At 37.6% G+C, this 103535-nt stretch overlaps 1 protein-coding gene, 1 non-coding gene and 2 pseudogenes across 2 annotated transcripts; 2 read left to right on the top strand and 2 right to left on the bottom strand.

Moving 5' to 3' along the window:
• The first annotated feature begins 22995 nt into the window (after positions 1-22995).
• On the top strand, positions 22996-83791 carry Bend2 (BEN domain containing 2). Its single transcript, XM_071606673.1, is given in 17 exon segments — positions 22996-23238; positions 23413-23551; positions 27160-27345; positions 41769-41920; positions 45786-45860; positions 46529-46633; positions 47282-47696; positions 51169-51276; positions 52586-52765; positions 54834-54983; positions 56758-56880; positions 58190-58297; positions 68008-68062; positions 68064-68164; positions 71683-71808; positions 77947-78150; positions 83586-83791. Coding segments are annotated over 17 exon segments (2676 nt in total).
• Positions 27701-28372, bottom strand: LOC114086158 (mitochondrial import inner membrane translocase subunit Tim9-like; annotated as a pseudogene).
• On the bottom strand, positions 32435-33171 carry LOC114086159 (dnaJ homolog subfamily A member 1 pseudogene; annotated as a pseudogene).
• Trnaa-agc (transfer RNA alanine (anticodon AGC)) lies at positions 74068-74139 on the top strand. The gene has a single exon. It is a non-coding gene; the product is annotated as a tRNA-Ala (tRNA).
• Positions 83792-103535: the final 19744 nt, after the last annotated feature.

Genomic DNA, 103535 nt, shown 5'->3' with positions numbered 1-103535 from the left:
ATAGGTATACATAAGTAAATGTTTTCTTTTTGAATTTAATATGGCACTTTGCACTGCCACAGAGTGATTATGAATTATGTATATAGTTAGATGTTTTTATTCCTTAAAAAATATGTGCATCATTTTCTATCACCAGTACCTCCTAGCTTACTCTTCAGGTGATAAGAAACAATCCATAGATTGGTTTCCATACAGGGAAGTTTTCAGTCCTATGCAATGTTTCTAATTAATTTGATTAGTTCTGAGCCATTCTGCTACATTTTGAAAGATACATTAGTACTGACTTATTGTTTTGGACTTTATTTTATCAGTTAGAACTTTCAAAGGGAAATGGTGCTATATGTTTGTTGTTATTTTTGCATAATTTTGGTATAATGTTTATAAGCTATGAGAATCAGTTATAGAAGTATTTCCTATAAATGCCAATAAAATATTCACCAGGGCAAGAATGTACATTTTCTTTTTAGAAAACCAAATCTACTTCAGATAAGAATGCACTTATTTAAAGGATTGTTTCATCTGTTACTCCTTATAAGACTAGATTCTTCCTTAAACTTGATCTTCTTTCAGATTGTTTGTATGAAGATTCTGTGCTCATTTGAACAGTCCTCAGGTGTTTGCATAAATACTATGTTTTACGGTTTTCGTATTTAAAATAAAGTTAAATAACTACAGTGATTACTGTCAAAGCCTCAAATTTTATTTTACTTAACGCATTGCATTCCATTAATATGTGAACTTGTTAGACTTGAAAAAGAGCCCCTACAATTATTAATAGTGTTATTGGGAGGAAAACCACTGATTTTTTTTAAGGTTTGGAAGGATTGCACTTACACTTGGCTCAGTAAAGAAGGGAGGTTTAAATTTCTGGGGATTTTTCTACAACTCAAGAGGTAGCGCGCTCGCCTGGCATGCGCAGGGCACTGGGTTCAATCCTCAGCACCACATAAAAAATAAAGATGTTGTGTCCACCGAAAACTAAAAAAATAAATATTAAAAAATTCTCTCTCTCTCTCTCTCTCAAAAAAAAAAACAAAGTCCCAAAGGCCATTCCAGGCAACAAGAGAGGCTATATTGTAAACAGGACATGGAGACAAAAGGACACCCTCCTTGGAATACATAGCAGTTTTCTTTGCTCTACATTCCTGTTATTTCAGAATTTCTGTATGTTAATAGTAAACAATTTAGACACCTATAGATTTCTTAATATTAGTAGTTAAGGTATTTAGCATTGAGAAACACCTGATGTAGTTATAGAAGAAAACACTACTTCATACCCATAAGGGTGGCTAGTTTTTTATAAAAGGGAAAATAGTGTTAGTGAGGATATGGAGAAACTAGAAACCTTGCGTATTGCTGTTGGGACTGTAAAATGGTGCAGCTTCTGTGGAGAACAGTACAAATTATTATATGCTATACCTATTCCACTTTGGGTATATATTCCCAGAAGAATTAAAAGAGAATCTCATACTTGGACATCAGTGTTCAGTACATCATAACTCATATAAGTCAAAAGGTATAATGTCTGTCAGCAGATAAAAACTATTGTACATACATACAATGGAATATTTAGTCTTTAAAAGGGATGCAATTCTTTTTTTTCAGTTTTTTTTTCACTTTTATATTGGTTCTTTTTTTTTACATTAGGATTCATTTATAAAAATATGGAATAGAATTTGCTCTAATTTAGTTCCCAGTACTTCCCTCTCTCTGTCCTCCCTACCCGTTCCCTTCCCTCTAGTGATCTTTCTGCTATGATTTTTTAAATTAGGGTCCTTGGTATACATAATTGTGAGATTCACTGTGGTATGTTCATATGTGTACATAAGAAAGTTAGGTCAGATTCATTCCATTGTTCTTCCCTTATCAAGTTCCTCCTTCCTCCCCTTCAATCCTCTTCCTCTATTCCACTGATCCTCTTTTGATGGAATCTCCCCCCCCCCCATTTTCTCCCCCGCCCCCTTAGTTTGGACTAGCTTCTATATATCAGGGAAAACATTGGACCTTTGACTTTTTGGGTCTGGTTTATTTTTCTTAGCTATCCATTTACCAGAAAACGCCATAATTTCATTTTTTATGGCTGAGTAATACTCCATTGTGTATATATACCACATATTCTTTATTCATTCATGTGTTGAAGGGGAACATAGCTCAGTTATTGTGAATTGTGTTGCTATAAACATTGAAGTGGCTGCATCCCCGGTAGCATAGGATTTTACATCTTTTGATTATAAACCAAGAAGTGGTATATGTCCACGCTGGGTCTTATGGTGCTTCCATTCCTAGTTTTTTGAGGAATCTTCATACTGCTTTTCAGAGTCATTGCACTCATTTGTAGTCCCATCAACAGTGTATGAGTGTACACTTTCCCCCCATATTAAAATCAGTGAAATTAAATAAGCCAGACACAAGGATAAATAGTGTATGAATCTACTTACATGAGATACTTAGCCTAATTCATAGAGACAGGAAATAGAGGTTACCAGGAATTTGTATTGAGGATGAAACAGTTTAGTATGGATTGATAAAAAGTTCTGGCTATGGATAGTTATAATGCTTGCACAATATTGTGAATATACTTAATAGTAACTTTAAAAATAGTAAATTTCATATATATTTTACAACAGTAAGTACAAAAGGTAACAGGTTGAATAGATGTAAAATGTCATGCTATAAAGTGTAAATACATTTTTTAAACTTTATTATATTTATGTATTTTATGTGGTGTTGAGGATCAAACCCAGGGCCTTGCACGTGCAAGGCGAGTGATCTACCGCTGAGCCATAACCCCAACCCAAAATACATTCTTTTGTCAGCAAATATTTTCACAAATCATGTGAAAACATCAAAAAGAATTGGAGAAACGAACTGAGTATAGTGATTATAGTATAGGTGCACACCTATAATCTCAGCGACTTGGGAGATTATGGCAGGCCAACTTAAATAACTTAGTGAGACGCTGTTAGAAAATAAAAAGGGCTGGGAATGTGCAGGGCCCTGGGTTCCATCCCCAGTACTGGAAGGAAAAAAAAAGAATTGGAGAAAAAAAATACTAGAACAAATTACTATGTGGCAAGTCTGCTGTCCTGTTGAAAAAAATGCAAACATTTCAAAAACATGGTGGAATCTGAGGGTGCTTTCGGTCAGAAGGGGAAAACCATCTCTTCCCTACTACCTATCCACACACTACCCTCAAAAACTGCCTCTTCACTTCTCACATCTGGTAAATTCTAAATACAGGCATGGTTGTTGCAAACTTATCACCACTCTGATTATTTCAGTCTATTTGCTTTTTAATGAGGATTTCCTCATTATTTTCCTCCATATAATCTTACACATACCTGAAAACACCCTCCTAATTCATATTTGCTAACATACCCTGTTCCTCGTGTCCACATGTCTCTCCCAGGTGAGTGCACTAAAGTCAACATCACCATAAATGATGTTGCTACCAGGTAAGTACATATCATAAAACCCTGGCCTTCACTTTGGCACTTCACCCACTTTTATTATAAGAGTATGGCCTTGGCCTTAGTTGTCCTAATCTGTCCATTATACATTTTTAGCAGTTAACATCACTGTTACTTGATAAGCAGTTTGGGAATTGGAAATCCTGAGCATATCCAGTCACCATTCTAACTTTTCCTCTTGTTAAATTTCTGTAAATAAATCTGCCAGGTAAGGATATTTTTGGAGGAAGCATGATGTATTAGGATACTCTAAACTGCTGTTAATGATAGACCCAAAGTGCAGTGTGTCTTAGGTATACTAACAGTCCTAAACAGATGTCCCTTTTCCCTATGAGGACCCAGGCTAACTTCATTTTGTGCCCAAGAACCTAGGTCCATTCCAGGTGGCATGGCACTTACCACTTGTGTTCTCATTCCATTGGCTGGAATTCAGTTGCATAGCCACTGTTCATTTTAACAGTGGCAGGGAAACGTACCTAAAAAGATGAGGTAATAATGGGTCTTTGGTAAATAGCTAGCAGTCTTGACTATGCATCATGATCCAATAGCAAAATAGAACCCACAAATTCCTCCTTTAAGCCTGTCATTTTCCCTGTTTCTCCACCCCCATTGCCCTCACATACCACGTTCCCCTTATTCTCCTTCCCTCCTTCATTTTCTCCATGTCACCTAATCTTGTAGTTGGTTATATTACTGTTCCCAATCATTGACTGTTCCCTACAAAGGATATTGCATCCCATCCTGAACCCTGCTTTGGCTAGTGAAACTAAAGAACACATCTGAGCAGAAGCTTTTATAGTGGCAATGAACTGGATAAGTCTGGAGCCAGAAGGCATATGGTGCTGAGTCATTCATTCTGACACCCTCAAATTACATGAGCAAGAAGTAGATGTAGTTGTAAGTCACTAAGATTTGGGGGATTATTATTACATCTTAGAGATATGTTGAAATCTAAGTGATATGCTTCCTGACATAATCTGTCTTTGTACATTGTATATATTTCCCAACTAGAACACTTAATAAAGACAGTTTCATTAACTTGAGTCTGCTGTCCCCAGTGTCCAAATTGGCTCCTAACACATAGGATAGCTCTATTATTTGTTGAAGAAGCTATAATTCTGAAAATCAGATTAAGGTTGATTTTTTTCTTTCTTTTTTTTTTGGTACTGGGGATTGAACTCGGGCACTCGACCACTGAGCCACATCCTCAGCCCTATTTTTTATTTTATTTAGAGACAAGGTCTCACTGAATTGTTTAGTGCCTCACCATTGCTGAGGCTGGCTTTGAATTTGTGATCCTCCTGTCTCAGCCTTCTGAGCCACTGGGATTACAGGTTTGCACCACCACACCCAGCTAGGTGATGTTTTAGTACCAAATACATAGGCTGAGTCACAAATATGAAACCTAATAACAAATTGCTATTTGGTCATTAGACTATCTTCTGGTTGGTTTTTCTACTTGTTTCACATATATATTGCCATGCACTGAAACTAGAGGAGTAAGGAGTTAGTTATTGGAGAAGAGTGTGACTGAAGAGAATTAAAACCAAAATTTCCAATCATCTGGCTTAATATGACATCTTGGTAGCCATAGAATCTCTCTTTCCTTCTCACTAAATACTTGTAAGAAAATGAAAATAATGAAAACACATGATAGCCTCAAAATCTAAGGTGGACTGGCAAGCTTTTGCTAGTCTGGGACATACTTGCTACTCCAAGGTTATTGATGCTGGATTGAAAAACTCCATCAATTCTAAGATGTCCCTCTCTCCCTTCACAAATGAACACATCTGATTTTTGGATGTGTTTTATAATCTGCAGCATCTTCCATTTGTACAGTTATTATAGTGACTTGGCTGTGCTTCTTCATCTTATGCTTTTTCCTTCAGGCTATGTTAATTTCAAAGTATCCAGCCAACCCTAGCCAAGTAGGCAGAGGAGACTGATGCCATTCTTGGTGGTGGAGCATGGGGTGATGCATCTACCCATCAGAGGCAACACACTGTATGTAAAAGCTGAAGAAAAAAGAGCCCTGGCAGGAGAAAAGGCTACACTTCCTATTTGAAAAACAAAACAAAACAAACAAACAAAACAACTCATTGTCAGGCACGTTGGCACACACCTGTAATCCCAGCAACTCATGAGGCTGAGGCAGGAGGATAGCAAGTTCAAGGCCAGCCTCAGCAAATTACCAAGGCCCTAAGCAACTTGGTGAGACCCTATCTCTAAATAAAATATAAATAGGACTGGGGATGTAGCTCAATGGTAAAGCATCCCTGGGTTCAATCTCCAGAACAAAAACAAACAAAAACTCATTGTCAAAGAGGTGGGATAGAAATGCCCCTGTAAAGAGTGGATTAAAAAATGTAGCATATATACACAATGGAATTTTACTCAGCAATAAAAGAGAATAAAATCGTGGCATTTGCAGGTAAATGGATGGTGTTGGAGAAGATAATGCTAAGTGAAGTTAGCCAATCCCCCCCAAAAAATGCCGAATGTTTTCTCTGATATAAGGAGGCTGACTCATAGTGGGGTAGGGATGGGGAGCATGGGAGGAATAGATGAATTCTAGATAGGGCAGAGGGGTGGGAGGGAAAGGGAGGGGGCAGGGGATTAGCAAGGATGGTGGGATGTGATAGACATCATTATTCAAAGTACATGTATGATATGTCAAAATACATTCTGCTGTCATGTATGACTAAAAAAAATAAAAATAAATCATATGGTTAAAAAAAAAAGAATAGTGAATAATCCTTACTTAAAACCATGCTCTTGCTATGGCCAGTAATAAAATTTTAACTAGCTAAAAAAAAGTACATGTATGAAGACACAAATTGGTGTCAACATACTTTATATACAACCAGAGATATGAAAAATTGTGCTATAAATGTGTAATAAGAATTGTAATGCATTCCGCTGTCATTTTTTTAAACCATTTAAAAAAAAAAAAAAGAAATGCACCCGTAAAGGTAGTAAATAATGACAGTCAACTTGGTATATAAGAGACAAGTTAGGAAAGATCCCTGACCTCAGGAAGCTTATAGTCTGCCTGGAAAGAAACAGCAAAAAGCATAGGAAAAAAGGCATAACGTGTCAAAAGACCAGCTTAATTTAATGATACTACGTATAAAGAGATTAAACAGATAGGGAGAAAGGACGGATGCACATGTCAGGAGGATAGAAAGGCTATAATGACTTTTTGTTGTTCCCTTTTTATCTCATTCTGTCTCGGTTTTGTTTGGCGTCATCTTGTTGGGTTGTATTATAGTAGAAATACGGGATCAGAAATTAGTAAAAAACAAACTGAAAGAGTGTTAAGTAAATTGTTAGAGGAAAGAGGCATCTCAGTAAAATCAAGAACAGTCAGGGCATACGTTGATACAATACAAAAATGTAGCCCATGGCTTTTTAAGGAGGAGTTGTTAAATATATCACAATGGAACCATCATGGTGAAGATTTAAAAAGAATAGAAAAGAAAAGCCCAGGGACTCTGCCAGTTGGCACATTGCCATTGTGGACGTTCGTATCTTGTTTGCTTAGTCCAAAGCCTTCAGTTCAGACAATGGTAGAGGAAGGAGAAGACATAATGATTCAAGTAAAAGAGAAGGTCTCTCAAGTTAGTCAGACAGAGGAAAAGATTCAAGTAAAAAAGAAGGTCTCTCAAGTTAGTCAGACAGAGGAAAAGATTCAAGTAAAAGAGAAGGCCTCTCAAGTTAGTCAGACAGAGAAAGAAAGTGTAAAACAGAAAAAGCCATCAGGGGGAAAGTTACAACAGGAGATTGCTACTAACACCTTTCTATCACCAGAGGGTGTAAGTGTCCAACCAACAGCACCACCTCTACAGGAGACTGCTACTAACACCTTTCTATCACCAGAGGACGTAAGTGTCCAACTAACAAGGCCACCTCCATATGCTGGGAGGTCCCCAACCCCCGCAGTTGATAGTTGGGATCCTGAGACAAGATCTCAAATATTAACATGCCCTGTATTTGAGGCAGGAGGGCAGCGATTTTACCAAGTTTTAAATTTCAAAACAGTGAAGCAGCTAAAAGAGGCTGTAACAACCTATGGTCCTCAAGCACCCTTCACTGTAAGCTTGGTCGAATCCATTAACAACTTGAACATGACGCCAGCAGATTGGGCTAATATGTGTAAAGCTGTGCTAAATGGAGGACAATACCTGTTATGGAAGGTTGCCAATGAGGAATTTTGCAAGGAGACGGCTAGGCGAAATGCAGCAGCTGGTTATCCTCAGAGAAATCTAGATATGTTGTTAGGAAAGGGACCTTATGAGGATCAGCAGCAACAAATTGCATATGATCCTGGCGTATACGCACAAATTGCTGCAGATGCAATTAAGGCATGGAAGACTTTACAAGGACATGGAGGTTTACAAGGTCAATTATCTAAGGTAATACAAGGAGCTAATGAACCTTATGCTGAATTTGTAGATAGGCTTATTCAAACAGCTACCAGAGTTTTTGGGAATACAGAACAAGCAATGCCATTACTAAAACACCTGGCTTATGAGCAAGCGAATCGTTGGTGCAGAGATATCATTAGACCATGGAAACATGAAGATTTAAACACATATATTAAATTATGTAGAGACATTAATGAACAAGAGCAAGTCGTGGCAGCTGCAGTAAAACAGGCTTTAGATGCCAGAGACATTAATGAACAAGGGCAAATTGTGGCAGCTGCAGTAAAACAGGCTTTAGATGCCAGGCCAAGAACATGCTACAATTGTGAACAAACAGGACATTTTAAAAGGAATTGCCCCATTGGAGGAGGGTTTAACAAAACTAGGTATCCAAGGAGTAGAATACCAGGTATTTGCCCACGATGCCGTAGAGGGAGACATTGGGCTAATGAATGCCATTCTCAAACCACCATAGAGGGTACTCCATTATCAAAAAATGAACAAGGACCAGGTGTTTATCCACGATATCGTGGAGAAAGGCATCAGGCTCCATTGCCAAAAAATGGACAAGGGGGCCCAATGCTCCGGGGCCCAAAACCACAAATATACGGAGCACTGGAGGAACCCAGCAACCCCATCAGGGTAGTGCCCAGGACACATTGTCCATCAGATCCCTCATCAGACAAACCAGAGGGAGCGCAGGGTTGGACATCTGCGCCTCCGCCAGAGCAGTACTAACTCCAGAGATGGGAGTTCAAATCATTCCCACAGGGGTGAAAGGACCTCTTCCCAAAGGAACAGTAGGCTTATTATTGGGACGCAGCTCTTCTACTCTAAAAGGACTTATGATAAGTCCTGGGGTAATTGATCCCGATTATGAAGGTGAAATAAAAATTATAGCCAGTTCTCCAAAGGGTATATCAGTAATTTCACCAGGAGATAGAATAGCACAGTTACTAATAATACCCAGCCTACATGATAAATTTTCCAGTCGTACTGTAGAAAGAGGTTCCAAGGGATTAGGTTCCACAGGTGTAGATTGGGCTATGCTTTCTTTAAATTTAGATTCTCGCCCCATGCTAAAACTAAATATTCAAGGACATGAATTTAATGGGCTACTGGATACAGGTGCAGACCTTAGCATCATCTCTCGTCAAGAATGGCCAAAACATTGGCCATTACAACAAGCCACTCAAACGCTTCGAGGCCTAGGAGTGGCGACTAATCCCCATAGAAGTGCAATGGTATTAGATTGGAAGGATCCTGAAGGATGTGAAGGAACTATACAGCCATATGTATTGGATCATCTTCCCGTAAATTTATGGGGACGAGATGTCCTAGATCAATTAGGTTTGACATTAACAAATAACATCAACCAAAATGCACCCACTATTATGACTAGACAAGGTTTTAGGAAAGGAAAAAGATTAGAAAAACAAGAACAAGGTATAGCAGCACCAATACAAATAGATCAAGGAACAGACAGACATGGGTTGGATTTTCAGAAAGGGCCACTGAGACAATAAAAATTACTTGGAAATCAGAAAGACCAGTATGGGTTCCTCAGTGGCCCCTGACTAAAGAAAAGATACAAGCAGCCCATGACCTGGTCAAACAACAATTAGCGGAAGGACATATACAACCTTCTGTATCTCCCCATAATACTCCCATTTTTGTCATCAAAAAGAAATCTGGTAAATGGAGATTATTGCAAGATTTAAGAGCCATTAATAATGAGATGGTTATTATGGGACCTGCTCAATCGGGGATTCCTCAGTTGTCTGCTTTGCCAAAAACCTGGTATGTTTTAGTTATAGATATTAAAGATTGTTTTTTTTCAATTCCAATTCATCCTGAGGATAGTCCACGTTTTGCATTTACTATCCCTGCACTGAATCATGAAGGTCCTGATCAGAGATATGAATGGAAAGTACTCCCTCAAGGGATGGCTAACAGCCCAACTATGTGTCAAATTTATGTTAACAAAGCAATCCAGCCACTTAGAAATCAAAATTCTGAACTACAAATATTTCACTATATGGATGATGTATTATTAGCACACAAAGATAAAAACACATTGCTAGAATGTTATGCCACACTTACAAACTTATTAAAAAATTATAATCTAGAGATAGCAATAGATAAAGTACAATTAAATTTTCCAATTAATTATTTAGGAGTTCTATTATCCTCAACCATGGTCCGTCCACCAAAAATTCAAATACGAGTAGATCAACTCAAATCACTTAATGACTTTCAAAAGTTATTAGGAGACATAAATTGGATAAGGCCTTATTTAGGTATACCAACAGGAGAGTTGGGACCTTTATTTGATATCCTAAAAGGTCCATCAGATCCAAATTCACCCCGAATGTTAACGCCTGAAGCAAGAAAGGCATTAAAAATCATTGAAACATATATGGAAAATATGCATTTGGATAGAATTGATATAAGTTTGCCTTTATTATTTATTGTACTACCAACAAAAAATATTCCTACAGGAGTATTTTGGCAAGAAGGTCCATTATTATGGATACATTTATCTTATTCTCCTAACACTATTCTTACTAGGTATCCTGAGGCTGTAGGACAATTAATACTCAAAGGAATAAAAGCAGCAAAGGGAGTGTTTGGAATTTCTCCCAATAAAATTATTACTCCATATACTATGAATCAAATTGATGAGTTAGCTAATGAGTTAAATACTTGGGCAATAATCATGTGCAAATCTAATGTTTCATTTGATAACCACTTACCATCTAATCCTTTATTGTCTTTTTGGTCATTGCATCCTGTAATTTTTCCAAAAATGACAAGAAAAACACCTATCATGAATGCTCCAAATATATTCACTGATGGGTCAAATAATGGTACAGCAGCAGTAGTTACCCCTGATCAAACTTTTACATTTTTAGTACCCAAACAATCAGCTCAAAAGGTAGAGCTTAATGCAGTTTTACAAGCTTTTGTGATGTTTAAAGATTCTGTATTTAATTTATTTTCTGATAGTCAGTATGTAGTTAATGCTATAGTATCTCTTGAAGATGCTGGTAGGATTTCCCCTTCTTCTACTGTTTTCTCTTTGCTTTCCACTATACAAAGTCTAATCTGGGACAGAAAAGATCCATTCTTTATAGGACATATCAGGGCACATACAGGATTGCCTGGAGCCCTTAGTTTGGGCAATGATTTAGCAGATAAAACTACACATGACATACATATTTTCTCTACACTAGAAGAAGCTATAAATTTTCATAAAAAGTTCCATGTCAATGCTAATACTTTACAAAAGCGTTTTAAAATAACTAAGGAACAAGCTAGACAAATAATAAAACAATGTCAAAATTGTGTGACCTTTTTACCACAAGTTAATCTTGGAGTCAATCCTAGAGGATTGATACCTAACCATATTTGGCAGATGGACGTCACACACTTGCCAGAATTTGGAAAATTAAAATATTTGCATGTTACAGTTGATACTTCTTCTGGATTTTTGATGGGCTCCCTTCATGCCGGAGAAAAAACTAAAGATGTTATAGCTCATTGCTTACAAAATTTTGCCACTGTGGGTGTTCCAAAAGAGTTAAAAACAGATAATGCCCCTGGTTATACTTCTACCTCTTTTAAACAATTTTGCTCAACATTTGGCATTACTCATATAACAGGAATCCCATACAATCCACAGGGACAAGGCATAGTTGAAAGAGCTCATCAAACTATTAAAATGTACTTATTAAAGCAAAAAGAAGGAATTGGGAAGGGGTATATATTCCCCAAAGATAAACTTAAAATAACCCTTTTTACTCTAAACTTTTTAAATTTGGATTCATCAGGACTTAGTGCTGCGGAAAGGCATATGTGTCCAAAAAATGTACATAAGCCCAAGGTACTTTGGAAGGATATTCTAACAGGACAATGGAAAGGTCCTGACCCAGTAATTGTCTGGAGTCGGGGGTCTGTTTGTGTGTTTCCACAGGGAGAACAGCAGCCGATTTGGATTCCAGAGAGATTAACCAAGGTCCTGACCCAGTGATTGTCTGGAGTCGGGGGTCTGTTTATGTGTTTCCACAGGGAGAACAGCAGCCGATTTGGATTCCAGAAAGATTAACTAAAGCGATTTCTACAGACCAAAAAGAAGATGATTTGGCTCAAATCCATAACAACTGATATCCAAAACTCCAGTTTGGCTATTCTTACATCTGCAACAGAACCAGGATGCTTTTTTCAATATCTATTTTATTATTGCCCTTTGCCATATCATGAAGTTCTATTTTGTTTTTTGAGCTCATACAGACCTAGGTTAATGTTTTGCTGATCAGTTCTATTTTTTGACTATAGAGTTTTTAAACATTGCAATGGAGATTTCACCTGTAAAAAGTTATAAGGCCTTTACTATAATGTTATGTGTTGTATGTATTATGTTATGTGTGCACACTTGTGTTTTGTGTTATATGTTTGAATGTCCATATATCATATATGATGAGCGCTCATGATAAAATGGATCCAAATATTTTTTTTTCACGTGATTTATATGGTTTAATTTATATTGGGTAAACAACTGTTGAGGATTGTTTTAATATGTAAACAAAAAAGAAGGTTAACAGATCTGTTTGTTTACTTTCACCTTTCCTTTTCATTATATTTAATAATTCTCTTAAAGACAATGTAAATTGTTAAGAAAATTGTTTTCTTTTAGTGCCTTCTGTAATGTTACATAATTTTTTCTTTAGCCATTATTGCCAGAATTCCTATCTTCATCCCAGTGCTGGTGAAGTCAAAGATAAAACCAATCTACACCTTCTACAATAGCCATCACTGAACTGCTTGCAGAACTTGCCTGGACACATTGTGAGCTCACCTGTATGCATTTTGAACTATCTGTTGGTGCAGCGACTTGTGGTAGTGTTGGGGTATTTTTGCTGATGATGTCACCGGTGGTCAAAGGAGCCCTCAATTGGCTTAATGTCATGGCATTTTGCATCCTCCTCTACTAGTGATGGTCTAAAATTTGGGGGCCAACAGAGGTGAGGCAAAGAACCTCACCCCCCCACTGGTGCAAAGGCCTATCCACAAGTATAGCTGTATGCTGGACCGGTAGTCAGTGACGGGTATGATCCAATTGCAGTGGTACCAACCTAAGACAGGAGGCTGACGCCTAGAGGTCAGTTCATCCGATGACGGGTAAGGACCATATGTTGAATTGGACTGCCTAACAGGCACGGTCCCTAAGCCACATGCTTGTTGTTTAAACAGAGAGGGGGAGATGTTGAGAGCCACAGCCGAAGGGGCCCCAGCAAACTTCCAGCTGCCAGCAATCCAGCTGCCGGCTGATGATTGGCTCACAGCGGCCCCAGCAACATCTAGCTGATTGGCTCCTCGGCCCCAGCAACATCTAGCTGATTGGCTCCTCTGCGGTGATGCTCATTGGACTGTTTCCCTGCCCTTTCAGACCACGGAGCTGCTCATTGGGGGACTTTTTGGCTCTGCCCACGTGACCCAGCCAATCGGCCTCAAGAGCAGGAGGATTGTGGGAGGTGGAGAGAAGCTTGTGGGGGGAGAGACAGGCTTGTGGAAAGCCGGTGGTGGCAGTTGAGGCTCTGAGGGGTTTTTCCTGAGAGGCTGTTTGTTTGGCGTGTTTGGTTCTAAAAATAAAGTTAGTTTCTTTTGACAAGTGGCTCCTGATTGTGCCCAGCCAGACTGCGGCAGCTGGGGCTGCAGCTCAATGGTTAAAGTGCTTGCCTCATATGTGTGAGGCACTGGGTTCAATCCTCAGCACCACATAAAAATAAAGATATTGTGTGCCCATCTATAACTAAAACAATAAAAATTTTTTAAAAGAGATTAAACAGAAGTCCCCCATCCATGTTTTTGATTTCTGCAGTTTTAGTTACCTGCCTGCAGCTGCAGTCCAAAAATATTAAATTGAATGTCCCAGAAATATGGCAATGTATAAATTTTTAATTTTTTTGTAGTCGTAGATGGACAGCATGCCTTTATTTTGTTTATTTTTTTAATGCGGTGCTAAGGATCAAACCCAGTACTTCACACATGCTAGGCAAGCGTTCTGCCACTGAGCTACAGCCCCAGCTATAGTTTTAAATTGTGTAACTTTGCAAGTGAAATCTCATGTCATCCTGCTCCATCCTGCATGGGATGTGAATCAACCATTTATCCAGTGTATATATAGTCCCTTAGAAGTCATCTCAGTTATCAGATCTACTGTCATTGTATACTAGTACTTGTGTTCAAATAACCCTTATTTTACTTAATAGCCCCAAAGTGCAAGAATCACAAGACTGGCAATTTTATTATAGTATATTATTATAATTCCTCTCTTTTATTATTATTGTTGGTAATCTCCTACTGTGCCTTATTTACAAATTAAACTGTACCATAGATATTTGTGTATAGGAAAAACATAGCAGATTTGGTAGTATCTGCAGTTTTAGTTATCCACTGGGAGTCTTGGAATGTATCCCCTTGAGAACAAGATTCAAGGGTTGATTAAAAAAAATTATATGCTTTTACCTACTTTGTAGACACAGCTTCTTTCCAGAACTTTCTTCTTGAATTCTAGGCCTTTCTTCTTGAATTCCAAGCCCACAGGCATCTCATACATGTTGTATGTATTTTCCCAACTTCTTTTTGCCAGTTCCCCTCTCTCCAGTTCCTGCTTTGTAAATTAACAACACCCTCACTTATCATACATCTAGTCTTCTGTAAACAGTGACTGCCAATGTCATCTCCTCCCCAGCCACTGCCCCACAGCCCTGAGGTCACCAGGTGTCAGTCATCCCACCTCTCATGGGTCCCTCTGATCTTAGGTCTTCCTAGTCTGTTCTTCCTGGAGCTTACAGCCAGATACACACTTCGGCAATGCTAAGTTCCCACCCTATGAGCACTTTGAAGGCTGATACCTTTGTTTTCATATTTCCAGGATTTAGCATATTATCCCCTCATAGTAGACACTTAGATAGCTGTTGGTTGAATAAATAAAAAAGCACAAAAGTAAAATTTCTTTTTAAAACATGGCCATTTCCAATACATATCCCAGTTTAAAATAAAATAATTCTCATTGATATTTGCACTTCATTAATCTGGTGTGGCTCCCCTTACTATCATGGAGCATGTCAGGTATTTGAACAATAATGAAAGACAGGTGATCTGGAGGACCCTTACTGTGGCAGAGGCAGATAGTCCTGGAAGTTTGGGCCTTGAGATAGAAGAGATGAAAGAACTCAAATCTCTAACTGAATATCTTGAAATGTTTGATAGATGGATCAGTTTTGTTTTATTTGTGTGTGTGTGTGTGTGTGTGTGTGTGTGTTTAGGATTTGAAGATCTAACTATAGGGCTGGGGTTGTGATTCCGCAGTAGAGCACTTGCCTAGTACATGTGAGGCCCTGGGTTTGATCCTCAGCACCACATAAAAATAAATAAATAAAATAAAGATATTGTGTCCATATACAACTAAAAACTATTTAGAAAAAAAGATCTAACTATAATCTATAAAATTTTAAGTTTTAAGAAAGCTCTCCTATGTTCTATAGACCGTTTATATATTATGTCTCCAAACTCTTGGATGTTTCCTTTTTCTTTGAGCCAAGCTAATATTCTTGGCAATTTAGGAACAACCTTTTTTATGCTGTGTAAGTGGAATATAAAAAATTAAAAAATAGAAGGTAAAAGTTGTGCTGTGTTGGTATCTACTAGAAACTTCTGTTTCCGTTAGCAAATATTGACTTTATCGAATATCCCCTTCTCTTTTAAAAGCTTTATTGTAGTACATTTAAAGCACATACAAAAATAATATTGTAAAAGGAAACCCCTACCCATTACACAGCTCATTATGAACTCATGACTATTCTTGTTTCATCTATACATCCATATCCATTCTTAATTCTCTATTCTCCATTTCCATGTGATTTTGAAGCAAATCTGACACACCATTTAATCTATATGTGTCACTGTGTGTGTTCCAAGGATAAAGAAAATTATTTTAAAAATTGTACTTTAAAAATTAGTTATTCAGTTGGTCATGGTGGCCCACACCTATAATTCCAGTAACTTGGGAGGCTGAGACAGGAGGATCACAATTTTGAGGCCAGCCTCAGCAACTGAGCAAGGCCCCACTCAGTGAGATCCTGTCTCAAAGATGGGGGGATGTAGTGCAATGCAGTGGTTAAGCACTCCTGGGTTCAATACCCATACCAAAAAAAATATTCCTTCACTAATTTCTAACACCATTCTCTAATAAAAGGAACCGGGAATTCTTGGTGAAATATTTGGTTCTAAAATTGGGAAGGGGAATATGCAAGAGGAGCCTGGAGTATCTTTTAGTATCAGAAGTATGTGCTCAAAAACAAACAAACAAACAAACAAACAAAAAACCCTAAAATACAAAAACAAACAAACAAAAACCCACAACAGTGATCTGGGTACAGTGGCACGTATCTGTGATCCCAGCTACTCAGAAGGCTGAGGAAGCCAGCCAGGACAGCTCATTGAGACCATGTCTCAAAGTAAAAAATAAAAAGGGCTGGCAAAGAAACTCAGTGATAGAGCATCCCTGGATTCATTCCCCAGTACCAAAAAACAAACAAATCAACATACTAAGATCATCGAAAACAATCGAGGCCTGAAATATCACCATCACAGTGTAGAGGAACCCAAGGAGACATAATAACTAAATGTAATGTGGTCTCCTGGATGGGATACTGGGACAGAAAAAAGAATTAAGGTAAAAACTAAAGAAATCTGAATGGACTCTTTAGTTAATAGTTGGTTCAAGGGGCTGGAGTTGTGGCTCAGTGGTAGAGTAATTGCCTAGCATGCATGAGGCACTGGGTTCAATCCCTAGTGCCCCTTAAAAAATCTAAATAAACAAAATAAAGATATTGTGTTCATCTGCAACTAAAAATATTTTTTTAAAAATAAATAATTGGTTCATAGTTATGGCAAGTGTACCATACTAATCTAAGCTGTTAACAGTGGGAAAAATGGATATGAGGTAAATGGGTACTCTCTCCACTATCTTGGCAATTTTCCTGTCAGTATAAAACTCTTTAATTTTTTTTTTTTTTTGTACCAGGGATTGAACTCATGGGCACTTAACCACTGAGCCACATCCCCAGACCTATTTTGTATTTTATTAGAGACAGGGTCTCACTGAGTTCCTTATTGCCTCGCCTTTGCTGAGGCTGACTTTGAACTCGCAATTTTCCTGTCTCAGTCTCCCGGGGCACCAGGATTACAGGTGTGTGCCACTATACCCAGGAGTCTAAAACTCTTTGAAAATAAAAGTTTATGTAAAAGTTAACAATACTCTAGGGGAGGGCAGAGTGTCCTGAGGCCCACTCTCTTGGTTGAAAGAAATAGGGGGTCATAAGGATGAATAGAGGCTCCCTGGCAGGACACAGCAAAGGTCAGACACCCAGGTGGGGTTTTCTTCACCTCCAGAAACAAGGCAACAGGAGCAGGTCTTGGAGTTGGCACCTGGCAGCAATCAGCATGGCCTGCCAGTGCGTGAGGAGGTGGCGGCTGAGGTTACCCCTCACCACCAGGCCTCCTCCAGCTGCTGCCCCCTGAACTCCACCCCACCTCAGGGTCAGTCCTAGACTCAGCCTGGGAGGCAGACTGCAGTTCTCAAATTGTACTCCTGAGGTAAACTTTTTGCAGGTAAAATAAAAATGGGGAGGTGTTAGCCTGTCACTCTGTCCTGCTCTCAGATTCTCTCTCATTCTCAGCACCCCTCGTAGCCTCATCTCTCCCTCACTATTTCTGTCTGTGTCTGTCTGTCTGTCTGTCTCTCTCTCTCTCTCTCACACACACATGCTCATACTTGCCTGCTTAATGAACAGGTGGGATCCAGTTTCACAATCACTAGAATGTAGCCTCATGGCATGCTACAGTTCTTCTGGGGCTTTTCTGTCTTTACAAAGAAAACAATTTTGTCATCTGTGCTCACTTCTTGCCCACCACCACCATCCCCTTCCATCCCACACTGAGAGGACTTCTTAAGGCCCTTGGGTCCTCATTTGGACACAGAAGAGGCTGCAAAGCAGCAAGAACACAGAGGCTCAGCCCGAGTGTGGTTTTCATACTTGTCCCTGCCACTTCAAGCGGCGTTCAGGGCTGCATGCCTCAGGTGGCATTCCTTTGTGCATTGCACAATCGATCCTCAGGTTGCAGTATTTTTAACAGAGCAGGTTAGAAATGATTGAAGTACAGAGCACGCCATCAGGGTGAACATGGTTCTGTGAAAAGCTCTATCACACCAGGTGACCAGGTGCAGTGGCCTATGTGCTGTGTGCCTGTAAATCCCAGTAGCTTGGAAAGTTGAGGCAGGAGGAACACAAGTTCAAAGCCAGTCTCAGAAACTTAGCGAAACTCTATCTTAAAATTTAAATTTTTTTAAAAAGGGCTGGGGATATGGCTCAGTGGTTAAGCATCCCTGGGTTTATTCAATCCCCAGTAACAAAAAAAAAAAAAAGAAAGAAAAGTGGTATCACTTGTATGCCTTGTGAGCACAGTGGGTTGAGATTCTGTAAGTTAAATGTCACTTTGTTCCCTCTTCTTGATGGCACAAGGGACACCTCTTGCTGATGATCTAAACCTGCCCAACTGGTGAGCTGGTGTGCAGATTGGATGTCATGATCCCAGGACACATACCATGTGGACCAGAGAGCAGTGTGTCCTGGCCTGGCTGCCTGTGACAGTGAGTTCCCTGGTGCTTTTCAACCTCAGCATCTCTCTGGCCAGGTATGGGAGAGTCTGTGGGCCATGGCCTGGGCATCGGGAGTCTCAAGAGTTCCCCTGGTGATCCTGGGTACAGCCAGGGTGCAGAAGCAAGCATCTGGCAGAGTGACAAATGCCAGCTGTGACAGGTGTCCCCTCGCCCACCTCCCCACTCCAAGGCAGTGGTGCCAGACTGGGTCTGTGCTGCAGTGGTCTCCTTTCTTCCTCAGGCTCTCTTGGGGGTCGTGTGCCCCTTCTTTCCCTCTGCTGATTCCAAGATCCCCAACAAACTTTCCCGACTCAGTAGCCCTTGACCCCAGAAACATTGGGGCCATCTCTGCAGCTCTGCAAACTGCAGTGCATGCTGTCCCCTGGCCCTTGTTTCATCCAGGAAGAGGATGCCACTGAGTCACAGGCCAGGGTGCCTCCCTCCCAGGCTTTGTGGCACCATGGTTTCTCATGAATGAAGGGTGAGCGGGCTTCTTTCCAAAAGCTTGGACCCTCTGGGATTTTCAATCTGGACCCTTCCCCTGGTTGTCCTAAAATACAGTCCTTCAGGGGACCAAGATCACTGGCCAGGTGGTTGCATCAGGATCACTAGGTGGGGGAAGTTTCCTGTGGTTGCTGAGTTGGGGGAGGGATGAAGCAGGTTACCTCCCCGCAGCATATACATTTTTCTTTTTCTTTTTTTGGTACTGGGGATTGAACCCAGGGGCACTTAGCCACTGAGCCCTATCCCCAGCCCTTTTTATTTTTTATTTTGAGACAGGGTCTCACTAAGTTGCTTAGGGCCTCACCAAGTTGCTGAGGCTGGCTTTGAACTTACAATCCTACTGCTTCAGCCTCCTGAGCTGCTGGATTACAGGCATGCGCCACCATGCCCAGCAGCATATACATTTTTATTGCTTCTTTCTCCTGCTGTCATCCATATCTAGTTATATTTCATTTTTACTGGCTATCCTATTTAAAATTTCTTTGTAGAAATAAATTCACAGGGGCTGGAGTTATAGCTCAATGGCAGAGCACTTGCCTTGCACGAGTGACGCCCTGGGTTCGATTCTCAGCACCACATAAAAATAAACAAATAAAAATAAAGTTAAAAAAAAGAAAGAAATTCACATTATCTTCACCATATATAATTTTTGTATGCTTTTATGCCAGACACCTGGGAGTGCTAAATCCTTTGGTGAAATGAGGCTAACCTCTAGCCCATGCAGTTAGTTAACTGTTGGTAAATTCTGGATCACTTTTACTCTGAAGGTATCTCTTTGTGGTCCCAGTCTGAGGCAAGGTGTGGTTACCAGCTTCCCTCCATTTGTGTGTCTCAGATTCTGATGTTTGTCCTTCAATCTCACAAAACCACTAAAAGTGCAGCCTAGCCTCTTTCTGCCTTTTTTTTTTTCAGTGATAGGGATCTTACCCAGGGTTTATGCATGCCAGGAAGTGTTCTACCACTGAACCATATCCCCAGCCCTCTTTGGGTCTTTTCATGATCAATAAATGCCCAAGAGCAGGGGCTGGGATTATGGTTCATTGGCAGAGCCTAACACATGTGAGGCACTAGGTTTGACCCTCAGCATCCCATAAACATAAAGTAAAGGTATAATTAAAACAAATAAAAAAATTAAAAAAGGTATTGTGTCCACCTACAACTAAAATATACATAGTGTGTGTGTGTGTGTGTGTGTATATATATATATATATATATATATATATATATATATATATAAATCCCCAAGGGCAAAAGCAATTCTTTCAGCTTTTCATACCTCTCTAGATTTCTGATCTTTCCCAGATCATAGTACAATCATTGCTCATTGTTTTGTCAACTTAATGTTGTTCATTAATGTTAAAATATTAAAAATATGTCATCTAGCTTTTGTAGTTGCCTTCCAGGGGAATGGCTGCATTACATTACCCAGTACACCATTACAGACAGTGTAACTTCAGGTTGCCATGACTGCCCTTACTGTTGACAAAATACTTGATGTATTCATTGCCCAAGTGGTCCAGTTTGCACGTGAGAATAAATGGTCAGCATTACCTGCATCTCCTTCTACTTCTCCCACAGCTGGCACATCTCTCTCACTTGTTGGTCACTATTATTCTGCCATACTGGGCAGATCGGAAAATTTAAAGCTAGCTGTATGAATGATAGTAAGGAAATCCTTTCTTTTTTCCATTCTATCTTCCTCCATGGAGAAAAGGCATCAAGTCAATAAATGGAGAGAATTGGCCAGTTATGAAATGGATAGGGATTGTTGAACATGTGTTGAATTTTCAGTTACATTCCCTGAACAAACTGTGTGTACCTGCTGCGTTCTAGGTGCCTAGGAAATCCAAAAGGGCAAGTGGATCAGTCCAGCTGAGGCAATAGGGTCACTTGATCCAAGGCTATGTTCCCACAGCCTAGAGATTTTTATTGCTTCTTTTTGTCCTCCATATCTAGTTATATTTCACTTTATGCTGCCTCAGAGATCCGGGACCAGCCTGAGAAAAATAGTGAGATTCTGTCTTAAATACATTTCTTTCTTTTCTTTTTCTTTTTGGTATCAGATGATTGAACCCAGGGGTGCTTAACCACTGAACCCACATACCCATTCCTTTTAATTTATTTTATTTTATTTTGAGACTGCCTGGCTGAGTTGAGTTGCTGAGCCTGGTTTTGAACTTGCAATCCTCCTGCCTCAGATTCCAAAGTTGCTGGGGTTCTAGGCATGTTCCTCTCTCTCCCCTCCAGAAATATATATCAATGTCTATCTATCTGCCACAAGCCTTGTGGCTTTGAGCAAGTTAAATTCTCATAGCTTCAGTTTTCTCATCTTTAAAATGGGATGCTAATACTGACTTCTTATGGTGTTGAGCACCAGCTAAGGTTAGACATGTTAAGTGGCTTGTGGTGAGCACTAAGTAAATCCTAGCAGTTATTAATAAAAGAAGCAAACAGTGAACATGACTGTTTGGAGAATCACAAATAGAGCCACATAGCTGACATGGAGGATTCAATGGATATACAATAATAATTAAAGGCAGATTTCTTTATTTTTTATTGGTCCATTGTAATTGTACTTAATGGTGGGATTCATTGTTACATATTTTTATATGCATACGATCTCAAATTATAATTTGGTCAATATCGTTCATATGGGGCAGATTTTAATAGTTGCATTGGTTTGGGATTTTTATTTTTTCCTAAGCGTCTTTGGAAGTGAGTAGGCACCCGAAAAAAATTGGAGAGTCTTTTATTTCTCTCACATTGTACACTTTTAAACTGATGTGCTATGTGGAGAGCATTTTGGGAAGGGCGGAACTGCACAATTGGCTACCGGCCCCTCCCCTATATATGCGTATGTATATATTACGTTATACTATATTAATATATGCATATATCACATGTACATATTATGTAATATATACATATGTCATGTGTATTATATATATAAAATAACAGTTTTATTCCAAATAGTACACCTTTTAAAAAAATAGGTAGAAAGTGGGGGAGGTAAGGCGCCAAACTTGGAGTTGATCCTGCCCCCCACAGCGTTGCGCAAGCACGCTGGGCACTACTGCGCAGCCGCGGAAACCACTTTCAGGTAGGGAATTTGGCGCCCCTTCCGTTCGGCGCCTCAGTTTATCGCGGACGCCTCGTGGACACAGTCGCGATAGGGCAGCTGTGCAGACGCTGAGCCTCAGGCTCTTGGAGCCAGAGAGAGCCACCTCACAATGTCCGAGGAACAGGGTAAGAGACCTTCTCTTAACTGTCCCGCTAGCCTCTGCCTCTGACAGGGTTTGGGCCGCGCCCACTTAGACGGCCGCATGGACGACGGCCGGATTGGTTTTTCATCTGCTGGGTGTGTCCAGTGGCGGCCTCTGGGCGCTGGCCGCTGGCTTCTGGCTGCCTATTGGCCAACCAGTGGGGGGGATCTCCAGTTGATTAACCCGCGCGTGGGAACCTGGGCACTACCGACCGGTAAGGGCAGTACCGACCCGTAAGACCCAGGTCCAGTGGCTCTTTGGTTTGAGGTGGCTCTGGGCCTTAGGGAATCCCTAGTAGCTAGAGGAGATCCTAGGATTTGCTGCAGCAATGGAACATGAAGAGTCCCCGGGAGCTCCAGGTAATGCGAGGGCTCGTGGCGTCCTGGGCGTTCGTGGTGTCTTGGGGACTCCTGGCGTCCCCAGGGCTCCAATGGATCCTATTCTGGAGCTCGCCGCGTCCTGGGAGCTCATAGCGTCCCTGCGGCTCGTAGCATCTCCTAGGTTCCAGGGGGGTCTTAGAAATCTCAGTGGTTCGAGGTGAACCTAGGGTTTGCCGCGTCTCCAGGGCTCGTGGCTCTCTAGGACTTGGGGTGATCCTAGGTTTAATGGCGTCCCTGGGGCTCGAGGGGATCCCAGGGCTCGCGGCGTCTCTGGGACTGGACGCATACCCTGGGCTCTATCCTAGGGCTTGTGGCATTTCTGGGGTACAAGGTGATCCTGGGCTTCGTGGTGGCTTCCCTGGATTCGGGGCGATCCAGGGGTTCATGGCGTCCCCGGGACTCGAGGGGATCTCAGGGCTTGCGGTGTCCCTGGGGCATCTCCAGGGCTCAAAAAGATGGGAGCTCAAGGTGATCCGAACTCTTTCTTTCCAGAGCTTCCATAAAACAATTTCGGGAATCTAGAAACTGGACCACCCAGAGGGGCTTCCCTGCCATGCCTTCCCAGGACAGGCGGGCGGAGGGGGGGGGGGGACTCTACAGCCAGGGCAGGTCGCACCCTACCCCCCGTCGTTTTTCGTGCAGTTGCGGAGCACAGCCGTGTTAAAGTGGGAAAACAATTTGACTTGGCGACTGGGTCACTTGGCAAGAGAGAATTTTCTTTGCGGGAAGAGCGAGTCTGCACTTTTGCTGTCTCGAATTTCAGCAGAGCCGCGGGGCGTTGGTTTGTGTGGTTCCCTCCGTTTCTCCCGCGGCAGAGCTTTTGAGATTTGACTATTTATTAAGTATTTGGTGCTTTCTGGAACGAGTTGAACATTTTTCATTGTCTTCCTTGGCGGAAACGGGTTGGGGATAAGGAAGGACCCGTACTCTCAGACTTTTAGACTTTTTGCTTTAAAGAGTTGGCAAACCAAGCATGGTTACGCACACCTGTAATCCCAGCGATTTTGGAAGCTGAGGCAGGAAGATCGCCATTTGGAAGCCAGCCTCAGCAATTTAGCGAGGTCCTAAGCGATTTAGCAAGACCCTGTCTCAAAAAATAAAAAGGACTGGGGATGTAGCTTAGTGGTAGAGAGCCCCTGAGTTCAATCCCCAGTTCCCCTCCCCCAAATTTACAAACTGGCGTGTTGATTCAGATAACATCTTTCTCTATTGCTATGTAGATTTTCAGGCTTTGGTGATAACCAGCGCAGCCTTTTTGATTTTCAGGCTTTGATGGTAATCGCCTTTGGTTAAAAGACAGCGCAGCCTTATTTTTTTATTGTAAATACAAGAATGAGGGAGACCATTTGTGTACAGTGAGTTGAAATGCATTCTATCCTGTATAACTAATTAGAACAAAAAGGGTAATTAAAAATGCGGAAGAAAATAAAGATGTAGCGTGTTGTGGAGACGTCTCAACGTATTGAGCCTATTCTTTGCTTCAGGGAGGCAGATGCTAGAGTCAGGAAAAATTGCAAAATGTGGAGATCCCTGTAAAGCGCGTGGGGTTTCGGTGCGCTAGTGTCCCAGGCCACCTGCTGTGTGGTCGTTGGATAGAAAAGGATCTAATTTAGGCTGTTGGGGATTGCTTCCCTCCCTCCTTTGCGGGTTCTCTGCAGTTCTGATTGCTCTAGAGTTTTGTAACACGAGGTGGTAAAAACCATTTAATGTTTACAATAGCAACTTTTCCGCTGGCTAGGTGCAGTTTGGAGCGTGACTTGTCTGGCCCGCAGCAAGTGCTGGGCAATGGTATATAATTTGGCTGCCTTATCCCCACGTGGCGGATTTTGTAGTCTTCAAAGTTTGATAGGGAGAGTCTTACCAGAAAATTTAGCAAGTGATTGGTTGGTGTATTCACACGAGGTGTATGTATGTTTGTTTGCTTGCTTTTTTAAATTGGAGCAGTCTGGCTGTTGTAATCAGCTCCCTATTTCCCTAAGAGGTCCTGGGGCTAAATGCCTTTTCCACTCCTAGTTGTGCACTATGCCTTAAGGGATAAACTGATGGCAAGTGAATAGCTTGCACTTTGGGAACACGTTCTTAAAAAGAAAAAAAAAACTTCTAAATGTTATATGTCTTTTAAAATTTCATTATGAAGTCTGTGTATATACCTAAATGATTAAATGGAGTTTTACACATTTACTGAAAAACCTTAGTGAAGTTGTCAATAGCTTTACTAGTTCAAGTGTGAAAATTTGTTAATATACAAACATTTGTCTTAATAAAATTTCAATAACATTTTTTATTTTCTTCTGATGGTAAAACCTGAAGTTTACTGTAGATTTTGACAGGGAAGTCTAATGAAGATAATTATTTTGCTACTTAGAAATAGTCACCCAAATAATCTTTGATATGTTTTCTGTGGCTTTCAAAGTGAGTAGTATGATGCATTTTTCTGTTTTGAATCCTTTCCCCTTCCTTAACATTATTTTACAAGCATATCTAATATTTTACAAGCATGTTTTTAAAAAAAACATGCTTCTCATTAATTATATACTATAATTTATTTGATTTTTACTTAATCCTTTTGTTTAGATTATTTGATAGTTTCTAATTTTTTTCCAAGAAGAATATTAGCATTTGGAGTGACTTTTTAAACCCAGCTACACATTTTTTTAAAAATACTTTTTAGTTGTTGATGGGCCTTTATTTTATTTATTTGTATGTGGTGCTGAGAATCGAACCCAGTGCCTCACGCATGCTAGGCAAGCATGTTACCACTGAGCCACAACTCCAGTCCCCCAGCTACACATTTTATAGGTGAGAAAACAGAGGCAAAAAAGTTGATGTATCTGTCCCAAAAGTCATACTTTTGTATAACTTCAAAATCTGATCTGGAACCTTCATAATTCCTAATTTAGTACCATTTGTACACCACCATATGCACCTCTAACTGATGACTTTATTCATCTCTTTTGATCTGTTTGAAATATAGGAATCCAAGTTATGATGAAACCAAAAAACATGATCTCTGAGTAAATAGTTTACACTTAAATATTCTTTTTTGGCCAACTCTAAGAAATAAGAAAGGCCATTTAGATATTAGACACTCTGCATAATGTGTTGTTTTTCATATCCACTAAAATGGTGTACTAAGTTGATATTTTTCCATTTAATTCCTTTGTGGCTACTTATTTCACATTTTGTGAGATTCAGCTTGAATTTAATTTACTTCATAACATTTTTGTACTTTATTTCTACATTTCTTTAAAAAATTTTTTAGACACAAAATTTTTTTTAGACACAAAAATTTTTTTGGACACAATACCTTTATTTTACTTATTTTTATGTGGTGCTGAGGATCAAATCCAGCACCTCACATGTGGGAGGCAAATGCTTTGCCACTGAGCTACAACCCCAGCCCTATTTTTACATTTTAATCATCACAAGTATTATTATTATTTTAATAACTTTATTTTATTTATTTACTTTTTTTATGTGGTGCTGAGGATCAAACCCAGTTCCTCATACATGGTAGACAAGCCCTCTACCAGTGAATCATAATCCCAGCCCCACAAGTATTATTTTTTAGAGAACAAAATTTGAAATTCATGGTCAGCATAAGTGTGGCCATGTAACATCAGTTTCATCATTTAAGAGTTAAAAGCAAATCATTGAAGGAACGAATTGTAGCATGGAACAAATGGTGACATTCCCTCCCTCCCATCAGGATTGAACCCGGGGGTGGTTAACCACTGAGCTGTATCTCCAGCCCTTTTTATTTTTTATTTTGAGACAGGGTCTCCCTAACTTGCCCAGGCTGGCCTCAAATTTGTGATCCTCCTGCCTTAGTCTCCTGAGTAGCTGGGATTATGGATGTGTGCCACTGGGCCAGCATATTTCTAAAATTAGAAGAAATTTATTGCTCCAGTGTAGAAATGTATTGCTCACTGGGCACGGTGGCACATGCCTGTAATCCCAGCAGCTCGCCTGTAATCTCATCAGCTCGGGAGGCTGAGGCAGGAGTATCACAAGTTCAAAGCCAGTCTCAACAATTTAGGGAGGCCCTAAACAACTTAGTGAGACCCTGTCTCTAAATAAAATATTAAAAAAGGGCTGGGGATGTGGCTCAGTGGTTAAGCACCCCTGGGTATAATCCCTGGTACCCCCCTCAAAAATGTATTGCTCTACAAAATTGGAAGTACTAGAAACAATCCTCTAAATGTGTATACATACATACATACATACATATATGCTCAAAACTTCATACTAAATGGTTTGCTAGCTAACTTTTAATGGATACAGATATAAAAAGACTTCATACAATTTTCCAGCTAAAATAAGTTTTTAAACACCCATAGCTTATTTAATGCGATATCTAATTTAAACTTTCTCTTTGTTTATTCTTAGATTATATTATTATTACTATTGAAGATGAGAATGAGAACAATGTTGATGATGATGATGATGTAGTGGTAATAGAGGATTCTGAAACAGAGATTGCTCCAGACACATCCACTGATGACACATCATCCATACAACCAAGTTTTCAAAGCCATGATGATAACTATCAGCAGCCATCCCAAATGGCATATGGTAATTGTTTTAGTGATATTTCAACTTATTTTAGTAATTTTTTTCTATCATACATGATTAGACATATATTTTGCTTTAAAATTAACAATCACAGTGGAGGAAACAATGGTTTATTTTTCTAATCAAATGACCAAGCTGCTGAATCTTAAGGCCTCAACAAATGTATCTTATTATTGTCTCTGAACAATAAGATCTTCTATTGTTTTGTCATTAGTTTCCATTGCCAAAGAGTCATAACAGATGGTTTAACATGGTGCCTACTGCTTTTGGAGGATTCCATCAGATGAATCCTCCTTTCCAGTGCAATAGCTGTTGGCAATCTTTCATTGAAAGTCCATCCAGCAGGATTTCTCTATCATGGTTGACGGAGGAGTCCTGCTTTGGCTGCCAGGGCATCATTCTGCTGAATATGATATTCCTGAAATCTCATGGATATTCTTTGTGTCATTTTAAAATATTTCTTTTTTTAAAAAAATATTTTTAGTTGTGAATGGACACAGTACCTTTATTTTATTTATTTTTATGTGGTGCTGAGGATCTAACCCAGTGTCTTACACGTGCTAGGCAAGCACTCTTCCACTGAGCTACAGCCTCAGCCTCTCATTTTAAAATATTTCTGTAAGCAATGTTCTGAATAGGTGGTCTCTTCAGGTTTTACTTCTGTTCTTGTGAAGTCTTTTACACAGTCCAAAAAGAATGTTTCTTAAGTTTATCGCAGATTTCAAGGAATTCCCTAAACTGTTTTATCTGATCAGATTCTGGTATTTGTGCAGCCATATTCTTTTGGTATGCTTATTAGTCACCTTTTCTTTTTTTTTTAATATTTATTTTTAAGTTTTAGGTGGACACAATGTCTTTACATTTATGTGGTGCTGAGGATCAAACCCAGTGCTTTGTGCAAGCTAGGCGAGTGCTCTACCACTGAGCCATAATTCCAGCCCCATTAGTCACCTTTTCTGATGCATGAGTTTCCTTTCTGTTCTAGAAAAGTGGTTGTCCAGACTTTGCTTGAACCTCTGTCTCCAGTGAGGCTTGATTTCTTACTTAATCACAGGCTCTCACATCCGACACTGGTATGAGGCTGGGGAACTGCAATGCAGGTTGAGGCTGGGGGCTGAGCATCGGGGGTCAGGGCACCTTGGCCTCTGGGTGAAATTTTGCTGTCTGGTCTCCATTTCTAGTAAGTCAGTTAAATATTTCTATAACCTTTACGTTACTTAGTTAGGACAAGGAGGCCAAACTTCCTGGAAATATCACAGTGTTTACTCGTGCTTGCATTTTCTCTTTATTTTAACTTTTCCATGTCTTCCTTTGTCCTTTTTACTCTATTAAGGGATAGTCTCAGAAAAAATGGGGAGACGATATTCTTTGTCTCTGAAAAATTATTTATAGTTGGCAACCATGATTATAACTGGTGGCAAAACAAAAGTAAAAAGCTGAAATTACAGGAAAAATAGTTTGGGTCAAGAATCCAATGGAGTAGATGTCATGATTGTCTAGGTAGAAAATGTCAAGGAATTGACATAGATCTCCTGGAACTAATATGTGATTATTATTGTCATGAAATAAGGTTGATATACAAAAGCCAATCACTTTACTATGTACCAGCAATAAGCAATTGGAATTTGAAATTAAAAACACAATACTCTTTACATTAGCATCCAAAAGAGTCCAGAAAAAGTGGAGTCCTGTAGCTACTTGCTGTGGCTACTTGTTCTTCCAGTTGTTGCTCCCCTACCTCCCTACCACAGTAATGAAGAAAATGTGAAACTATTTGCATTTTAAATTATCCAGAAAACCAAGCAACTTCTTACAATATTTCTTCAACGGCTAGGTGACGATTTTTTCTTTGCCCTTTACCTAGAGAACTAGGTTCTGCTCTTTAAAATGTTGCTCAGGTTGGAGGTTGGCACACTTTTTTTTTTTTTGTAAAGGGCCAGACAGTGAATACTTTAGGCTTTGCAGGCTATAAGGTCAAGACCTTAAACATTTAATCCTGCTTTTTCAATGAATGAAAGCAGCTGATATGTAAACATGTGTGGCTCTATTTCAGTAAAATGTTTGAATTTCTTAGAAAATTTTCTTGGGCTGGGGATGTGGTTCAAGCGGTAATGCGCTCGCCTGGCATGCACAGGGTGCTGGGTTCGATCTTCAGCACCACATAAAATAAAAAATAAAGATGTTGTGTCCACCAAAAACTGAAAAATAAATATTAAAAAAATTCTCTCTCTCTTCTCTCTCTCTCTATCTCTTTAAAAAAATTTTTTTCTTATATATTTGACCTGAAATTTTTTTTTCTTTCAGTTACTTAAAAATGTAAAACAACAACATTTTTAGCTTATGGCCTATAAAAGCAGGCAGCAAGGTGCATTTGGTCCCCAGGCTATGGTTTGTTGATCCCTGTTCTAACTGATCCCAGAAAGTCTTTTAATTCCATTTATCAGTTCTGGTTTGAAAACTATGTGGGGAAACTGGGTGTGGTGGTGCATGCCTGTAATCTCAGCGGCTCAGGAGGCTGAGGCAGGAGGATCACGAGTTCAAAGCAAGCCTCAGCAAAAGCGAGGTGCTAAGCAACTCATCGAGACCCTGTTTTTAGTAAATACAAAAAAGGGCTGGGGATGTGGCTCCATGGGCGTGTGCCCCTGAGTTTAATCCCTGGTACCTCCGGCCAAAACAAAACAAAATGCAACTATGTGGGATCAGCTGGATATTTCCTAACTGTGTAATAGGATATCAGCTAACTCAGTAGCTCTCCTTAGTGGGAAAGAACTAAAAACTAAAGGAAAAACTAAAGGAAAAAAATTTTCAAATGTGGCTACCTTTTGACCCATTGTTTATACCTCTGGGAATATATCCCATCGAACTACTTGCAGAAGTGCAAGACTGAAGTAGTATTTTCTGCAAAAGCAAAACTTTAAATGTTACTTGAATATCTATGCATTAGGGACTGGTTAAATAAATCATGGCTTATCTACATAAGAGAAAACTAAGGAGTTGTTAAAATGACTGTAGTATATTTAAAAGTATTGATTTGGGAAGACCAATACATGTTTAACAAAAAGGAGGTTTCAGAGAAGTATTTATGGTCTAACCTCTTTAATCTGCCTGGCACAAAACTCTGAATAGGTAATTTCAGGGCTGGGGCCGTGGCTCAGTGGTAGAGAACTTGTTTAGCATGTGTGAGGCACTGGGTTTGATTCTCAGCACCGAATATAAATAAATAAAATAAAGTCCATTGACAACTAAAAAAAAATTTAAAAAGACCACTTAGGGGCTGGGGATGTGGCTCAAGTGGTAGCGCGCTCGCCTGGCATGCATGTGGCCCGGGTTCAATCCTCAGCACCACATACAAACAAAGATGTTGTATCCACCGAAAACTAAAAAACAAATATTAAAAAAAAAAGACCACTTAAAAATAGGTAATTTCACAAAAAGTAGCTAAGTAGTCTTTTATATTTTATGTGTGTGTGTATATATATATAAATATTAAACATTTTAACCCTTTGTAAGTGGATAATTCAGTGTCATAAAATACATTCACAAGGGGCTGGGGTTGTGGTTTTGAGGAAGACCGCTTGCCTAGCATGCGTGAGGCCCTGGGTTTGATCCTCAGCACCACATAAAAATAAAATAAAGGTATTGTGTCTACCTACAACTAAAAAAATAAATGTTTTAAAAAAACCTTTCCATCATTTTCAACATAAAATCTGTATCTATTGGACAGGGATATGCCTCAGTGGTAGAGCGTTTGCCTAGCATATGTGAGGCACTGGGTTCAATCCTCAGCACCACATAAAATAAAGGTATTGTGCCCATTTATAACTAAAAAAATAAAATATAAAAAAATCTGTAACTCCTCTTTCCTCAGCCCCTGGTAGCCTCTAATCTACCTTCTACCTCTATGAATTTGCCTAATTCCAGGTACCTCATATAAGCAGATTCATACAATATTTGTCCTTATGTGTGTAGATTATTTTACTTAGCATGTTTTCAAATCTATTCATGTTGTAGCATGTAGCATGTACCAGAATTTCATTCCTTTTGTTTTGTACTGGAGATTGAGTCCAGGGGCACTTTACCACTGGGTTATACCTCCTGCCTTTTTATCTTTTATTTTGAGACAGGGTCTCATTAAGTTGCTGAGGCTAACCTCCAATTTGAAATCCTCCTGCCTCACACTCCTAAGTTGTTAGGATTACAGGTGTGTGTCACCATTCCTGGCAATTTTTAAGACTGAATAATATTTCCATTGTATGTATATACCACATTTGTTGATTAGTTCACCTGTTGGTGAAAATTTTGGGTCATTTCCACCTTTTGGCTATTGTTAATATGCTGCTCTGGACATTGGTATACAAATATCTGTGCATTTTCCTTCCTTCACTTCTTTTGAGCATGTACCTAGAAGTGAAATTACAGGATTGTATGATCATTCTGTTTATTTAATTTTTTTTTTAAATTTTAGATGGATACCATAACTTTATTTTATTTGTTTATTTTTATGTGGTGCTGAGGATTGAACCTAGTATCTCACATGTGCCAGGCAAGCACTCTACCACTGAGCTACAACCCCAGTCCCCTGTTTAATATTTTTAACAATATATATTTTTAAATATTTATTTTTTAGTTGTAGTTGGACACAATGCCTTTATTTTACTTATTTTTATGTGGTGCTGGGGATTGAACCCAGAGCCTCGTGCATGCCAGGCAAGTGCTCCACAGCTGAGCCACAACTCAAGCCCGCCCTTGTTTAATTTTTAACTTTTTTTTTTTAAAGGAGCACTAGGCAAGTGCTATACCACTGGGATGCATCCCCAACACTCTGGCCTAACAGATGCTAGGGGAACTTTTTTAAAAGTAGTTTTTACAGGTATTAAAAAACTTCTTACACACTGAAGTCATCATACATACTGGGCAAAGTCAGAGCTTTTATATTTGCATTTATTCTTCATTTAACTTTTGAAACACCATTATAATTGAATATTAAAGCAAAACCAATAGCAAGTAGTGAGCATATTATGATTATAGTCCTTCACTCATTCACTACTGCATATAAAATGCCTGCAGTGAGTGTTATTCACTGGCCCCACTAAGAGGTTTAACACTGAACACCACCTCTGGGATGATGTTCATCATCCTCATATGCTTCTCCATTATAATGGCACCGTCTTTCTTGATTTGGATCAAAGTCCACCAGTTCTACCTGATCCATTTCATCAGTCTCTTCTACTTCCTTCCTCTCAGGTAGGAGTTTTTCCAGCAAAGAGAGTTTGTCAGGAGACAGAAAGCCATTTTCAGGAAAGTTTACCTTAAACTCGATGATTAGGCGGCCCTTTTCATATTGTCTATGATAAATTGGCATACCTTCATTTAGCACACACTTTATATCTCCATGCTTGACAATCTGACCTGGATGAGAGGTGATGACTATGGTTCGATTATCAAGAGTAGATATTGGCTCCTGGAAGCCACATAATGCTTCCACCAGCTGTATGTCCATACACATGAAAATGTCTTCTTCTCTTTGTTGAGTAAAAACAGCATGGTCCTTCTGATCTAACCCAATGATAATATCTCCTGGTTCCAGTCCTGGCTCTTGGTCTCCTTCACCATGGAATATTATCTTCTGTCCATCTTTTCATGCCTTTTTCAACATGAACTTCCAGAATCTTCTTCTCTCGAACTATCTTCCTTCCATTGCAGCTTTTACATCTATCTTTAGGACTGATCTATTCCCCCATGGCACTCCATGCACACAGACTGAATTTGCTGAACCTTTCTAGGTCCTATCTGATGAATTCTTATTTGCATTCCAGTACCTCGGCAGTTGGGTTAGGGTTTCATTTTTTTCATTTCTCTTCCCCTTTCCCTTCTCTTGTTCTCCTATATCTACTCCACTGATCTTTCCTGTATCTTTATGATAGCTGATCCCTTCCCCACTTCCTTCTTTCTTCTGTTTAAACTTTTTTAAAAAATATTTATTTTTTTTTTAGTTGTAGTTGGACACAATATCTTTATTTTATTTATGTGGTGCTGAGGATCGAACCCAGGGCCTTGCACATGCTAGGTGAGCGCTCTACCACTGAGCCACAACCCAGCCCCTCTTCTGTTTAAACTTTAAAGGAACTTCCATTCTGTTTTCTTTAGCACCTGCAGCATTTTACGTTCCCACCAACAATTCATAATTTTTCTGTATGCTCATCAACATTGGTTATTTTTCATTTTTTTCATGATAGCCATCCTAGTAGATGTAAAGTGGTTTCTTATTGAGATTTTGATTTGCATTTTCCTAATGAGTAAGATATTAACATCTTTTCATGTGCTTTTTGGATGGTTTTGTATCTTCTTTGGAGAGGTATCTATTTCTGAAGTTCTTTGCCTATTTTTGAATTGGGTTGTTTGTTTTTTGTTGTTGAATTTTAGGCCTTTATATGTTAGATGTTAATCTTTTTCAAAAAAATTTTTTAGTTGCCAATGGACCTTTATTTTATTTATTTATATAGTGCTGAGAATTGAACCCAGTGCCTCTCACATGCTAGGCAAGTACTTTACCACTGAGCTCCCCACCCCAGCCTCATCCTCAGCTCTTTTTATTTTTAATTTTGAGACAGGGTCTTGCTAAGTTACTCAGGGTCTCGCTAAATTACTGAGGCTGACGTCTGAACTTGTGATTCTCTGGCCTCAGCCTTCCGAGTCACTGGGATTACAGTCATCCCTCGCCATACCTGGCTTCTTTTTGCATTCTTTAAAAAAAAAAAAAAAAATATATATATATATATATATATATATATATATATTTTAGTTATCGATGGACCTTTATTTTATTTACTTATATGTGGTGCTGAGAATCGAACCCAGTGCCTCACACATGCTAGGCAAGCAAGCACTCTACCACTAAGCTATAACCCCAGCCCTGCATTCTTTTCTTTTTCTTTCTTTCTTTCTTTCTTTTTTTTTTTTTTTTTTGTGGTGCTGGGGATTGAACCCATGGCCTTGTGCCAGCTCTGCATTCTTGATAGTATTCTTTGATGCACAAGCATTCTTAATGTTGCTGATATGATAGCACACACCTGTAATCCCAGCTATGTCTATGGCTAAGGCAGGAGGATCACAAGTTTGAGGGATAATCTAGGCAACTAAATGAGATCCTGTCTCAAAATCAAACAAACAAAGAAAAAGGCTGGGGAATGTAGCTCAGTGGTAGTGTCCCTAGGTTCATCCCTAGTTCTGGAAAAAAAAAGTTCTTAATGTTGATAAGTTCAATTTTGCTGTTTTTACTTTTGTTGCTTGTGTTTTTAGTGTCCTATCCATGATATTGTTGCCAAATCCAATTCATGAAGATTTTTATCTATATTTTCTTTTAAGAATTCTACAGTTTTAGCTCTTATGTTTAGGTCTTTGATCCATTTTGAATTAATTTTTGTATATTATCTAAGATAATGGTCTAACTTTTGTCTTTCACATGTGTATATCTAGTTTTCCTGGCACCATTTGTTGAAAAGATTGTTCTTTCACAATTAAATAGCCTGGCACCCTTGTTGAAAATCAATTAAAGGTTTATTTCAAGTCTCTCTATTCTATTCCACTGGTTTATATGTGTGCTTTTATGTCAGTACCACACTGTTCTGATTATTGTAGCTTTGTAGTAAGTAGTTAAGTCAAGAAATATGAGTCTTCCGACTTTATTCTTTTTTTTTTTTCCAAGATTTTTTTTTGGCTGTTCAGGCCTCCTGGCAATGCCATATAAATTTGAGGATTGACTTTTCCATCTTGCATTGACTTTGGATTATTTTGAGTTTTTGGTTTAAATCTTAGGTTGTATTTCCATTTACTTAGGTCTTTCATTTCCTTTAGCAATGTTTTGTAGTTTTCAGAGTATAATTGTTTTCCCTCCTTGGTTAGGTTTCTTTTTTTCTTTTTTAATATATATATTTTAGTCATTGATAGACCTTTTTATTTTGTTTATTTATGTGTGGTGCTGAGAATTGAACCTAGTGCCTCATGCATGCCAGGCAAGTGTACTACCGCTGAGCCCTAGCCCCAGCCCCAGCCCAGTTAGGTTTATTTCTAAGGATTTAATTTTTTTTAGATGCTATTATAAATGGAATTGCTTTTTTTGGTTTGTAGAAGCACAACTGATTTTTGTGTGTTGATCCTGTACCCTTAAACTTTGCTGAATTTTTATATTAGCTCTAGTAGCCTTCTTTTGGATTCTTTGGGAGTTGCTGTACACAGGATGATGTAACCTCTGAATAGAATAGTTCTACTTTTTCCTTTCCAAGTTGGATAGCTTTTAACTTCTTTTTATTGCCTTAATAGCTCTGGCAAGAACTTTCAGCACAGTGTTGGATAGTGGTAATGATAGCAGGCATCCTTGTTTTGTTCCTAATCTTAGGGGGAAAACTTTCAGTCTTATCATTGAGTATGATGTTGCTTATGTGTTTTCCATAGCTACTCTTTATTTGGTTATGGAATTTTCCTTTTATTTCTAGTTTTCTGAAAATTTTTGTCTTGAAATGGTATTAGATTTTGTCAAATGGTTTACTGTATCAATTGAGATAATGATGGAGTTTCTCCCCCCATTCTATTAACATAATGTATTACATTGATTTCTGTGGGAGACCAACCTTGACTGAGTTAACTCCCCTGCTGGGCCATGTGGCGTCAGGCACCCATGCTGCTAGACTGCTCCGCTCTTCTAGGGTTGGAATGACTGTCTTCGTGCCTGAGCGTGTCTTGCTACAGCCCCATGGGTGGAGCTGTGCTCACCTGTTCCTTTGTAATATAACCTCTTACCCTGTTTAGGATAGAATGTTCCATGGAAGTGCCTTGTGTGTGTCCCCTTCTCTTACTTGCCCTTGGGTGTGGCTTACCTAGATGTCAGTCAACCTGCTGACAGTGGACATCATGAAGATAGACTCAGCCCCCTGAAACCTGACCTCTTGCCTCATTTGAATAGCTTCTCCTCAATAAAAGGGGTCAGTGCGTGCTCTCGCTCTCTCTCTTCCTGCAGACCCTTAAGGTCAGAGGAGCCGTCACAGCGATCCCAAAGAAAAAGGTATTTGTGTCTCTTGGGTGGTTATTTTGCACAGCCCAGCCAGCCCAGTTTACCTGGAGTGACACCTGAGCCTTTTAGTTATGAACAGAAACCCGGCAGATTTCTTCTGTTGAAGCTACCTTTGCATGATCAGGATATTGTGGCCATTAAACATATATCACTGGACAGTCAGTGCCTCTAATACTGGTGATGTTAGAGGTGATGTTTTTGGTAAAAAGATGGGGTTTATGTTTGCCAAGTTGCTTTTGCTTTTTAAACTCTTTCCCTGATGCATACCTGTGTTGGGTTAATAGTATGTTTAATAATGATTTGATTGTTTGGGTTGCAGTATTAAATTTTTGACTATCAGTGAATCATTCAGTCTGATATAAACTTATACAGGGAGAAATAATTCTTGTTACTTATATTAACTACTGCTTTTATAGTCTTACAGTGATGAAATAGGAAGTTAAAGTAAGGTTATTGAAATTAAGTTTATTTGATATATTATGGTTGAATGCTTTTTTAATTGATGACTACTTTTAGGCCAATTGTGAATTTTAAATTTGTTGTTCAAGGTTATTTCCTTTTTCTAACGATCTGTCCTCTTTAGATTAACATTTAAATTTATATTAGGATTCTGGATTCTTCTTTTTTTCAGTATTGAGGTGCTGAAGCACTGAGCCACATCCCTGGCCCTTCTTTTTTAATATTTCATTTAGAGACAAGCTCTTGAAAAGTTTCTTAGGGTCTTGTTAAGTTGCTGAGGCTGGGTTTGAACTCGATCCTTCTGCCTCAGCCTCCTAAACTGCTGGGATTAACAGGTCTGTGCCACCACACCCGGCAGGATTCTGTATACTTTAGGTAAATTTAAAGTTGACTTAAAATTCTGGTCTGAACAATCAGCTGTTACCGGGCCTGATTGGCTTTTCGTCTCTATGCATAAATTTTTTCACTATTTTGCTACATAGATGGATTAGCTCTTTTAGCTGTTTGTGAGTAACTTGTCTGGTTTCAGGGTTCTTAGCTTAAATACTTTTTGTGAACTTTATTCTGGTAGCTCTGGTCTGTTGAGATTTTCTGTTTCTTCTTTAAAAAAATTTTTTTTTTAGTTGTAAATGGACACAATACCTTTATTTTATTTATTTTTATGCTGTACTGAGGATCACCCAGTGCCTCACGCATGCTAGGCATGTGCTCTACCACTGAGCTACAATACCACCCCTTCTGTTTCTTCTTTTTTTAAATATATATATTTTTAGTTATAGATGGGCACAGTACCTATTTTTTTTATTTATTTTTATGTGGTGCCAGGGATCAAATCCAGTGCCTCACGCATACTAGGCAAGTGTTCTACCTCTGAGCCACAACCCCAGCCCCTTCTGTTTCTTCTTGAGTCAATTTATCTATTTTTTTTTGTGTGTGTGTGTGGTGCTGGGGATTCAACTCATGGCCTCTTACACACTAGGCAAACACTCTGCCCCTGGGCTGCATACCCAGCAGTTTATTTAGTTAATTAAAAAATTATATTTTTTGATGTAGATGGACACAGTACTTTTATTTTATTTATTTTTTATATGGTGCTGAGGATCGAACCCAGTGCCTCATATGTGCTAAGCAAGCACTCTACCACTGAGCTATAACACTATCCCCTTAATTTTTAAATTATTGGAACAAATAGCTTTCTTATACCATATTCAAGCAGTTAGAAAATATTTAGGAAAAAATATACTCCACTGATAATAATTACAAGAAATATCTAAAGGAATTAACCAAAAATAGCAGAACTTGTAGGAAAGAAATGTGAATACCAAGAGTCATAAAATGAGGCTCAAGTGGAAAGATGCAAATTATTATTGGATGTGAAAAAACATTTTGATACAACTTAAGAAAACTTAGAAAAAACCTGGGACAGATGTTGATTTACCATATCAAATAATAAAATATTTTAAAGGTACAATTATTAAAATATTGTGATACTAGCTCTGAAATAGGGAGCCAGATTTAATTCAATGGAAGGTTCATAATCAGAATAAAAAATTTTTAGCTAATGTACTATAATACACTAACATGGAAAAGATGGAGGATAAATCATGCTGTGACAGATGCTATGCTATGGGGGGGGGGCGGCCTCTTAGAGTTTATTTCACATCACATAGTTAAATAATTTTGAGATGGATTAAAGGGTTGAATACTAATAAGGAGAAATATGGAAAAACTAGAAAACAGTTGAATATTTGTCTAATCCTAGTGAAAGATTAAATATAAGAGCAGTTAAAGAAATCACTACAAATATTAATGAATGTGATGAAATAAAAACAAAGAAGCTGGGCTGGGGTTGTGGCTCAGTGGTAGAGTGCTTGCCTAGCATGTGTGAGGCACTGGGTTCAATCCTCAGCACCACATATAAGCAAATAAATAAATAAAGGTTCATTAATAACTAAAACAAACAAACAAACAAAAATCACAAAAAAACCAAAGAAGCCCTTTCTTAAAAAAAATTGGACTCCAAAATCATACCACCACCTGAGAAAAGTGTTTGCTGCAATTATACATTTTCAAGGATTATTATCCTAAAGGTAATAATCTCAATGCCTCATACATATTAGATGGGAAACACTGAAGCCCCAATTAGGCAATGAGAGGAAGATATGAAAAATAACAATTCATGAAACAAGAAATATTAATGGATAGAAAACACCTGAAAAATATTCAGTTGAATTCATAATGAGAGATATGCAAATTAAAATGGTATACAAACTTAAACCTTCATTTATCAAATTAGCAATTTAAAAATTTAATTCACTTTAGTGAAAATGGAGACAAACCATTACATTTTCAGGCTTCTTGGAATGCAAATAGGTGTAATCTTTTTTGGACATTTTGGCAGCACCTATCAGAAACCCTCCGAATGCTTCTAACCTTTGACCCAGTGATTTTCCTAGATTTAGATTATAAGGAACTATTCAGAAATGTGCAGAAATATTTCCATTTGAATTGTATACATCATTACATCAAAATAGTTAAAATTAGAAGCCATGTAAATGTCACTTAATAGAAAACAGATAACATAACCTAGGGGCATATGTAAAAATACTATGAAGGTGTTTAAAAATACTTTAAAAATTATAAGTGACATGCAGAATTGCTCAGAACATATGTATGTTATGATTTAAATTTTATAAGAAAAAAAGAAGGAAATACATCTAAGGTTTACAATATTTATTGGTGACAGATTACTTCCCTATTTAGATTCTGAATGTTTTATAAGGAGCTGAATTTTTCGGTTAAACTTTTTATAGATGTTGATTACATACACAATATGCATGCACCATAAACATACAGCTTAGATAATTTTCAAATGATAAAGCATCCACACCAAGAAATGTGAGTTCCCCAAAATCTACTTCCATCACTTTACAGTCACTGACCCTCTTGCAAGGTAACCATGATTTTGACTTCTCCAGCCATAGAATACTTTTGCCTGTTTTTTGCGTTATATGAATTGAATCATACACTATATTTTCTTTTTTGTTGTCTTCTTCTTCTTCTTTTTTTTTTTAGTACTGAGAATTGAACCCAGGGTGCCAGTGCTTTTTATTTTTTTTATTTGACACCGGGTCTTGCTAAATTGCTGAGGCTGGCCTCGAACTCTCAGCTTACCAAGTCACTGGAATTACAGGCATGCACCAACATGCCTGGCTTGTGTCTGTCTTTTACTTAAGTTTTTTATGGTTGTGAGGTTCATCCAGGGACGCTTAACCACTGAGCCACATCTCCAGCCCTAAAAAAGCCCTAAAAAATATTTCTAAAAAATATTTTTTTAGTTGTAGATAGACACAATATCTGATTTTGCTTATTTATTTTTTATGTGGTGCTAAGAATTGAACCCAGTGCCTTACACATGCGTAAGCGCTCTACCATTGAGCTACAGCCCCAGCCCCAGCTTGTATTACTATTATAGTCAGAAGAAAATAGACAGTTTAAAAAATAAAATTTGGTGGAAGTACCTTGGAATTTTCATACAACAAACATTAGGTTGCATTCATTTGACCTGAGATTAACTCTCCCATCTCCTTTATCTCCTGTTGGTTTCTCTCCTTTGGGTCTTTGGTCATTAGTGTCTCCACGGTAAAATGAAGGGGAAACACAAAAGCAATGAAACCTGAATCACTTAAGTTGTCTCTCACTCCTGCTCTGGATGGATAAAGTGAATTACCTTTTTTTTTGTACCAGGGATTGAACCCAGGGGTGCTTAACCACTGAGCCATATCCCCAGCCCTTTTTTGTATTTTATTTAGAGACAGGGTCTCATTGAGTTGCTTAGGGCCTTGCTCAGTTACTGAGACTGGCTTTGAACTTGTGGTCTTTCTGCCTCAGCCTGTGGAGCCACTGGGATTACAGGTGTGCGCCATTCTGCCTGGAGTGAATTGGCTTTTTTTTGGTTGTTGTTGTTTTTAGATATACATGTCAGTAGAGTGCGTTTTGACATATTATACACACAAGGAATGTAGCTTATTTTAATTAGGATCCCATTCTTGTAGATGTATGTGATATTGATTAATGTTCCCCTCCCAGTATCTGTAATGTAAGGTGTTCAAATAGAATTTCTAGTACAAGATCAATATTGTTGTGGTCAGTGTCTTGTTCTGGCTTCATGGTTAAATAACTCAGACCCATAAATGAACCTCAGAATTCTAAACTTTTTGGCTTGTATTTGACATCCATTTATGTAGGTTTAATGTACAGTCTAATAAGGCAATTATAATTTTAGAGGTGAAGTTTTCTTTAGAGCTGCTCTGAACAGGTTTGCACGTGCAGGTGAGGAGGCAGTGTCTGTAGGGGTCTCTCTCCTCCACACGGTGGCAGTGGTGGGACCCAATCCAGAGCTGACTCCTCGTGCTCCTTTTAGAGGCATGCTGCCTCCCCAGGTCAAGAGCCCTTTTGATGGGCTGGGGATATAGCTCAGTGGGTAGAGTGCTTGCCTTGCAGGCACAAGGCCCTGCGGGTTTGATCTCTAGCAACACACACACACACACACACACACACACACACACAGCCATTTTGAGCTCCTTTACAAAAGCAGTTAGCAATGGTGTTCTGTTGTTCACTTGTTCCCAGCACTCACTCTGGGGATTTCTAAATTGTTAAGCATTCACTTCACATTTGGGAATTGCATTGGATTTTGATTTACATTCCTGGGCATGGACAATGTAGCCCTTCAGTTTTAAAATACTTACTCTGAATTGCTCATGGAAGAATTCTTGTTTTGTCACCCTCTAAAATCCAATCAGAACTCTAGTTTGAGGTGGTTTTCTCAGAGCATATCAACATTAAAGTTGTGTAGGCTGAGTGTGAAGTAACCTTTTTATGCATTGCTTTTCAGGTATTGAAGGTGCTGTAGTCCCAGGTGAACAAGCATTTTCATTAATGAATCGTCCAGCAAATTTAAAAAGATACAGTTCTAACTCAGTGGGGCTGGATTTTATGCCATTGCAGAAAAGAGGACAATCATCTACTCCAAGAGAGAATAATATGGTTTGTACACTAAAGTGAAAATCTTTGTTTTTCTCATTTTGCTGTATTTCTTTTTAAGTTTTATCCAATGAAACGCACAGGTCTTAAATGTATAGTTCAATAAGTTCTATAAATGTTTGTACCATGTCTCTCTATCAAGATAATGAACATTTCCATCAGCCCAGAAAGTTCCCTCATACACCTTCCTAGGAAGTCTCTATCTTCTCTAACCTTAGTGGAAGTACCATTTTGGTGGTTTTCCCATCCTACCTTAATTTTGCTTGGTCTACAACTTCATATAAACATAATTGTACAAATGGAGCATGCTGCACAGATAGAATTATATATTTTGTGTTTCAGTTTCTTTTCCTTAGAATGATATTTTGGAGATTTATTTTATAATATCAATATTTCATTCATATTTATTGCTCATTGGTATTTTATTGTATGGATGTCCATAATTTGTGTATCTATTTTCCTTCTGATGGATATTTGGGTTGTTTCCAGTTTTTTGGCTGTTATGAGTAAAGTGGCTATGAACATGCTTATGGAAATCTCTTTGTGAACATATGTTTATGTTTAATTAGAATAAACACTCAGGAGTAGAAATTCTGGGTCATGGAGTAGAAGATAGTTTAACTTTTTAAGAAAGTGCCAAACAGTTTTCTAGAGTAGTTATATTTTTCACATTTTCATTATATTCTACTATTTGATCTCTGGAGTCAAATAAAATAGGTCATTAAACTATATAATTGGGATTAAAAGAAAATGCACTTACTTACATAAGGATATGGGTATTAATGTCATATAAGTGGTAAGGAAATTCTCAACTTTGATCAACCCCAATATTTTAATCTTTGGGGATAATGTTAATTGTCTACCAAGTGTCATGGTTTTGGATACAATCATCTGAAAGCACATTTGAGAGCATGAAGCACTATACAAGGGTATGAAGGTAGTATTGTATTTATAATTATTGGTCTGTATTATAATGTCATATAATTTTGGCTGTCTGATAAGTGTGCAATTCAGGGATAATTCAGGTCATTTAAAAAAATTTCTTTTTGTTGTAGATGGATAAAAATGCCTTTATTTTATTTATTTTCATGTGGTGCTGAGGATCGAACTCAGAGCCTCACACATGCTAGGCAAGTGCTCTACCACTGAGCCACAACCACAGCTCTTCTTAGGTCATTTTTATTCATGTTTTTTGGAACAAATACGTTGATGACTATTCAGTATGTTTGCATTTAAATTATCCGGATAGTCCATATTTCATCCTTAGGATAAAGAGTTATTATAATTAAATGTAGGGCTGTGGTTGTAACTCAGAGGTAGAGCGCTTGCCTAGCATGCGTGGGGCACTGGGTTTGATCCTAAGCACCATATAAAAATAAACTGAAGATGTTATTCCCACCTATAACTAAAAAATAAATGTTTTTTAAAAATAATAATTAAATGTAATGGTTACTTGCCATTTATTTACTTATTTATACCCTGTTTTATTCCAAAAAAGGACTTAAAGTGATTTAGAGATTAATTTATCAAGAAAAACAAGTGCTCAAGTGTTTCCTATCTTGTCCACGGAGTGTCACTGTTGGATTATTTGAAAATCAAAAGCCATGAAACATTTAGTTCTTTGTTCATGGTTGGAAGTACTTGCTTTGAAAGCAGTAATGGTGATAGATTACTAGAGGACTAGCCTTTGTGCCCTGCAGTATAGAAGGGAGTAAACTTGATGAAAATGAACACAGTTCTACAAGTACATCTTTTTGTGTAGTCATAATGTATACAATGGGTGGAAGTCCTTTGATATCACGAATAGGGCTTTGGTGCTTCATGAAAATGAAAGAGAAGTCCTGAGCGTTTTGTTCAGTTTATTCTTTTATCTTTGCTCTTGGTTTATTAATAAGGCTTCCTTAGACAAGAACATGAGTACAGTACCTGACTCTGAACAAGGTGGAAGTGTCATTAATGAGTCTATAGACTTTTAAAACTTGTGTAGTGTTGCTAATTGCAAAATACATTCACACTTAACAAGAAAATGATTCAGATTTTTTTCAGTCTTCATATAACTGTGTACTTACTCTGAACAGATGCTTAAGGGAATATTCTCCTGAATTTGTATGCTTCTTTTCATTTACAATGATTTCTTACTATTTGTTTCCCTCTTTCCTTATCTAAAAGGAAATTCATAGCATTTTCTTTCAAGTGCTGGGGATAGAACCCGGAGCCTGCCACATGCTAGGCAAGTGTTCTGCCATTGAGCTACATCCCCAGCCCAATTGACACCAATTTCAAACCCTATTTCTTTGGCTTTCCTAATTTTGAAATAATTTTTAGAAGAGTTATAAAAATATTACAGAGTTTTCATGTATACTCTTCACATGGCTTCCCTTAATTTTAATTTACCTGTACAACATAAAATTATGGTAATTGTACAGTAATCAAAACTAGGGAGTTGACATTGGCACAGTCAATGTTTGTGTTTGAATTTGCCATTCTCCTCATATCTCTTGAATTTAGTAGTGAAATTAGCTTCTCCCAGTCTGTCACAGTTCCTTATTCTTTCCCTGTCTTTCAGAACCTTGACACTTTTTTTAAAAATGTTTTTTTAGTTGTAGATGGACACAGTATCTTTATTTATTTATTTTTATGTAGTGCTGAGGATCGAACCCAGTACCCCACATATGCAAGGCTATTTAAATTTTTTTAAAATTGTTGATGGACCTTTATTTTATTCATTTATTTGTATGCAGTGCTGAGAATCAAACCCAGTGCCTCACACATGTGAGACAGGTGCTCTACCACTGAGCCACAACCCCAGCCCACCATTATTTATTTTTGATTAAAATTTCCAGCTTTGGCCATTGGAAGAGCTTTCCATTTGGCTCCTACTCCCATCCTTTTTTAGGGGGTGGTACTGGGGACTGAACTCAGGTGTGCTAAACCACTGAGCCACATCCCCAGCCCTTTTTATTTTTGAGTCAGGGTCTTGCTAAGTTGCTTAGGGCTAAGTAGCTGAGGCTGGCCTCAAATTTTCAATCCTCCTACTTCAGCCTCCCAAGTCATTGGGATTATGGGCATGTGCCACACATCTGACTCCCCATCCCCCCTTTACTTGAGTACTTTCTTATTTTCTGAAATCATAAGATGTTCTAGGCTCATCTGAACTTTCTCTGTCCTAGCCCTGAAATTTACTTTTTTTTGAAGGAATCCTGGTTTATTTCACTGGAGAATAGTATTTAGAAACCAAGATCTGGATAGTATGTGTGTTCATTGCTGCTCTTATACCATTGTGAGCACAGAGGTTGGAAATAAACCTGTATATCCTGATCCATGCATACATATAAATCTACATTTCTGTATCTATACATATTAAAAACTGTTTATACTGATATTCAGTAGCTTTTTTAAAACCTTGGTTCTTATGTAATAAATTCTTTCGTTTAGTCTTTATTATTTATTTATTTGCTACCAGGGATTGAACTCAGGGGCACTCAACCACAGAGCCACACCCCCAGCCCTATTTTGTATTTTATTTAGAGACAGGGTCTCACTGAGTTGCTTAGTGCTTTGCATTTGCTGAGGCTGGCTTTGAACTCGTGATCCTCCTGCCTCAGCCTCCTGAGTTTCTGGGATTACAGAGTATGTGCTCCTTAATCCCTTATTAATCAGTGTTTTCTTTTTCATTTTCATAACAATGTGGATTTTGGTCTTACTTTATTTCTGCTTTATATTATTAGACTTCCAAAATCCTTTTGAACATAGGTAAAAAGTAAAAGTAATTAAAATTGGTAACTATTTAAAGTGTTATTGTTTTCTGGGGCTTAATTTGGCTCCTAGTGATGTTAAGCGTTGACAATTTGTTTTGCAATATTCATAGGGGAGCAATGAATCTGGAGCTTTCTATGACGGAAATCCTCGACATCAACTTAGGGAACTTCAGCATTACTGTGAGGTATTAAGATTTCTCTTAAATGTAATTGTCTGAAATACTGAGATAAAATTTTCTTTTTTATGTTTATTTGAATGAATTACTGAGGAAATGTTTCTGGCCTTTTATTTAAGTATGGTTTTGCCTGAAATTTCTGTGTATTTGTGTCATTACATACTGATGGGTACATAGGGAACATGTACTCAGTGGTTTTATAAGATTAATTGTTTACTGCATGATTTTAAAGTACTGTGAAGCCAAAAGTCACATCTGTTATATTTGGCTCTTTATGGAATGCTTGCTGCTTTTAGTTCTTAAGTCCTTGTGTGGATGGTGACTTTTTGGCCTTTTAGTAGATTTGAACACTTCTTTCCTTAAAATAGCACTTTCCTCGATGTGAAATGGCCACATCCATGGTTTAGAGGGGCTGTGACACATTTACCTACAGCACTGGAGCTGCTTCTTCCAGTGTCTGCATGGGTTATAGTGGTATAGTGGCAGTGGAGGCTCCTTGTTTCAGCCAGGTGGTCTCCGTGTCACCCACAATCAGGCCTCAAGTTAGGAAACACAATGTTTTTGATGACTAGACGACTTTAGCTGTACCTAGCAGTTAAATTTGGCTTAATGGCATTTTCACACATTTGACTTTCCTTTTGAAATAGGAATTACTAATTTTTTTTAAATTTTAATAGGGTTTGCAAGAACTTATTGAAAACACAAATAGGCAGGTTAACCAGCTTTGTGGAATCATTTCAAAAATGCAGCAGTCTTGGGAGAAATCACCAATGCAAAAGTGTGTAAGTATTTTAAGAACATTTTACAACTTTGGCAAACCTCTGTCAGCCAGAAGTGGTAAGGAGTAGTAATTGTGAGATTAGCAAGGCTTATCTATACTTCAGCAGCACATGGGGGACGAAAACTCTGTTGAAAGAAAGCTGAAGTTTAGGTTTGACACTGAGTGTCAAACTCAGTGACACTGAGTATTTTTACATTAATAATCATCATGTATTGGTCTGGGGCTGGGGCTCAGTGGAAGAGCGCCTTCCTAGCACGTGTGAGGCACTGAGTTTGATTCTCAGCACTACATATAAACAAAATAAAGGTCCATCAACAACTAAAAGATAAACAAAGAAAAAAGAAAAAATAATCATCATGTATAAAATGTAATTCAAATGTAGTGTTAAGGGGAATAAAATCCATATATTGTAAATCTGGCATATGCCCTTAACAGTAGAAAATGATGTGACAAAGGAATATAGGCGTGAATGTTTCTACCAACTTTTTAATTCTCATTTTTACTCACAGTTGTTTATACTGCGTTGGTATCATTTTAGACGTCACGTGGATTCACACAAGGAAGTTTTGATTGTGTGTCTTGTGGAGAAATTAAAGCCTATGTACTGAAGAAAAGATCTTAAACTCATTCTCTATTCTTCCATGGACAGGGAAACTGCAGCACATCCGTGCCAATGGAAAACTGGGAGAACTGTGCCCAGGAGGAACCTGTAGGAGCATCTAATCAGCCTGAAGCATGCCTTGAACTACAGCAGCCTGATCACCAGGAGACTTCATCCCTTCCCAGGATTGTCTCCACACATTCATTGCAGCCATGTCTCATGCCAGAGAGCCCACTTCCTGGTCTCACTATAGTATCCTGCATTTTCAGTGGAGGTGTGGAAAGTACCAACAATGTCATCCCACCTGCCCAGCCTGACATAGCAGCACCTATAGCAGTTCTGCCACCAGGAGAAACCAGCGTGGCCAGTAGCCATGTTGAGATGGATTACCTGGCCGATGTGGGGAATGAGGGCATGAATCCAGATGCTACCTTGCCGTGTGTCTGCATCCCTCCCAATTTTGGTGAGTTTACAATGACATATGGTATAAATGGCATTCTTTAACTTAGATTTTAAAAATCCGGCATATAAACTAGTGTTATTTTCTCAATCAAAAGTTTTATATTGAGATCACTGTAGATCTATGAGGAGTTTTAAGAAGTAATGCAGAGGGATACTCTTTACCCAGATTCCCTCAATGGTAACATCTTGTGAAACTGTAGTTGTATTAATTTGTGTGTCTGTGAATTTAGTTCTGTGCAATTTTATCACTTGAGAAGGCTCAAAATTCAGAACATTGTATCATCACAAGGTTCATTTCTATCACACAAGGTTGTATTGCACTTTTTTTCCTTTTATTGATTTTATTTTTTTAATAAATACACGACAGCAGTGGAATGCATTACAATTCTTATTACACATAGAGAGCCAATTTTTCGTATCTCTGTATATAAATAAAGTATGTTCATGCTAATTTATGTCTTTATACATGTATTTTGGTTTTTTGCATTACAATTCTTTTATTTATTTGTTTATTTATTTTTAAACACATATATCACGATTTTTCATATCTCTGTACACAAAATATGTTGACACCTAATTCAAGTCTCCATACATGCATGGTTTTGCACTTTTTTTTTAAATATTTTTTTTTGTTGTCCATGGACCTTTATTTATTTATTTTTATGAGGTGCTGAGGATCAAACCCAGGACCTCTCACATGCTAAGCAAGCACTCTACCACTGAGCCACAACCCCAGCCCCTGTATTACAACTTTTATAAGCAAACTCATTCCTCTCTACCTGTCTTTCCCTTCTGCTTTCACGTATTTCTAACCCATGGCAGCCACTGATCTGTCCTCCATGTCAACATCATTCACTGGAGATTCAACCAGATTGTGTGTATCAGTATTTCCTTCCTTTTTATTGCTGAATACTCTACCCCATGGTATAGGTGTACCATGGTTTAACCATTTATTCATTGAAGGGAATTTAGTTATTGTTTTTTCCTAGTTTTCGACTACTAGAATTAAGACTGCTAGGAACATTTATGTACAGATTTTTGTATAAATTTAAGTTTTTGTTTCTCTGACACAAATTCTCAGGAGAGTAATTGAGGGCCACATGTTAAGTGTATGTTTAGTTTTTCTTTCTTTCTCTCTCTTTTTTTGGTGTGTACATGTGGTACTGGGGATTGAACCCAGGGCCTCATACATGTTAGGCAAGCTCTCTACTACTGAGCTATACCCACAGCCCCTTGTTTATTAGTTTTTATAAAAATAGCTTTATTGAGACATAATTGATTTCTGTGTTTACTCATGCTGCTATAAGAAAATGCCATTGTCCACATTATTTTCTCATAGTTCTGTAGGCTGGGAATTTCAAGATCAAACCTTGCCTCTGTAAATTCAGTTGTCTGGTGAGTGCTCCTTCCTCCAGAGGGGAGGAACACTGTGTCCTCACGTGTTGGAAGGCAGAAAGGCAAACTCAGAGACCACTGCATGAAACCTTTTCTGTAAGGACCTCAACACTCTTTATGAGGGAGAAGCCCTCATAGCCTAATCACTTCTTTTTTTTTGGTACCAGAGATTGAATCCAGGGGCACTTAATCACTGAGCTACATCCCAAGCCTTTCTTATTTATTTATTTATTTATTTATTCATTCATTCATTTTTATCTTGGATACCAGTGATTGAACTCAGGGGCACTGAGCCACAGCACCACTGTGTGTGATACAGGAGCTGGGATTGTGGCTCAGTGGTATAGCGCTTGCGTAGCATGTGTGAGGACCTGGGTTTGATCCTCAGCGCCACTGAGCCACATCCCCAGCCCTTTTTTTTTGTATTTTATTTAGAGACAGGATCTCACTGAGTTGCTTAGTGCCTTGATTTTGCTGAGTCTGGCTTTGAACTTGTGATCCTCCTGCCTCAGCCTGCTGAGCCACTGGTATTACAAGTGTGTGCCACCATGCCTGGCCTTTTTAATTTATTTATTTATTTTTATTTTATTTTATGTTTTATTTTTTTAAAAAATTCTTTCTTTCTTTATTATTTTTAGTCATACATGACAGTAGAATGAATTTTGACATATAATACATACATAGAATGGACATACATCAATCATATTGTCAATTCTATTCTGCCCTTCCTATCCTCCTTACTCCTCCCTTCCTCTCCCATCCTTTCTCTCTATCCAATCTAATGTGACACACTATTTTTTCTTTTTCTCATTACAACATCATATATGTATTCTGTATAATAATGAGGTTCTCCTTCCATCTTCTGTGCAACTCCCCTTCTCCCTCTTTTTCCCTCCCTTTTTTATTTTTTGAGACAAAGTCTTGCTAAGTTGCTTGGGGCCTCGCTAAATTGTTGAGGCTAGCTTTGAACTTGTGATCCTCCTAAACTGCTGGGATTACAGGCATGCGCCACCACGCCTGGCCCTCATCACCTCTTAAGGGCCTCTTCTCTTAATTCTGTCGTATCAGCAATGCTGAATTTTGGAGGGGACACATTCAAATCATAACATTGATATGCAAAAACCTGCACATACTTATCCTGGATGGTGGTGAGGCAGGAGGGTCACAAGTTCTGGGCCAGCCTGGGCAACTTGGTGTCTCAAAATAAGAAATAAAAAGGGCTGCTGATGGATATAGCTCAATCCTAGGTACCAAAAATAAATAAATACCTGTAGTACTTAAGGTGCACAATTTGATGACTTTGGCCATATGCATGTTTAGCTTTATGAGAAACTGCCTGACTTTTCCAGCATGGCTAGACCACTTCGTATTCTTATCAGCTATATAGGAGTGATACGGTTTCTCTGCATTCAGATTTTCTGCTTTATTTTTTCTCTCTTCTTTCCCAATGTGCAAAGATTCTTTCTTTCATCATATTTTAAAGTTGATTTTTAAAAATTGGTGCATTATAGTTATACATAAAGGTGGAATTCATTGTGATATGTTTATACATGCATGTGACATAATTTGGTTAATATCATTCTGCTGTTCCTCCCGTGTTCCATTGCTCCTCCCTTACCCTCATTCCTGTTCTAAGACTTCACTGTTCTCTTTTTTTAATTTTCATTATCATATCCTTTTTTTTTACTGAGGATTGCTTTACCACTGAGCTTCATCCCCTGTCCTTTTTATTTATTTATTTATCTACCTATCTATTTATTTATTTATTTTGAGGCAGGGTCTCAGTAAATTACTTAGGGCCTTGCTACGTTCCTGAGGATGGTGTCGAACTTGCAATCCTCCTGCCTCAGCCTCCTGAGTTGCTGAGATTACAGGCATGCACCACCACACATGTCATCATATCCTTGTTTGATTGAAGATTTTCTTTAGCCTTTCTTTAGGGATAAGTCTGTGAGGGATAAGTAATTTTAGTTTTCCTGTATATGAGAATGTCTTTGTTTCCCCATATGTTATTCAAAGATAGTTTGGCTACTGTATAAATTCATAGTTGAGGGTTCTTGAAAATGTTCTTCTTGTAGATATGCCAGGAATAGAAGAAGCCAGCCTGGAAAACAACCCTGAGACAGTGAATTGCCCCGCTGTAATGGGAAATGACAATGACCAACATTCTTCCTCTCCATCGAACAGTGAGTTTCAGATGATATATATTATAAATAGCTTTGTTGAATTTGGATCCATCAGCATCCTTAATGCAAATCAGTTATAATTCACTTTTTAAATTAAACTTTTTATTTTGAAATAATTTTAGATTAACGTGTATTTATACGAAATAATACAACATGATCCCCTGTACACTATACACTTTTTTCCAACCATAACCTCTTGCAAAATTATAGTCAAATGACACAACCAGGATATTGACATTGATACAATACACAGATGTGATTGAGCTGTCCCCAGTTTTTGTTTGTTTTGTTTTTTTGGTATTGGGAATTGAATCTTGGAGAACTTTACTGCTGATCTACATCCCCAGTCCTTTTTATTTTTTGTTTTGAAACAGGGTCTGTGCTAAGTTGCTGAGGCTGCCCTTGAACTTGTGATCTTCCTGCCTCAGCCTCTTGAGTCACTGGGATTATCAAGCATGACTCACAGTTCCTGGCTGCCCAGTTTTACTTTTGGTACTTTATATGTGTTCATATCTATTTTTGTGCAGATTTATTACATGAGTAGGTTTGATTGCCAACATCACACTCGAGATACAGGACAATCCTATCACTGCCAGCTGCCTCATCTTGCTTTTATACTACACTCACCTCTCTCAGCTCACCCTTTCCTTCCTAAGGGCCTGTTTTCTAATGCCTGGCAAACACCAGTCTATAATTTTACCATATTAAGAGTATTATATAAAGGTAATCTTATGGTATGCAGGTTTTTCCCCCCTGAAGACTCATACAGGTTGTTGTGTATATCAATAGATAGTTCCTCTCTTGTTATTGCTGAATAGTTTTCTGTGGTTTGGTTATGCAATAGTTGTTTGTAATCATTTACCCATTGAAGGATATAAGTTCCCCCCCCCCCCCGGTTTTTGGCATTAAGAATAAACCTCTATGAACATTTCATGTACTGGCTTTTGTGTAAATATAAATTCTCTTTTCTCTGTTATGAATGCCAAGAGTACAATTGCTGGGTCTTATGGTAATAGCATGTTTAGTTTTACAAGAAACTGCCAGTTTTTCATAGAGGCTGTGCCATTTTACATTCCCAGTAGCAAGTATGGGTGATTCAGTTTCTCTACATCTGTCTGTCTGATCTTTCCATTGTTCTTTCTTCCTGATGCTCCAGATTTCCTTCTTTCATCATATCCTTTCTGTTCCAAGATCTTCCTTTAGCCTTTTGTATGGGTAAGTATGCTAGGGACAAATGCTTTGAGTTTTCCTTTGTTTGAGAATGTTTTTAGTTTACTTTTTTCCAGAAGGATGGTTTCACCTCATATAGAGTTTACAGTTGGGCATCCTTTTTTTTCAGCCATTGAAAAAGTTGTACTGATAGAAATGCCGGGAAAAGCAGAAGCTAACCTGGATGGCAATTGTCAGACAATATATTACCCAGCTTTTTTGGGAAATATCACTGACTCAGAATCTGCTTCTTCATCTACCCCCATCTCCTCCAATCTTGGTGAGTTTAAAGTGACACTTTGTACAAATAGTACTTTTTTAAAAAAATTTTTTAGTTGTTGATTGGCCTTTATTTATTTACTTCCATGTGGTGCTGAGAATCGAACCCAGTGCCTCACATATGCTAGGCAAGCGCTCTGCCACTGAACCACAACCCCAGCCCACAAATAGTACTTTTTAATCTAGATTCACAGACACGTTTATGTGTGTGTGAGGTACTGGGGACTAAATACGGGGGTACTCTACCATTAGGCTCTATCCCCAACCCTTTTCATCTTCTGTTTTGAGATGGGGTAACAGGATCTTGCTATGTTGCTGAGATTGGCCTTGAACTTAAAATTCTCCTGCTTTAGCCTCTGGAGTCATTGAGATTACAGGCATGTGCCACTGCATTCAGTGACATTCTTTTTTTTTTTTTTTTTTTTTTTGCTTTTTTAAAAGATGATGCCTGCAATCCTGATATCTTTTTAAATATTTTTAAAATTTTTTTTAGCTTTCAGTGGACCTTTATTTTATCTATTTATATGTGGTGCTAGGAATCGAACCCAGTGCCTCACGCATGCTAGGCAGGCACTCTACCACTGAGCCACAACCCCAGCCCTCAGCAACATTCTTAATATTAATTCTTAGTGATAGCTTTTTAAAAATTAAGCATTTCATTTTTAGCTGTTTCAGAATCACAATCAAATATAAGAAATAATACAGAGAGCTCTTGTGTCTCCTCTCCCCCTCCCCTGATAGTAGTATTTTATAAAAATACAGTAAAATATCACAATTTTGATTTTGTGATTGGTATAAGTCACAGATTTATTGCAATGTCCCCAGTTTTATTTGTGTCTATTTGTGTGTGCACATGTATATTTAGCACTATGTTATCTTATCCCATGAGTAAGTTTGTGTGTCCACCACCACAGGTAAGGGAGAGATGATATCCATCAGCACAAGGCATTCTCCAATTGCCTGACGATAACCATACCCAACTCCTCAGGTTGCCTTTCCCTACCTGCCCCAACTACCAATGATCTCTTCTCCATCTATATAATTTTTGTCTCTTCAAATGGTTTTATAGGTGAAATCCTATTTGGGATTGGCTTTGTTTTTCACTTAGCTAAATTTCCTGGACTTATCTAGGTTGTTGTGTATATTCAGTTTATTCTTTTTATTGCTGAACATTATTCCATAGTTAGAATACGCTATATTTTGTTTTATCACTCACCTGTTGAAGGACATTTGGATTTTTTCCTAGTTTTTGGCTATTAGAAATAAATGTTCTATGAATATTCATGTGTATATTTTTATATAAATATAAGTTTTAATTTCTTAATTGTTTTTTCTGTTGATGAGTAGCTTTTCATGGTATAGATATGAACAATTTTTTTTTTCTCTGCAGTGCTGGGGGTTGAACCCAGGGTCTCACTCATGACAGGTAAATGCTCTGCGGCTGAGCTACATCCCTAGCCCTTTTTATTTTGAGATAGAATCTTGCTAAATTGTCAAGGCTGGCCTCCAAATTTAGATCCTCCTGCCTCAGCCTCCTGAGTAGCTAGGATTATAGTTATGTACCATCATGCTTGACTGGGAACACTTAAAAAAAAACTATTCATTCATTGAAGAACATTTGGGTTTCTCTTTCTAGTTTTTGGATATTACAGGTAAAGCTGTTATAATCACTCATGTAGTGATTTTTGTGTAAATATAAATTTTCTTTTCTCTGCCACGAATGCCAAGAATATAATTGCCTGGTCTTATGATAATAGCATGTTTGGTTTTATAAGAAACTGCCAGTTTTTCAGAGAGGCTGTGCCATTTTACATTCCCAATAGCAGTGTATGGATGATCTTTCTGATCATTCCATTGTTCTTCCTTCCTGATGCTGCAATATTCCTTTTTATGTAATGTCTTTTCTGTTTGTAGACCTTCCTTTAACTGTTTTTTGGGGCTATTTCTTCTAGGGATGCATTCTTTTAATTTTTACTTTTTATGAGGATGTTTTTATCCTCCCTCATTTTTTTCCTGAAGAATAATTTCACTCAGAATAGAATTCATGATTGAGAATTCTTATCTTTCAGTAATTGAAAAGGTTATACTGATAGAAATGCCAGTTAATATAGAAGCCAGCCTGGAAAACAACCCTCAGGCAAGGAATAACTCAGTTTCACTGGAAAATGATGAAGGCCAAGATCATGCCTCTTCATCTCTTGTCATCAGTCCCAGTTGTGGTGAGTTTGAAATGATACATGGTCTATAGCACTGTTTCATCTAGATCCATTAACATCCTTAATACAAAGCTAGAAGTAGCTTTTTTTAAAAAAATTAAACTTTTAATTTTGTAGTATTTTTTTTAATATTTAGTTTTTAGTTTTTGGCGGACACAACATCTTTATTTTGTATGTGGTGCTAAGGATTGAACCCAGTACCTCACACATTAGCTAGGCAAGTGCTTTGCCACTGGGCTACAACCACAGCCCCTCCTCTTCATCCTTAAGGATTAAAGTTTCTTTTCTTTCAATTTTTAAAAATATTCTATTTATAGCAATGTTGGCAAAAGCACAAACCATCCTGGAAAGGAACCCTGAGACAAATTAACTTCCTTTATTAGAAGGTGACATTAGCCAAAATCTTTCCTCATCATCTCACTTCATCCCTTATTGTTCTGGTGAATTTGAAATGGTACTTATTATTTGTAGCACTATTTATTATAGAGTCATTAACATCCTTAGTGCAAGATAGTGGTAGCTTTTTCTAATTAAACTTTTTTTTCAAGAAAAATTTATCTGCATATACAGTTGTAATAAATAATGCAGCAAGATCTCATGTTTTCATTCCCCAGTTTTCCCCAATGGTAACATCTTGCAAAACCATAGAAAGTTTTTGCAACAAGGATATTGACATGACACCATCCCCAGATATTATTGAGATGTCCAAGATTAACTTATATTTTATTTGTGTGAATGTTCATGTGTGTGTTTTGGTAACTTTTATCATGTGGGTAGGCTTATGGATCTTTGAGCACAGGCAAACTACATTACCATTCCTCATATTGTTTCTTTTTTTTTTTTTTAGCCACATTCCTGGCCCTTTTTATTTTTTATTTTGAGATAGCATCTTGCTAAGTTGCTGAGGCTGACTTTGAACTCAACAATCCTCCTGCCTCAGCCTCCCAAGCCACTGGTGTTACAGGTGTGCACCACCGCACCTGGCTCTCATATTGTTCTTTTATAACCAAACTTCGTTCTCTCCAGTCACCATTCCCTGTCCTCCTATTGTCTCTAAGTTATGGTTACCCTAAATCTGTTCTCTAAGTCTGTAATTTGTCACTTCAGTATTATATAAATGGAATTGGGAACCTTTTGGGGTTGACTTTTTTCCCTCTATAATTCCCTGAGGGCTCATGCACATGTGTTTATCAATCGTTCCTTCCTTTTTGTTGCTGAGGTTTTTGGTGTATCCATGGTCTAGATGCTCTATGGTTAGTTTATCTATTCACCCATTGAAAACCTATGGGTTTCTTATTTTTGGCTACTAAGGTGTAAAGCTGTTTCGAACATTCTTTTAAAGTTTTAGTTTTGCCTTTTCATTTCACTTACTCACACAAGTTTTCATTTTTCTGTGATGAATGCCCAAGAGTATAATTGCTGGCTCCTCTGGTAATTACATTTTCAGTTCTATGTGAAACTATTTCCCAGTGTGGCTGTACTGGGTTCTATTCCCCACCAGCCATGTATGAGAGATCCAGTTTCTCTGTAGCCATATTGCTGCTCTTCTGCTGTTCTTCCTTCCTTCCTGATGCCATTTCTTCTACCATATTCTTTCTGATCAAAGTTGTTCCTTTAATTATTTGAAGTGTTAGTCAACCTAACAGATGATTTTGTTTTTTTCTTTTGTCTGTGACCATCTTTTGTTTCACTTAATTCCTGAAAAATCGTTTTGCAGGATATAGAATATGTGGTCAGGAGTGTTTTCTTAACCATTTGCAAAATATTTCCTTTACAGAAATATCAAACCAAGAAGAAACTGGCCTGGAAAAGGACCCTCAGGTGATGAACAACCCATCTTTCTTGGAAAATGGTAGTGACCAAGCTACTTCTTCATCTTTTTGTCTTCCTGCCAGTATTGGTGAGTTTGAACTGATACATAACCCTGTGTAGACCATTTAAAGAATTTTTTTAGTTGTAGATGGACACAATATCTTTATTTTATTTATTTATTTTTATGTGGTGCTGAGGATTGAATCCAGTGCCTCACACCTGCCAGGCAGGCGCTCTACTACTGAGCCATAACCCTAGCCCCACGTGTAGACTATTTAATCTAGATTCATTAACTCCCTTTGTATGAGATAGTGGTAGCTTTTCCTAATTACAAATTAATGAGAAACTAAAAAATTTTTTGAGAAAATTTTAGCTGTACAGTGTTTCCTTAGTGAGATTATCTTACAAAGCTATAGTACAATATCAAAGCAAGGATATTGATGTCAATACTATTATAAGTTTTTTGAGATGTCCTCAATTTTACTTGCGTTTGTATGTGCATAGATATTAAGCTTTATATAGTTTCATTGTATGTGTAGGTTTTCAAATCCTCCATCACATATAAAATATAAAGCATCAGGATCCTGCCTATTGTCACCTTTCTCCTTTAAACCTCCTACTTCTATTTTGCCCTGTCTCTACCATTGGCTGATCTGCACTCCTTCTTTATAATTTTGTAGTTAACAAGGATTTATGTAAATCAACTCATATAGTCTATAATCTTTTGAGATTGGCTTTTTAAAAACTCACATAATTCCCTAGAGATTCATTCAAGTTGCTGCCTGTATCCATAGTTCTTTTTTTCCTGCTGTGTACTATTCCATGGTATGAATCTACCATAATTCATTTCTGTTTTTACACATTGAAGGATATCCTGCTTGTTTCTAATTTTTGGGTATTAGAGGTATATGAACACTCAAGTACAGGTTTTTGTGTGAACATATATTTTCATTTCTTTGAGATACTGTCTAAAAGATACTGCCCAAAAGTGTAATTGCTGGGTCACAGGGTAATTGTATGTTTAGTTTTACAAAATACTGCCAAGATATTTCCCAGAGTGGCTGCACTACTTTCCATTCCCTCCACCAGTGTAGGAGTGATGCAGTTTCTCCACATGTACATTTCTGCTCTTTCTGTTGTTCTTTCTTCCTTCCTTATGCTGCATACAAGATACCTTCTTTCATCATATCCTTTCAGATTGAAGATCTTCCTTTAGCTCTTCTTTAAGGGTGAGTCATCCAGTGCCAACTTTTTTAAAAAGTTTTTTTTTTGACAATGCCTTAATTTCTTCTTCATTTCTGAAGGGTAGTTTTACTTGATTTAAAAGCCCTGGGTGAGATTTCTTGTTTTTTCAACACTTGAAAACGTTTTATATATTGAAATGTTGTTCAAAACAGAATCTGGCCCAGAAATAGGACCTGAAACAATGAATCGCCCAACTCTAATGGAAAATGGCAGCAACCAAGATAATAATTCAGCATCTCCCTTCATGAATCCTGGTTTTGGTGAGTTTAAAATGCTACATATTATAAGTAGGACTCTTATCTTTTCCTAGTGATAAGTTTTCATTTTGAGATATTTCAGAAACACATATCAGCATAAAAATTAATATAAGGAGATCTTGTATACTTTTATCCATTTATAATTATTAATATTTTGCAAAACTATAATAAAATATCACTAGAATTTTGGCTTTGATACAGTTGATTAATGTTACTGACATTGATCTTTTCAGATGTTCTCAGTTTTCCCTGTGTTTGTGTGCGTGCGTGCATGTGCATGAGAAACTGTGTGTGTGTGTGTGTGTGTGTGTGAGCAAGACATCATATTTAGTGGCCTGCAGTTTTATGAAGTGTAGGTTCAGGTGTTCACCACTATAATTGTGATACAGAACATCTTGTTGCTTTTTAATAACAACATTCACCTCCTTTATGTCATTCCCTTCCTGGCCTCATCCTTAGTTCACCCAGCTACTAGTGTGTTCTCCATTTTTTATAATTTTGTCATTGTCAAGAATGTTAAATAAATGGACTCATATAGAATTTAACATTTGGGATTGCCTTTTTCCACAGAGAATAATTCTTTGGAGATTCATCCAAGTTTTTACATGAGTGGAAGTTTATTTTTGCATTGTAGTAGTTCCTTTTTTTTTTGCTGAGTCTGTTCCATGGTATGAATATCCCACAGTTCACAATATCTGTTCACTCATTGAAGGACATCTGGATTGTTTCCTGTTTTTGGCTACTATGAGTAATAGTGGTATGAGCAATAGTGTACAGGTTTTTATGTGAACATACATTTTTCATTTCTCTGTGATAAATGCCTAAGAGTGCCATTGCTTGCTGGGTGTTGTGGTAATTACATATTTAATTTTTAAGAAATGTATCAAACTATTTCCAGAGTGAGTAAATCATTTTATATTCCCATCAGTAATGTATGAATGATTCACTTTTTCTGCATCCTTACAAGCATTTGGTATTTCAATATTTTTTATTTTAGCCATTCTGAAATGTATATGGTAATATGCCATTGTGGATTTAATTGCTTTTAGATAATGATGTGCATCTTTTAGTATGCTAGTTTTCCATCCGTATATCCTATTCTCTGAATTATCTGTTCCTATCTTACAGTAGTGTTTTGTTTTTTTTTACAGTTGAGTCTCAAGAGTTAGTTATATATTGTTGTTACTAGTCTTTTGTTGGATATGCAGTTTGCAAATGTTTTTTTTTTGGGGGGGGGGGTGCCACGGATTGAAACCAAGGGTGCTAAAGCACTGAGCCACAACCCTAGCCCTTTTTATTTTTTTAAATTTTGAAACAGGGTCTTGCTAAATTTCTGAGGCTGGCTTTGAACTAGTGATCCTCCAGCCTCAGCCTCCCAAACTACTGCGATTACAGACTGAACCATTGTGCCTGGCAAATGTTTTTTTTTTTTTTAATTGGTACATTATAAGTATGAATGGGATTTATTGTGATATATTTGAACATGCATTTAACATAATTTGATTAATTTAATTCCTAGTACCTTCACTTTCCCTCCCCTCCATTTTCCTGATCCCCTTCCCCCACTCTACTGGTCTCCCTTCCATTGCTTTAAATTAGTGCATTATAATTATATATGAAAGTAGGATTTATTGTGATATTTGTATATATACATGGTGTAATTTGGATAGTTTAATATTCCCTGATACATTTTCATTGCCTTCCCTTCACCTTACTCCACCCAAGGGTTCTGCTCAACCTTTCTTTCCTCTACTTTACTTATCTCCCTTCTATTTTTGTGAGATCCCTTTTTTATTCCTTTTTTTCTCTTGAGCTTCTGCATATAAGAGAAAACATTGAATCCTTAATTTTCTGAGTCTGGCTTATTTCACTTAGCTTGATGTTCTCCAGTTCCATCCATTTACTAGCAAGTGCCATAATTTCATTCTTCTTTATGGCTGAGTAAAACTCCATTGTGTGTGTATGTGTGTGTGTGTGTGTGTGTGTGTGTATTACATTTTCTTTATCTGTTCATCTGTTGGCAGACACCTAGGCTGGTTTCCTAACATGCCTACTGTGAATTGCACTGCTATAAAAATTGAAGTGGCTGATTGCTGATCGCTATAGTATTCTAATTTTAGTTCTTTTGGATAAATACCAAGGAGTGGAATGGCTGGGGTGTCGAGAGCCATCCATGGACTATGTGTGGATCAAATTGGCATTTTCCTATTGAGTAGGAAAATATGGTATTTGGGAACTTCCCATGGCAATTCTGCTAGTAAGAACACCCAGATGGGTGTGAGTTCTATTCATCTCTGCCAGGTCCCACATAGCACTGGAGATGGGGTGACCCACTGTAGCCACATAGCTTCTCAGAGAAGGTGTAGCCTGTCAAGATGCCAATCAACCTGTTCACTGCAAGACATCATGAAGCAAGACTCCACCCCTGAAACCTTATTCCTGTCATTGATGTACCCACTTAAATAAAACGACCCGGAGCTATTTTCTAGTTGTTCAGCTTCAACTGTGTATGCTGGACCTATTAGGTGTTACATGCTTTTTAAAGGTATAATTCTGCTTTGTCTTTTATTTCTTCACTAACTATTTCAGATTTTATTTTCTCAGGTGGCTTATTCCCTCCTATGCAGGAAAAATGACCCTGGCGGGGCACTGGCCGCCTCATTCTCTTAATCATTTCCTTTGTTCTGCAGAAGCATTTTTGTTTGATGGCATCCCACTTATTGATTCTTGGTTTTATTTCTTGAGCTTTAGGGGTCTTATAGAGGAAGGTGGTGCATGCACCTATATAATAGAGTGTGGCTCCCGTGTTTTCTTCTAGCAGTTGCAAGGGGTCTGGTCTAATTCCTAAGTCTTTAATTCATTTTAATTGGATTTTTGTGCTAGGTGAGAAATAGGGCTTTAGTTTCGTTCTTCTACATATGGATATCCAGTTTTCTCTGCATCATTTGTTAAAAAGGCTGTCTTTTCTCCAAAAAATATATTTTTGGCACCTTTGTCAAAAATCAGATGGCTGTAAGTATGTGGGTTTGTCTCTGTGCCTTCTATTCCACTGGTCTTTGTGTCTATTTTGATGCCAATACTGTGCTGTTTTTGCTACCATAGCTCTATAGTATAATTTGAGATTGGCCATCAAATGTTATTGGTATTCAGATGGGGATTGCATTGAATCTGTGTATTGTTTTTGGTGGTGTGGCCATTTTGACAATACTAATTCTGCCTATCCAAAAATATGGGAAGTCTTTCCATCTTCTAAAGTCTTTCAATTTCTTTCTTCACGGTTTTATAGTGTGCATTGTAGAGATCTTTCACCTTATTTGTTCAATTAATTCTCAGGAAATTTTTTTTTAGAATATTGGGAAAGGGATAGTTTTCCTGATTTCTTCAACATCAGAATTCCTGTTGGAATATAGAGAAGCTATTGATTTATAAGTGTTGATATTGTATATTGCTACTTTGCTAAATTCATTTATCAGTTCTTGGAGTCTTCTGGGGGAACTTTTTGGATCTTCTAAATACAGGATTATGTCATCAATAAACAGTGATTGTTTGATTTCTTCTTTTCCTATTTGTATCCTTTAAATTTCCTTATTTTGCCTGATTTCTCTGGCTAGAGTTTCGAGAATTATATTGAATAGAAGTGGTAAAAGTGGACATTCTTGTCTTGTTTCTGATTTTAGAGGAAAAGCTTTCAGTTTTTCTCCATTCAGTCTGATTTTGCTTTGGGTTTGTCTGTGTGCCCTTTATAATATGTGGCCTTTATAATCTATCCCTAATTTCTCCAACATTTTTAAAAAATATTTTTTAGATGTAGATGGACACAATACCTTTATTTTGTTTGTTTACTAATGTTGTTCTAGGGATCGAACCCAGTGTCTCACGCATGCTAGGCAAGTACTCTGCCACTGAGCCATCACCCTAGCCCCTCTACAATATTTTTAACATGATTGATTGCTGTACTTTATCAAAGGCCTTTTCTGCATCTGTTGAGATGATCATATGGTTCTTCTTAATTCTATTTACATGGTAAATTAGATTTATTAATTTGCGTAAGTTGAATCAACCTAGCATCCCTGGGATGAGGCTGACTTGGTCATGGTGTATTATCTTCTTAGTACGTTTTTTAAAAAATATTTTTAGATGTAGGGCTGGGGTTGTAGCTCAGCGGTAGAGCACTTGCCTAGCATGTGAAATACCCTGGGTTTGATCCTCAGCACCACATAAAAATAAATAAATAAAATAAAGGTGCTGTGTCCAACCACAATTAAAAAATAAATATTAAAAAATATTTTTAGGGGGGCTGGGGTTGTGGCGCAGTGGCAGAGCGCTCACCTAGCATGTACAAGGTGCTGTGTTCAATCCTCAGCACCACATAAAAATAAAATGAAGATATTGTGTCCACCTATAATTTAAAAATAAATATTAAAAATATTTTTAGTTGTAGATGGTCACAGTACCTTTATTTTATTTATTTATATGTGGTGCTGAGCATTGGACCTAATGACTCACACATGCTAGGCAAGCACTCTACCATTGACCCACAATTCTAACCCCCTTAATAAGTTTTAAAATGTGATTCATTAATATTTTATTAAACATGTTTGCACCTATGTTTATCAGGGATATTGGTTTGTAGTTTTCTTTCCTCGGTGTGTCTTTGTGTGGTTTTGATATTGGTGTTATACTGGCTTCATAGAATGTGTTTGTGAATGTTTCCTCCTTTTCAATTTCCTGGAATAAATTGAGAAAGACTGGTATTAGTTCTTATGTAAAGGTCTGGTAGAACTCAGCTATGAATCCACCTGACTTGGGCTTGTCTTTTTTGGAAGGCTTTTAGTTGATCTTTCAATTTCATTACTTGACTATTGGTCTGTTTATGTTTTCTGTATCATCCAGGTTCAATTTGGGCAGGTCATATGTGTCTAGAAAGTTGCCAGTGTCTTCTAGATTTTCCTGTTTATTGGAGCATAAATCTTCAAAATAGTTTCTCATGATTCTCTGGATTTTAGAAGTATCTGTGGTGATATGTTCTTTTTCATCTCTAATTTTATTAATTTGGATCTTTTCTTTCTTTTGGTTAGTTTTACCAGGGGTTTATTAATCTTATTTATCTTTTCAAAGAACCACCTCTTTGTTGCATTGATCCTTTGTATTGTTTTATTTTACTCTTATTTCATTATTTTTGGCTTTGATATTTATTATTTCCTATCTTTTACTGATTTTAGAGTCAGTTTACTCTTTTTCTAAGCCCTTGAATTAGAACATCAGCTTATTTATTTGGGATCTACCTTTTTTTAAAAAAATATTTTGTTGTTGTTGATGGACCTTTATTTATTTTTATGAAGTGCTGAGAATCGAACCCAGTGCCCCACACATGCTAGACAAGTGCTCTACCTCTGAGCTATGGCCCCAGTCCGGAATCTGCCTTTTTTAGTGTAGTCACTTGTCATGGTTTAAATGTGGTGTTCCACAAAAGCTCAAATGTGAGACAATGCAGGAGGGTTCAGAGGAGAAATGACTGGGTGTGAGAGTCTTAACCCAACCAGTGAATTAATCCCCTGATAGGCATGAACTGAATGGTAATTGAAGTGTAGGGTGTAGCTGGAGGAGGTGGGAATTGGAGCTTGGCTTTGGGGTGTATATTTTGTATCTGGAGAGTGGAGACTCTCTGCTTCAGGATGACCATGTGGGCTGCTTCCCTCTACCATGCTCTTCAGCCATGATGTTCTGCCTCATTTCGAGCCCTAAGGAATGGAGCCAGCCTTCTATGGACTAAGACCTCTGAAACTGTGAGCCTTCAAATAAACTTTTCCTCCTCTATGTTGCTCTGGTCAGATCCTTTAGTCACGGCAGCAAAAAAGCTGACTAAAACAGCACTCAGTGTAATAAATTTTCCTTTCAGTACTGCTTTCTACTGTCCCATATGTTGTATCTTTGTTTGCATTTGTTTCTAAGAATTTCTTGTTTTTTTCTCTCATTTCTTCTTTGATCTATTCTTCGTTTAAATGAGTATTGTTTAATCTCCTTATGTTTATGTGGTTTCTATTATTTTTCTTGGTGTTGATTTCTAGTTTCATTCCAGTAGATCGAATGCATGGTCTGATAGAATGCATGGGATTATATTCATTATTTTTGTATTTGTTAAGACTTATATTGTGACCTAGAATATGGTCTGTTTGGAAAAAAGTCCATCTGCTGCTGATAAGAAGGTAAATTTGGCTGTTTGGGCGTGAAATATTATGTAGAAGTCTATATGTCCATTTGATTTATCCTGTTATGGAGGTCAGATATATCTTTATTGATTTTTATGCTTTGATGATCTTTCTATTGGTGATAAAGTATGTTGAAATCACCCAGTATTATTGTGTTGTCATCTGGGATTTAATATCAAGGAGTGTTTTTTTCAATGTAATTGGATATGCTAACACTTGAGGCAATATCATTATATTTTCTTGTTGGATTGTTCTCTTTACCAGAATGTAGTGGCCTTTTTCATCTCCTTTGATTTATTTTGCTTGAAACCAACTTTGTCAGATGTGAGAATATCTTCCTCCAGCTTGTTCATGGATTCCATTTGCTTAGAATACTTTTATCTATCCTTTGACCTTGAGTCTGTGAGTCTTTGCCTATGAGATGGGTCTCTTGCAAACAGCATATGGTTGGATCTTTTTTTAATCCATTCTGCTAATCTATGTTTATGTTTTTCTGTCTAGTTATTCCATCATTTTCTAACAAGCATGTGTTGAGGTCTTCAACTATAATTGTGGATTTGTCAGTTTTTGCTTTGTGTAATTTGAGACTGTTATTTGGTATGTAAACACTAGGGTTATTATGACTTCCTAGAGGTTAATAGTTTTATTGTTATATAATATTCTCATTTGTCTTTGGTAACTTTCTTCCTCTGTAGTTATCTGCTACCTATATAGCTAGCCTGCTTCCTTGTTGTATTAGTGTTTACATGGTGTATATCTTTTATTCTTTTACTTTTAACTTACTTATGTCATTGAATTTATAGAGCTTGTAAATAGCATATAGTTATGTCATTTTGGTGGGGGGGTACTGGGGATCAAACTCTTGGTCTCATGCATGCTAGGCAAGCACTCTATGACTGAGCTATTCACCCATCCCCGTTATATCTTTTTTTTTTTTTTTGAAATTTTATTAGTTGTTGATAGACCTTTATTTATTATTTATTTATTTATATATGGTGCTGAAAATTGAAGCCAGTACCTCACACAGGCCAGGAAAGTGCACTACCACTCAGCTCCAGCCCCACATCTTTTTTTTTTTTTAATTTACTTTGTTAATCATTGCCATTTAATTGGTGTGTTCAGACAATTTGCTTTTTTTTTTAAATTTTTTATTGTTGGTTGTTCAAAACATTACAAATTTCTTGACATATCATATTCCACACTTTGATTCAAGTGGGTTATGAACTCCCACCTTCACCCCATACACAGATTGCAGAATCACATCAGTTACACATCCATTGATTTACATATTGCCATACTAGTGTCTGTTGTGCTCCGCTGCCTTTCCCATCCTCCACCATCCCCCCTCCCCACCTCTCCCCTCCCCTCCCCTCCTCTCTCTCTACCCCCTCCACTGTATAACCCTGAGGGTCTCCTTCCATTTCCATGCAATTTCCCTTCTCTCTCCTTTTCCCTCCCACCTCTCATCCCTGTTAAAGGTTAATCTTCTTCTGCTCTTCGTCCCTACTCTGATCTTAGTTACTCTCCTTATATCAAAGAAGACATTTGGCATTTGTTTTTTAGGGATTGGCTAGCTTCACTTAGCATAATCTGCTCTAATGCCATCCATTTCCCTGCAAATTCTATGATTTTGTCATTTTTTAATGCAGAGTAATACTCCATGGTGTATAAATGCCACATTTTTTTTTATCCATTCGTCTATTGAAGGGCATCTAGGTTGGTTCCACAGTCTTGCTATTGTGAATTGTGCTGCTATGAACATCGATGTAGCAGTGTCCCTGTAGCATGCTCTTTTTAGGTCTTTAGGGAATAGACCAAGAAGGGGAATAGCTGGGTCAAATGGTGGCTCCATTCCCAGCTTTCCAAGAAATCTCCATACTGCTTTCCAAATTGGCTGCACCAATTTGCAGTCCCACCAGCAATGTACAAGTGTACCCTTTTCCCCACATCCTCGCCAGCACTTGTTGTTGTTTAACTTCATAATGGCTGCCAATCTTACTGGAGTGAGATGGTATCTTAGGGTGGTTTTGATTTGCATTTCTCTGACAGCTAGAGATGGTGAGCATTTTTTCATGTACTTGTTGATTGACTGTATGTCCTCCTCTGAGAAGTGTCTGTTCAGGTCCTTGGCCCATTTGTTGATTGGGTTGTTTGTTCTCTTATTGTCTAATTTTTTGAGTTCTTTGTATACTCTGGATATTAGGGCTCACCCCATTTTTTAGTTGTAGTTGGACACAATATCTTTATTTTATTTATTTATTTTTATGTGGTGCTGAGGATCGAACCCAGCGCCTTATATGTGCTAGGCGAGCGCTCTACCACTGAGCCACAGTCCCAGCCCCCAGATCATTTGCTTTTAAGGTAATTATTGATGTTGTAAGGTTTAAGTTTTTCATTTTATCATTTTTCTGTTTCTTTCCTCTGTTTTTTCATTGCTCTCATTCTCTTTCTTTCCTTCCAGTGGGTTACTTTTAAAATTTTTTAGTATCCCATCTTGATTTGATTATGATTTTTGAGTGTATTGTTTTGTGAATTTTCCCAGGGGTTGTCTGGGTTACTATATACATATGTGACTTCTCACAGTCTGTTGGTACCAACAATTTACCATTTAGAGTGAAGTGTTGAAACTTTAATTCTTCATAGAATCCTGTGCCTTCCCCGCTTTTAAATATTATTGTCTTAGGTATCAGAATTTTTATTTTGGTTTCAGTCATCTGGCATGATTTAGAAAACTCATGATAGTTTTGTATTTATTTATATTTCTGCTCTTTCTTCCTGTTGCTGAGTAGTATTCAATGGTATAGATTTACTGCAGTTTGTTTAACCATTTACTTGTTGAAGGATGCTCAGGCTGTTTTCAGTTTTTGGCTATAACGAATAAAACTCATGAGGCAGAGGCAGGATTACAAGTTTGAGGCCAGCTTGAACAACTTGGTGTGACCCTGTCTCAAAATAAAAAAAGGCTGGGGATGTAGCTCAGTGATAGAGCACTTGCCTAGCATGTGTGAGGTCCTGAGTTCAACCCTCAGTACTACAAAAACAAAGCAAAACAAAACAAACCCCACAAAGCTGCTAAGAGCACTCATGTGCTAGTTTTTGTGTCAACATGAACTTTTATTTCTTTGGGATAAATGCCCAGGAGTGAAATTACTGGGTTATGTGGTAATTGAAGGTTTGGTTTTTTTTTAAGAGACGGCCAAACTATTTTCCAGTGTGGCTGTTCCATTTTTACATCTCTCCAAACAAAGTATGATCGATCTGATTTCTCTACAAGCGTATTTCTGCTCTCTTTCTACCCTTTCTTCCTTCTTGATGCTCCATGATTCCTACTATGATCAAAATCTTTCTGTTTCAAGATCTTCCTTTAGTCATTCTTTAAGAGTAGAAATTTTGGTGAAAAATACTTAAAAGTTTTTTTTTTTTTGTCTGAGAATGTTTATTTCCCTTTATGCCTGAAGAACAGTTCTAGCTAGATATAGAATTTGTATTGAAGAGCTCTTTTAGCCCTTTTATGTATAGTAATATTGGTAAAAGCAGAAACCAGTATGGAAGACAGCTCTGACAGTGAATTGCTGAACTTCATTGGAGAGTAACAGTGGCCCAGATTTTTCCTTCTCTGTCCCTCCAAATTATGGTGAATCTGAGATGACACCTACTAAAAGTAGTACTATTTAACCTATATTCATCAGCATTTTTGCAGTAGCCTAGTGGAAGCTGTTAAGTTCCTCTTTTGAGGGCTGGTTTTAGGTGGTATTCAATATAATGAATCATTTATTGAGTGAATTTATGTGAAAGGCACTTTGCTAATCAATTGATAGTGCTTCTCACTTATAATGAGCCCATGATGTGTTGATACTTTTATTACCCCCATCCCCAAGGTCACAGAGCAGGTGAGTGACACTTGTAGAACTCTACCCCAGCTCTCTTTGACTTTAAAGCTCATGTTTCTGACCAGTCCACTGTACCACTTGCCAAGCTGTAGTGGCAGACATGAAGGGTCCTTAGACTCTGTGGCTTCTAAGGGCAAGTTTTTCAAATATTTTTTAGTTACTTTGTGCCTTCATTTCTAAGAGCTTATCTCTTATTAATATACTAGAGCAGAGGTCAGCAAACTTTTCCTGTAAAGGGCTAGGTAGTATTGTCTACCACAACTATTTACCTCTGCTGTTGTAAAAGATAGGTCAATGAATGGGTGTGGCTGCACTCCAGTGCTTCTTTATGCACACAAACAGTGGGATCAGCCCATGGACTACAGTTTGTTGACTCCTATTCTAGAGGACAGCCTTTTCCTTTAAATTATTTTGTTGCACAAACTAGAAGAATCTTTGAAAATTATACTTTTTGCACTAAAATGAGCATTCTGGTGCACTATTATTACAATTGCAAACGGTGCAAACTTTCTGAAGGGTAGTTTGTATAAAAATCCATAAAGTATTTATGCTAGTTGATTCAATAATCTCACTTTTATCTGAAGGTATATTAAAAAATTTACATTGAAATTCTGGTATAAGAATGTCCTTTCATATAATGTTGAAAAATTGAAAACAAATAAGCAACAGAAGGGAATTAGGTGATTTCTGGTCTAGTCATGGTATGTGAGGGAGTGAAGCATGATGGTTAAGAATATGGGATCTCAAGTCCCACTGCCAGGTTCAAGTCTCAGCTGTTTGTCTTACTAGCCTTGGACCTTCAGCTACTTTCCTAACCTAAATATTAGTTCCTTCAGCTGTGAACTGACAAAAGTAATAATACTTACTTTATAGAACTGCAAGGATCAAATAGGATAATGCATTTATTTTTATTTTTTAATATTTATTTATTTATTTTAGTTTTTCGGCGGACACAACATCTTTGTTTGTATGTGGTGCTGAGGATCGAACCCGGGCCGCACGCATGCCAGGCGAGCGTGCTACCGCTTGAGCCACATCCCCAGCCCAGGATAATGCATTTAAATCTCTTAGTACAGGGCTGGGTTTTGGCCCAGTGGTAGAGTGCTTGTCTAGCATGTGTGAGGCACTGGGTTTGATCTTCAGCACCACAAGAAACTAAATAAATAAAATCAAGGTTTTTTTTTTTTTTTTTTTTTAAATTCTTTAAAAAAAATCTCTTAGTACAATGCCCCAAACTAAGTGCAATGCAAATGTCACCTATTTGAGAAATCATGATGACGGGGATGCAGAATTTTTAAAAAAATCAATGGATTTTTTTTAAAGAGAGAGAGAGAGAATGAATTTTTAATATTTATTTTTTTTTAGTTATCGGCGGACACAACATCTTTGTTTGTATGTGGTGCTGAGGATCGAACCCGGGCCGCATGCATGCCAGGCGAGTGCGCTACCACTTGAGCCACATCTCCAGCCCAAATCAATGGATTTTTATCAGCAGAACATAACATGTTCTATTAATATCAGAGGGGTCCCTCTTATGTCCCATTCCAGGCACAAAATGTCCCTCAATAGTAACTGCTGCATAATCTACTAACAACATAGATAAATTTGTCCGACTTTTATTTTATTTCAATTAAATGGAATTGTACAATTTAAAAAAGGAAAATAGAAATGCTCAAATTACAATGTTATCTGAAAAGTCAGGATTCAAACTATAAAGTCTGACTTTGATTTTGTGTTAAAAAATACATAGAAAAAGAATAGAAGACATCAGCAAAAGATTATGGTTCAGAATAGTTGGCTTATAAACAGACAGACTTAGATTTGAAAACTGATTTTATAAGTAGTGCAACCTTGTTCAAGTAACTTACCTTTTCTGGGTCTTGGTTTCCTAATCTAATGAGTAGAAATAATTGATAGAGTTGTCAGGACAATGAAACTGAGCCTGTAGATGTACAATATTTGCCTGACATAGAATAGCTGCTACATTTATTTTATTTATTTATTTTTATGTGGTGCTGAGGATCGAACCCAGGGCATCGAGTATGCTAGGCAAGCACTCTACCACTGAGCCACAACCCCAGCCTCAAGACTATAAATCTTGACAATCATTCTTTCACCTGGCTAAACCTGATTTTACAATTTAATGGGTAATGGGTAAAAACTTCTAAAGAATAAAACTTGTCCATAGACTGGTGGACTAAGGCAAGCCTAATTGATTATTGTTGCTTACAATGATTCATAAATTAGATTTTTAGCATGGAAAATTGTTATCAAAAATTAAAGGATGGGCTGGGGTTGTAGCTCAGTGGTAGAGCACTTGCCTGGCATGTGTGAGGCACTAGATTCAATTCTCAGCACCACATATAAATACGTAAATAAAATAAAGGCCCACCAACTAAAAAGTAAAGGAAAAGCCAAATTAATAAAGAAACAAAACCAGGCTTTTCAGTGCTTGCTATTGGCCACACTGAAAGAGGATCTCATGATTAATCCAATCTTGCATTACAGAAATCTGTATTGAGGTCCTGGAACTTATAGGCACTGAGGACACCACAAGGAAGAAATATTCTACCTGCAAGGAGCTCACAGTCTAGAAGGAGGCACATTGATGGCAACAGATAAATTCCAGTCCAGTGTGGTGGTGTTGAGGAAGCTCAAAGAACAGAGCAACTGCTTTAAGGGAGTTTGAGGAGGCTTTGCTAAGGACAGGCATTTGAGCTAGATTCTGAACTCTGTAGCTAGAAGGGCATAGGAGGGCTGTTTTTAATAGAGGGAATAACTTACAGAGAAGATAGACCTGGTAAATAATGTAAATAAACCATGTGCTACAATGTTTGCAATGGCACTATTGTTTCTTTACAGATTGCCTTTTTTAAAGTTCTAACTTATCCATTGGGTTATTAAATGGTCTCAGTATAATGACACTTTTTAAGAAATATCTTTATTTTGTTTATTTATTTTTATGTGTTGCTGAGGATTGAACCTAGTGCTTCACATGTGCGAGGCAAGCGCTCTGCCACTGAGCCACAACTCCAGCCCACTTTTATTTTTCTAAAACACAAAGACCTCAGCATTGACACCCCAGGTCAGTGTTTTAGGAGCCCTCACACTAGAGGAAATGAGATAAATCAACAAAGCATCCTCATTGGGTAGAACTTCTAAACTCTTAGAGGTAGAGACAAGAATGACAGGAAGAGAAAAGTCCATATTTATTCCAAATAAAAAATTTTTATTCACCTCTATGTTAATTTCATCTCTAATTTTTACAAATACTTTCTGCGGTTTGCAGAATATTTGGCAGCAACTTTCCCCAACTATGATTTCAGTGAATATGGAAAAGATTGGAAATATTGTCTTTCTGATATCAGTTCTCTGATCCATTATTTGTATTCTGAAGCCAAAGGAACTTCAGTAAGTAATTTTTCATCTAAATATGGTGACTGCTACATAAGTTCATGCTGTATACAACTCCAGAACTGATAGCACTATGCACAGGGTCTTCAGGCCATGTGTTAGACATCTTGTTTACTTCATTTAGTGAGCAGGAGATGTTCTTCCAAAAGCATACTGCCTGTTTATTTTGTTATTTGATATTTATATGCCATAAAATAACTTAAAGATAAGTGTAATGTTATAATTAGGACATTTGAAGCTAAGGGCTACACTAAAAAAAAGTTTCAGCTACAAAAATGTTTAGCAAATCATTTTCAGTATCTCACTGAGTAACAAAGAAAAGCCAGCTGTGTGTTCCTTGGATATTTCAGTGGTGGCTAAAGACTGCACAGGAGAAAATGCAGGCCCTTCCTTAATTGTTCATTTCCAGGAATGGAGTACCCCAATGAAAATAATTCATGTCATGAGATTAAAGTATCACAGATATTTAATACCCTATATACTTATATAGTAACAGGAACCTGGTTTCTTTCTCATCCATTCTATCTTCAAAGTCCATTAGAGATTTATTTTTACCCTAAATGGGCCATTAGAGAAGAGTGTCATATCTATTGACTTTTCCTGATGAAGCATTTAACTTAGTGACAATTCCTAATTTCCACCAACCTCTCTGAAATACCCACTTTATTCTTACCATTCTTACTATAGTCACTCCTGTCCCTCTAGTGTAAGTTGATAGAAACTATTTGCCAAGAATATTTGTAGCTGAGCTTATGTTTTCCTGGTAAACGGCTTGATTTCAGTGATAGCTCAAGCACCATCTGTCTGAAACCAGATCTGCTTATTTTTAACATTCCATTTTATAGCCTTCAAAAACTGCACCCTAACCAATTTGCATATAAAATTAAGATACTGCCTGGAAAATGGTAATTTGCATATTTGCTTAGGCATCAGAAGAGAATCCATCTGCCAGGTGCCTGCTGTATGCTAGACAAGAGACTAGATAGGTCCTTGCCTCTCAATGTGGGTACACAGCCCAACAGCAGCAGCAGTGGTCCTAGACAACTTGGAAAAAGTGTGGGCTTGGGTTCTACGTCATATTCACTGAGGCAGAATTTATATTTTAACATGATAACCGCCCCCATGTGATTTTGTGAGCATACTGAAGTTTGAGAAACTTTAACCTAAGCAGTAGTTCCTGCCCCTGGTGCGTATTAGAAACACAGGAGACACTTTTAAAAAATGTTTCTCATGTCTGAGCTCCCCTTGCCTACCACCAGAGATTCTGGTTTAATTTGTCAAGGGTCAGACCCAGCACATTTGCTTTTTGAGAAAAGATCCCTAGGGTAATTCAGATGTACAGCCAGATTTGAAAGCTACCAGGGAAAGAGAAAACAAAGCATTAAAAGCACCCCCCCCACCAAAAACCAAACCAAAACAACAAAAAGAAAAAAGCCCAAAAGTTGTCATCCCTAAGAAGCACATTTACTTGTTAATTTATGGAATAAATAATATCTCATATTTATTTTGTGCCAGCAGTTATTGTTCATTCCATTAGACAGAGCTAACAAGTCCCCTGAGAACAGGGAGTCATGGGAGAATCAAGTCAAGGGAAAATCCACACCTCAGTTTCCTTTCAGATAGTATTGAGGCACACACAGTATTCATATGGTGTCAGCCCACCTTTTTAGAGGTAGTTGCTTCCCTATTAACCTAGGGGGCCTGGTAGAAGTTGGCAGATGCACATATTTCTTCCCTGTGGGACTTGGTTTATAGATACCAAAACTGTAGACAAAAATAAAGACCCTGCCAACCCCAATATTCCAGCGTCTGCAAACTTGAATGATGGAAGGAATGGTGATTGGTGGCAAGGGCAGTTCTCAGTTGCTTCAGCAGACAACTGCCTCAGAAACAAGAGATAATGGGAATTCTGAGCAGAACAGTAATGCTAACTCTGAAGGCATTGATAGTACACTGGTTCTCCTAAAGCACTGTGTGAATTTCAAATGTTGGATTAATGAGCTAATGAAATAGAGATGCCTAGTTCTAAAACTGATAATTTTTTAACGTTAAGCGTAATTTCTTACTTTTCTTGTGGAGAGCAGCCCTTTGCTGACTTTTGACTAGTGTAAGCTCTTGGATGAGACATCATCATGAACACAAATCATAAAAAATGCTGGTGAGGATGTGGGGGAAAGGAACACTGGTGGGAATGTAAATTGGTACAACCTCTATGGGAAATCAGTATGGAGATTCCTCAAAAGATTAGAAATGAGGGTCTGGGGATGTGGCTCAGTGGCAGAGTGCTTGCCTAGCATGCATGAGACCCTGGGTTCAATCCCCAGCACTGCCAAAAGAAAAAAAAAAAAACTAAAAGACGAGGAATGGAACCACTATATGATCCAGCAATAACCACTTCTCAGCATTTTCCCCCTAAAAAGTCAGCATACTGTGCATATTCATGTTTACAATTCACAATGACCAAAGTTATGAAACCAGCCTAGATGTCCATCAACAGATAGAGGGATAAATAAAATGTTATATATACAATGGAGTTTTATTCAGCCGTAAAGAACAACAAAATGATATCATTTGCAGGGAAATGGATGGAACTGGATAGCACAGTGTTGAGCGAAATAAGCCAGAAAGTCAAGGATTGTATGTTATCTCTCATATGTGGAATCTAGAGGGAAAAAGTATTTTATAAAAGGAACCTCAGGGGCTGGGTGTTGCTCAGTGGTAGAGCACTTGCCTGGTATGTGTGAGGCCCTGGGTTTTGTTCCCTGTACCACCAAAAAAAAAAAAAAAAAAAAAAAAAGGAACCTCAGGAAAATAGAAGGGAGACCAGTAGAGTTGAGGAAGGAGATCAGGGTAAGGGAGATGGAGAAGAATAGGGCAGGTGCTAGTGCTAGGGAGTGAATTGATCAAATTATGTTATGTGCATGTACAAATAAGTAACAATGAATCCCACTATTATGTATATAATCATAATCACCAATTAAAATTTTTTTAAAGATTTAGTCAGTCTGTTTCCACAGTACACAACCTTAACAAATACAGCAGTTAGAGTACTATTATAATGGAAAAAAACAGAATATAAATATATATCACTTCAATAATTCTGTCTGAACAAGATCCCAGGTAGTATTCTACTGAGGGTTATTTATTTGGGATTTTTTCTGTTTTTGTTTGTTCGTTTGTTTTCGTATTGAGGATTGATTCCAGGGACACTTTACCACTGAGCTACATTCCTAGTCCTTTTTATTTTATTGTATTTTTTTGTTTTGAGACAGGGTCTCTCACTAAATTGCTAAGGCTGGCCTTGAACTTAGAATTATCCTGCCTCAGACTAATGAGTACCTGGGATTCCATGTGTATAACACCTAGCTCAGCTCTTTTTGATTTTTTAAATATAGGCACTATGTTATGTATAGCTATAAATTTACCTCTTAAAACCACCTTCATTGTGTCTCAGAGATCCTGATATATTGACTCTCTATTCTTCTTTGATTCTAAAAATTTTAAAATTTCTCCCTTATTTCCTCTATATCTAGTCATTGTTCAAAAGTGTATTATTCTTTCTCTATGTATTTATGTAATTCCTACATTTTTTCTTTCTGTTGATTTCTAATTTCATTCTATTATCATCTAATAAGATACAAGCAATTATATAATTTTTAGTATTTACTGAGACTTGTTTTGTATCCTAAAATATCTATTTTGGAGAAGTTTCCATAAGCAGCTGAGAAGAAAGTAAGTTGAACTATTGTTGGTTGAAATACTCTATAAATGTCTGTTAGTTCCCATTTGATTGATAATATTTTTTAGGCCTGAAGAGTCTTTACTGATTTTGTGTCTGGATTACCTATCTGTAAGAGAGATGTGATGAAATTGCCTAGTTTTATTGTATTGGGATCCATCTGAGTCTTTTTTTTCTTTGTTAAAATTTGTTCCATGGGTCTGGAGTTGTGGCTCAGTGGTAAAGCACTTGCCTAGCATGTATGAGGCACTGGGTTCAATTCTCAGCACCATATATAAACAAATAAAATAAAGGTCCATTGACAACTAAAAAAAAACAATAAAATTTTTTCTTTTTTTTGTACATGACAGTAGAGTGTATATTGACGTATTATACACACATGGAGTATAATGTATTCTAATTGGGATCCCATTCTTGTGGTTTATAGGATGTGAAATTTCACTCGTGGTGAGAAATACTATATTCTTTTTCTCTTTGCAATGTTTCAGTACTTTTTTTTGCATTTTTATTTGTTCTTTTTAGTTTTACATGAAAGTAGCCATTTGAGTCTTTATATGAGTAGTATTTTTAATATAATTAGATGCACTGACATTTGGGGATTAGATACTGTCATTATTTCATGTTATTGGATTATTTCTTTTACCAGTATGAAGTGACCTTCTTTGTATCTTACGATTAATTTTGGCTTGAAGTCTTTTTTTGTCAGATTTGAGAGTAGCTACACCTGCTTGCTTTCTGTCTCCATTTGTATGGAATATATTTTTCTATCCTTTCCCTGTGGGATAACTTTGAAACACCTGTGGATGCCTTTGCCTGTAAGATGAATCTCTTGCAAACAACATATATTTTGGTCTTGTTTTTTAATCTACTCTGTCCAGACTAGCTAAATTAAATAATAAAAATCATCTGACAATTAGCTCTTATATTTAAAGAAGTGAAAAATGACTGAGCTTCTTTTTAAAAAATTTTTATCTGTTCTTTTTTTCTATGACTGAGCTTCTGGTAGGCAGGATCCAGAGTGGCCCCAAACTTTTGAGAAAGATAAAGGATCTCAATTTGGGAGCTTGGGTTGTAGGTCTCTAACCCTGACTTTGCTATAACAGGGAATAGGGCAACTAAGTGCAATGTAAGACAGTTAGCCACCACAGTTTGTGTGAGGTTGTTATACTATTCTATTTTTAAAAATTGGAAACTATTTAAAAGGGGGGTAAAAAAGCTCTCATGATTAACATACCTTAAAAAACTATTTGTGGCCATTTACATTTTCTTTCAGTTTTCTTTTTCTTATGAGCATTTTAAACATTATGGTCTCTATATATAATTGCCTTCTAACATGATATGTATATATTTTTTCTCAAGATTCTATACTCTTCATAATCATTGCTCTTAGTAAGTTTAAGACAGTCCATTGAGTTAAGTATCCCAGTGTGTTTATCTAATCCCCTCTTTGTTTTTTGGTTTGAGGGTTTTGGGGAAATAGATCATCAATCACACTACAAAAAAATTTATCTTCATTTGGGTGACTTTTTTTTATAATTTAGATTATCTTCTTAGGTTCTTAGAAATTAAATTATTAGGTTAAAGTATTAACTTTATTTCTGACCCTTGATAAATATTAGTAGGTTAATCTTCCAGAGTTAAGTCCTTAGACCCACTGAGTGAGTTTCTAAGTAATCTCTCTTGCTGTATGTTGAATCTGGATGATTTAACAATTTATACAGCCACCTGTTAAATGACAGATGTTCCAAGATAAAAACATGCTTGTTGACTTGTAAGAATATTTCTCTAATATGTTTTCATCAACAAATAATTCTGTATTTTATGCGAAATAGAACATTAAATTTTAATCACTATGAACTGTAAAGAAATGATGACAATTAAGATATAGAGTAAAATAAAAATAAGCTTAACTTGCTTCTTAAGATATCTAAATCTGCAGTTTGTTGACTTTTTTTGGAGTGGGGGTACTGGGAATTGAACTCAGGGGCACTCAACCACTGAGCCATATTCCCAGCCCTTTTTGTATTTTATTTAGACACAGGGTCTCACTGAGTTGCTTAGCACCTTACCTTGCCATTGCTGAGGCTGGCTTTGAACTCGTGATCCTCCTGCCTCAGCCTCCTGAGCTGCTGGGTTTAAAGGCTTGTGTTCCTGTGCCTAGCTTATTTGTTTATTTTTATGTGGTGGTTTATTTTTATGTGGATCAAATCCAGTACCTCAAACATGCTAGGCAAGTGCTGTACCACTGAGCTACAGCCCTAGCCCAAGGCTTCAATTCTTTTAACCTCTCAAATGCTCGAGCCAAAAATTTTAGAAAAATCACTTTCTTTCAGAGCCTTTTAAAAGAAATGCAACCTAACATCTGCCATGGAAACTGACATTGTTTTCTTTTGCTTCTAGGATATTTTGGAAATCCATCTAGAAATATACAGATACCACATTCAGTAATGGAGGTGGCAAGAGCCAAGCCTCGCCCAGAGCTGTCAGCCAGATACCTTATTCGCAACCTGTTCACAGAAGAAGTGCTGATCAGAAGTAATGTGTATGGCAGTGTGGGGCATGGCATGTGTGCCCTTAACCCCAATAGGATTAATGCTCTCCGAGGTTAGTTACATGTAGAGTGTTAGAATAAATGTGAGTCACTTGTGTTAGAGAAGAAGGTCAGGAAGAATCCATTCAGTTTGTATATGTTTTAAAGAGAGATGGAGCTTGTCCAAAGTACCTCGTTAGGTAACAAAAGGTTCATGAATTGTATTTCTCTTTGCCTTTGTGTTCTTAGGGCTAATTGCCTTGCCTTAAATGGCTCTACTAGTACAGGAAAGGGGTTATTGACTTAATTCCCTGCTCTGGCTTGCCAGGGATGTAGATACTCAAACACCTTCATTAACTGGGGCTTAAGGCTGAAGCTAGGGCTGGGAATGATACCTCAGTGGTACAGCACTTGTCTAGCACGTGCAAAAATGGGTGTGTGGTTTCCCTTCCCAGCACCACAAAAATGGGTGTGTGTGTGTGTGTGTCAAAGCTGAAAAGTTTCATCTTTATCAAATTACAGAAGTGTCAACAATACCACAATAGGCTAATTTGCTATTTTTTTCCTACTATATGTTAGCATAGTGTAGTCTCTGTGACATATATAAAAGAAGTAAGAAAGCTTCCAAAATCATTTCTGTGGAATCTTAAATTTGGACAAAACAGGAAGCAAAATATTTCTTATTTGTGTCACTGGTACCTAGCAAAGCATAGCTCTGAACCCCACCTGATCTCATTTGGTTCCTTCCTCATACCACACAATTTCATATCCAGCACATTGGAACAACACTGGTGTTTTATTCCAGAGAAACGTGGATTACAGCTCCTTTTGTTGTCATCTGACCTGTTTTTTTTTTAACCTTTAAAAAACTTAATGTTTGGCTGTGGCTGTGGCTCAGTGGTAAAGCACTTGCCTAGCACGTGTGAGGCACTGGGTTCAATCCTCAGCACCACATAAATAAATAAAATAAAGGTATTGTGTTCATCTACAACTAAAACAATATATTTTTTAAAAATTGATGCAACCCATAGTAAGAAATACATCTAACATGGTGACTCAGTACATATGTGTGTACATATGTGTGGTTTTTTTTTTAAATGAAGCAAAAGTTTCAGAAGCAATACTTACTCTTTTCATGAGAGTTGCATTCCAGTGTTTTCTGTTCTATTACATTTCTTTAAAAAGCACTACTGTCATTGATTTTATAACTCAGTAATTGTTTACAACTTATAATTGAACATCACTGAGCTGACCTACCAGGAAAAAAATCCCAAATCCAGTTCCTCTTATCTTAAGGTAAAAAATGGGTTTTAGCTAATTTGGAAGTTAATGTGTTTATAGATGATATAGTGTCTTTCTAATTAAACATTTCTGGTACTGGAGATTAAACCTAGGTGTGGGTTAATTTTGAGACAGGGTCTTGCTGAATTGCTGAGGCTGGCCTCGAACTTGGGATCCTCCTGCTTAAGTTTCCTGAGTCTCTTTGATTACAGGCATGTGCCACTGCATTTGGAATCTAATTAAATATTTTTAATGTGAGGGAAAAGTGTGACTTTAAAAGTTCTTTAATATCTGTAATTTTTAAAAAAAATTGATGAAAAACATTTCTTTGTGTATTTCATTTTATCTCTTATTGAATTTTATTAAAATCAAGATGTCTCCTGCAATAAAAAATATTCAGCAGGAATTTGACATACTGTTCACATAGGGCATATATTAGCAGATTTCCCATAAAAGTCAAAACTTCTATTGCTTTGTAGAAGGTCAGTCACGTGAGTTATTTCAGCAGAAAGAAAACAGTGGAGTCATTGTTGTCCCTAGGGGCAAAGCCAGTCCAAAAGATTGGAAGCAAACAAGAAAGCATATTTCACTTTAATATAAGTATAAAATGAACTTGGAGAACTGAAAGAGTCAGAACAAAGGTTGAGTGACCAGAGATGAGAAGAGATGCCTGCACTAGAGGAAGGCCTGAGCTTATGGCTTCTGATGTAATCTATGAAAATATCACTTCATCATAAACTATTTCAAACACCCTGAGATGTACAGAGAAGAATGTAATAATATAATCAATCCTTGTGTACCCATTGCCAATATAGACATTTTTAAAATAATTAAGCTTTACTGATATAATTAAGACTCCAAGCCCATCATCCCTGTTCCTTCTCTTCCTCCCCAGAAGTAATCACAGCCCTGCAGTTGGAAATATCATTCTCATGCTACCTATGTTAATAGAGCCGTAAATGATATATAATATTCTGTATTTGTTTTGATGTATATAAGTGGAGATATACAGTATGTATTCTTTTGCATATTTTAAATCATTCAACATTTATGTTTTAGAGACCTGTTCATACATTTTAACTGATGATCAATATCCCATTGAGTGAATAAACCAATTTATTCTATTCTAATAACATTTCTTATCCTAAGATTTTGATATCTTGGGGGAACATGGTAGTCAAAGGTAACTATGTCCACTAGTCATAGATTTTATATAAGGAACTGTGTCATGAGAGATTCAGTACCACCTGAGGACTCTAGAGAATAGTTGATATGGAGAAAGTTAGTAGGCTACAGATTTGCAATTGGGGAACAGCCCTCACTCCTTCCATGTCTGTATGGTAGAACTGTAAAATCTTAGCAGTAAGTACTTTATAGGCCCTTTAATACTACATCCCTCTCAGAGCAGGAATTCCCATCTTAGCTTTGACATCATCTACCCTGGGCTTAAATTCTTGCATTGATGAGGTGCCTTCTTTCTCAATTCACTACACTTCAAAAGAGTTTCAATTTATAGGAAAGTTCTTCCTTATAGTGATGCAAAATGTTCCTTCCTATAAGTCACACACATGCCCTAGATATCGCTTCCAGAGCTCAGTAAAGTCAATCAAGTCACTTCACAAGCTGGGCCTTCAAGTAGTTAAAGACAGCTATTACTTCCTGCTGGAGTGTTGGGAGATAATATCCCCTCCCCCTTCATGCTCCTTCAAGTTCAAAACAAAGTGAGAGACAGATACTTGAATCAAGCAGGTGAAGATAAAAATAGCAGCTTATATGATTTTCGAGTCTTGATTCTTGAATCATACAAGTCCAATTCTTCTAGACTTTCCAATGTGGAGATCTCTCCACATGGAATCATGAAGGTTGGAGAGGAGGTATTCTACTTAATCTTTTCCTTCTTAAGTCTTATGCCTTTATCACTATTTCCTTCTGTAATTCTTTACCTAAATGTTTTCCTGATTCTTCATGATCAGATTCAGTAACAGCCTTCAAATGTGCTCAAATCAACCCAGAAACAGTAGCATTATTACCTATGAATCTTAAAATGGCATTTGTTAACTTTTAAATTTATGGTCACCTAAGACCCCTAGGTCTTTTTTTTTTCTAAATAATGACATTTACTTAGTATTTATATTGTTAGTATTTAGGCTGTTACCATTTCCACTATTTCTATGTTTAACCTAAGTATAGTATTTCAAAGTTATTTTTCTTACCCTTTGTTCAATTAGGTCAGCTTAGGTCAGCATTCCCCAAACTGTGTTTCCTAAAGACAGCTGCATGTTAATGGGTGTTTCAAGAATAAAGTGCTTTTTAGTTAGATGGTCAGGAAAGACTTTAAACTGGCAAACTCCCCAAGGATTTAGTGGACCCTCAGTTTTTTTTTTTTTTTTTTTTATCCGGGATTGAACTCAGGGGCACTCAACCACTGAGCCACATCCTCAGCCCAATTTTGTATTTTATGTAGAGACAGGGTCTCACTGAATTGCTTAGTGCCTTGCTTTTGCTGAGGCTGGTTTTGAGCTCCCATCCACCTGCGTCAGCCTCCTGAGCTGCTGGGATTACAGGCATGTGCTACCGCTCCTGCTGGGCCCTCAGTTTTAAAGCATATTTTAAATTCCGTTGGCTGTCAAGCCCAGCAGGTCTCCCCAGTCCTGGCCCTCTGTTGTTTTATGCACTGACACCTCCCTCATTTGTGTGCCCCAGCAGCACAGCTGCACCTATAACCTTTCAATCAGTGAAAGTTGCTGCTGTGAGGCATCTTGACTGTGATTTTCCAGAACATTTAATGTGCTCATGGGCAGTGTAAATCCCCAAGTGGGGACTAACTCCAAAGCATCACATTCCCCGTTTGCCCAATCAGAACCTTTTCCCCAAGAAACTTCTTTTTAGGACTTGTGTTTCAGAGAACACATTTTGGGAAACAGCAACCCATTTTGGCCCTTTGCCACCTGTAGTGAGCTTTGCAAGTGCTGTATTTGTCTTCCAGTGTGTAAATTATCCATCCCAACTTTGCTGTCATAGGCACATGGGATAAGCCTTTCCCTAATGAGCCTGATACCGAATCCAGTGACCTTCCAGCAAATCTTCTTTCAGGCTACTATTGACCTATCAGATAGTCCTTTGGGTATGAAAGCCTTTTATTAAATTTGACACATGCCTTGCTAAAAAATTGGGATATGCTGTCTTAATGCATTGTTCTGATTTAGCAGCCAATTAATCTTATTGAAAACCAATTGAGATTTATGTCACCAACTAATGCCAACCTGTAGAGATCACCGGATTCTATCCTAAGTGCTTAAAGGCACTGAGGTAATTATCTAAAAATATCTAGGGCAACTCTGTTCTTCTAAATAAGCACCTCTTTTGTCTTTCCCTTTGTCTGTCCTCCCACTTATCTCTAAGAGTGCTCCTTGAATTGTATCACTCTCTCACCTTCTCTTATTCAAGTCTTCCTCTAATTGCAAGATTCCAAAAGCCTTATTCTTTTTGTCGGAGATAAATCTAGCAGTAGCAAAAAAGTTAGCAGTTACAACTTCTTGTGTCTCCAAGACTGAAGACACCACAGCCTCTTGTGCATTACAAAGGCTTATAATACCTTTATTTGAGAAAATGGATATGTTTGATATATTTAAGAATAAGGGCCAAACACTGTGGTGTATGCCTGTAATCACAGTGGCTTGGGAGGCTGAGGCAAGAGGATCTTGAGTTGAGAGTCTGCCGCAGCAACTTAGCAAGGCACTAATAAGCAACTTAGTGAGACCCTGTCTCAAAATTAAAAAAGGGCTGGGGATGTGGCTCAGTAGTTAAGTACAACTGGGTTAAATCCGCAGTTTAAAAAATAAAAATTAAAAAAAAAAAGAATAAAACGTTGATCTTGGGTACTTAAAGCAGTAGAAGATTTCTATTTGTGTAGGTAGAGCAAGATCATGGGAGATTATTGTAAATGTACTTTAAGGATAGTACTATTTTGTATTATCCCTTTAGATTAGAAGATTTGTTCAGCTTACTTAATAATGGTTGTAGTCCATTTGATTTAATTAGTGAAAGTCTTAAAGACCCTAGGCTGGGGATAGCTCATTGGTAAAGTGCATTCTTAGCAAGCATGAAATCCTGAGTTTGACCCCCAACACAAGAAAAGCAGAAGAATTAAGGGTGAATAAATGAATGAATTAATTTCTCTGAGCAGTGATTTTTAAATAATTGTTCTGTTTTGGAATTTTACCACCAGAGTTTCTCCAGGACAACTATAAGACATGTGATCTATCGGAAACTGGATATGATTGGAAGCTGTGTGTGACAGCCATCAACAGCTGTATCCGAAGTCTTAGACATGACTTCAAGAAATCCACGGCCAAATCACAGAAGTTTCCAGCAGTGGCTTCTTCCACAGAGTCAGAGCAAAGAGATTCTGACCTCACCGACTCAAGCACTTAAACATCAACAATCCCACTTTGTTTAAAATGTTAGATCTTTCTATAAGTTCCCCAAGTTATAATTCCCAAATTAGCCTATTATAGCAACAAAGTAGTTTTGCATTTATCCCTGAAGAAATGGCCAAGCTTTTTTTTTTTTTTTTTTTCTGCCTGCAAGGGTTGCTGAATTGCAGTAGGAAGATATGAATGTTTTGTCTCCGGACAAAGTGATTGGCAATATGCTGCCACAAATCTCTGATTGAGGGAATAGTAGGAAACTTTTCCCTAAAAATCATTCTCTTTGCTGTTTGAATGCACAACAATAATAATATGCTTTAGCACTTAATGATAGGCAAAATCTGAGCATTAGTAAAGCACATATAGATAGATAGGTAGGGAGCTATAGTTGGAGGTGTAAATCACAATTTGCTTAGTAAGTTTTTTGTAGTAGACATTCCGTATTTGCCAAGTGAGTTGAAACTACAGAGCTTAGGTGTGAACTCTGCTGATTTAGAAGGGAGATATGGTTTACATATGTACAAAACACCCAAAGTGGCTTTCTTATATATCCATCAAAATCCTAGGATTGGTATCACATTTGTTTGACCTAAGCCTTCCAGAGAGAAGACCCATGTTCTTTTGATTTACTTTTAATAAGAATAACATTCTTTTAATTATCATTGTTTTTTGTCAAAGAAGTTCACTCAAGGTGGGACTCTCTGTCTCCTCCTAAGTGATTTTAATTTAAGAATATATCACTATGAACAATAAAAATATAACCAAATTCAGACACTGACATTATTCTTCGTTTTCAAAGTGTCTGGGTGAAGGTTTTCATGTGTTTGTCATGTTTTACTGATAGATTCTACTATTTGGAGTGCATATATCTTTAAATTTTAACAATGTTTAAATGAAAGAAAATATTGATCAGAAATTTAATTAGATAAAAGTGATCTTAAAGGATATTGGTGGGACTATTGGAAATTTTTTAAAATTTCATTTTGCTCATGAAGGACTTTATTTTTAACCTAAATCCCTTATTTTGAAGAAAATTCTTTTTAAATTTTGAAATAGGGTCTTGCTAAATTGCTGAGGGTGTCGCTAAGTTGATGAGGCTGGCCTTGAACTTGCGATCCTCTGCCTTGGCTCTCCAACTCTTTGGAATTATAGGTGTGTGCCACTGCACTTGGCCCTAAGAAAATTCTGGAATGTCATAGTCATAGGAAATATGTGTAATTTCATTGTTTAAGAAATATTTTGTCAATTGTAATGCTATCTTGAATCTTTCAGCCTAACAAGCAATTTTTTTCCTTGTAAGACTTAAACTAACTGACCTTAAGTAACTTCAGTTTTCTGATAAAATAGAGAAAGCAATTCAATAGAAATCATGTCCGCCAGTCACTCGGTCACATACTATAATTTGTGGGAAAATTGACATCTTATTTTTGTGATGTGAGATATTTTAAGATGCTTTTATGTGACTGATTTATAGAATGTGCTTTCCTATGATACATCTTTTGAAAATTAAATTCAATTCTTAGAATATTTTAGTGAAATACAGAATAACTTTATGAAGATAAGATATAAAAGAATTATTTTAGGAGCCTGGGGAGATAGCTCAGTAGTATAGCACATACTTAGCATGAACAAGGCCCTGGATTCAATCCCAGCACCCCCCCACCAGAAGAAAAGATTTATTTTTAAGGGTTTGTTCTCCCTTTTTTTCCCCCAGTGGTGGGGATATAAAGTTATTATTTATCAATTAAAAGTAAAATTAAGGAAAGTAAAATTATTCATTTGGCAAGAATAAATTTCAAATTGTAAGTTCAGATTTCAAATTGAAGTTGTATTTTTTGGTAGCTGAAGTATTCCTCAGACTAGAAGCAAAGCCACAAAAACAAAATTTTACATTTGCAAACATATTTCAAGATTTATGTGATTAGCTCTATTGTGGTGACTGCTTGTGTAAGTTACTTAGAGCAGCCCTGTCCAATAGAACTTTCCACAAAAATGGAAACATATATAACGAGAAACTTAAAAATAAAATAAATTTACATTATACAGTGTGGTAGTCAGCAGGCACATGCAGCTATTGAGCACCTGAGACGTGGCTGATGAGAGGAACTAAGTTTAAAGTTTTATCCCATTTAACTAACCGAAGTTTAAAATTAAATACACAATAAATTTACAATTAAAAAGTGGCTGTGTTGAATGGCACAGTTTAGAATACCCTTTATTTTAGTTTTTAAAAATTATTTTTGTGATACTGGGGTGGAACCCAGGGCCTTGCATATTCTAGGCAAGCACTGTATCACTGAGCTATATTCCTAATCCCAATAGTGCCCTTTATTTGGAAAAAAAAGTGTTCAAAACAGTTCCCATGATTTGAAACATAATGATCACATAACATCTTTTAAAATGACATTTGATTGAGCAAAACAAATTTCATAATGATATTTTCATTTTATTTTAAATCAAATTGGACTCTCAATGTCTTCAAAAATTTTTAGGTTAATCCTGTTATTGTGTTAGCCCAATAAATGTCTGTTAATATGACTTGCTTTTGATGAATACACTTATCTTCAACATTTGTCTTTCAAATAAATATCATCAATAAACATTTGAATTGCTCTTTCTACTGATGCTTCAGTTTTTTTTTTAAATGAGCTCATTTTACGGAAGCTTTACGAATGTTATCTACAGTGTTTTATATTAATAACATTTTCAGCCAATTTCATAGATGTGATACTAGCTAGAATGTTTGCTTTCTTTCTTGATAAGCAAGAACAAGCAAATTTTCATGACCTTTTATACTATGCTGAAAAATAATCTGCCCATCTCCTGTGAGATGGACCAATTGGTAATCTCAAGGAATTAGTTAACCCATTAAGTCTCAAGTTTTCGATTCTGTGAATATATCAACAAAATCAACACAGGTACATAAATATTGCCAATCATTCTAGAGCTTATGTATGTTATTAATTAATATATATATAAATACATTCTTATTATAATATTATTTCATAGTGTATAATTGTCTATTATATACTATAAGTTTTTATAGGTGTTCCACATCTGGAAGGATGGGACTAAATGGGGTTTAAAATTATTTGGAAGGTCACTGGGTGACAGATACAAATCTCAGTGTACAGACACAGGTGGGCTGGAAGTATAACTTTAGTTTTCTGTAACAACTTAATTTCTATTTTGAGGATCCATGCACTGGGAGTAGAAACTTAACCTTGGTCATTTGAGGCTTTTGATTTCTCTTGGAAGACAAGGAAACAACCTATGGCATGGATGGAGGTAGGTTTGGTAGAATAGCAATGGATGAGTGATTTCATATTATTCTCCATACTTGCTTCGAAGTTTTAGGAATCTTATACAATGCCAAACTGTGTAGAGGTTTTAGAGTCAGATTCTTATCATTTTCCTTAGCCATCACCAGCTGAGATGTACCTTTGTCCCATGTGGTCTTTAGCCACTCACCCAAAGCCATTCTTATATTCCTGGCCTGAGCCATTTGGATTGAGTGGCTTTCATCTCTGTTCCTTCCAAGATCCCCTCAGGCTCATTGGAATCATTTTGCTGTTGCTTCATTATATTTCAAGAAATGGGTTTTGTGCCATTCTCTGTATATTTCCACACAGGACTGGCTACATAATTTGCAGGCCCAGTACGGAATGGTTAATTTTCTCTTGATATTATTTAAATGTTTCTTTTTTCACTTGGGAATAAGTTTGTACTTAAAGAATAGTTGCAGACATGGTACAGAGAGTTCCCATATACACTTCATTCAGCTTTCCCTGATGTTACCAACTTATATAACCATGGCACAATGATCAGCACTCAGAACTTAAACTTGGGTACAATACTGTTAACTCTAGACTACCTTTGTGTTTCACCAGGTTTTCTACTAACATTCCTTTTCTGCTTCTAGTATTCAATCCAAAATTCTATGTGGCATTTAGTTGTCATGTCTCCTCAGACTCCCCAAATCTGATAGTTCCTTGGTTTTTCCTAACCTTGACAGTTCAGAAGAATACGGATTAGTTTTTCTGTAGAATGTCCCTTCATTTGGGTTCATCCTTTTTCTCTTGATTAGATTGTGGAGATGCATTCTTAGAAAGAACCCCCAAGAGATGGTGTGCTTTTCTCAGTATTACAATTATTTAATAGAACAGTTAATGAGAAAGTTTAGTAGTTTTTACAAAATCATAGTCACTAGCACTAAAGCCAGGACTAGACCTCAAGTGTCACTTTTATGCTAGGATTATCCATTGGTTAGGGTAATTAATTATAGGTTAGGTTACCACTAACCAATAAGTCCCTTTGTACATTTTCCAGTACCAATGAATTATTCAGCAGCTGTCTTCTAGGACTCTGACTTCTTTGGCTGCAGTACAACAGATTTGGTTGCAGCAAGGCAAGGCTGGGCAGTAGACAGAAATTCTGGAGGAAATAAAGGGGTTTTAGACACTATGAAGTTAAGTGCTTGCTCAATATCCCTGCTGCTTTCTGAATGGTGATGATAGTCACCACTTATTAAGCCCTGCTGTGTGCAGGCACTGGGTTTTCTGTGGGGGCTGGTCTACCTGACCTTAACTCAGCATTATCACTCTTCCCTTCTGGAATCTCTGCTTTGCAGATGAAAAGATGAGAAGCACATTCCTCCAGGTCCATCTCAGTAGAGTTCTTGTTTAAACAAGTTTGCAATGAGAGAAACCTGCATGAAATTTGAAGGCAGAAAAGATAAAGCCATTTTTTTTTCCAAAGCCAGACCCATGGGCAGATTGTGAGATTCATGGAAACTTCCTGAGGAGCTTATGGGAATCACATTTCACAGTTGTGCATAGGGGTAGAGATAGGGGGAGGGAATTTTCAGAGATTTTTGAGATCTTCAGTGGCTTTCGCGGAAGTTTTTGAGGATTTTTCACCTTGGTGCTGCAAGCTGTCTCCGCCGTCTATTTCCTTCATCTGTGGTGAAGTTTTTACAAAATCATAAGGTCAAAATCTTTGACCTTATCCTTCCTATCCCTTAACAGTCCTGCAAACAGCTAATTCCTTTGCTAAAACCTTTTATACCTGGTATGCCTAGCATGGCTTCTGTTTTCCCAACTTGTGGGAAGCCTTCTGTAAATTGCATGAGGGTCTTCTCGGCATGGAAGCCAGGGAGATTCAGGTTTGATGGAACTATCTGTGGCTCTCCCACAGCAATAGATTGCCCAATGCACATGACCTTTATCTCCACTCGGCTAGGAAGATCCCTCATAGTAGCTCCAGAGATGGGCGTAACCCATTGGGAACTGGACAGCCCACCTTTAACCTTTTTTGGTGAAGAACATTCTATGGAAGGCCTTTGACATTTCCAGATATAAATAAAGCAGGCGCGGGCTCCATTTTGCTATAGTCTAGAAGCTTGATCCATCTGATTGACTTGCCCATCCTGCCCAGCTTTTGAAACTGCTTTCTGTGTTCTGTGGTTCTTTCGCCGTTCTATTTTTCCAAGCTTTTATTTCTCAGCCAGCCCATTCCACCGAGGGGAACCCCATTTCCACCGCACCAATTGACCCCTCACACAATGTAAAGTGTCAGTGCATTTGATCCTCTCACCACCCTTGGTGTTGGTGCCATTAGAAATCGAAGGACTCATGAGTCGATTGTGCCCATATGCACTGATGAGCAGTTTAATGAATATTTCACTTATTAGCAATAATGCTGAACAGCTTTGTTAACAGAACATAAGTACTTATGTGAGAAGATCAAAACTTAATTTCTTTTTTTCCGTTTACCTTTCAAATATAAAAGCCTCTTTCCATATGAAAGCACTTCCAGGCACTCTGAAAGCATTCAGAAATCATAACCGGAGGACCAGAAATGGATACATTCCCTTTCTTCCAGTTGGTGGTATTAGAGCACACACAGCCAGCCTTAACATCACTTAATTGCTTAACATCATTTAATTGCTTATTTGTTTTTGCTGCTAACTTGTGCTTCCTGAGAGCAAAGATTGTCTTTGGTGCCTACCACAGTGGTCTGGAATAGTAGGTGCCCAATAAACAAAGGCATTCCTCATTACCCTACCTTGTCATGTCTGAAATTCTGTCTTAAGTTTTATTTCTTTGGTTTGGGCCTAATTTGACCTTTTCCTTAGAAAAATAATGTAATTTCTGTCTATGCATCCCTTATGCCTTCATTAAGTTAAATCCATTCCTCAAAGTTGGTTTGATTTGGAATATGAAGAGGGCATAAGAACTGCTTAGTCTTCAGAGAGCCTTTTACACAAAGATAAATGTGTAATAAGGGCCACAACATCCTCTGTAAAAGGGAGAAAATGGAAACAATGTGCTAATGCTTTTTACAAAGAGGTAAAATCATGATGTACAAATATAAAATGAACATAAATTAGAGATTTGATTTAATTCCTTACTAATGAGGGAGTGGTAAGATGTTACAACCATTTCAAAGGACAATTCAAAGCTCAGACACGTATAAATCAGGAATATTAAAATGAATGTGCAAATGGAAGCAAAATTGGCTTCTTCCACAGTGGGGGAAGGAAGTTAATTGAATCTCCACCAGACAGAATTTATTTGCATGTCTATAGATGCATTTCTATCAGTTATATACAATTTACAGAATCAAAAAATGGTTCAAAGATGATGAAGTCTGCAGAATCAGAATCAGCTAATCCAGAACCTCGAAATATGTGCTCTAAATAATACAATTTCCCACTGAAGCACAATTTCCACCTATGAATGTAAATATCTATAAATAGAGAATTGGTCACTGCCTCTACAAGGGGAAAATGAGTATCCATTAAAATAATGCGGCCAATATTAAAGTGAAAAACAAGCCATCATTTGAAAATTGCATATTTTTCATGTATCTGTTAGAGGACCTGCCTCCATTATATGATTAAAAAATCCTCTAAGTCAGGGCTGGTGTGGATCAGTGGTATGGCACTTGCCTAGCATGCGTGAGGCACTGGGTTCAACCCCCAGCACCACATAAAATAAATAAATAAATAAAGATATTGTGTCCATCTACAACTAAAAATATTTTTTAAAAAAATCCTCTAAATCAATAATAAAAAGAATAACCCAGTTGAAAATGGGCAAAATTCTTGAGTGGGCACCTACTATCCATATCATATTTGTTGGGCACCAAAGACAATCTTTGCCCTTAGAAAGCTCAGGTTAGCAGCAAAGACAAATAATTAAGCAAGCAAGTGATCACCAACCAGAAACAGACTTTTGTATTTGAGAGGTAAAAGAAATTAAGTTTTTTTAACAATACTTTTAAAAATTTTATTTGTTTATTATTTTTTTTATATGGTGCCAGGAATCGAACCCAGTGCCTCGTGCATGCTAGGCAAGCACTCTACCACTGAGCCACAACCCCGGCCCCCAAGAAATTAAGTTTTGATCTTCATTCTTTTCTCATAAGTATACATATTCTGATAACAAAGCTGTTCAACTTTATTGCTAATATATTAAATATTCCCATATAAAAGAAGATAAAGGAATGGACAATAAACACATAAAAAAGTGCTCAACATTATCAGTCATCATCTTAATGCAACTTAAAAGTTGCAATCAGATGCTGGTATATACTCGTCAGGATGACTAACATTGTGAAGACCGAAAATGAACAGTGTTAATGATGCTGTGGAACAATCGAAATGCCATATCCTGTTGGTATGGATGCAAGATGGCATAGGCACTATGGTGAAATGTTTTATGTTTTTTTAAAATAAAATTAAATGGATAGTACCAGTGACCCAGCAACGATAAGTATATTCCTAACAGACATGAGTGCATATGTCCACAAAATGACTTCTATAAGAATGTTCCATTCACAAAGCAACCAAAATTGTGGTAGGAATACCACTCAACAACGATAAAACCCCCAAACTACCAATACCTGCAAACAGATGAATTTCCAAAATGTTATGTTACATGAAAGAATCCAGACACAGAACATGTACCATGTGAGCCCATGAATGTTAACATCTAACAGGTAAAACTACTGCATGGTGTTGGAAGTCAGAACAGTGGCCACCTCTACATCTGTGGGTGTGAAATTAACTGGAAGGGAGCCTTTCTGGGGTAATGGAAATGTATTACATATTGATGTGTGTGGCAGGCACATGAGAATGTATACTTGTAAAAGTCCTCAAGTTGTAGTCCAGGTATGTGTATTGATTTGGGTTCTGTAAGTTAAACCTCAACAGAATACTATTAAAAAGAATGTGGTCAGTCTGGATAAACTGATTTGAAAATCATGTCCTGACTTGCAAATGCATATTCCCTTTTAAAATTTTTTTGCAAGGACATATTTCTTAAGTTCAAATAGCAAGTAATGGGACAATAAATGAAGTACAATTCCTTTTGTATTATTGAAAACCATGTGTATTTATTTATTTGGTACTAGGGATTGAACCCAGGATGCTTAACCACTGAGCCACATCCCCAACCCCCCTTTTTAATATTTTGTTTAGAGACAGGGCTTCACTAAGTTTCTCAGGGCCGTGCTAAGTCGCTGGGACTGGCTTTGAACTTGTGATCCTTCTACCTCAACCTCCCAAGCTTCTGGGATTACAGGTGTGAGTCACTGCACACAGCCATATGTCTTTAATATATAAATACATCACAGAAGTTAGAGGATAGTTGTCTAGAAGTTTACTCTGGTTACTTCTAGTGGGGAGTAGAAAGGAATATGTGTAGGGAGATGTTATGTTTCAGTTGTTTATATTGTAAATGAATGCATAATTTAAAATAGGCCAATTCTAATTCAAATAATAGCAAACAAAAATAGAATGCTTGATCTAGAAGAGTTCTGAAAGGGACATTTACATAGTTGGGCTGGGGCTGACTGGACCTGAGATCTCAATTAGACATCTTATGAGAAAAAGTTCTTGTGGTCAAACAATGAGATTTTACTGGGCTTTAAATAAAGTTGTAGTTAAAGGCCTTCTGTAAATCCAGTTGTCAGTCTATTTGCTTCTATAACAAAATACCTTAGACTGAGTAACTTATAAAAACCAGACATTTAGGGGCTGGGTTTGTGGCTCAGTGGTAGAGTGCTTGCCTCGTATGTGTGAAGCATTGGGTTTGATCCTCAGCACCGCATAAAAATAAAATAAACAAAAATAAAGGTATTGTGTCCATTTACAACTAAAAAAATTTTTTAAAAACCCCAGACATTTATTGTTCACATTTCTGGAGGCTGAGAAGTCCAAGATAAAGGCATGGCAGATTCAGTGTCTGGTGAGAGCTGCTTCCTGGTCCATAGATGACCATTTTTCACTGTGTTCTCACATGGTGGGAGGTGGGGAGGGACCTCTCTAGGTCTCTTTTATAAAGGCCCTAAGTCCATTAGTGAAGACGCCACTCTCCCAAAGCTAATCACAGGCAAAGGCCCTACCTCCTAATACCATCACCTTGTTAGGTTTTTAACGTGTGAATTGGGGGGTTGGGGGGCCACAAACATTCAGCCATAGTAGCAATCTGGGGCAAAAATACTGTTTTGGCCTCAGTCCTCTAGCACTGTGTCTTTCATATTGCAAGTCATCTCTTCCTCAGTGGCTGGGGCAATCAGTCTGATGAATTGGGACTGGCATTGTTAAACATAGGATAGAATGGAATAGAAACTATCAGAGAACAATATTATTTTGGAACTTGTGTCTGTTTTGTATATGCAGAACCTGGGTTCCATATAAAATGTATTTCTTATTTGGGTCAGAGAGAGACATACATATTTATGGTCCAAAATATTTTCCTTTTCCCTAAATGGTCAGTTAAGGGTCCTGCTTAACTGAGCTATCCATTCAGGATCATTAAGACCTTTCACTCTCACTTACACAGGACAATCCAAACCCAGCCTAAGGAGGCAGTTGTACATTTGCATTGTTAATATAGTCCATTTCTGAAGAATGTTGACATTTCAAGTTATTAATGGCACCATGTAAGTGGGTTTCTAAGTAAGTCACTTTCTTAAAAGTAATGTCCCTGAAATAAATGTTACATCTGAGTGGATATTACTGCTCTATTAGCACTTGTGTTTTCAATCTAATTGTTTGTTTACTTCAATGATGAATGCTGCGCGTTTAAGGGACTTATAACATGTGGATATTTTTGTGTTGCCTGGTAATACAATGTGCTGCACTGATACTTAGAACAATTATTGTTTAAACACCCTTTTGATTGCCTAAAAATACCAGCCTTAAAACAAGAGCTGTTACCAAATGGACAGACTGTGGACTGCCGACAGCAGTTTCCACATAGGCACACTTACTAGCTTATCAATTATTAAGAGATATTAGCCATTTCCTAGACTTGAGGTATGTATCTGTATGCAGGTAGGTGTGCAATTATAGGTGTGATACCAAGGCAGCAGGATTCAGGAAGGGGCAGAGCTGAAGTGTGATACAGTCACAACAAAGGCCTCAGCCAAAATCTCGGGGGATCTCTATGGGATGGTGTTCCGGTTTGGATACGAGGTGTTCCCCGCATTGCTCCTATATTAATGCAGTAATGTTTGGAGGTGAAATGATTAGATTGTAAGAGCTGTAACCTAATCGGTCCATCCTAGTTTGAATGGACTGACTGTGTGGTAACTGTAGGCAGGTGGGGAATGACTGGAAGATGCGGATCACTAGGGATGTGCCCTGGAAAGGGGTGTCTGCTCTGTAGCCCCTTCCCGTTCACCCCTGCTTCTTTTTTTAAAAGATATTTATTCTTAAGTTTTAGGTGGACACAAGAACTTTATTTTACATTTATGTAGTGCTGAGGATCAAACCCAGTACCTCGTGCATGCTAGGCGAGCGCTCTACCACTGAGCCACAACCCCAGCCCTCACCCCTGCTTCTTGACTGCACCATAAGCTGAACAGCTTTCCTCTGCTGGGCGCTTCCCCCTGTGATGTGCTGCCTTACCTTGAGCCCAGAGCAATGGAGTTGGCCATCTATGGACTGAGACCTCTGAAACTGTGAGTCCCAAATAGACTTTTCCTACTCTAAGTTGTTCTTGTCAGGTATTTTGATCATAGCAATGCAAAAGCTCACTAAAACACATGGCCCTTCCCAGTTATCCTTAAGATAAGGGGGCCACGATTTTATATCTCCTCACTTATCAGTCATTGAATGTGAAGTACACCTGGGATGGAAATATGACCTTGGATGACACAGCTCTTTCTGGCTGAGGGCAATTCCCAAAGAAATGTCAGCCTCTAGCACTCATGGAAGATGGGGTATAGGTGTTGGGAATGAAGTGGGAATCTAGCTGTTACCATGACATCCACCCCACAACTTTCTTTATTAATTGTTTTTGGTACTGGGGATTGACCCAAGGGCACTGAGCCATATCCCCAGCCCTTTTCATTTTTTGAGACAGGGTATTGCTAAGTTGTTGAGGCTGGCCTCAAACTTGTGAGCCTCCCACCTAAGTCCCCCAAGTCGCTGGGATTACAGGTATGTGCCACCATGCCCAATTCCACCCCACAACTTTCTTATGACATATTAATGTATTTATTGGAGTTACATTCTGTTATTTAAATTTTTTAGTTGTAGACGGACACAATACCTTTATTTATTTATTTATTATTATTATTTTTTTTTTGAGAGAGAGAATTTTTCAATATTTATTTTTTAGTTTTCGGTGGACACAACATCTTTATTTTTATGTGGTGCTGAGGATTGAACCCAGCGCCCCGGGCGCGCATGCCAGGCGAGTGCGCTACCGCTTGAGCCACATTCCCCAGCCCAATTATTATTTTTTAAATATTTATTTTTTTAGTTGTACACAATACCTTTATTTTGTTTATTTGTTTTTATGTGGTGCTGAGGATCAAACCCAGGGCCTCGCACGTTAGGCGAGCGCTCTACCCCTGAGCCACATCCCCAGCCCATATTTATTTATTTATTTATTTTGATTTTTTTAAGAGAGAGAGAGAGAGAATTTTTAATATTTATTTTTCAGTTTTCGGTGGACACAACATCTTTGTTTGTACGTGGTACTGAGGATCGAACCCGGGCCGCACGCATGCCAGGTGAGCGCGCTACCGCTTGAGCCACATCCCCAGCCCCTCCATGTGTTTATATAGTTTTTATTATTTTTCTTGCTATTGATTTCTAGTTTTCTTCCATTATCTTCTGATAGGATGCATGGGATAATATCATTTTTTTTTGTATTTGCTAAGATTTCCTTTGTGAACTAGAATATGGCCTACTTTGTAAAAAGTTCCATGTGCTGCTAAGAAGGTAAATTCAGCAGTTTTAGGGTGAAATATTCTATAGATGTCTGTTAGGTCCATTTAATTTATTTAGGTTGAAGATATCTTTGTTGATTTTATGGGTTTTTAAAAACATTTATTTTTAGTTGCAATTGGACACAATACCTTTATTGTATTCATCTACCTCTATGTGGTACTGAGGATTGAATCCAGGGCCCCACACGTGCTAGACAAGTGCTCTACTGCCGAGCCACTACCCTAGCCCTTGACTTTGTTTTGATAACCTGTGTATTGGTGATAAGGGTGTTTATCTGTGATTTGATGTCATGGAGTATTTTTTTAATGTAATTGGATGTGCTAACATTTGGGGCATACATTTTTACTCTAGTGATATCTTCTTGTTCAATTGTTCCCTTTACCAGGATGTAGTGGCCTTCTTTGTCTCTTCTGATTAATATTTGCTTGAAATCTTCTCTGTCAGATATAAGAATAGCTACCCTTGCTTGTTTTGGGGGGTCTGTATCTATAGAATATTTTTTCCATCATTTCTCCTTCAACCTGTGTGTGTCTTGCCTAAAAGATGAGTCTCTAGTAAGCAGCATATAATTGGATCTTGTTTTTGATCCATTCTGCTAATTTTTGTCTTTTTATTGGGGAGTTGAGACCATTAGATTTCAGCATTAATATGGATATGTGTTTGTTGGTTTCCTGTCATTTTGATTTTTTGCTATATTTAATCCTGTCTTGATTCTCATGTAGTGGATTACTCTTGTATTGATATTTCTCTGTTTGGGGGATTTGATTTTTTGTTTGTTTTTGTTTTTGTATTTTTGGGTACTGGGACTTGAACTCAGGGGCACTCAACCACTAAGCCACATCCCGACCCATTTTTTAAAAATTTTATTTTAGAAACAGGGTCTCACTGAGTTTCTTGGTGCCTTGCAATCACTGAGGCCAGCTTTGAACTCATGATCCTCCTGCCTCAGCCTCCTGAGCTGCTGGGATTACATGTGTGTGCCACTGCACCTGTTTGGGAGATTTGGGAATTGGTTTTTAGTTCCTCTGTGTGCAGTTTATCTTTAAATATTCTTGAAGTGCTAGCTTGGTGCTAGAATTCTTATAGCTTATTATATGGGGCATTTTTATTTCCCACTCCAATTTGAGCTTTGCTGGGTTTAGTAATCTTGGCTGGCAGATGTTTTCTTTTACAGCTTAGAATATCTTATTCCAGGTCCTCCTTGATTTTAGGGTTTGAATTGAGAAATCAGAAGTGAGCCTTATTGGTTTGTCTCTAAATAAGACCTGATGTTTCTCTCTTGCATCTTTTAATATTCTCTTTTTTTTTGATTTAGGTCAATGAATATAACAACTTAGGTGAATTAATTAAGTCATTGAAAGCCACAGACTACCACAGCTCACTCAAGAAAAAATAATGACATTAAAAATATGAGTTATATATCTAACAAAATACAGATAGGATCTTTTTTTTTAATTTTTTATTGTTGGCTGTTCAAAACATTACATAGTTCTTGATATATCATATTTCACACTTTGATTCAAGTGGGTTATGAGCTCCCATTTTTACCCCATATACAGATTGCAGAATCACATCAGTTACATATCCATTGATTTACATATTGCCATACTAGTGTCTGTTGTGTTCTGCTGCCTTTCCTATCCTCTATTATCCCCCCTCCCCTCCCCTCCCCTCCCCTCTTCTCTCTCTGCCCCCTCTACTGACATTCATTTGTCTCCCTTGTATTATTTTTCCCCTTTCCCCTCACTTCCTCTTGTATGTACTTTTGTATAACTCTGAGGGTCTCCTTCCATTTCCATGCAATTTCCCTTCTCTCTCCCTTTCCCTCCCACCTCTCATCCCTGTTTCATGTTAATCTTCTTCTCATGCTCTTCGACCCTACTCTGTTCTTAGTTACTCTCCTTATATCAAAGAAGACATTTGGCATTTGTTTTTTAGGGATTGGCTAGCTTCACTTAGCATAATCTGCTCTAATGCCATCCATTTCCCTGTGAATTCTATGATTTTGTCATTTTTTAATGCAGAGTAATACTCCATTGTGTATAAATGCCACATTTTTTTTATCCATTCATCTATTGAAGGGCATCTAGGTTGGTTCCACAGACTTGCTATTGTGAATTGTGCTGCTATGAACATCGATGTAGCAGTGTCCCTGTAGCATGCTCTTTTTAGGTCTTTAGGGAATAGACCGAGAAGGGGAATAGCTGGGTCAAATGGTGGCTCCATTCCCAGCTTTCCAAGAAATCTCCATACTGCTTTCCAAATTGGCCGCACCAATTTGCAGTCCCACCAGCAATGTACAAGTGTACCCTTTTCCCCACATCCTCGCCAGCACTTGTTGTTGTTTGACTTCATAATGGCTGCCAATCTAACTGGAGTGAGATGGTATCTTAGGGTGGTTTTGATTTGCATTTCTCTGACAGCTAGAGATGGTGAGCATTTTTTCATGTACTTGTTGATTGATTGTATGTCCTCCTCTGAGAAGTGTCTGTTCAGGTCCTTGGCCCATTTGTTGATTGGGTTGTTTGTTCTCTTATTGTCTGATTTTTTGAGTTCTTTGTATACTGTGGGTATTAGGGCTCTATCTGAAGTGTGAGGAGTAAGATTTGTTCCCAGGATGTAGGCTCTCTATTTACCTCTCTTATTGTTTCTTTTGCTGAGAAAAAACTTTTTAGTTTGAGTAAGTCCCATTTGTTGATTCTAGTTATTAACTTTTGTGCTATGGGTGTCCTATTGAGGAATTTGGAGCCCGACCCCACAGTATGTAGATCGTAGCCAACTTTTTCTTCTATCAGACGGCGTGTCTCTGATTTGATATCAAGCTCCTTGATCCATTTTGAATTCACTTTTGTGCATGGCGAGAGAAAGGGATTCAGTTTCATTTTGTTGCATATGGATTTCCAGTTTTCCCAGCACCATTTGTTGAAGATGCTATCCTTCCTCCATTGCATGCTTTTATCCCCTTTATCAAATATAAGATAGTTGTAGTTTTGTGGATTGGTTTCTGTGTCCTCTATTCTGTACCATTGGTCCACCCGCCTGTTTTGGTACCAGTACCATGCTGTTTTTGTTACTATTGCTCTGTAGTATAGTTTGAAGTCTGGTATCGCTATACCGCCTGATTCACACTTCCTGCTTAGCATTGTTTTTGCTATTCTGGGTCTTTTATTTTTCCATATGAATTTCATGATTGCTTTCTCTATTTCTTTTTTTTTTTTTTTTTAATTTTTTATTGTTGGCTGTTCAAAACATTACATAGTTCTTGATATATCATATTTCACAATTTGATTCAAGTGGGTTATGAGCTCCCATTTTTACCCCATATACAGATTGCAGAATCACGTCAGTTACACATCCATTGATTTACTGCTTTCTCTATTTCTACAAGAAATGCCGTTGGGATTTTGATTGGCATTGCATTAAACCTATAGAGAACTTTTGGTAATATCGCCATTTTGATGATGTTAGTTCTGCCTATCCATGAACAGGGTATATTTTTCCATCTTCTAAGATCTTCTTCTATTTCTCTCTTTAGGGTTCTGTAGTTTTCATTGTATAAGTCTTTCACCTCTTTTGTTAGGTTGATTCCCAAGTATTTTATTTTTTTTGAAGATATTGTGAATGGAGTGGTTGTCCTCATTTCCATTTCAGAGGATTTGTCGCTGATATACAGGAATGCCTTTGATTTATGCGTGTTGATTTTATATCCTGCCACTTTGCTGAATTCATTTATTCTCTCTAATAGTTTCTTTGTAGACCCTTTTGGGTCTGCTAGGTATAGAATCATGTCATCTGCAAATAGTGATAATTTAAGTTCTTCTTTTCCTATTTTGATGCCTTTAATTTTTTTCGTCTGTCTAATTGCTCTGGCCAGTGTTTCGAGAACTATGTTGAACAGAAGTGGTGAGAGAGGGCATCCCTGTCTTGTTCCAGATTTTAGAGGGAATGCCTTCAATTTTTCTCCATTCAGAATGATGCTAGCCTGAGGCTTAGCATAGATTGCTTTTACAATATTGAGGTATGTTCCTGTTATCCCTAGTTTTTCTAGAGTTTTGAACATAAAGGGATGCTGTACTTTGTCGAATGCTTTTTCCGCATCTATCGAGATGATCATATGGTTCTTATTTTTAAGTCTATTGATGTGGTGAATAACATTTATTGATTTCCGTATATTGAACCAGCCTTGCATCCCAGGGATGAATCCTACTTGATCATGGTGCACAATTTTTTTGATATGTTTTTGTATCCGATTTGCCAGAATTTTATTGAGGATTTTTGCATCTATGTTCATTAGAGATATTGGTCTGTAGTTTTCTTTCTTTGAAGTGTCTTTGTCTGGTTTAGGTATCAGGGTGATGTTGGCCTCGTAGAATGAATTTGGAAGTTCTCCCTCTTTTTCTATTTCCTGAAGTAGCTTGAAAAGTATTGGTATTAGTTCCTCTTTAAAGGTTTTGTAAAACTCTGCTGTATACCCATCCGGTCCTGGGCTTTTCTTATTTGGTAGTCTTTTGATGGTTTCTTCTATTTCCTCAATTGATATTGGTCTGTTAAGGTTGTCTATATCCTCCTGACTCAATCTGGGCAGATCATATGACTTAAGAAATTTATCGATGCCTTCACTATCTTCTAATTTATTGGAGTATAAGGATTCAAAATAATTTTTGATTATCTTCTGTATATCTGAAGTGTCTGTTGTGATATTGCCTTTTTCATCCCGTATGCTAGTAATTTGAGTTCTCTCTCTTCTTCTCTTCGCTAGCATGGCTAAGGGTCTGTCGATTTTGTTTATTTTTTCAAAGAACCAACTTTTAGTTTTGTCAATTTTTTCAATTGTTTCTTTTGTTTCGATTTCATTAATTTCAGCTCTGATTTTAATTATTTCTTGCCTTCTACTTCTTTTGCTGTTGTTTTGCTCTTCTTTTTCTAGGATTTTGAGATGAAGTATGAGATCATTTATTTGTTGGTTTTTTCTTTTTTTAAGGAATGAACTCCAAGCAATGAATTTTCCTCTTAGAACTGCTTTCAATGTGTCCCATAGATTCCGATATGTTGTGTCTGTGTTTTCATTAATCTCTAAGAATTTTTTAATTTCCTCCTTGATGTCTTCTATAACCCATTGATCATTCAGTAACCTATTGTTCATTCTCCAAGTGATGTATTCTTTTTCCTTCCTTCTGTTATCGTTGATTTTCAGTTCCATTCCATTATGATCAGATAGGATGCATGGTATTATCTCTACTCCTTTATATTGTCTAAGAGTTGCCCTGTGACATAATATATGATCTATTTTTGAGAAGGATCCATGTGCTGCTGAGAAAAAAGTGTAACTGCTTGATGTTGGGTGGTATATTCTATATATGTCAATTAAGTCTAGGTTATTAATTGTGTTATTGAGTTCTATAGTTTCCTTATTCAACTTTTGTTTGGAAGATCTGTCCAGTGGCGAGAGAGGTGTGTTGAAGTCTCCCATGATTATTGTATGGTGGTCTATTAGACTCTTGAACTTGAGAAGAGTTTGTTTGATGAACATAGCTGCACCATTGTTTGGGGCATATATATTTATGATTGTTATGTCTTGTTGGTGTATGGTTCCCTTAAGCAGTATGTAGTGTCCCTCTTTATCCCTTTTGATTAACTTTGGCTTGAAATCTATTTTATTTGATATGAGTATGGACACTCCTGCTTGTTTCCAAAGTCCATATGAGTGATATGATTTTTCCCAACCTTTCACCTTCAGCCTATGTATGTCTTTTCCTATCAAATGTGTCTCCTGTAGGCAGCATATTGTTGGGTCTTGTTTTGTGATCCATTCTACTAGCCTGTGTCTCTTGATTGGTGAGTTTAAGCCATTAACATTTAGGGTTATTATTGAGATATGGGTTGTTCTTCCAGCCATAATTGTTTTTTTTTAATTGGTTGTTCAAAACATTACAAAGCTCATGACATATCATCTTCCATACATTTGATTCAAGTGGGTTATGAACTCCCATTTTTTACCCCAAATACAAGTTGCAGAATCACATCGGTTACACATCCACATTTTTACATAATACCATATTAGTGACTGTTGTATTCTGCTACCTTTCCTATCCCCTACTATCCCCCCTCCCCTTCCCTCTCATCTTCCCTCTCTACCCCATCTGCTGTTGTTTAATTCTCTCCCTTGTTTTTTTTTTCCCCCTTTCCCCTCACAAACTCTTATATGTAATTTTATGTAACAATGAGGGTCTCCTTCCATTTCCATAGTTTCCCTTCTCTCTCCCTTTCTCTCCCCCCACTCGTCTCTGTTTAATGTTAATCTTTTCCTCATGCTCTTCTTCCCTGTTCTGATCTTAGTTGCTCTCTTTATATCAAAGAAGACATTTGGCATTTGTTTTTAAGGATTGGCTAGCTTCACTTAGCATAATCTGCTCTAGTGCCATCCATTTCCCTGCAAAATCCATGATTTTGTCATTTTTTAGTGCTGCGTAATACTCCATTGTGTATAAATGCCACAGTTTTTTAATCCATTCATCTATTGAAGGGCATCTGGGTTGATTCCAAAGTCTAGCTATTGTGAATTGTGCTGCCATGATCATTGATGTGGCAGTATCCCTATAGTATGCTCTTTTAAGGTCCTCAGGGAATAGACCGAGAAGGGCGATAGCTGGGTCAAATGGTGGTTCCATTCCCAGCTTTCCTAGGAATCTCCATACTGCTTTCCATATTGGCCGCACCAGTTTGCAGTTCCAACAGCAATGTACAAGTGTACCCTTTTCCCCACATCCTCGCCAGCACTTATTGTTGCTTGACTTCATAATGGCTGCCAATCTTACTGGAGTGAGATGGTATCTTAGGGTGGTTTTGATTTGCATTTCTCTGACTGCTAGAGATGGTGAGCATTTTTTCATGTACTTATTGATAGATTGTATGTCCTCCTCTGAGAAGTGTCTGTTCAGGTCCTTCGCCCATTTGTTGATAGGGTTGTTTGTTATCTTGTTGTTTAATTTTTTGAGTTCTTTGTATATTCTGGATATTAGGGCTCTATCTGAAGTGTGAGGAGTAAAGATTTGTTCCCAGGGTGTAGGTTCCCTATTTACCTCTCTTATTGTTTCTCTTGCTGAGAAAAAACTTTTTAGTTTGAGTAAGTCCCATTTGTTGATTCTAGTTATTAACTTTTGTGCTATGGGCGTCCTATTAAGGAATTTGGAGCCTGACCCCACAATGTGTAGATTGGAGCCAACTTTTTCTTCTATCAGGTGCAGAGTCTCTGATTTGATATCTAGGTCCTTGATCCATTTTGAATTTACTTTTGTGCATGGCGAGAGAAAGGGGTTCAGCTTCATTTTGTTGCATATGGATTTCCAGTTTTCCCAGCACCATTTGTTGAAGATGCTATCCTTTCTCCATTGCATGCTTTGGGTAATATCGCCATTTTGATGATGTTGGTTCTGCCTATCCATGAACAGGGTACATTTTTCCATCTTCTAAGATCTTCTTCTATCTCTCTCTTTAG

This window comes from Marmota flaviventris, chromosome X, assembly GCF_047511675.1.
Source record: "Marmota flaviventris isolate mMarFla1 chromosome X, mMarFla1.hap1, whole genome shotgun sequence".
Classification (NCBI taxonomy): domain Eukaryota; kingdom Metazoa; phylum Chordata; class Mammalia; order Rodentia; family Sciuridae; genus Marmota; species Marmota flaviventris.
The sequence above is the reverse complement of the archived record's forward strand: the minus strand, read 5'-3'. Positions and strand labels throughout refer to the sequence as shown.